This window comes from Chiloscyllium punctatum, chromosome 8 (genome assembly GCF_047496795.1).
Source record: "Chiloscyllium punctatum isolate Juve2018m chromosome 8, sChiPun1.3, whole genome shotgun sequence".
In the NCBI taxonomy this organism is placed as follows: domain Eukaryota; kingdom Metazoa; phylum Chordata; class Chondrichthyes; order Orectolobiformes; family Hemiscylliidae; genus Chiloscyllium; species Chiloscyllium punctatum.
Window position 1 is genome coordinate 95,768,923 of NC_092746.1, and position 144,179 is coordinate 95,913,101.

At 43.8% G+C, this 144,179-nt stretch overlaps 1 protein-coding gene across 4 annotated transcripts; it reads right to left on the reverse strand.

Moving 5' to 3' along the window:
• Nucleotides 1–24,120: 24,120 nt before the first annotated feature.
• cul2 (cullin 2) lies at nt 24,121–100,678 on the reverse strand. 4 transcript variants are annotated; one of them, XM_072576121.1, is made up of 21 exons: nt 100,439–100,678; nt 97,889–98,014; nt 79,644–79,746; nt 75,037–75,131; nt 62,198–62,303; nt 61,272–61,354; nt 54,415–54,511; nt 53,708–53,818; nt 53,449–53,611; nt 49,701–49,825; nt 45,507–45,614; nt 43,299–43,358; nt 41,955–42,083; nt 41,629–41,715; nt 40,485–40,640; nt 36,762–36,839; nt 35,853–35,919; nt 33,706–33,908; nt 30,628–30,729; nt 26,822–26,938; nt 24,121–24,820 (listed from the first exon to the last, which is right to left on the reverse strand). In XM_072576121.1, the coding sequence occupies exons 2-21, from the start codon at nt 98,005–98,007 to the stop codon at nt 24,689–24,691; spliced, it is 2,241 nt and encodes a 746-aa protein (XP_072432222.1). In that variant the 5' UTR covers nt 98,008–98,014; nt 100,439–100,678; the 3' UTR covers nt 24,121–24,688. The 4 variants fall into 4 exon arrangements, with proteins under 4 accessions (XP_072432222.1, XP_072432220.1, XP_072432221.1 ...); XM_072576119.1 differs by having other exon boundaries at nt 53,437–53,611; XM_072576120.1 differs by having other exon boundaries at nt 49,701–49,828; nt 100,439–100,677.
• Nucleotides 100,679–144,179: the final 43,501 nt, after the last annotated feature.

Genomic DNA, 144,179 nt, shown 5'->3' on the forward strand with positions numbered 1-144,179 from the left:
TCCTTGCCTTTCCAAATACATGTAAATTTTGTCCCTCAGGATTCCCTCTCATAACTTGGTCACGACCGAGGTCAGGCTCACTAGTATATAGTTCCCTGGCTTGTCCTGACCATCTTTCTTAAATAGTGGCACCATATTAGTCAACTTCCAGTCTTCCAGCACCTCACCTGTGACTATTAATGACACAAATGTTTCAGCAAGGAGCCCAGCAATCACTTCCCTAGCTTCCCACAGAGTTTTAGGGTATGCCTGATCAGGTCCTGGGGATTTATTCATCTTGAAGGATTTTGAGACATCCAGCATCTCCTCCTCTGTAATATGTACATTTTTCAAGTTGTCACCATCTATTTCCCTACAGTCTATACCTCCCAAGTCCTTCTCCATAGTAAACACTGATGCAAAATACTCATTTAGTATCTCCTCTATCTCCTGCGGCTCCATACAAAGGCCGCCTTGCTGATCTTTGAGGAGCCCTATTCTCTCCCTAGTTACCCTTTTGTCTTAATATATTTGTAAAATCCCTTTGGATTCTCCTTAACCCTATTTGCCAAAGCTACCTCATGTCCCCTTTATGCCCTCCTGATTTCCTTGTTAAGTATATTTCTACTGCCTTTAGGATTCACTCAATCTCTCCTGTCTATACTTGTCGTGGGCTTCCTTCATTTTCTTAACCAAAACCACAATGTCTCTAGTCAACCAGCCTTCCCTCACCTACCAGCCTTTCCTTTCACCCTGACAGGAATATACTCTCATTATCACATTCTTGAAGGCTTCCGATTTCCCAGCCATCCCTTCACCTGCGAACATCTGCCCCCAGTCAGCCTTTGAAAGATCTTGCCTAATACCGTCAAAATTGGACTTTCTCCGATTTAGAACTTTTAGATCCACTCTATCCTTTTCCATCACTATTTTAAATCTAATAGAATTATGGTTGATGGCCCCAAAGTGCTCCCCCACTGACACCTCAGTCACCTGCCCTGCCTTATTTCCCAAGAGTAGGTCAAGTTTTCTAATAGGTACCTTTTCTAATAGGGACATCCACATACTGAATCAAAAAAATTTCTTGTACACATTTAACAAATTCCTGTCCATCTTAACTCTTAACACTATGGCAGTCCTTGTCTATGTTTGGAAAGTTAAAATTCCTGACCATAACCACCCTATTCCTTGAGTGCTTCTAAAATCCTAAGTCTACAAATCATGCCTCCATGCAAGAATGAGTTGATGTTTCACCCAGCACCAGGCATACATTATGAAGTGTCAGATATAACCAATGATGGCACCAATCATGAGCCTGTTAGAAATTCGTATACATTCATAGTACATTCTCTATGTCACCATGGATAGAAATGCAAGATCTGTGTCTAGGAGCAGTCCAACATTAAACTGAAGATTAAGTTCAAACTTGACCAGGACATTACCATTACAACCCAGCTACGTGGAATAGAATCCTAAATTTGCCTCTCATAACACACCAACCAATGTAGCCCCCAAACTGCAGCATTATATTTTTCAATGTTTTTAAATGCCTCCATTATTATTATTCGCTTAACATTTCAAAATGATTTCTAAAAATAATTAATTTTTAATTAGTTATTCATATCATTTCAATTTTTACCATAATTCCCTTTGTATGACTTGGTCCTCATTTCACTCTCTGTAAAATTTTCAGAACGTGATTTGATTATTCAAACTTTTAATTCTCTGGTTGACTGTTAGAATCCCTTGATATAACTGGCTTCTTATGACATCATGATAATTGAATTTTGGGAAATTCCATTCGTCTACAATGTAATCAATTGCACATCATGGAAGATGAGCCTCATAACACAGAGATTTCTGGATCTCTGATTGATAAAATAATGAGGGGTATAGGATGGGTTTGTCTTTTCCCAGGATGAGGCATTTCAAGATGAGGAGACACATTTTTAAGGTGAGAGGAGAGTGATTTTAAAGACACGAGGAGCAAGTGGTTCACATGTGGAATGAACTTCCTGACAGAGTGGTAGATGTGGGTACAATTACAATGTTTAAGAGACATTTGGATCGGTTCATGCATAGGACAGGTTTGAAGGGATATAAACCAGGATCAGGCAGGTGGGACTAGTTTAGTTTGGGATTATGTTCAGCACCGACTGGTTGGACCAAAAGGTCTGTTTCCATGCTGTATGACTCTATGACTGTATGCTTTTTTCAAAGTTGAGAGAATAGCAGACTTGCTTCAACACTGACAATAAATTCTGCGCCATTGTCATTTTTGAAATTTCTGGATATCTACTCATTGATGTTATATGCTAGCTAATGGATTTGTGCAAGTACTGTTTACCATTGTCTCTGTATTGTGTACTATGTCCAATTTTATTTGGCAATGGTCATTGGTGATATATCAGTGTAGCATGGACCTGAGCTGATGCTAATCTAATTTGGCATCCTCACTTTGCAGTAATTCAATAAGGCAATCGACACATATTAGCATACTCAATTACTAGTAATGTCTGTTCAAATATTACACTCAAGATGAGACCAATCCTCAAGGATGGATATTCACTTTCTAAGCTTGGGAGGAAGGGTGGGGGAGCAAATACACAGGCAGTAGTGTTCTTGTAAAATTATTATGTCCTAATCTACTTGTAGGAAGTCAGTAGCTTTCTTCCTTGACTCCTTATGGAGTGATTCAATGATTACCCCAAATGAAATCTATTAATTCAAGACAGAAAAAGGAAATATTACTGATGGATTGTCGTTGACCAATACTATTGGAGCATACGAGCTCAGTGTGTCAGGATTAGCATTCTCAGCTGGTCCATGCTTTATTCAAAGATAAAAATATCATCAGATCTTAACGTTTGAGGAAATGGCAAATATCCATGATTCACCAAATAAACTGAATGTTATTTCAAAAATTCTACTTGATAGGCATATAAAAACATGACAGCAATATCTAAGAAGATGAAGGCAATGTGTGCACACAACAGACAACCGATATGAGGTAGAACTCTCAGTATATTGGGAGAGGAAGCACAATTATGTTTGACACTAAATGGGAAAAGTGAAAGATCCCCAAAAGATAAAAATTCTGATATATGTTTGTAACTAGTTTAGTACATGAGTTAATCTAATCATCATAAGGGAGAGAAGATTAAATGTACATGGGAACACTTTCTACAAAATTGATGCAAGGTTATCAGCACATAAGCGTATTCAAAGAATCAAGCATAATGAATCTCATTTAACCACAGCCTCTTTTAACACAGTTTTCCATGGGAAGAAAACTTAGATTAGATTTTATTGTCACCCATACTCAAAGAGAGGAGTACAGGAATACAGTGCACAATGTTGCCACGCGTGGAACCAAGGTATGAAAAATGTAGGTGCAAAGTAGTAAGAGGAACAAGAGTTAAAAAGTTAACCATTACTTCATAGAATAAGTAGAAAAAAAGGTAATAGTTAACATTAAAGTTTTTCGTAATTTAAACCAGGTAAATAAAGGAATAAAGTTAAAAGTTCGCCAGTCTTTGATGAGTCCTCTGTTTATCTTGCTCTCCAGGATACATCAGCTTTCTGTTCTTGATGACGATGCCCCAGATACCGTCAGTGCTACTGAAAGTTCTGCCTCTCTGATCTTCCCTGTTGCCTCGGCAGGACCCACTCACACTGCCATGAGCCACTAAGAGACCGGCCAACATACTGCCAAGCAGCGAGGTTGAGAGCCACTGAGAGACCAGGCCAAGACCAACCATAAACTGCCAAGAGACCAGTCCAGGACCCACCGTGAGACAAGGCTGGGACTTGCTATGAGGGAGGTGGATGCCAAGCAGGGAAAAACACCAAAAGGGGAAAAATAAAGAAAGAGGGTGAGAAAAAGAGAAGGAAACAAGAAATAAACAGAAGGGGTGGAGGAGCTCCGGTTGGAGTGCCCTCCTCTAGCACCATTCAAACATGGAACTTCAACTCCATTCCACAATGTTTCAGTTTAGGAAAATTACAGTCCATTTGTCATTGGTTCTGAATCCTTGCTGACAGCAGCTTATGTTTTATGCTTGAGTATGTAGACCAGTTTGTAAATCCCAAGATTATAACTTTTATCACTGAATATTGGAATTATGCAGGCCCTTGTCTATCCTTGGATAAAGGATCTGTATTTATGTTCTTATGGAGCTCCAGAATAATTAAACAGGAATTTGAACTATATCCTTTCTCATTAAGTTAAACATTCTCGGGTTTCTGAGATCTGGTCCAGGAGGGCAGTTTACATTGATTGTTTCGTCAACATTATTTTGTCAATGCCCTGAAGCTCCTAACCTAATAAACATGTCCAGGTGGACCCAAGTCTAGGAGTTGGCTCACCACAACATTTTCATTAATAAAGCTCAAATATTCAGAGATTTTTCTTCATGTTATTTTTCTGTCTTTGGTAGTGTATTATATACTGACATTTTTGTGTTAGAAGTTCCTGAATAGAAATTTGGCTGCTCCTTTAAAAACTAACATTGCAAAAGGAAAGTTGACATCCCTCCTTCTTTCCCCTGTGAAAGGTGTTGGTCCAACATTGCTGTGCAATCTCAAAGGCGGACTGAGATCTGCTGCCTGGCCCGAGTGTCGAGTGTGGACCGACAGTTCAACTCTGAAAGATATAATGGTGGACCCTAAAGGCAGGATATTCACTGAGTTGTGCAAACATTGTAGATCTATAAAAATAGCTGGGCAGCACGGTGGCTCAGTGGTTAGCACTACTGCCCCACAACACCAGGGATCTGTGTTTAATTCCCGCCTCAGACGACTATCTGTGTGGAGTTTGCACATTCTCCCTGTGTCTGTGCAGGTTTCCTTCAAAGATGTGCAGGTTAGGTGAATTGGCCTTGCTAAATTGCCTGTAGTGTTGAGTGCATTAGTCAGGGGTAAATGTCGGGGGGTGTGGGTCTGGGTGCATTTCTCTTCGGAGGGTCGGTGTGGACTTGATGGGCCGAAGAACCTGTTTCCACACTGTAAGGAATCTAATCTAGCTGGCAAGATCCAGATGTGGAAATTCCACTTGCATTTCCTCCCGTTGCAGTTTTTCCAGGTGTGGATACTGGTGGAGAATGACTTCCAGGTGTAAAAACATATATCTGCTGGCCCATTTGAAAATACTTGAGAATTTCAACAAATGCAACGTTTGCTGTTTCAAGTGCAGTGTGAGGAAGCCACAAATTTATGGTGGCATTGTAAACACTTCTGGAGGTCTCATCAGTGGTGTATGCCCTTTGTGGAGAGCTCTGCAAATTAATTTTATACACTGAAGACCCACTTCAGAGCTAGAGATTGGTGTCAGCTCGTGTGGGATTCAGCGGTTGTACAGGGGAGATGATAATACAGAATTAACATCAACAGGTTTGTTGTCCTCCAGGCTAATAGTCTGAGGATGTTGGTCCAAATCTCACCATGACAAAGGGAGGAGTTTAGTTTCAACCCTAAATTCAATGCATAAATATATATCAGAAATTGAAGCTAGCCATAATCTTAAACCTAGCGTGGCAATACTATGGCTTTAAAAGAGGTGTATTTTGTTCATTTTTTTTTGAAGAAAGGTTCAGATCAGAAGTACTGATCAGTCTGCTTCAAAGTCCATAGTAAACAGTTTGTGAGGCCTTGGGTTTTTTTCCCCCAAGGTTGGAAAATTAGATGCAGTCTGAATGGGTGGTGTCAAGATCTCCCAGAACCAGGATTTTTAATTCTGGTTTTTCAGTGGCAGTTGTTGCTGGGTTCGGAAGCTGCAGTGTATCTGTCCCTGCCACGCTCTCTCTCAGCACAACAATCACCAAACGGGGTGTTCCCTTCCAGTCGGGAAACACTTCAGCGGTCAGGGACATTTGGTCTCGGATCTTCGGGTGACCATCCTCCAAGGTGGACTTTGGGATAGGCAACAATGCAGAGTGGTCGGGCTTAGGCTGATCGCCAAGTTCGGTACCCACGGGAATGGCCTCAACCAGGACCTTGGGGTCATGTGGCACTATAGGTGATACACTACAATACACACTCTCTGTCTCACACACACACTCATGCAGACCCTCTCTCAAACACATGCTATCTCTCATACACACACATACACACCTCACACTCACGCACACACCCCCTCACAGGCTTGTACTCCATCACACTCACACAACACACACTTTACCAATTTGCACACACACCTCTCTCACGTGCACTCACACTCACTCTCTCTGTCATGCATGAGCACACACATATAAGTCTATAGGGTGACTTTGTATTTACAGAATTATAATCATGGAATTCCTACAGTGTGGAAACAGGCCCTTCGGCCCAACAAGTCCACACCAACCCGCCAAAGAGTTACCCATCCACACCAATTCCCCTACTCCACTTTTCTTCTTGTCTAATATCCCGAACCTACACATTCCTGAACACTATGGGCAATTTAGCATAGCAAATTCACCTGACCTGCACATTTTTGGATTGTGGGACGAAACCAGAGCACCCAAAGGAAACCCACGCAGACACGGGGAGAATGTGCAACCTCCTCACAGACAGTTGCCCGAGGCAGGAATTGAACCCAGGTCCCTGATGCTGTGAGGCAGCAGTGCTAACCACTGAGCCACCATACACATCCCCACTGCGCTTATATTGGCAGATACATTCTATATTGCTCAAAAAATGCACAATCTGCAGTAAGTCAATGCAGGCAGACAATCCATGCAACATTTTGTAACTTCCATTTTGGCAATAGAACCAGTCTATTAGTTTATGGTTTTAAAAAATAAGATGCTGTTTGAGGTGGTTACTCCAACAGGCTGGGAGATTGGGATACAGACAGACTCTAACCTCACACCTTTAGTGCATTGTCTGAGCTGAGATGTCACCTTTTTTTTATAAAACCTTAAGTTATCTTGAGAATGTGACTTGAACAAGTTCTTGGATTTACATATTCATGAACTGAAACCTTCAACTCATTCTAAAAAATGAAATACTTAACAGCAATCTCGGTTTGTTCAATATAGTGTTTCAGGTGCACTACGCTGTAATCTTTTACTAAAAAATTGTGTGTTATGGTCCTGCTCCACAGCTACCTGATGAAGGAGCAGTGCTCCGAAAGCTAGTGCTTCCAAATAAACCTGTTGGACTATAACCTGGTGTTGCGTGCTTTTTAATTTTGTCCACTCCAGTCCAACACCGGCTCCTCCACATCGTGTATTTTCAAGGAACTTAGATTTTAATCAAAAAGGAATTAACTACCCTTGAGGGCTGTTGAGGTTGAGTCGTTGAATATATTCAAGGCTGAAACAGATGAAGTTTTAATCAGTAAGAGGATCATGAGGTATAAGAAAAATTAATTTATTAAATGGCAGTGCAACCTGATGGACTAAATTTTTTAAAGTTCTTTAACAGGATGAGGGCATCACTGGCTTGGACAGATTTTATTGCCCATCCCTAATAGCCCAGTGGGCAGTTGATAGTCAACCACTTTGTTGTGAGTCTGGAGTCACATGTAGGCCAGACCAGGTAAGGATGGTAGTTTCCTTCCCTGAAGGATGTCAGTGAACCAGATGTTTTTTCCTGATAATTGGCAATGAATTTATAATAGTCATTAGATTCGTAATTCCAGATATTTATTGAATTCAAATTCCACATTTTGCCATGGTGGGATTCAATCCCAGGTCCCCAGACCATTAACTGGGTCTCTGGATTAACAGTGCAGGGACAATAGCACTAGGCCAACACCTCCCCATGAGGCCTACTTCTGTTCCTACAGTTTATGGGCTTACCAGTGAGATGACAATGACCATTTCCCCCTGAGGGAAGATATATTGAAGTTAATTGAGGAATCAGCCCTGACACATTTCATGTCAATTGTTCATCTCCTGTCCTGGTGAAGTAACCATCCCAACCAGCATCTTATTTTTTAAAATCATACACTAATTGCATCATGATTCTGGAGCATGGTTACAGTTTTTATCTGCTAAGATTTGGAGATGCCGGTGTTGGACTGGGGTGTGCAAAGTTAAAAATCACACAACACCAGGTTATAGTCCAACAGGTTTAATTGGAAGCACACCAGCTTTCGGAGCGCCGTTCCTTCATCAGGTGGTAGTGGATTAGGATTGAGCCCTCCGCTACCACCTGATGAAAGAGCGTCATTCTGAAAGCTAGTGTGCTTCCAATTAAACCTGTTGGACTATAACCTGGTGTTGTGTGATTTTTAACTTTATCTGCTAAGGTGGAGCTGACTCTTCCTTGACCTATCCTTCTAAGGTAGTTAATTTCAGAAAGCAGTCTGAACGAACATTGTCTAAAATTAAGTGTTTCAGTTGTTGAGGCAAATCCTCTGCTCCAGCCTTTGGGGAGAGGCAAGTTATCAACAACAACTGCCATTTACAACATTATTAAACATCCCAGATTTCATAATCAGAAAAATACAACTGACTTCCTTGCTAATTTTGACCATTTAAATAGGCAAAGTTTTTTCCCTGGGGTCGGGAAGTCCAGAACTAGAGGGCGTAGGTTTAGGGTGAGAGGGGAAAGATATAAAAGAGACCTAAGGGGAAACTTTTTCACACAGAGAGTGGTACGTGTATGGAATGAGCTGCCAGAGGAAGTGGTGGAGGCTGGTACAATTGCAACATTTAAGAGGCATTTGGACGGGTATATGAATAGGAAGGGTTTGGAGGGATATGGGCCGGGTGTTGTCAGGTGGGACTAGGTTGGGTTGGGATATCTGGTTGGCATGGACGAGTTGGACCGAGGGATCTGTTTCCATGCTGTACATCTCTATGACTCTATTTGGATTAGAAAGGATGTGCTATGGACACAAGACCTTCACAGTCACATATCAATAAGAATCTTGTATTTTCTAAGTACCTCAGCATATTTGTAAACATTAGAAAAACTAAGATACTTTACTAGTTTTATTAAAACCATTAGTTATGTATAGCTTTCTGTTAAAAGTACTGAAGACCAACAATGCATTGATAGAAATCTTCAAGATTTAATGTATGGGCCAAATGTGGCTCACTGACTCCATTCAGATATTGTATGTTTGCATCCATCCCTGAGTAGGCAGTACTGGTTTGGAGCCTGAGGTGTTTGCACGTTTCGGAGAAAAGTGACAAGTTAAAGTTTCAGCAAAACCTTTAATCAGGAAGCACTGATTCAATGTTATGACTGAAATGTCAACTTGACACTTCCCTTCACAGATGCTGGGCCTGACTTGCTGAGTGCTTTAGACTTTCAACATCTGTAGTTTAGCTCCATTTAGCAATAGCCTTTGACTCCCAATCAGTCTTCTGGACTTAGAAGGAAACAGGGAGAAAGTGAGGACTGCAGATGCTGGAGATCAGAGACAAGAAATGTGGCGCTGGAAAAGCACAGCCGGTCAGGCAGCATCTGAGGAGCAGGAGAGTCGACGTTTCGAGTGAAAGTCCTTTATCAGGAATGCAGGGGGGTGGGGGGGAACCCAGGGTGCTGAGAGATAAATGGGAGGGAATGGGGCTGGAGGAAAGGTAGCTGGCAATGCGATAGGTAGGTTAAGGTGGGGGAGGTGATGGCGATAGGTTGGAGGGGAGGATGAAGCAGATAAGTGGGAAGGAAGATGGACAAGTAGGACAGTTCAAGAGAGTAGTGCCGAGTTGGAGAGTTGGATCCAGGATAAGGTGAGGGAAGGAAATGAGGAAACTGGTGAAATTAACATTGATCCCATGTGGTTGGAGGGTCCCAAGGCAGAAGTTGAGGCGTTCTTCCTCCAGTGGTCGGGTGGCTACAATTTGGTGGTGAAGCAAGTCCAGGACTTGCATGTCCTTGGCAGAGGGTCCTCAGACCAAAGAGGTGGCCATGGGCACCCGCATGAGCCCCAGCTATGCCTGCCTCTTTATCAGGTAAGTGGATAGTCTACCTTCCACAGCTACACTGGGCACCATTCTCTACCTTTTCCTCCGTTACATTGATGACTGTATCGGAGCCACCTCGTGCTCCCACGAGGAGCTTGAATAGTTCATCAATTTCACGAACACCTTCCATCCTGACCTCAAGTTGACTTAGAGCAACTCAGATACTTTCCCTTCCCTTCCTGGATCTCGCCATCTCCATTTCTGGTGACCGACTCAACACAGACATCTACTTTGAACCCACAGCTACCTGCACTACACCTCCTCCCACCGTGACTCCTATAAAAACACTATCCCTTAATCCCAATTCCTCCATCTCCGCCACATCTGCTCCCAGGAAGACCAATTCCACTCCAAAATATTTCAGATAGCCTCCTACTTCAAGGATTGCAATTTCCCCTCACATGTGGTCAATAATGCCCTCCAGCACATCTCCTCCACTTCCTGTACCTACACCTTTGTACCTCATCGCTCCAAGTGCAACAAGGACAGAACCCATCCTGGTCTTCACCTTCCACCCTACCAACCTCCTATACATCACATCATCCTCTGCCATTTCCGCCACCTACAAACAGACCCCACCACTAAAGATATATTTCCTTCCCCACCCCTATCTGCATTCTGCAGAGACCATTCCCTCTGTGACTCCCTTGTTAGGTCCTCGCCTCCCACCAACCCATCCTCCACTCCCAGCACCTTCCACTGCCACCACAAGTGGTGTAAAACTTGCACTCAACCCTCCCCCCCTCACCTCCATCCAAGGCCCCAAAGGATCCTTCCACATCCAACAGAAATTTACCTGTACTGCCACACATGTCACCTACTGTGTCTGTGTTCTCGGTGTGGTCTCCTCTAAATTGGGAGGACAGGACGCCAACTTACGGAACGTTTCAGAGAACATCTCTGGGATACACGCACTAAACAAACCCACTGCCCTGTGGCTGAACACTTCAAATCCCCCTCCCATTCCACCAGGACACACAAGTCCTGGGCCTCCTCCACCTCCAAACTCTAGCCACCCAATGACTGGAGGAAGAACTCTTCATCTTCAGCTTTGGGACCCTCCAACTACATGGGATCAATGTTGATTTCACCTGTTTCCTCATTCCCCTCCCTCACCTTATCCCAGATTCAACCCTCCAACTTCGCACCACCCTCTTGAACTGTCCCACTTGTCCATCTTCCTTCCCAACTATCTGCTCCACCCTCCTTTCCAACCTATCACCAACACCTCCACCTCCATCTACCTATCGCATTCCCAGCTATCAGATCCATTGCCCCATTCCCCCTCCCACTTAACTCTCAGCCCTCTTGTCCACCACCCCCATCATTCCTGATGAAGAGCTTATGCTCAAAACATTGACTCTCCCGCTTGTTAATGCTGCCTGCCCGACTGCGCTTTTCCAGCACCACACATTTTGACTTAGAAGGGCAGGAAAGGAAGGAGGAATGGGGGTGTGGATTGGATCATTTTAGGTAGCTGAAACTGGGAATTTTCTAAGAATCAAACAGCATGGATGTGTCTTGGAAGGACAAAGAGATAGAGCTGCCTACAATGGTGGGAGGGAAATAGAACAGACTTTGATGAAAACTCAGCAAGTCACAGCTAAGACAATAAGACACAATGAGTGGAAAGGAAAAGCAAAGCAGTTGTGAGATACAAATTCTTTTGTCGCGATGAAACTTGGGTTTTTGTAGTGGTGCTGAGAAGGACATGATTTTAAGAGCACAAAAGCTTTGCGTTTTATAGTACAAGTCTTTTTTTGACAAGTATGATGAAGTCCTCTTCACTTTTCTGAATGAGCGCAGCTCCAAACACTCAACAAACTTGGCACCATCTGGAGCAAAGCCCAGTTGATTGGCATCACACACACCACCTTCAAAATTCCCTCCCTTCATAACTGACATATAGTAGCAGCAGTGTCCACCATCTCCAAGAGACACCACAACAATTCACTGAGGCTCCTGTGATAACACTTTCCAAAACCATGAATTCTACTAGTTTGTCATTTTATTCCACTTTGAACATCACTCTTATTCTGTTGTTCTTGGAGCCTTTTCAGTTTCCTATATAGACAATGGAGTTTGAATGAGATGAGACTGAAGATATTCAGTTTTTTTCAAAAAGACCATGCCTTCAGATTTTATACCTGTTGTCATGATAATGTTACTAAACTCTTCACTCTACACCTGGAGTTTACAAGTTCTTGTGTTTTTCTTATGGGTTGTTCTCTATATTTCCTACTCTGTCATAGTCATTTGATGTAATATTCAGTTTTCATACTGCTTCAACAATGGAATTGATGTTCTTGACCTTCAGCCCACAAGTAACTCTGCCGGCAAAATCTGTTATTTAAGGATGTTACTCCATAACTCAGCAAAGCTAAATCCCAATCATTGTTACTCTTAGTCATTAACATTTTAATGCTTTACCTCTCTCAGCTTCTTCAACAATTTTGGGTGAAGAGAGAGAGAACTAATAATATGACTGACTTCATTGTCTTGTGCAAATGTTTTGAATTACTCATTCAGGAAATGTGGACTATTATTAAAGACAATTATGCTGGAAAATCATGAATTGAAAATGTAGCCTTTAATGCTCGTATTCCAGCTGTCACATCATGGAATCGGGCAGCTTCTAACCATCTAGGATAATCCACTGTGATCAAGTAGACTTTTCCTGTTAAGTCAAGGGATCAAGTCACAACATTTGCCAAGGCCAGTCTGGGAAACTAGTTGGAAATAGAGATTCTGTTGGCATTTTAATTGCACTAGCATCGCAGGACAATATGAAGTCTTCAATTATTTTGGAAATTCTTGCCCACTGGACAGATAATTGTGCATGAGTGCTAGGCTTCACTATTCCCAAGTGAACACTATGGATTCTATGAAGAATGTTTTCCCTCAGAGATGTAGGTATTATTAATCACTGGGTGCTCAAGAGAAGATCATTCACTACTGCAAGGTGTTTACTCTGCTCATGATACTTCCTTTCAAATTGATTGTTTGGATTATATCTTCACCGACCTCTTGGCAGAACTCCCTTTTACCCTGACATACAAAGATGCTGGATCCTACTGCACACTGGGATGTGTAAACCTGCTGCTTTGAGTCTTTGGCGTTCAATTCTGATATTGCTTGGACAATGACGACTTGAGTGGTGCTGACATCACTGCAGCTTCTCTGATTGGCTCTCTCCAAGGTAAATCTTCTTACTCTAACACTGACAAAGTCTTCTTCTAACTTTTCTCAGTGGGATTTTGTTAATGGCACCAACCAACCACAGAAGAATATTGATTCAAAAGGAAAAGAAGAGGGTAAACTGGTTCTGTCTGGGTTTGGCAGATGCAGAGTCATTTTTGGAAGCTTTAGGACTGCTGTTGTCTTTATAGTCTCTTCTTGTTTTCTGTCCAGTGTTCAATGTTCTGAGAAAATAATCCCAGTCAATAAGAAATAAGTGAATAGTTTTTTATATATATAAGTCATTCCCTGTGAACAACTCATTATCCAAGGATTGCATGGAAGCTTGACATGTATTGTTTAAAACTGTTTTTTGAACTGGCAAATTACAATTTTCTCTTTTTAAAACTTTATTCCTGAACTGTGTCTCTTTGTCTGTCTGTGTAGGGGGTAATGATCAAAGATGTTTTGGTTTAAATTGTAGATAGCAGATTACTTTGTTGTTTTGCTTTGTCCTGCTAAAGTTACAGCATTAATAACAAGTTGTTCACAATATATAAAATGACTTGGAGGAAGAAATGAATATACTGTGGCCAAATTTTCAGACACACAAAGTACGTGGAAAGGAAGGTTGCAACAGGTAACAGGAAGGTACAACAGTTAACTATGAAATTGATTGGTTAAGTAAATGTGTAAAAAGTTGGCAAATAGAGTATTATATGGAAAAATGCGAAGTTACTCATTTTGGAAGGAAAACAAACAATAGAATATTATTTAAAAGGAGAAAAACTGCAGAAAATTGCAACACAAGGGGACTTGGGAATACCAGCACACAGAAAGCTAGCACACAGGTGCAGCAGGTAATCAGGAAAGCTAATGGAATATTGGCCTTTATTTCAGGAGGTTGGTGTATGAGACTAAGGAAGTCTTCCTGTAACTGTACAAAGTACTATTGAAATTACAACTGGAAACTGTGAGCAGTTTTGGTCCCTTTATTCAAGGAAAGATATCATTTCATTGGAGACAGTTCAGACAAAGTCCACTAGGATGACCCCTATAGGTATGCAAGGATTGTCTCACGAGCAAAGGCAAAGCAGGTTGGGACTTTACTCACTAGAGTTTAGAAGAATGAGAGGTGATCTGATTGAAACATTTTGGATTTTTAAGGGGGGGCTTGACAGGGTCAATGTGAGAAGGTATTTCCTCTCACGTGAGAATCTTGGATCAGAGGGCATAGGCTCACAAGTAAAGAGGTACCAATTGAAGACTGAGATAAGGAGGAATTTCTTCTCCCAGAGGGTTTTGAGTATTTGGAGCTTCTTGCCACAGAAAGCTGTGGGGATAGAGTCCTTGTCTATATTAAAGGCTGAGGTAGATAGATTCTTGATCATTAGAGGGATCAAGGGTTTACAGGGAAAGGGCAGGAAAGTGAAAGTGAGGCATGTCGCATCCACCATGACCCTAATGTTTCACGGAGCGGGCTCAAGGGGCTGAAAGGCCTAATCCTGTTCCTGTTTCTTATGGTTTAATGGTCTGCCAGATGAGGCCGGCTCTCTGTCTCTGAGCACTTGTTGATGTACCCAGTTCTCGTAGCATATGCTGTCAATCAATTGTCTGAAACATTTTGACCAAAAAACACTGGGATAGCTTCTTTGATGGTCCCTTGTCCATCTCCATGTGAAGGTCATTTTCATTCCTTCCAAGAACAAAAACTTCTTATTGCACTCATAACAGGCACCTTGTAATTTTTTTATATGCTTGCAGAAAGCTAGTTGCTACTGTAACACAGTTAAATGACGTCTCATGCTACACAGGAAACAATAAATATGAACTACCAATGGAACACTGTTTTAAAGGGAACACTGTTTTAAAGGGAACCTCAATTTCAAACATACTGTTGGATGTAAACATGATGAGAAGGTTTGGGGTAGGTCTTACGAAGGGCATTTTATGGATACCCCTTACAAACCCACAAATTCTTCCTCTTGTGTCTGAGTTATGCCAATATATAATGAACAGTCAGTGCTGTTCAGGCAAGGTATTCAGTTTTTAAAAAAAATATAGATATTTGCACACGTACTATTATGTATTTATTGCAGTATGTGTTGACCAACTGATTAAATTACGAGACTAGTATTTCAGAGCACTGAATTAATAATCCTGATTGAATAAACTCAAATTAGCTCAAATACTATCACATTGGCTGCAGAATTTAAATTCAGTTGATTAAATAAATCTGGAATAAGAAGTTCATATGAGTCATCATGACCATGAACGTATCAAATTGTCATTTCAAAATCCATTTAGCACAATAATGTCAAAAATTAATAACTTTCTGGAAGGAAACCTACTCTCCTGGCCCAGTCTGTCTTGTATGTGCCTCCAGACTCTCAAAAATAACCCCTGGAGTAGCTGAGAAACTTACTGAGTTGTCTAAGCATGAGCAATAAATGTCACCATACATCCTGAGAATTGATGTTTTAAAAAATTAAATACAAGTGCTCTTTCTTTTGTATTAGAGCCAACACAATGGAATAAATTAGATTTGTAAATCAATGAATAGACAAAGTCGTGCCTGTAGTGCATCTCCCTCTTGTGGCTATTGTCAACCAGAGGGTTCAGTATTTTGAACAAGTTTATTGCAGTTCATAGCTGAATGAAAAAAAAAAGTAGATTCATCCAAAAACAAACAATGATTCCACTCAAAATTTCTCTTGCAAATAGCATAATTAAAGAAAGTATAATTGTTTTTCTGATTCAAGGACATGAGCTCCCCTCCAGAGCGATACAACTCCATTTTTATATTACGATGGAAGGTGTGTGATTTATATATATTAAACATTTATTTTAAGTGTTTAGATTTTGAACAAATGACATGTGGGTTTTGGTCTGTATGCATTAGTGAGACTAATGATTAACTTGTCAGTCTTTCAGGAGATTTGATTTTTTTAACCCAGTGTGACAGCTCCTAGAATGATAATGCAAATTTGTTTGAATTGAGTTTTATCATCAGAGAAAATAAACATTAAAAAGCATCAGCTTATTCTTGTGTATAAGAATTGCAAATGATTTTTTTTAAATGTGAAAAGCCCATAGATTGGATAGCTTTTGGGTTCAGTGAGCAGCTGAGTTGGTTAAAGTTAAATGAAAGAACTATTTATTCCAGACTGATGAAGAAGTTGGATGTCTCTGTGTCAGGGTTTTAGTTATCAGGCCAGAAGTGTTTGGTTGGAAGAGGTTATTTGAAACTGAGAACGTTGAAATTCTTTTGTATGAATGATCAAGCAGAGGAAGCTTTTTTATTCTCATGATAAGGAATTGAAGGAATGACGTTAAACCTAAAGATGAGAGAGCAGGGAACTCTCTCTGGTACTGGAATCTTGTAAAGTAATAGATTTAAGATTGATTGGACTGTTCTTTGAACATGTTTTCAAGTTGTGTTAAATGTAAATTCCTGTGTGCTTGTGGTTCAGTAAGAGATCACATCTTATCTGGGGTCATAACAATGTCCTACTTTCCAGCTACATTGATTTATTTAGGGTTCTGAGAAACAGCTTGAGTTTTTTTGAAGCCAAAGAAGGAGATATAATTGGTGGCAAAAGAACCAAATTTCTGATGGGGACAGAAACCAATTCTTCCCAAAATTTAATTGGAGGAAATTGCAGTTCATCCAGACATTGGATAATCAGACTGACGACACAGAGAGGAGATGGGAGTGGTGGTGATGATGGCTGAGGTACAAAGGGATGTCGTCAGCAAATAAATGAGGCCTGACATCACACCTTTGGATGATGTTGTTGAGAAATTGCAGATTATTATTCTTGCTCCTTGAACATAGCCTGTAGTAATTACATGGCCTTGGCAAACGTGTGGTAATTTCAGGTACAGTAAAAGTCAAAATTGGTGTTGTCATATATTCCAGGACTATAATCTTTTCTGCTGGAATCCATAGTATTGTTGTTAAAGTCACAAACCCCTGCAAACATGAATACCATGTGAAATTTCAGCAGAACTCACCACACAAGGAAGAGTCCTGCAAAGACTTATGATCCTCAGATTTATTTTCAGATATGGGATATGGTAATGCTGGAGGGGCTTCAGAAAAAGATTTATCACAATGCTGCCGAGAATGGAGGGCTTGAGATATAGAAATAGACTGAAATGCCGAGTCTTCTTTCACTGGAGCGAAGGAGGTTGAGGGGTGACCTTATTGAGGTTTATAATGTCATGTGGGGCATAAATAAATTGAATGACAAGGGTCCTTTCTTTTTGGTGAGGGGGCATACTTTTAAGGGGAGAGGAGAAAGATTGAAAAAGAACATGAGGGGCAATGTTTTTGCACAGAGAGTGGTTCATGTGTGGAATGAACTGCCAGAGAAAGTGGTGGATGCAGGTACAGTTACAATGTTTATGGATAAGTTTGGAAGGATATGGGCCAAATTCTGGCAGGTGGGATTAGTCTAGTTTGGGAACATGGTCAGCATAGACTAGTTGGACGCAAGAGTCTGTTTCCATACTATATATGATTCTATTAGGCACACTGGGGTAGATTTCATTTCAGGAAAGGAGATTGAGAGGAGACATGATCGGTAGACATAAAATTATGGGGGGCAGTAGATAGGGTAGTCAGGAAAGGACTTTCCCTTGATGAAGGAATTAATAACCAGAGGGCTTTGATTTAAGGCAAAAATCAGAGTGTTTGGAGATGTGAGGAAAACAAACTCACCGAGAGTAGTGGAACCTGGATCATTGTCTGTAAAGGTGGAAAAGGCAGAAACCATCAACATCTAAAAGTATTTAGATGTGCTCTTGCAATACCAAGATTATGGGCCAAACGCTGGACAATGGGATTAGTTAGATGGTTGTTTTTAACCAACTGAAGAGCCTTTGGCTGTGCTGTAGTTCTTTATGACGACTCTGTGACCATCCCTTGCTATGGTAGTGACTTTCCCTAGTTTCCCAAGACAAATATTTTATACATCCACTTTAATATACAACTTATGAGTAGGCCATTTGGCCCTTCAAACCTGTTCTACCATTCAGTATGTTCATGGCTGATCCTCTATCTCTGTGCCATATTCTTGCTTTTTCCCTATATTTCTTGATACCTTCAACATCTAAAGTAACACTGTATCTTTCTTGAATATGTTCAGTGACTTGGTAGATTTCCACAGGTTCATTACCCTTTCGAGTGAAGAATTTTTTCCTGGTCTCAGTTCTCAGTGTCTACCTCATATCATGAGATTATGTCTCTGATTCGAGACTCCCCAACCCAGAAAACAATCCTTCTGTATTAAATCTGTCCAGCCTGGTTACAAGTTTGTATATTTCAATCTAATCCCCTCTCATCCTACTAAACTCCAGTGCATACAAACCCAGTTGAACCAATCTCAGAAGAGATTCCTGTGATCCCCAGCAACAATCTTGGAATTATCAGCTGCACTCCCTCTATGTCCTGAAGTTGGGACACCAAAACTATGTGCAATACTACAGGTGTTTCAAGATCCTTCAGGATCTCGTATGTGTCAATTGAGTTGCCCTCTTGCTCAATTAGTGGCGGCACAGTGGTTAGCACTGCTGCCTCATAGCGCCAGAGACCCGGGTTCATTTTCTGCCTCAGGCAACTGTCTGTGTAGAGTTTGCACATTGACCCCGTGTCTGCGTGGGTTCCCTGTGGGTGCTCTGGTTTCCTCCCACAGTCCAAAAATGCGCAGGTTAGGTGAACTGGCCATGTTAAATTGTCCGTAGTGTTAGGTGAAGGGGTAAGTGTGGGGGAGTGGGTCGGGTGAGTTGCTCTTCAGAGAGTCGGTATGGACTTGCTGGGCCGAAGGGCCTGTTTCCACACTGTAAGTAATCTAAGTAAATTCCAGTAAATACAAACCTAACGTCCAACTTTTTCCTGTTAAGAAGGCAATTCTCTCATTTCAGATATTAGTCTGGCAAACTTCAGAACTGCTTCCAACACATTTACATCTTTCGTTAAGTGAGGAGACCAATACTGTATACATTAATCCAGATGCAGTCTCAGTGGCCCTGTTAATTGAAACAAATCTCCCTACCTTTTATTCGATTTCCTCTGCAATAAATGAAAGTGTTTTATCTGTGTTTTTACTTACTTGCTAAAACAACTCTTTAAGGTTTTTCAAATTATACAATAGGTCACAGAGATCCTTCCACACCTCCAGGCTGGACAATCTTACCATCATTTAGAAAAATTGCTTTTCTTTAATGCTTCTCGCCAAAACGGACCATTCAACTTTTCCATTATACTCCATTTTTACAGATCTTTGTCAGCTTAATCTACCACTATCCCTTTGTAGCCTATTAATGCCATCTTCAAAATGTACTTTACCAATTTTTGTTGGGTAATTTGCAAGTTTAGCAACCTTTAGTCTCTTCATCCAGTCATGTATATAAATTGTAGCTTGAGACCCCAGCACTGATACCTCTGCATACCATTCATCATCATGTGTCCCAGAAATGGACCCATTTATCCCTGCTGTGTTTCTTGATGGCTACTAATGCCAATAGGTTGTTTCCTATGCCATGAGACTTTATTTGTCACAATAACCTTTATTATGGCACCTTATCAAATGGATTCTGGAAATCTAAGTACAGTGCATCCACATTTATCCACAGCACTTCTTTAAAGAACTGCAATAAATTATTTAAACGTAATTTTCCATTCACCAAAACATGTTGTACATTCCCGAGAAGTTTTTTTTCTAAGTGTCTTTTATCATTCTTTTAATGACGGCTTCAGACATTTTCCCTATGACTCTTTTTTTTGGGTTTAGGAAAAGAGGAAGGTTAAAGTCACTTATCTTGAACCTGCCAGTACACTTGCACAGTTCTTATGAACTAAGGTGCTCACTAGATTGGCCCCATTGTCAGAGAACTGTGTTTTGTCATCTCTGCTCCAAACTGAAAAACAATCATCTCGATAAGATACCAGAAATACGCTGAGGAGCAGCAAAGACGAGGTTTCTATCGCCACCCTTTTCAACTCTGACTTCTCCAGCATCTGCAGTGCTCCATTTTTCTACAAGAAATCTCAAAGTTTGGGAGAAGATTTGTAGCTCGGGCGCTCGTTGTTGTGGTTCTGTTCGCCGAGCTGGGAATTTGTCTTGCAAGCGTTTCGTCCCCTGCCTAGGTGACATCCTCAGTGCTTGGGAGCCTCCTGTGAAGCGCTTCTGTGCTGTTTATAGTGGCCTGTCTCTGCCGCTTCCGGTTGTCAGTTCGAGCTGTCCGCTGTAGTGGCCGGTATATTGGGTCCAGGTCGATGTGTTTGTTGATAGAGTCTGTGGATGAGTGCCATGCCTCTAGGAATTTCCTGACTGGTCTCTGTTTGGCTTGCCCTATAATGGTAGTGTTGTCCCAGTCGAATTCATGTTGCTTGTCATAAGAAATCTGTTGCAATTTTCAACTCAGCTGAAATGTCATTCTCATGTTGGAGGAGAGGGAGTGTGTGTGGGCTGGAGGAGGGCACGTTGTTCAGTAATTTTAAATACAAGCATCTCCAAATAATATAGTATTATAATAACCAATCCATTTAATTGTTAAAGTGTGATGGATACTCAAATAAAATAGTAGTTTGAACTCTCACATTCTTTCATCTCTCTGAGTAAAACAAATACACAAGTTGGTTAGCTTTACAAAATCCATGCATTTGAAATACCCAATGGATAAAAATATCATTTTGCTTTGTATCATTTAATTTTTTAGGAGATTCCAAAATGCTTCACAGTGAAGGAAATAACTCCTAAAATTTGGGCACTTGCAAAAAATACCAAATTATCTAGTACAAAAAGTCTTATGGCATATAACTGCAAACTTTTAATGAAGAAAGACAAAGAAATCAGACCTCACTCTCCCCTTCAACTGAAACTGTGAATGTAAAGTTTTCTTTATCAAAATAATGACATTTGCTTGGATGAAACATGAAAATTAACATTTCAGAAAATGAAAGAATACTAAATCATTTAGGTACTTTTTTTTAAAGGCCACAGCAGACCAGTTTATTTTTAGTTGCAATCACTTTCACTTCGCAGTTCTGAAATACAATCCTTTAGATGTTGCAGTCCAGTTAATAACTACCCTGAATATGGACATCCTGTCATATATTTGTGGCATTGAGTTGGTAAGGATTAGTTCTGGATGTCACTCAGATTGTTGAAATTTAGATTATTGTTCAGTTTTCTCTCCCTGTTTGTTGGTGGTGTAAGGTCCCATTGGTACCACCAGTCCTCTGGTAGCTCACAGGTGTTCTTCACTGTCAAGTGGACTCTGCCAGATTATTCAACTGCGGAGAGCAAAACTGATCATATTTTCATTCTCTATTTGTACACGTTCACAAATGTTCTCCTGATGACAATCACTGCCGATACCCGCCCCTCCAACCTTTCCTTGACCCATGAAAAGTGAAACCAGTTAGAAACTGTCCAAACTACTGTTTCAGAATGCGACTAAATGAAAACAAACCAAGAACTCAGTCGGAGATATTTTAACCGGATTAAGTTGGTGGTGCATTGGGCAATGTGTTTACTTACTACAATAAGAAATATGGTTTAGTCAGTTCAAAGACCTCTCCAATTTCAATTTTGAAACAATAACTTTCAAAGTCAACACGCCACAGAGAGGCAACACCCTCACATTTCCAAACTCAAAAACATCCATCTCAAGGGAGAGTTGTTCCTGCTTCCTAAAATTGCTGACAATCTTGAATAGGGAACCTTTATCTTTGGTGTAAGTATCTCATACAATATTAATGTAAGAAAATGGTTTTGGGAAGGTATGGAAGAACAGATACTCTAAATCATCTAATTATAAAAAAACTAATCATCAAATTGATTCCAAAATGCAAATTCACTGAAACTGTTAGTTTAACATGGCATCAATTGTAGCTGTCAATGAATACATTCTAATCATTGTTGTAATCAATTAAGTTTCGCCTTCTCTGAACGATTCCCCTAACTTGGAAGTTAAATCCCGTTCACCGCTTCACTTTTGTGTTTTGCTGGTTGTAGACTGTTAAAATATTGTGGGCTAAAACTATTACAGAGCTCAAATAAGTCCCTCCTCAATGGGCAGAGCAAATGAATCCAGTTATTTTGACAGACCTTTTATATCACAGAGATGCCGCAGTACCTTTATATAACTGATGAGTTTCCTCTTGTGCCAACACATATAGAAATCAGAATTTGAAGAGTTTTTCTCTCATCAACTCCAACCCTCTCACCAGCAATGAAATGGTATTTACTTAGTTTATATATTTGACTGATCCCATAAAATGGAAGTAACAAATCTTATAGAAAACAACAAAGATCACTTTATATTTTGTTCAATCTGCACCATGTGAGAAAAGGACTTGAACGAAAGCCTACAATCAGGAGAATTACATTGTATTGGAAATGACAGTCAGAAAGATGACACTTTTTTTACAAAGAATGTAGATATGCAAACATCATGTTGCTACACAAGCACAACAATTTAATTCCTGAGACAGTTCTCAGTCTATATTCAGGATGCCAATACAGCATCACAGAATAAAATAAATTCAAAGCTGTTGGGGTGGACTAAAACAACAACCAGGGGATCAGTTTTAACTGGGGAAGGGCGTTGTGTGGTAGGGAAACCTCCCTTGGGAAGCTAAGCATAAAGTTCCAGTTTAATTTGAGTAATTGGCAGGAATGATGCCAGGATGGAGTAAGGGAATTGACTCCTACCTAAAAGTAGAACAATGATGAGGGTAGTAACTTGCATCAGTGCTAGCAAGCACAGGCAGGACCAGAGATAAGGGGCCCAAGGGCCTTTTGCCCAAACTGATAGGAACGCTCTTGTCTATTCTGCACAAAAATTACTTTTGGAAAGTTATTGTGGCCTCTTCTGGCTGCTCCAGGGTGTAGTTTGTTGGATACGTCAAGCTGCAACACTCTCATGCAAAATATGCACTTTATTTTGCAAAGTAGATGGCTCTCCTGTGCTTACTCTCCAGTAATTTATGATGGAGTTGGGGATGGTAGGCAGATAGTGGATGTCAGTCGATGCAGCAAGAGCGTGCTACGCAGATGAGCTTTCCCAAATTAACAAAGAAAAGACAAAATGTTCTAATTACATTCAGAATTTAAAACTGCATTTGCAACAGAAGTTTTTTCAGAGGGCAAGAACAGCCACACTCAAACTGTAATAAAACAGTTTTATTCCTCACTATTCCAGCTGCACTTGGCTCCTGATAATACAAAGGGCACACCAAACAGTTTTTAAAAAGTTTTAAAGAGATTGCTGACACTATTGGTAATAAAAGATAGCCAATTCTCTTTTAAGAAAAACTCAGTCAGTCCCATGCAGGGTTGAAGTCTGGAAAACCTCAAAGACACCAGTCAATTTACAAACTAGTCATCTGACCTCATTCAATCAAATAAGTTCAATTAAAAAAACTTCATGCAAAGTCCCTGATTTAGCAAGTGGCAGATTCATCTTTTGTTAGATGTTAACAATAGGTATCTGTAAGTTAATTAGATATGTTTACCTGGACAGATTGTATTTTAGATGTTTGGTGTGGTTAAATATGATAGATCAGAACTGTTGTAATGGGATCATTTTTGTGGACCTTTACATATAACAGCTCAGCAAGTGTGAAATTGCATAGTGATGGCTACCCAGCTCAACGAGTTCTTTAGTCTCAATTGTAATATCCAATGGGTGATGGCTGGTGGGGCCAGTCACTTTCCCCACTGGAAGGAAGTGGGAGAGGGAAAGGTTGATCTAGACTGGAAGCAGCAGAGACAACCTCCTCTTTGTCCTGGCTGCTCTGAGCCACGAATTCTCCAGCATCAATTGCTTCATATAATTTTTTAAAATGCATTTAATAGATTCGCTTTGTTGCACATGGAGTTGATTCGGGCCAAGACTATGAAATTATTATGAAAGACATCTTCACCAGACAAAAAGGCAATCACCTGCCCAAAAAAAACACCCGGCAGCACTCAGGCTGAATAATTAAGGCTTTGGAGGGCTTATGACAATCATCAATGCACACGAGAAACACTGAAAGAAATCAATCTGAAAAAAATCCCTTTAATGGAAGTGCAAACTGGTATAGACATTCCTCATGATGTTCCTGCAGAGACAGTTCAGGGAAACTGCATTTTTGATACACATAGATCGGTTCATCTGGGCAATCTGCAGAGAACACTGATGTAATGGTCTAGTTCACTGAAACCTACATATATACCTCAGGTAGTATACAGGCTTTATTTTGTGAAGGAACACGTGCCATATTTGTTATCTGCAGTCCTGGATGAAAACTTTACAGTGTAAACACAATTATTTTATCGCCATGTTACAGTGTTTAGTTTTAAATTATGTTTTAAAATATATCAACTGCACCTGTGAGATAAACATGGCACCAAAGCACTCCCCCTTACAGCAATGTCACGGTGACAAGTTGGGATATCTATAGGCATTGACACTTGCAATGTGGCACTGTAAACAGCAGAGAAAGGGCTGCCAGGTAATGGACTGAAGAACCTGGTGGAGGCACAGCTCTGCTTCATCTCACAGGTATACATCAGTGACACAGCAGGTCTCTGCACCCATACTCAGACAAAGCCAAACACCAACAGCTTGTATCATGCTACATAACTGTACTCGTCTGCTGAGGTCTGGCTACGCTCAATATATTGTTTGTCAATGAGGACTTCAATGCACTTCTTGATCATGCTGATACTAGGGTTGAACCTTGCTCTTGATTGGCTGATTACCTGTTAAGAAGAGAACAAATGTTAGGAAGTCTTTATGAAAAATAATCCCTCTGAAGAGATCACAGAGAGGAAAATTTGAGAAGAAAATGCTGACTATGAACAATAAGTCAATTAATTTCTGAATAAAAAAGTTTTTTTTGCATTAAAATGGTGATCTTCATTTCTGTTTTTACACTGACTGGCTGACTGTCTGTTTCTATTACCTTCTAATTTTTACCTTTGCTTCAGATTTATCCCTCTCGAGATTAATTTCTGAAGGAAAAATATTGAATTTTATCTTGTGCCTTTCATGATCACTGCTGCCTCACAGCGCCAGGGACCTGGGTTCAATTCCCACCTCGAGTAACTGTCTGTGTGGAGTTTGCACATTCTCCCTGTGTCTGTGGGGGTTTCCTCCGGGTGCTCTGGTTTCCTCCCACAGTCCAAAGGTGTGCAGGTTAGGTGAATTGACCATGCTAAATTGCCCATAGTGTTAGGTAGATTAGTCAAGGGTAAATGTAGGGGAATGGTTGGATGGATTGCTCTTCGGAGGGTCGGTGTGGACTTGTTGGGCCAAAGGGCCAGTTTCCACATTGTAGGGAATTGAATCTAAAATCTAATCTCAACCTCAGGACATCATAACCAAAGATATTATTTTGTAGATTCTGAGGAAGGGTCACTGGATCCGAAACGTTAACTCTGATTTCTCCTCATAGATGTTGCTCGACCCGCTGAGCTTTTCCAGCAACTTCTATTTTTGTTTTACAGTATCTGCAGTTCTTTCAGTTTTTATTTTGTAGTGTGGTTTCTGTTTTAACGTTGTGAATTATAACAGCCAACATGTACAATGCATGATCCCACAAACAGGAAAGAGATTATGGCACTAGTTTTGTTTTTAAAACTTTGCTAAATCAGGGCTTTAGCTATTTACATGATCAACACAATGTGACTTGGAATGAGAGGAAACAAGTGTGTGGCTGTAATTCTCAGACTCAGTTGGTCCATCGGGCCCACGGCCCAACACTTGTTGCCAGGGGCTTGCTAACCTTAGGAAAACAAAAACTAATGAGTTAACTGCAGCTGTATTGCACACCTCCCCAATACAAGTTAAGCGTGTCACTAATAAGGGTTAAAATTGGTCTTACTTCCCAGATATTTGGCATCAAAAGAATACGCGCAGAAGGAAATTGTGAACAGAGTGTGTAACTAATTCACAATTAGTTTCCTTTCAGGAAGAACATGAACATTAGTGAAAACACATGCTGAACAAAATTACGATCTCTATGAAAATTAGGCTAGACTCTTCATGAAGTGTGTAACTGTGCATCTATTATGCAGAGAATGCACCAGGAATTAAAATCAAGGAACTAGCGATTATCTTGGGAGGAATACTATATTTTACGAGTTGAAAAACACAAATTGATGGCACAAAGGTCAGAATTGATGATCATCATTCGTCAGAATCTATCCATCACAGCTAATCAGAAACTACATGGATTTGCTTTCTGTTTACCTGACAGGAGTACTGGAGTCTGACAGGGTTTCTGTTGAAAATGTTTTTGGGTGGGCATGTCAATTTATTAACCCAAGGTATAGAATGTCAGTGCCCTGGAATGGAACACTTGTCCTACTTTTTCAGCCAGTTCTTAAGCACTGCTTGGTGGATTTATAGCAGTTTAGATAACGATTTAAGTGACTTTATTCAGTCTCACAAATATGCTTTGATTCCAAATGAATCAACTACTTTCAAGCTGTGCTTACCTGGAACACATATGGATCTGCTTAAATTAATTTGACATGAGCTTTTAAGAGCTGGCAGAGAAAGAGGAGACTTCCACCCGATTAGGTCAGTCTACATTTAAATCTGGGTGCCAGAAGTGAAAGACACTGTTCTTATCCATTTATATGGCCCTGAGCAACAACACATTTCCACTTAGAGATCAAATATCTTCAATTTGTTTTATGCATTGAACAAATTTCATATTTTTGCTAACATTTTGGTTACCCAAAAAGAAACATTACCTCTTGAATAAGTGCATTGTGTCGCAGCACTTTACGTGCTTTCATGATGCGGACTATAGCAGCCTGCAGATACATTTTCCTGTCCTCATCGACTGCACTTCTAGTTTGTTCCATCTCCTGAAGGCAATAAAGCAAGAACTAGAAACTTAACATGACTGCTTCATCAGATCTCTGTGATGAGTTGAGTACTTTCAATATGCATTTAACAGGTATAAATGATTAATTTTAAAATAATGCATTTCTTAATCTCGTCATCAAATCAAAATCAGAAAAGCTACTAAAAGTAACTTATATTTTGTAAGTAGAATCACAGATTTATTATCGCTCAGAAGGAGGCCATTGAGCCTGCTTGGGTCTTTAAACATGTGTCATTAGTGAGTACCAACCTCCCACTTTTTTCTCATACCCTTGCATATTATTTTCATCCAAACAATCATCCAATGTTGTCTTGAATGCCTGAACTGAATCTGTTCCACTACACTACGAAGACACTACATTCCATATCCTAACCATGGCCAGGTGGAAGAAAAGTCTTCACTTCACCCTTGTTCCTTTTGCATTTCACTTTAAATCATAGAGTCATAGAGATATACAGCATGGAAACAGGCCCTTCGGTCCAACCTGTCCATGCCGACCAGATATCCCAACCCAATCTAGCCCCGCCTGTCAGCACCAAGGTATTTTAAATCTATGCTCTCTGGTTTTTGTTCCTTTTCGAAGCAGGAACACTTGCTCTCACTTTTCTCTATCCAGCCTGTTCAAGATTTTGAAAATCTCTATCAGATCTACTCTTAGCCATCTTTCCAAAAAGAACCGTCTCAGCGTCTTCAATCTATCCTCATAACCTGAAGTTCCTCATCCCTGGAGCCATTCTTGTAAATCACTTCTACACTGTCTCTCCAATGTATTCACTTCTTGCCTCTAATGTTGCACCCAGAACTGTACACCATACTTCAACTGAGATCTAACATGTGTCTTTTACTTCAGCTCAATTGACCAGTTTTTTTTTAACCTCTATACATAACAATTAGAGAATAAGTGAATACTTTTCTGCCTCTGATCACTATTCAGTGCCAAATACTGCCTGTTCTCAGTCCATAAAACTGGTCCATAATGTTCAGATTTTTCATCACAATTTTTGCGGTTAACAAAATGAATTCCTAATAATGTTATATGCTCATCAGTTAAATTAGATATATCAGGCCGAGTTTATATTGAATGCCACTTCACTGCAAAGTAATGAAGCCAGCAACCTTCTCTGTGTTTTCTGTTTATCTCCTGAGCTTTTGCAACCTATACATGTTTCTGGAGATGCCCATTCTCACTAACTGAGGAGCCAACAAACAGGCTGCTGTGGATTGGAAATATGCAATGTGACAATCTCATCTAAAAAAGGAGATAGGCCAAAATGGGAAACTACAGACAAGTTAGTTTGACTTCTGTAGTGGGAAAAGTTTTGGGAGTCAATCATAAAGGAGGAGATAACTGAACACTTAGAAAAACAAAGCTAAATTCACCAGTGTTAGCATGGTTTCACGAAGGCCAAATCAGGCTGGGCAAATGTGCTGGAGTTCTTTGAGGATGTAACCAGCAAGGTGCATAATGGGGATCCAGTGGGTAGGGTGTATCTGGACAGAAGGCATGTGACAAGGTGCTGCGTAACCAACTGATCCAGAAGGATAGGGGGTTAGGGGTAGAGTATTGGCTTGGACAAAGAATTTGCTGACTGACAGAAAGTAGAAGGTTGAGATAAATGGGTCCTTATCTGGATGGTGTACTCGTGGAGTGCTGCAGGGATCAGTTCTTGGACCTCAACTATTAGAAATTATCTCAAGCAGGGACAGAACGTAACACAGCAAAATAGATGGGAAAGGAGGCTGTGATGAGGAAGAGTTTACAGGTGTAAACTGAAAGAACTGCGATTGCTGTACCACAATCAAGCCCCTGTCTGTATCAACGATGCTGAGGTGGAGTTGGTTGAAGAGTAAATATCACCAACAATCTATCTTGGTCCAACCACATTGATGCCACAGTGAAGAAAGCACACCAACACCTGTAAGCCCCCAGAAGGCTAAGGAAATTCAACACTAACTCTTACCAATTTTTATAGATGCACCATAGAGTGTGTCCAGATGCACCACAGCTTGGTATAGCAACTGCTCTGCTCAAGACCACAAGAAAGTACAGAATTGTAAACACAGCCCAGTCCATCACCCAAACTAGCCTTCCTTCCACTGACCACCGCTCACACTTCCTGCAGCCTTGGGAAAGCAGCCAACATCATCAAACAGCCCTTCCACCCTGGTTCTACTCTCTCCCACAGGGTGGCACAGTGGCTAGCACCGCTGCCTCATAGTGCCAGGGACCATGGTTTGATTCCACCCTCAGGCAACTGGGTGTGTGGACTTTGCACATTCTGTGCAGGTTTCCTTTGCGTACTCCAGTTTCCTCCCACAGTTCAAAGATGTGCAGGCTAAGTGGATTAGCCACGAGAAATGGGGTTACAAGGATAGGGCAGGGGCTAGGTCTGGGTGGGCTGCTTTTTGGAGGGCTGGTGTGGACTCAATGGTCTGCGTCCACACTGGGTAGAGATTCTATGATTCTGTGATTACACCCTCTTCTATCAGAAGATACAAATGTTTGAAAACATGTAGCAACAGATTCAAGAACAGCTTCTACCCAGATGTTATCAGGCTTATGAATGGACCTCGCATATATTAATGTTGAACTTTCTCTACAGCTGTAACACTATATTTTGTATTCTGTTGTATTACCACAATGTACTTATGCCAGGTATCATTTGTCTGGTTAACAGGCAAAACAATATTTTTCACTGTATCTCAGTACATGTGACAAAAATAAATCATACTAAATCAAATTAATAACAAGGGAGCATAATTTCAAGTTGAAGGGCAGGAGGTTTGGCGGGGATGTGAGGAAATTCTTTTTCACCCAGAGTATATTGGAAACCTGGAATCATTGATGGGAGGGCAGGAGAGGCAGGAAACCTTAACATTTAAAACGTACATGGATGAACACTTGAAAAGTCTGAACACTCCAGGCTATGGGCTAAATGCTGGAAAGTGGGATGAATGCAGGCCTGTTGGCACAGTCTTGTCTGCTGAATTAGTCTATGATTTTGGTGGAAAGATTGTGGAAAGGTACTATTAAATAAATGGTAAGTTTTAAAGGTTGAGGAACAGAGATGTACATACAAAAACTTTGAATGTGCTAGGATAAATTGAGAGGCTTTCGAAAATAAATTATATGAAATTGTCAGTTTTATTCACGCAAAGAATATTAAAATAAATAAATTATGCTCAAACTCATAAGTTACTGGCTCGGCCACCGCTATTATTCAATTTAGGTCACCTCATTTTTCCCTCATAATTCCTACAGTTTTGAGTGAGTAAATTAGGAAAAACTGTTTCCAGTGGCAGAGAGCTCAATAATCAGAGGGCACATATTTAAGATTTAAGTCTAGCAAAGAAACATTTTAATTTTATGCAGCAGGTTGTTCTGATGTGGTTAGAAAGTCTGGAAGTTTAGTGGAAGCAGATTCATAGCAACTTTTGAGAAAGGAACGAAATACATACTTGGAAGAAAATAATTTTATTACATAGCTAACCATTTAGCACAGGCATGAGAGGTTGAATGGCATACTGTGTTACACTACACTTTGAAATAACCTTTAAGATTAAATATAACTAAAGTGACGATGTAACATTGTATTTTTTCATAATTTGTTCAAAGCAGATAATAACTTCTTTTATAAAGATGATCATCCAATAAAATAAATCGCTTACCTGCGGTGTATCTTTCTGCATGGAAGTTGTAATTTTAAATTTTGTTCTTTTACTGCTGAAACCCATATTTAAAGAGAAAACTGAATCCAAGTCAACATCTTCCTGCAGTGAGGAAAACACAAGCACAATTATGACTTTATAAAGCAATGGACAACCTGCGCACAATGTCTTTTTATCCTTATTTGCAATAGTTAGAGCAACACGGTGGCTCAGTGGTTAGCACTGTTGCCTCACAGCACCAGAGTCCCAGGTTCGCTTCCAGCCTTGGGCGACTGTCTGTGTGGAGTTTGCATATTCCCCTCATGTCTGCGTGGGTTTCCTCTGGGTGCTCTGGTTTCCTCCCACAGTCACAAAGATGTGCAGGTCAGGTGAATTGGCCATGCTGAACTGCCCATAGTACGAAGTGCATGAGTCCAAGGGAAATGGGTCTGGGTGGGCTACTCTTCAGAGGGTCAGTATGGACTGGTTGGGCTGAAGGGCCTGTTTCCACACTGTAGGGAATCTAATCTAATCGGGGCGGCATGGTGGTTCAGTGGTTAGCACTGCTGCCTCACAGCACCAGGGTCCCAGGTTCGATTCCAGCCTTGGGTGACCGTCTGTGTGGAGTTTGTATGTTCTCCCTGTGTCTGCGTGGGTTTCCTCCGGCTGCTCCGGTTTCCTCCCACAGTCCAAAGATGTGCAGGTCAGGTGGATTGGCCATGCTAAATTGCCCATAGTGTTAGGTGCATTAGTCAGAGGGAATTGGGTCTGGGTGGGTGACTCTTTGGAGGGTCGGTGTGGACTGGTTGGGCCGAAGGGCCTGTTTCCACACTGTGGGGAATCTAATCTAATCTAAAAAAAAATTAAACATTTCCTCTTACTTGTTCTTGAAACATAGGAAGTGGGGCCAAATGGCCTACTCCTGCCCATTGTGCCTACACAGTCATTCAACATGATTGTGGGCTGATCCTTCATCTTAATGTCATACTCCTGCTCTCTCCCAGTATTCAGCGACTTGACCTTCAGAGTCTTCTGTGGTGGAGAATTCCACATGTTTCTTCATCCTTTCTCCTCATCTCTGTCTAAAATGGCCTACTCTAAATTCTGAGACCATGACTACTTGCTCTGGATTCTCCCTGCATCGAGTCTGTCTAGCTCGATCAGAATTGAATATTTAAATAAGATTCCCCTCCTTGTTTTTCTAAACTCAGTGAACTCAGTCAACCTAATCCCTCCTTGTATGAGAAACCTTCCATATCAGGAATCAGGCTGCTGGACCTTAGGCAAAGCCTCCTATAGCTACTTTGCTCTTGTATTCAAACCCTCGTGCAATGAAGGCCAATGTACTGCTTGCCATCTAACTGTCTGCTGTATCTCAATGCTTGCTTTCAGTGACCAACATACAAGAGCACCCAGGTTCCTTTATATATCAACAGTTTCAAATCTATCATCATTTAAATAATACTTGGCCATTCCATTTTTCCAGAGTTACTAGAAAATAATCTGTTGTCCTGGTGGCTCACCTAAGTTTGCGAGTTTTGATAAGATTTGTACCTCAGGTTGAGGTTCTGGATGTAAGTTTGCTCGTGGAGCTGGAAGGTTTATTTTCAGATGTTTTGTCACCATACTAGGTAACATCATCAGTGAACGTCCTGGTGAAGCACAGGTGTTAGTGACCCGCTTTCTATTGATGTGCTTAGGTTTCCTTGGTTTGGTGATGTCATTTCCTGTGCTTTTTCTCAGAGGATAGTAAGTGGGGTCCAAGTCAATGCGTTTGTTGATGGAGTTCCAGTTGGGATGCCATGCTTCGAGGAATTTATGTGCATGTCTCTGCTTGGCTTGTCCTAGGATGGATATGTTATCCCAGTCGAAGTGGTGTCCTTCCTCATCTGTATGTAAGGATACTAGTGAGAGTAGGTCATGTCTTTTTGTGGCTAGTTGATGTTCATGTAACCTGGTGGCTAGTTTTCTGCCTGTTTGTCCAACCAAGGTAGTGTTGGTTACAGTTCTTGGAAGATATTTCGTAAATGACATTAGTTTTGCTTGTTGTTTTGTATAGGGTCTTTCAAGTTCATTAGCTGCTGTTTTAGTGGTGGGTGGGTGTTGTGTGCTACCATGATGTCAAGAGGTCTGAGTAGTCTGGCAGTCATTTCCGAGATGTCTTTGATTTGGAGTGTGTGGCTAGAGTTTCTGGGCGCGTCTTGTCTGCTTGTTTGGGTTTGTTGCTGAGAAATCGGTGGATTGTATTCATTGGGTACCCGTTCTTTTTGAATACATGGGATAGGTAATTTTCCTCTGCTCTTCGTAGTTCCTCTGTGCTGCTGTGGTGGCTTGTTGAAGTAACAAACAGCAGAAAACTAGCCACCAGGTTACATGAACACCAACCAGTCACAAAAAGACATGGCCCTCTCTCACTAGTATCCTCACATACAGATGAGAAAGGACACCACTTCAACTGGGACAACATATCCATCCTAGGATAAGCCAAACAAAGACACGCACGAGAATTCCTAGAAGCATGACATTCCAACTGGAACTCTATCAATAAACACATTGACTTGGACGCCATTTACCATCCTTTGAGAAAAAGAACAGGAAATAGCATAACTACAAGAAATAACATCACCAACTCAAGTATACCTAAATACATCAATAGAAAGTGGTTCACTAACACCAGTGCATCACCGGAGGCTCACTGAACGGAAACCTTGGATACGTTGCCATGCCAGCCTCCCTCGTCCAGAGGAACTGAGGAAACGGGATGTTTTCCCAACAAAACCTTATAAGAATCAGTTGACTCAGTACGACTCCATATCAAACTTAAGACTTTCCTCATCTGTGCTTTACCCATCACAAGAAGCTGAAATATTCATTCCAACTGTATAAAGCATTTATTTCCATTAATCTGAGACTTTCTCTAAATTGATTTAGAAAGTGAACAACTATGCCAAAAATTAAATGTTGCTAAGTATTTCCAGCATTTCAAACCCATCAAAACAAGTAGTTATACATTAATTCCTTCAAATCAGTATTTAAACAAGAAAGAATAATAAACTATATCGAATTTAGGTGTTATCACCATTTCATCAACATACTTGCCTTGTTTGAATCATGGTTGATCATTTTTACATCAAGTAAGGATTTAATGGTTTTGGTAAGTTCTTTTTCATTCATTTGTGTGCTGTCTTGTAGCTCCTTGTAAGTGACTATTTCACTGTTGTTAAATGCCAGCAGCACAGCCATTTGGTATGTCGTAACCATAGCTACATAAGGCTTGGATAAGTAGTTCATTTTTACTTCACCTTTTTCCAGACAAAAGAACAAAAACCACATAAGAGAAAACAAATAGATGCAAAATTAGTTCCAAAAGTTTTCATATTCTGAGAAACAGTTGTCCTAAAATCCAAAGCCTTCTGAATAGTCAAATTAAAACATAAAGCTGTGAAGCGTTCACAGTAATCAAACTAAACAGCAAAGAAGAAACCAGATATTTAGTTCTTTCTGCCAAGGATCTCCAATTCCTTTTTGAATAGGCCAAATATAACAACCCAATAGAGTGACCAGGAGGCAATTCCATACATTCACCTTCTTTAAAAATTAAAATTGATGAGGGAGCCCAATTGACCCATTTATCTGATCCATCCATAGAAATGACTTGGATTGCCCAACCTCAACATTTTCTGGATTAGAGCTGTCCTGGAAAAGCACAGAGTGCCTGCAGGTGGAGGCACCCTGCAGGCTCTCTGCCTCTATTCCTGATGAAGAGCTTTTGCCCAAAACGTCAATTTTCCTGCTCCTCAGATGCTGCCTGAACTGCTGTGCTTTTCCAGCACCACTCTAATCTAGAATCTGGTTTTCAGCATCCGCAGTCCTTGCTTTTACCAACCTCAACATTTAACTGTTTCTAAAATGATTAGTTCATGTCTCACAGTACCACACGAAAGACCATTCCCGGCATTCCTGCGATAAGGCCTGTATTTGATTTTTACCAGTTTGTGCAACACCTTTTTTAAAAGAAAAGTCAGTTCACCATTCCTCTGAGATTGCAGACTTATCCACTTGTTGAAAACAGCTTATTAAAACCTATCATTTGCCAATTTTATCTACAACCCAACAAACCAATAAGATTGTCCCTGAGGCCCTCTTCTCTCTAATGTACACGTCCAGTAGCCAATCTAAATTTTATTATTTCCCACTCTGCCCATGGTGAACACAACTGGGCTGGACCGGTTTTCATACAGTCTCATAGACACTACCTGAGACTTGTGGTCTGTTCTATTAATTATTAGAAATTTGGAAAGTCGAGAATTAACAGGAAAAAGATATTGTCTCTGACATTACAAATGTCCAACATGCCTTTAGTTATGGGACATGTTGAAGAACATGATGGGAACTGGGTGACTTAAACTGAAAATTAATTTGTTAAAACCTCACATTCTCATGCACAGTTAAGACAATGACCAGGAATATCCTTTTCTTCCAAACCATAACATTAGAAGGAATTTTTCAACTTTGGATATTTTTCAACAAGAACAGAAAATTTTGGAAATAACCAGCAGGTCAGGAAGCATCTCTGGAGAGAAACTGAGTCAATATTTCAGGTTGATGGTCTTTCAATGAGACACTGCTTCCGTTTCTCTTTCCACAGATGATGCCATCAACTGCTGCGTATTTTGGTAAGTTTCTACTTTATACAGCAGCCACAATTACTAACTTCTGTTTTCCTTTTAGATTTCCAGCCTCTCCAACATTTTGTTTTTAGGTTTTATACATAAAACCTCAATGAGTATAAGGACAAGATTCACCACTGAATATGTGTGCCATTAATAAGGAAAAAAAGAAGATATATTGGGAAAAAGTGAGAATTAAATTGCAACTTTGCAATTTTGTATGAAATATAGCCTTCCCAAAATTTTCTTTAACTCTTCTAATGCCAACGAATCAAATGCCCTAATGTAACTGATGAGTAACTTGTACACAAATAGCAAGGGGACACAAATGTGCAAGGTCTGCTTCAATTGTGATCAATGCAAATCTATCAGAACTGAAAAGGACACGTCTATAAACTGTAAAACAAAAGTCCTGAGACATTCATAAATATCTTCTTTTCTGATAAGAGGAGAACAGGGAGAGGTTTATTAAAAAACAACAGCATAAAATGCTAGAGAAACTCAGCAAATCTGGCAGGATCTGTGGAGGGAGACATGTTTATGAAGATACTGATGTATTCTGATTTGTGACCTTACCTGTACATAGATAGTGCAGCCAAGTAAGTTTCCTACCACTGAAATGCTGGTTGTAAAACAGTTCAAACTGCAAAAGAAAATATGATTACATCAGACAATATTCTAAAACTTTGCTTTGATTACATTTTTAGAAAAATCTGTACTGATGTTGATGAAAACTTGAAGATGACTATTAATTTAAATAAAAAACCCAGAAGAAATATATTTTTAAGTGGGGAAGGAAAGCCTATCCCTTCTGTTTTGAAATCAAGTTCTGCAACATTAGGTGCATACAGGTCAAAAACTTGCCCGACTAATGTCTGACATATTTTGACTTTTTTGCTTTTTACTTCCTCAAAAAACAGTAATAAATTCGTTAAAACAATTTTCGTTTCACAAAATCACTGTGCCTAATTACATCAAGATTTTCTAACTGCAGTGCTATAGCGTCTTTAATAATTCCAGCAGTTTCCCGATGACAGATGTTAGCTAACTGGCTGAAGTTGCTTGCTTTCTGTCTTACTCCTGTATTGAATACAGCAAAATTAAGCAAATCAGTGCTAATTGTTTAGCCAGCGACATTGCCTCAATATGTACGCCATCCACCTCTGATAGACAAGAGCTGTAACATGGTCAATGTTCAAGCTGTACTGCAGAAACTCACCAAGTTTATTTTCATAAAACTCGGCTCACCTGTGAGTTATTTAGTAGTGGCTTTAATGTCAGTTTAGCAAACTTCAAATTATTTCATACTTTAAAATGATTATAGACTTTAAAACGATTATAGCCTTCAAAATAATTACAGACTTTTAAAATGATTATAGACTTTAAACTGCACAAGCAATTGCACAGGAGATTCGTGTGGCATAGACAATGTGCCAATTTAACTCCATCCTTAAATTTCAAAGTATGCGCCACCTACTAACCTACCATCTGCACACTCTTTTCCAATTCTTGAGGAATGGCAAATGTAGATGAAGGTGCTTGAGTCAGCGGCCATGCACCAGCCTAAAATAATTAAAAGCACAAAGTAAGGTTGCACCATCAAAATCAGCAAGTAAATGTTATAATTTAGAGTTAATTTTCAGAATATTTTAAATTTCGAGTAAAAATGTACTTAAAACAGGTGACAATATTATCTCATATTAAAGATCATTTTTTTCAAAGAGGAGATATTGAATTCATCCTGTATATAGGTAAGAAGAAAGCCACCCTAATCGTAATTCACCCAACTTGCCATCACATCTCAGCTCCCATCACAGTTACTTCAAACAACTTTCTTTTATCCAATTCAGAAGTTTATTTGTGTGTAAATGACAACTTATGGCACCAATCTAATTGTGCTTTTCAACATTTTAAATCTTTGCCCCTTATTCTATAGTCAAAGATGAATTTCAATTAATTTTCAGCTTTTTCTCTTAAAAAAAATTTGTATTCTACATACACCTGAGACATCCTGTAAAATACCACCTTTTCAAAAGATAAACCTAAAGCGCTCTCGGCTTTTCTCTCAGCTCTCCTAGCACTATATCATAGTCTTACAGTTCTTTGAATTGTCTTTAGTACAAAATGCAGAAGGTTTTTCTACATTTTATACATTCGGAATCATATGGTCTGCTGCCTTTATAATTACATGTACAGCTGGAAAGCAGCTTCTCCTAATAATGAAAAAGAAAAATGATATATTTATACAGTATTTTATTAAGGTGGAATACCTCAAAACATGTCTCATAGTAACACATCCAAACAACCTTTTAGACAAGTATGAAGGAAGTTAAATAACTGATGTTCAGATGCAGAGTACCTATTCAAAGAAAATGTATCTTTTAAATAAGTTCATCAAAGATAATTTGGAACATCTCCCTTACAGTTGTAGCCACATTAACAATGCAAGAATACCCTCAGTATATTAGTCCTTATTTTTTGGCACTTCAGAAAAAGTGGCAATATTTCTGCTTTCGTTCACCTTTTACAAAATGCATTATCTGCTAATTGATGACTATACATCTCCCTAACCAAGAAACAATTTTGGTCTTTGGCTAAGTTTATTTGGAGTGTGGAGATTTCTATATCATGAGTTGGACAATCAGGATTTAATGCCTCTTTGAGGAACACCAACATGTCCAATGGACATCCTGCTCGATCAAACAGTGATTCATGTGCATTAACATGTCCACGATGGGAGGTTAAAAGAAGTTGAGGGCATCATTGCAAGTATTGGAACAAATTTATAAAAAACTGAAAGTTAATCATTTGAATTAAATTAACACCATGCCAGCTCCAAGTGAATACATTCAAGTGCAACAAAACTCTGCAGACAACAAAAGGGCAATATCTTACTTGTACTGACATAATCAATTCAAACCAACAATCCTGATTCTGGCACTTTACAAACAAAGAAACTTGGACAAACTTAGCAAATTAACTCTTCCAAATAATCATGTATTTAACAGAAGAGACATTTCAAAAAGCTTTCAAGAAATAGTATGCCATGTCACCAAATTTCTCACCTTCGCATTACAATTACAGTAATGCCTGGTTACTATACTCTCCAAGATTTTAGATACTGCACAGTGAAAATTTCTTGAAGCTTGCCATGGGAAATCATGCTTCAAAAACACACAGAAACAAGCAGCAGGAGTAGGCCATTCAATATGATCATGGCTGATCCTCTACCTTAATATCCCTATGCTATATTCCTACTTTCTCTCCACACCTCTTGTTGCCTTTAATATCTGAAAGTAAATATCAGTCTCTTTCTAGAATACCCTCAGTGACCTGGCTTCCATCACGTCTGTGGTATCAAATTCCACCCGATGACCATCCTGAGTGAAGAAATGTTTCCTCATCTTATCTCAAATGGCATTCTGTAATTCTCTGAGACCGTGACCCATTGTTCTCAAGGCCCTAACCAGGAAAAACACCCTCCCTGCATCTAAGTCTGTATAGCTCAGTTAGAATTTTGTACTTTTCAATCGTCTCATTTTTCAATTTTATAAAAATTCCAGTCAATGAATGCCCAGTCAAATGAATCTCTCCTCATATGAGAATCCTGCCATCCCCAGTATTAGCCTGGTGAAACTAGGCTGCACTTCCTTGATGACACATATATCTTGTCCTAGGTAGGGAGACCAAAACTGCATGCAATACTCCAAGTGTAGTCATAACAAAGCCCTATATAACTTAGCCAGACATCCCTATTTCTGAACTCAAATCTTTTTGCAATGAAGGCCAGCATTCCATTTGTCTACCTAACTGCTTGCTGCACCTGCCCCTTTACTTTCATTGGAAGACAAGGACATAATCCAGATCCCTTTGTATGTCTACATTTCCCAATATAGCAGCATTTAAACAATACCATGTCTTTCTGTTCTTTCACACTAAAGTGTGTAGTAACTACACATGTACCCACATGATACTGCATCTGCCATGTGTTTGCCCACACACTCAACTTGTCCACTCCGCTTTGAAGACACATGCCCACCTAGCTTTCATGTTGCCAGAAAACTAGGAAATGAGGGATTTCATTCCTTAATCCAAGTCATTTATAATTTGTGAATATCTGGGGTTCAAGCATTGAACCCTGCAGTACATCACTGCCTGTCACTGGGGAAAAGACACATTTATTCTCACTCTCTGCTTCTGGTCTCAACCAATTCACAATTCATGCCAGATCCCATGTTCTCTAATTTTACTCACTAGCTTCTAATGTCAGACCTTATCAAAACCCTTCTTGAAATCCATATATGCCACATCCACCGGTTCTCCCTCATCTCTTACACGCGTTACATCCTCAAATAAAATCCATTAGATTTTTTAGATTGGATTAGATTAGATTACTTACAGTGTGGAAACAGGCCCTTCGGTCCAACAAGTCCACACCGACCCGCCGAAGTGCAACCCACCCAGACCCATCCCCCTACATTTACCCCTTCACCTAACACCAGGGGCAATTTAGCATGGCCAATTCACCTAACCTGCACATTTCTGTGCAGCATGATTTCACTTTCATAAACCCATGCCGACTTTGCCCAATCCCATTAATGCTTTCCAAGTACTCTGTTGTCACATTTTTTGGAACAGACTCAAGCTTTCTCGCCCACCACTTATGTTAGGCAAACTGATCTGTAATTATTTTTTCTCTTCCTCCTTTTTAAATAGTGGGACTACATTTGCCATCCTCCAATCTGTAGGAACTGCTCTAGACCCTGGGGATTTACAACCCGATTATTTTCACTGGCACCTTACTTTTTTTTAACTAATACTGATTTCTTTTTAATGTTCTCCCCCTTCTCTTGGCCCTTGGCTTGCTAATACTTCTGGAAATTATGTGCCCTTTTTGTGAAGGTAGAACCAAAATAAACATTCGATTATTCTGCCATTTATTTTTTCCCTGTAATAAATACCCCACTTCTGACTGCAAAACACTCACATTTATCTTTGCACAACATTTTCTACTGACATATTTTGAAAAGCTTTTACAGTCAGTTTTTATGTTCCTTGAAAACTTACACCCAAACTCTATTTCCCTCCTCTTTAAGTTGATACATTTGAGAGTGTTTCATATGTTTTCCCTATTCAAGAAACATCACCAGAAAAGGATAAATTGAGAGTGAGTGTGCTTGATCTGAGTTAACCTGTGATCAAACCAACCTGAAGTACATAGATCTGAAAACTGATTCCAAGATCTATTACAGTATCCTGTTGCCTTAAAAAAGTGGCTGTAAATTTGTTGTTTAGGTCAGCACTGACATTCATATCAGTGTACATCCTGTGAAGCTTGCTCGTGAATTCGTAACCACAGGCTTGCTGCGTAGAAAGAGTAAAAGAGGTGTTACTTCCTCAAAGCAGTGTGCTATTACAGTCATATAGATACTTTTAAAAGATTGTTATAAAGGCATATTAGACAATCCTCTATCAGTGGATTTGCAGGCAAGGCCCTTAACTGAGGCATTAAAACTTTGAGGCCAGTGACAGGAGTTCAGAGAAAGGTTGTGACTTGACATGTGGTGGACTGAGGAGCATTCACTCAACTCAAGAGCTCTCTTGCCACATCAGGATCCTCACCTCTTCAAAGTTCTGACACCCGTGGATCCTCTCTCCATCCTAGGATGCTCCAGCAAATCCCTTAGCTCTCACAGGCCTCACCTCTCTTTTTTGCCGTGAGACCCTTTGCCCACCTGGGCCTATCTACTGCAGGACTGCAGGTCTTACAATCTGGCGACTGCTTGTAATGCCAGTCCCGCCCACTGCTGCTCAGAATACAGAGCTTACAATCAAGTGAGGGGCCGAATTCCTGTCTCCAGCCAGTTAACACCTCCTAAAACAGTTATGGGGCTGCTGTGATCGGCAGGGACATGTTCCCTGCCAACTCTTCAGGCGACAGAGTGGAAAACACTGCCATCTGAAATAAAAGACGGCCCATAAAGTCACCTTGATTGCAGTTTGAAATAATACAAGCATTCAGGACTTTATTACACTGAACCATTTCTCTCCAAAGTTAAATTAAATGATGGGACAATACCTTGTCAATATTTATGGTATAAGCTCTTGTAGAAGGTAAGCTAATGATTAACATTATAGTAGGCCCCAAAATAATTTTTCTTCATACAACTCTCTGTCAAGTTAAACTCCATTTTAAAAAAAAGTACCATTATTTGCTTTAAGTTAGCTACTGAATACTAAGCCCTTTGCATTCCCAGAACTAGATTTGAAAAGGAGAAATGAACAGCTCCCAAAGTACCTCTACTAGGATTTGAGACATACTTCAATTTATTTTTAAAGACATAGTACAAACCTTGAGCTTATTGATCATAGCTTCTTCAGAATCCATAGACATAGAAAGACCATGTATCAATCTCTTCGCCAGCATTCTGGCATAGAACTGAGGTTGGAGAAAAGGTAAATTGAAAACTTGGATTCAGAGATACCTGAACACACAATTGAGAAATTGTGAGAAATTAGATGAAAATACTTAGGAGACATATTGATCATGTGACTCTATCATGAACTATGGATTTCTAATTATTCACATATTAACTTCTCTGTAATCAAACAAGTTAAAGTTGAAGGAATGCAAAATATTGCCTAGTCCTGCCGTAATCAAACAGAACTGCTATTTACCTTTTGAAAGACATCCTTATCATCAATGTACTTGAAAACTGTGATGAAGCTGGTCAGTTTGTCCTCAACTTCATTTTCTGTCATTCCTTTTGCAGATTTCTTTAACAGATTGTCACAGTACTTAGCTAGCTGTAAGCAAAGTTATATTCAGAAACCTGTTATTTTTCTAACATCAATTATCACCAGTTTCATTTCTAATATTATATTCTGTGCACTAATTTGGTTCTATCCACACCAGTGATTTCACATGAGGTTCAAGCAAAGAAAAACAAACTCCACTCTCATCCCCATGTTTTCCCCTTCTGTTCTGACAGTAATGGTTTATTTTCCGTTTCTGTGGCTGATGTTAGTCAGTGAAAGTATATATTCATATGTGAGCCCACAGACTGAATGAATGTTAATGGTTACTGACAACCAGGGTGTAAAATGCGCAACATAACAGCCACGTACAATCCTATCTTCATCTGTGAAATAAGCAGTAATTGGAAAATCTCACTAAAAAGTGATTGTCTAATTATCCTATCCCTTCTGTGGCCTCAACTGAGGTATATGTTTAAAATTATGAGGGGGATAGATGGCGTGGATAGGAAGGATTAATTTTCCTTAGTAGAGAGATCAGTAATTATGGGGCCATAGATTTAAAGCAAATGTAGAAGAGTTAGAAGGACATTGAGGAGAAATCTTTTCAACTTGATGGAGAAAGTGATCTGAAACTATTTGAAAGGATATTCCAGGCAGAAACTCTCATCACAGTTAAAGAGTACTTGGATATGAACTTGAAGTGCCACAGCCTACAAGGCTACAGACGAAGAAATGGTAAGTGTTGTTCGGGAGGACAGCTCTTTTCACCCAACAGTGACACAACAGGCTGAATTGGCTCTTATTGGCCCATGAAATTTCACAATTCTAGGAGATCAATTCATTAAGGATTCAATGTGGTGTCTTTCTGGGGTGTGTGGTATTAAAATTGTGTTTCTGAATTATGAAAGCAGTGAGGAGGCCCAAGGGGCGTTCAGGTATAATTGACATCTCTCTTGATCTTGGGGACTGCGGAATAAACTACGTTGCATCCCATTTTGGGAGAAACAAAAACAGAAGTTGAATTATTAACAAGTCTACTTTCTCCATCGATGCTATCTGACCTGCAGAGTGTTACAGTACTTACTACTTCTGTTCAGGTTCCAGCATCTTGCGCATTTTGCCTTTGGTTTGTTTTGTGAAGTTTGATTGCAAGATAAGTCAGCATTCCAAATACTTGTCCAGAACCTTGGTTCCTGTACTTCTAAAATGCCAGTTGAGAATTGGACAAAAAATATTGTGGATATTAACATTTGCCGTACTCACCAACTCTGGAGCCTTGCAGGAAGATTTGGGTTCTCTATAGTTTACTACTGATGTTAGGGCCTACAAGAGAAAAAAACAAATTCCTCAAACAGCATTTCAACAAGTTGGCAACTCTCTAATTGATCATTGTTCTTCTCCTCAATTGTACACAATCTAGATTGACTGAGTTTCAGAAGCAGTGCAGAAAAACTCATTGGAGTTTACAAGAATGAGAGGCAACTTTATTGAAACATACTAAATTACCAGGGGACTTGACAAGGGAGATGTGAAAAGATTATTTCCCCTTGTGAAAGAGCCAAGAGCCTGAGGACATAAACTCAGAATAGGTGGTTGCCCATTTAAGTCAGAGATGAGGAGGAATTTCATCTTTCAAAGGGTAGTGCATCTGTGGATTTCTTTACCTCAGAGTTGTAGAGGCTGGACCATTAAATGTATTCAAGGCTGAGATAGATTGTAAACAGTAAAGGAATCATGGGTTAGAGAAAAGGCATGGTTTAGGATGATCATATCAGCCATAATCTCAATGAATAGTGGGGAAGACTGGAAGGGCTGTTCCTATGTCTTATGGCACGTGCTCTGCCAAACTCAAGAGGAAAGAAAACCAACCATCCTCAGCAGGAAATAAGGTACAGAAGTGACAAAGTTCTTCTCTTTCATTATCTCAAATCTAGTTCATTCTAAGAGAGAAAAAGTCCTATCTCATTTTCAGTTGTAAGAATACAGCATTAAAATTGTTAGGTCAGTCTTGAGATTGTGCTGTGAGCTTGCATCCACCCACAAACTAACACTTGACTTTGAGTTAAATGATGTAAGAGGGGATGGCTTACTCTGAGACCGTAAGGATATAAATGAAAATAATTCATATTTGTGCAGTACACTTCAGAGATTCTGAATGTAAATGCACTGCATTAGAAAGTTGAGTTAAACAGAACTTCCTTCAAGTAAGTGTACTATCCACTGGATAGGAGAACTGAAAATCATTACAGTCTTTGATAACAACACAATTCACTTTCTCAAAATAAGGTTGTAAATTCTCATGAAAACTTCGAAACTCTCACAGCTTAATAACTGTTTTGTGATTAACAGAAATCCAAGTGGTTTTTTTCAGTCAGTCATGGGATGTGGCTTTTTCGTGTTAAGTCAGCACTTATTGTCCATTCCTAATTGCCTTTTAGAAGGTGTTGCTGAACGGTCCCCTTGAACTGCTGCACTTGGGAGTACTGTGAGCAGATCTGGGCACTACCCCTTAGCAAGGATAAACTGGCCTCGGAGAGAGTACAGCATGGATTTACAAGAATGATACCTGGACTAAGTTATAAAGAGAGGTTATACAAATCATGCTTGTTTTCTCAAGAGGATTAAGAGATGTTCTGATTCAAGTTTTCCAGATATTAACAGGAAAGAAACAGGGCAGAGGACAATAAACTATTTCCACTGGAGGGCATTCTAGAACTAAGGGAAATTTTCTGATGTTTAGGGCCAGACATTCAGATGTTAGGAAACACTTTTTTACACAAAGGGTAGTAGAGGCTTGGAACACTCTTCCACAAACAGCTGTTTGATTTTAGTCTGACAGATAAATTTTTGTTCAACAAAAATATGAAGGGATGTGGGCCAAAGCAGGTTTATGGAGCTGGCCACAGATCGGCCATGATCTCACTGGATCACGGAACAGGCTTGGAGGGTTAAGTGAGCTGCTTCTGTTCCAGTAACACATACATTTTAAAATCAAAAACTATTCTATAATTCTACCACCTGAGGGCACTATCCTACCATTACACAACTGTCAGCCCTGAACAAGTTAAACATGTTACACATAAAAGAACAATGTTTTTAAAATATCTTTATTCTTGCATCGTTTTCAATGCAATTTCAACAGGCCTTTCACGTTGAAAGACCAAGGTGAGAATGTCAGCAATTCTTATCTTCATTTAGGTACTTTGCATTGCACAAAACACTGTCAATTGATAACTGGCTTATTTAATTGAAGAAATTTAACATGACTCAATTCCTATGCCACTCAGGATTGTCTTTGGAAAAAAAAATGATATTTTAAAACATTTCTCCAAGTTTTCTGAACTATCAGAGACGTTTGTTCATCTTCCACGAGGAATGTAAAATCACTCACACTGGGTCTGCTAACAGCCACAACAAAGCAGAAATACCAGCTTTCAAAAAAAAAACTCTGATTTATTTAAAGTAACTTACCTTATCAAGTGCACTCATAAAGTGTTGATCACCATTAAGGACCGAACTGATGAGTTGAAGAAACTTACTGTGAACTTCAAGAACAGATTCCACAAACTGTGTAGGCATCTGGTCAAAAGGAGAATAAGTTTAATCTAGGAAATAAAGTTAAAATCAAGACTGCACAGCTATTGGTCTGGGGTCTGGATTATTATACACGGCGGGCAATTCGGTTTATAAAACTGAGGCTACTTCCATCAATGGCCGATTCAGACAATAAATCTATAGCACCACAATCAGTAATACAAAATAAATTAAGTTTTAGATGTTATCCCACTTTTTTTTTCAGTTGGTGGGGGGTGAGAGGAGCAAGTAAGTCAGTCAGAATCCTCACTGCCAATTCTTATGCACTGGTCTGTTGAAAAGGATGAGTACATGGTCATCAGGCCATAATGTGCTGGACTCTATCGGGAACCCAGGACTCTGGGGCAGAAGTAGGCTAATCAGGATCTAACCATATCTCAAAACCACTTTCCTGACCGCTCCTCAAAAACCTCATCTCTTTTGGTCAGTGCAACTCATTCTCAAATGTATTCAATGACTTGACTTTAAAAAGTACTTAGATGAGCCTTTAGTGTCATAACATTAAAGGCTATGGGCCTAGTGTGGGAAAGGGGGACCAATGTAGACAGTAGTATCTTTTTGGCAGGACATACTTGATGGGCCACCAGGTCTCTTCTGTACTATGTGGCTCTATGATTTTATGGCTTCTTTTACTTTCTGGGAAAGATAATTCCACGGATAAATGATTTTCAGGGAAAGTAAAATTCTTATCGCTATCTTAAATGGGAAACCTCTTATCCTTCAACCATATCCTCTAGTTCTAGCCTTCTCTACAAAAGAAATCATCCTCCCAATATCTACCTATCGCATCACCTCAGGAACTTCATTTTATTCGATAAGATCACCTCTCATTCATCTAAACTCTGATGGGGAAAGGCGCAATTGGATTAATATTTTTCACAGGATAAGCCTTTCAATCCAGGAGTTAAGTGAACCTTCTCTGAACTGCTTCCAATTCAATGAAATGTTTTTGAAATAAGATGTCAACAACTGTACAGAATACTCCAAATGTGGTTTTATCAAAGTTCTGTCCAACTGCAGTAAAGTTTGCTGACTTTTATACTCCACTCACCCTGCGATGAAAGCCAACACCCCATCTACTTCCTAATCACTGGGTCAATCCATATTGTCAAATAGGCTGCAAACATTAACCAATGGAATCCACTGGGGAAAATCAACTATTTTGCCAATCGATATGAAGCTCTGAAACCCAATTATCTGCATCCAGCACGATTTAGCACTTCAGAGCAAGGAGGGAAAAGTTTATCAAAGCACTATGAAAGGAACTAGAACTGCACATTTACTAAACAGGCTTACAGTGTACTTTGTTTTAAGATTAGATCCTTTGAACTCCAGTGGAATTCCTTACTTAAATCATTTCATATGTCATGATTTATGGATTAATTCTTTTTTATATTTCTATTCAGATTTCACTGTCTCCTGTTCTCCCCCATTTCGTTTTATTCTTCACTTTGGTGTACAACTGTCTTTGAGTTTTGCTCATTCTTTTTCTCCTACTTAGCAAAAACAGGTGGTTGCTCCCTTTTAAATAAAGCTATATCATCTTGCTGAAATTGCACCAAAATAGCTAAGGCAGAAGTCTTTAACAAATGTGAACCTGTTACTTTACCTGGACACATCCTTGAATGTTTTCCCTACACTGCTAACAAGCTACAAATGGAGCTTTAAATGATGCTTATGCGTTTGCCTTTACAAAAGAAAATGTATTCAGAAAAATAATCCAGCTGAAATGTCGTCATCGCCTTCTTCGTCAGTTCTCAGGATAATTGTGCTTCATTTGTCGGAACAGAAATATTTCAATGACTCCAAGTAACACAACCATAAATAATGGTCACACTCTTGGTCATCAAATTTCCTCCCATTTATTTATCCAGGAAACCTGAGAATTTTACATGTTGCGCTACTAATGGTGCCATTGGAGAAACAGAAGAGGTAATCCTTGATAAACCCTGATAATAATCAGTGGATTCCTGCCTCAGCCTTAGGCAGACTGGGGTAAGGTCAATAAGGTTACAGAATTGAATGTGTGGCAAAAAGAATAGAGGGAGCTGTTCCACTGCAATGAGCTTCACTTGACCAATACTGAGATCAGTGTCACGACAAATTGATCTATCAAGCGAAGATCATTTCTCATTACTGTGCTGATCTCAACCTTTATTAAGAGTTACTCTATTTCCTTGCTTCCGATAATTCTGAAAACTTAAGTACACCAAAATACTGTATTTAGTTCCCAGCTTTGGTCACTTTGCAAACATGCCTCTGTAATGACCATTACATCATACTCTTTACTCGTATTTGCATCATCAATTCATCTGTCTTTTAGATAAACAGTCTCAAATTTGGTCTTTTAACCTACTCTTATACTAGTTGCTGGTGCACTCTTATGTTTGTTGACTGTTCCTTCCTGTCACACTCTGGTTATCATTATCTGTATCACCAGCCTTCGCCATTGCATGTTCCTTTGGCTACACATTAACAAATGCATGCGCGTGCACACGCACACACATATACTCCCACATTAAAGTGCCATCTTTTTTAACTTCAAAAATATATTTTATACATGAAAAATCTTTATATACATACATAGTCACTATAGCAGTTTGATTCTGTACACTCTTTTTACCTACGGAGGACAACGCATTTCTCACTTATACAAAAAGATATTTGTATACATTTGAGGTACTGGGAAAACCCAATAACTACAGATCTCCTCAGATCCTGAAACAGTATGTTCAAACATATCAAGACATGGACAATATTCAGGGCTGACAAATGGGAAGGAACATTCAGATCACTCAAGTGCCAGGCGATGACCATCTCCAACACAAAACAATTTAACCACCACTGCTTGACATTCAATAGCACTACTGCTGCTGAATCCTTCACAGGGGTTACCACTAAACCAGAAATTGATTTGGACTGGCGATATAAGTGCTACAAAAGCAGGTCAGAGACTTGGAGTCCTGTGGCAAGTAACCTATCTCCTGAAATTTCATAGCCTGCCCACTACCTACAAGGTACAAGTCGGGAGTATGGAATACTCTCCACTTGCCCAAATTAGTTCCTGATCCAACAACAATCAAAAAAACTTCACACCACCCAGATCTATGCAACTCGCTTGATTGACACCAATCCACAAAACTTTCACTCCCTCCACCACTGACACTCAGATGCATGGCAGAACTTCACCAAGCTTCCTTCGACAGCACATTCTAAACCCACGACCACTACCATCTGGAAGGACAAGAGCAACTCAAAATGCATGGAAACACAACCACATGCATGCTCACCCCACAAGCCATTCACCATCCTGACTTGGAAACATTATCACTGTCCCTTCAGAATAACAGAGTCAAAATCTTCCTCTCTGAAGGTGTTGTGGATTCACCTAAAACTAACCAGATTATCGTGATTCAACAAGGCAGCTCACCCACCACCTTCTTGAGGGTAAATGGGGATGGGCAATAAATCTCGGCCCAGCCATGAACAAATTTTAAAAAGGTGAATCAGAGGTTGTTCTACAAGTTATTTTCTTTTGAAGAGAAAATTAAATACAAAAGAAATAAAGCTAGGAATGGAAAAGAAACAAAATTTCAACGTGAGCTGGTCAATATTTATCCCTCCATGGCCAAAATAAAATGCAGATTATCTAGTCATTATCACATTACAGTTTGTGGACTAAAATCAAATCAAAATACTGCAGATGCCGGAGATCTGAAATAAAGACAGAAGCAGGTTTAGAGGGAGAAAGCACCTTCAGTTTTTATCACTGACTGTGGTAACTTGCTAAGTGCAAATTGGCTGCCACATTCCCTGCAAAAGTGACAAGATTTTTTGGAAGTACTTCACTGGATGTTAAATGTTTTGGGGTGGCTTTATGACTGCAGAAATCACTTGAAGAAAAGCTGTGTGAATGTCACCCCACCTTCTAAGGAAAGGATATTTCCAAAGACTGAAAGCCAGACAGTATCTATGACAAACTGAGATGCTACTTTATAGTTAACAGTTCGCCCAGAACAAGCTATTAATCTTACAAATAAAGGTGAAGAAATCGTTCAGTGGAATACTCACGTTTTCCTGAGAGAGGTTACTGATGGATCTAAGGCCCTCGTCATGAATGTGATTCTGCAGCTCCTGAATCATATGAGGTAAACCGTTTGAGACAGCACGGAGCAAAGTATATATATTTGCCATGTCTGCTGGAAGGTGAAAAGGATATAGGAAGAAAGAGGAAATTGCTCATCTTTATTGGCATATACGCAATTCAACAATCCTACAATAAAGGTGGTGAAATTTGCCAGTCTGCTATAATGAACATGTCAACAAAAAAGTACTATCGTGATTATTTTTATGATAACCTAGATGCTAGGTTTTATGATCCAGAAGTATGAGAGATTAAATCTCACTCTAACAGTTTGAGAATCTGAGTTCAAATTTAAGACTTTGAATTTAAAAACTGTTACTGATTGTAAAAATGACCATGAAAACTGTGGGATCACCATAAAAACAGAACTGGTTCATTCACATTCTTCAGAGAAGGAAACCTTCCAATTTTATCCAGACAGCTCTGTGGTTGACTGCTCTCTGGTGGTGAAGGAAGTTACAAAAAGCAGTGCATCAGTGGCAGGTTAACATTGATTTTAAAAGCAGAGTGACTTTCAAGGTAAAATGCCAAGGACACTGACAATCTTAATGTGTATTCTAAAGAGATGAATGTTGACAGTGCTGAGGGGGGAACAGCACTGATACATTTCGAATTCAGTTTGTTCAAACACTCTCAACAGTGATATGGTTGTCCAAACATTTTGCAAGAGGGACCTAGGTTTCAATTAGATTCTAACGGCATTATAAAGTTATATCTTCTTCAAGACAGTACTTGTAAATTATGATATAACTGGCCAAGTCATTTGAACCTTTTAAAAATTTCTTCATTTTTGTGGGATGTGGGTGACGCTGGCTGGTGAGCACTTATTGCCCGTTGCTTGTTGCCCTTGAGAAGGTGGTGGTGAGCTGCCTTCTTGAACCACTGCAGTCCACTTGCTGTGGTTGACCCACAAAGGAATTAGAAAATGAATTGGAGGATTTTAACCCCATGACAGTGAAGGAACAGTAATATAATTCCAAGTCAGGATTCAGAATGGCTTGGAAGGGAACTTGAAGGTGGTAGCATTCCCATATTTCTGCTGCCTTTGTTCCTTCTAGATGGAAGTGGTCACGGGTTTGGAAGGCAATGTCTGAGGATATTTGATGAATTTCTGCAGTGCATCTTGTAAACAGTACACAGTGCTGCGTCAGTGGTGGTGGGAGTGGATGCTTGTGAATGCAGTGCCAATCAAGCAGGGTGCTTTGTCCTGGATAGTGTCAAGGTTCTTGAGTGTTGCTGGGGCTGCACTCATCCAGATCAGTCCATCACACTCCTGACTTGTGCCTTGTAGATGGTGGACAGGCTTTGGGGAGTCAGGAGGTGAGTTATTTGCCACACTATTCCTCGTCTCTGACCTGCTCGTGTAGCCACTGCGTTTATGTGGTGAGTCCAGCTGAGCTTCTGATTAATGATAACTCACAGGATGTGGATAATAGGAGATTCAGTGATAGTAAAACCATTGAATGTCAAGAGGCAACAGTTAGATAGTCTTGTTGTTGATGGTCATAGCCTGGCATTTTTGTGGCACGAATGCTACTTGCCACTTATCAGCCCAAGCCTGGATACTGTCCAGATCTTGCTGCATTTGAACATGGACTGCTTCAGCGTCTGAGGAGTTGTGAATGGTGCCGAACATTGTGCAACCATCGGCAAACATCCCCACTTCCGACCTCATGATGGACAGAAGGTCAGTGATGAAGCATCTGAAGATGTTTGGGGCTAGGACACTACCCTGAGGAACACCTGCAGAGATGTCCTAGAGCTGAGAAGACTGACCTCCAACAACCATGACCACCTTCCTCTGTGTCAGTTATGACTCTAACCACTGGAGGGTTTTCCTCCTGATACCCATTTCCAGTTTTGCTAGGAGTCCGTGAACCTATAACAAATTTGATGCTTTATCAATTCAAGAAAATGTCAGTTGGACAAGTGCATGTCTTAATTGATTGATATCATTATATCTTTGAAGAAGAGTGATTTCTCTTCATACTGCTGATTTAAAATGGAAGTCTATGAAAAGTATATGACAGTGTGAGAAGTATAAAATATCTTAGAAAGATGAAGTTCAATTTTTATTAATTTATGTTTCCTAATGACCTGTATTTATATGGCACCTTTAAGATAGTTAGGCATGACAAAGGACTTCACAGGAGAATTATCAAACTAAGTTTAACCCCAAGTCACACAGTAAAATACCAGGGCAGGAAACCGAAAGTTTGCTAATTGATGAAGGCTTCACAACAGGTCCTGAGGAGGCAGACATGGAGGGATTTAGAGTGCAAATTCTTTCAATACCTACATTCCAACCTTTTTTCTGACATCATCATGGAATAAATCATTTGGATTTACTTGGGATTGTGTCAAATTCTCATGAAGTACAAGGTTGGGCTGGGAAGTACACAGCAATTAGGTTTATAGATTAGTAATCTTGAGGCCTGGATTCATGTCCCAGATCAACGTTCCCTTTTATTATTTTATCTTCTCTATATTATTTAAAAGGGGGAAGCCTGCAGAAAGCTGCAACACTGGGGATGGATTAAGAAAATGGGGAGCTCTTGCTAAAATTATACACAGCATTGCTCAGGCCACAGGTGGAATTCTGGGAACAGTTTTGGCTTCCTGAACTAAGAAAACGTATATGGCCACTGGAGGCAGTTTAGAGAAGGTTTATCAGGATCTGGTCTGGAGGGATTGTCTTATGAGCAAAGGTAAAACAAGTTGGGACTCCCTTCATTGGAGTTTAGAAGAATGAGAGGTGATCTCATTGAAACATATCAGATTCTTAAGGGGCTACCCAGAGTGGATGTTTCCTTCATGTGAATCTAGGACCAGAGGATGTCGTCTCAGAATAATAGGGTGCCAATTTAAGACTGAGATGAGGAGGACTTTCTTCAGACAGTTGAGATTCTTTGGAACTCCTTGCCATAGACAGCTGTGAGAGTAGAGCCCTTGAGTATATTTAAGGCTGAGATAGATGGATTTTTGATCTGTAGGGGAATCAAAGGTTACAGGGAAAGGGAAAGAAAGTGAGTGTGAGGAGCACTGAATCAGCCATGATTCTATTGATGAACACAGCAGTCTTGAGGGGCTGAACAGCCTACCTACTCCTATTCCTCCAATATGATTATCAGGTCAGCCGCAACCTCACTGAATACTGGAGCAGACTCGATGAACCAAAAGGCCCACTTCTGCTCTGTGTCTTATAGTCTAGCAGCAGTAAGCTTCATTTAACCACCAGGACGTATGTGGCTACAACAATTAAGTATAAGGCACTTGATGGACTGTTGATCTAGTTGCGCAGATTACAGGAAACACTGCTCTGGAGAGATGAGTTTAAATTTGGCTACAGCAGCTAGAATTTTACTTTCATTAATCTAGAAATCTTTTATAAAGTCTCATGTAAGATGATCACGAAGCTGCTGGAACGTTTAAAAACCCATCTTTTTCTTTATTTCCTAGTCCAAGTGCAACTCCGGGCAGATAAGGTGATTGACTCGTAATACTGAAATACTCTGGCAAGACATGAAAATATGAAAAAGTTGAATAACACCAATCAGACCATCTGATATCAACCCAGGTGTCAGATACAACAACAGGCAAATTTGCACAGACCAACAAACGATTTGGTCAACAAGCGGTTTAGGTGGTGGACTGGAAACTGACCATATTTCTCACCTTCTCTCCTTTCTTGTTTAATGATATTCTGGCATTCCCCATGAAGAAATTGCAGGTGGTCTGCTACCATTCGTTGCTGACATTCATGAATTACTTTGGCATAGGAGCTAGGATGCAAATATTTCCGACATCGAACTTCTTCATCCTTTAATCTTGCTAAAACCTGCGATAACAGGAGTGTATTGAACATTCTCTGCGATTTGGAACCCAATTTGCATCACTGAAAGCCACTTAATGCAAGTACAACTTTAAATTATACCTTTTCCATATACTGTGAGCAGTTTGACTCTTGAAGTAAATTTGAAGCTTCTTGTTTGTAATACTCTCCTGTTTCTGTTAGAAATGAACCTTCAAAGAGATCCTGATAAAACTGAAGTTGAAAGAACGATTACTTAGAGTGCCTACAAAATCTTAAAAAGAACAAGGATTAAGTATTTCAAAATGTGAATGTGGTGAAAGTCAGAAATCTGAACATTTGTTGCACATATCTTTTCTTTTTGTCCTAAATTAGTTATAGATAATATTACTGAACGAGACAGGCAGTAAACTAGAACATGCATGCAAACATGCAAGAGATATGGGCCAAGTGCTGACAAATGGGACTAGATTAGGTTGGGACATTTGGTTGGCATGGACGAGTTGGACCGAAGGGTCTGTTTCTGTGCTGTATATCACCATGAATCTATGACCAGTATTTTCAGTGTCTCCAAGTGCAGTGAACCGTTTAATGTCCAATGTAAACTTCCAGTTTCAGCACACACATAAAATGACATGCGCATTTTGGAATACAGACAGACAGCGTACAAGTTTAGTAGCTTATGCTGAGCTGCCAGCAAATATCAGACAGTTTCTTCCACTTTGTGTAAACTGAATGATAGTCATTCCAAAGGCAGCACAGTGGCTCAGTGGTTAGAAGATTAAAATGCATTCCTCACTATTAACATATAATTTCCAGGCTTTTCTTACCTTAAGGGGGAACTTTTTCTTGTACTGTTCAACATGAACAAAGGAGTTGATAACCCCATGGATTACTTTTTGATTTGGATTCTCTCCACAGCGATCACTACATTACAATGGAACAAAAGAAATCTTAGAATTGCATCAAGTTGCTTTGAAAATTTACCTTAGTTTGATTTGTATATTTGATAGGAACAGAAGTCAGCCATTTAACCTGTTGAGCCTGCTCTGCCATTTAATACAATCATGGCCTCCTGAACACTTCAATGCCTTCACCCATCTCACCTCTATCATGCTTTAGGCCATTGTTAATTAGAAATTTAAGACAGAGATGTGAAGGACTTTCTTCTCTGAGGGGGCAGTAAGTCTGTGGAATTAGAGGGCTGTTTAGGCTAGGTAATTAACTACATTCAAAGCCAAGATAGACATTTATTTAAAAGCTGTAAGGGAATCAAGGTTTATGTGGGAAAGCTAGTAGGTCGGAGTTGAGGATTATCAGATCAGCCATGATCCATTGAATAGGGGAGCAGACTGGATGGGATGAGTGGCTTTCTTCTGCGCCCACACCTTATGATCTTATAAATCTCTCAACCTCTATTTTAAATATACTCAAAGAGCTTCTCCAGGCTTCGGGAGTGGTGATTCACCACACTCCGAGTAAAAACATTTCTCTTTATCTCAGTCCTAAACGGTCCTCTTGTTACAGGAACATAAGAACATTTTGAGAACCTATTTGCTGAAAGCGGATATTTAGTTAACCTTGAATGGTTAAAGCAAACTCAGAAACATACAATGACCATGAAGCAGTTATCTGGTAACTGTCCAACTTCAGTGTCAGAAAGTTGTATTCAATCGCACTCCAGCATTTGAGCACTGAGGCTGATTCTTTACTTACGGCAATGCTGCACTGAATGCAACTTGATGAAACGTTAAGCTCAGGGCTAACATGCATGCTTGGTAGGACAAACAAGATTCCCTATCTTATTCAGCATGCACGTGGTTTTGCTAACGTGTCTTGCTCAACAAGCTCCAAAGTCATTCAGCTCACTGTGATGCAAAGTATACTGCTGTATTTGGTTCTCTGAAAATGCTAGATTTGAAAGTCAAATATGTGAATTGCTTCAATGCGCTTCAATCTACATGACAGCATTAACATTCTCTCTCGGCTTTGCGCACGTGCAGCTGCTCCAAAGTTTGGAATACAGCGATTGGCTTTGGCGATAGCAACTGTCCTGGAAGTCCCTGCTACACACAGAGCCCAGAGGTCCATGCAGCCAGAAAGAACATTAGAGGGAATGCTGGTTAGAATGCAAAGTAAATACTTCTATTTATCTTTGATAAGTTATTGCAATCAGTGTTTTTCAAAATACAGTAAACCTTCTATTATTTGGCATCCATGGGACCAGGAGTGTGCAGTCTGATCAAATATTCTGGCTGAACAAGGAGTCCACATGATCAATATTAAACACACGCTAAGCATTGGAAATATAATGCAGGGGATGTATGCATCACTGTTATACTTTATCTAAAGTATAAATCACTTAAACAAAAATGCAACTTTGCCTTAAATAAAACTTACTGGCAGAAGGCCTTCTTACTTGCACCCTCAACTGACTACTTGGATATTGCGGTATTTGAGGAGAAATTGACTCGAAATTGAATAAACTGTTGATATTTTGCGTGGCAATTCATTTGAACAACAATTATATTTGCATTGGAGGTAGATACATAAGAGAACTACCATGTTTGGACAGAACAATACAGTAAACTTGAAGTATTTGAGGTTTATAATTCTTGCCAGTTTATCAAGACTGCCGATTCATAAGGTGTCAATTATAACAAAATTTGCTGCATTCCCATTTACAGGCCTTTAGATCAAATAGGTTCATATTACTAAATACATTCTAGCTCACTACTCTTTAATCCTAAGTTGTGAATGGGTATCAACACACTAAGAGTTTAGACAACTACTTCCAGCTATCCCTTAGCATTAATGAGGAAACACTGCTCTTCCGCCCTCTCCAGCCAAATCAGTTTTTCCCCCTGGAGAACATTCCACTCCTGAATGAAGAACATTCAGCTCCAATTGCATACTCTCTCTACACATAGACAAGTAATGGCTTTCTGTTTCATCTCTGCAAAGTCAAGATTGTTTACTCTGACCCATGATTCCAAGCCTTGGTTGACACCAGCCATGGTCCAGATCATTTTTTTCTTGCAGAGAATATTTTACAGAATCTACAAGAGCAGGAGACATGACATGCAGGATCAGTGACTGGCCACTGACATAAAGAATGAATTCAAAAGTATGTCATCATTTGATCCACAGTGAAGTGTCCCCAACTCCTCTGTGTCTATCACTACATACCAGTCATGAATTGTGCCAGGCTGGTGTCAACTAATAGCAATGAATCAGATTAGTCCAATGTAATGTGTGACATTCCATATATTTTGTAGATTAGATTAGATTCCCTACAGTGTGGAAACAGGCCCTTTGGCCCAATCAGTCACACCGACCCTCCGAAGAGTAACCCACCCAATTCCATTTCGCTCCGACTAATGCACCTAACACTATGGGCAATTTAGCATGGCCAATTCACTTGACTTGCACATCTTTGGACTGTGGGAGGAAACCGGAGGAAACTCACGCAGAGGATGTGCAAACTCTACACAGACAGTCGCCCGAGGCTACAATTGAACCTGGGACCCTGACGCTGTGAAGCAGCAGTAATAACCACTGTGCCACCCACGATATGATTGAAAAGAAGTCGATCTCATGTAAAGGTCGACCCCTTATTTTTGGTCAAGAAACATGGAAAATTCCAGATATTATGTAAAAGGCAACCCTAGTTCTTCATAGGTAACAGATCAACATTTGTAAGTCAAGGTATTATCCCGTACATAAATGTTATGCTGAGGAAATGAATTTATTTTTTCTGCTATTATGTGATATGATGTACAATTCATACCAATTTGGTGCAAAGGTTTAAGACACATCAGGTCAGGGTCAGGTGACAACCAACCTCGTGGAATAAAGTCATATACCTAGTTGAGGTTTTGAAATTTCTTCTTCATTTTGTGTAAGAATGCCCTCCAGAAAAAAACAAAAAATATACAGCAGCATTTAAACTGAAAGTTACTGAAGTTACAGAGAAGACAAACACCTGTGTAGCAGCAAGAGAATTTTGTGTTTCGGAGAAATTTGTCAAAGACTGGAGAAAGAAATCAAATCAATTTTAGACAATGCTGAAATGAAAGTGTGCCAACAGAGATAAACCAACAGGTGGCCACAATTGGAGAAAAAAGTTTCTGAATGGGTACACGAAAATCGTCAAAGTGGAAATGGTGTTAGTCATGAAGCCATCTGAATCCATGCACAAGACAAATCAAAGGATGGAATTTCAGATTTGAATGCAAGTGCAAGATGGTGCACAAGGCTCACGAGAAGACATGACTTCGTACTTCAGCAGAGAACTAAGACTGCACAAAAGCTGCCTGCTGAATTAGAAAATCAGATATTACAGTTCCACCAGTCTTTAATCAGAAATTGGCAGAAGGAGACTGACAAGTTATCATGTATCGGAAACATGGATGAAATGCCTAAAATTCTCGACATGCCGGAGAATTGAACTGTGAACCAAAAAGGAGAACCAACAGTATTGGTGAAAACCACTGGCCTTGAGAAAAGTAGGTTTACTTTAGTTCTTCCTTGTATGGCTGATGGCACTAAGTTAAAACCAATAGCTGTTTTTCAGAGAAAAACTTGGCCAAAGGAGATATTTCCAAAAGGAACTGTCCTCCACATGTACCCACAAGGCTGGACAGACGAAGATGGATGTAGAAAATAGATACAAGAAGTTTGGAAATTATGACCTGGTGGACTACGCAAGGGACCAGTTTAGATCACATCTCGTGAAGAATGTTGTTGACAACATCCGATCACATAACACTGACATAGCTGTCATTCCTAATAGACTTAGAAGAGTTTTGCTACCAACAGGTGTTGGTATCAATAAGACATTTAAGGACATGATGAGAATGAAGTGGAATAACTGGATATATGATGGAGAAAAAACATACATGAAAGGAGGCAGTATGTGGGCTCCTTCACTGCCACTGATCTGTGAATGGATCATTGATTCATGGAAGGAAATAAAAGCGGAGACTATTTTCAAAGCATTCAAGAAATGTGGAATTTCGAATGCATTGGACGGTACAGAGATCAATTATCTATGAGATGACATTGTTATGAAGTTGAAAGCATGGACTGTACCTTTAAGATACAGTGAATGCTGTTCTGAACTGAGGGCTGACAAGCACCTGTGATGACTGGATAGCAGTCTCAGAGTGCACTGGAAAATTGAAAACTGAAAACATATAACATTTGGCTGTGAAATGGATAACTGAGTTGGTTGCTATTTTGACAACAATCCAAATTTAAAGAATTGGTTTAAATTATGCCCCAGGACATTAAAACCCAATTGAGTTTGAAATTATTGTTTTGCCAACATCAAACCAACATGATCCGATGTTGGGGATATAAAAATGCAGACATTTTGAAAATTGGAGACAGAACAACTGCCATCAACACAGTTCCAAGAAATTAGGAAACACTCTCTATCAAAGGTACCTTTTCATACGAAACATATTCGCAGTAAAAGGAAAGAAGACAACCCAGGGACATCTTCAGTCAGAAGACGACAGACGTGGAAGACAACAGGCGTTGTGTGGTTTTGAAATTAAGTTGATGTAAGTTTAATAAGTGTCGTAATGGAACAGTATATTGTTAGAGAGTTGGAGGCAGATAATAAGCAGTTAACAGAAAGGGGGACTTAGAATTGTGAATAGTTGCTCTTTAATGCTCACTTTTTGGGGTTAAAAAAAAAATTGATGTTATTTTCTTCAAATAGTGGAACTTGAGAAGTTGGCTGACACTTACATTTTAACAGATTATGAGGCGAGGTGAGCTTTTCTGGGTGTTTGGTTTAATTAGCAGAAGGGTTCACCGCTATGTTGTAACAACATAGATAAAGAAGCAGCAGCAGATGATGTGCTAACTCTAACTACAGATAGCAAAGATGGAGAGGATCCATACGATGATATCATTCTCCCTGTTGAATATCAAGCTTTATTCGGTACTGAGGATGTTTAACAGTGTGATTTTGCATGATTTTAATGAACTTTTGTATTTCACCTTTTAAAATGTACATTGTAATTGTGATTTAAAGCTATATTAAATTTCTACTTCACTTTATGTATAAATGAAAACTTACAAATTCATTTTTGTTTCTATTGTCTCTATCTGGTAATTACTGTAATTAGTCGTGTATTTTCTTTATTCATGTAGAGATCAATTGGACTTCTACTAATGATACAGTATTTTGGACTATAGCATGAATTTCAGCCCCTCAAAAGTGGTATCCATGTAACAGTCGACCCCCTAAATTTAACCTTAAAAAATAGTCTAAAAATTTGACTTTTACACGAGTATATACAATACTGACAAGTGAAATTTAAATTTCAAAACCTTCCAAAGTATTTTGTGAATGAATGGAGTTGAGCAGGCAAGTTGCAACTGTAATGACAAGCCTCACTGTTTATCAAGAAGCTCTTTCATAACCTGACTGTAACTGCAGCATTGTCAGCTTCGACAGATTTCACTTCTGTGCCACTTGATTGGCATCTTTCTTGTGTATGTTGTCTAGCACGTAGTGTTAATTTGAATTGGTTGAAAGAACGTCAAAAAGAAAGAGAGCAGAAATGGCATTCACTCCCTGTTTCACCATCGGGATCAGCACGTCACGGTTAAAATTCAACCCACCTTCTCCATTCAGTATTTAACAGCCTGTCTGAAGCACTTCCATTTGTTCTCAACGTTCATCTACACAATTAACTTTTCTTCAAAATAATCACTGGCATTATCTATATGTTCCTTTAAGTGATCATCTGGGGCATTTTCCTCCACTGCCTTGTCATTTTTGACTTGATGACGTTGCTCTTACAGCACCATCACTACTTGCTACCATATAGGCAGTCCATCTCCTACACAAGCGAAAGTGAGGACTGCAGATGCTGGAGATTAGAATCGAGAGTGTGGTGCTGGAAAAGCACAGCAGGTCAGGCAGCATCCGAGCAGCAGGAGAATCGACGTTGCGGGCAAACAGATGAAGGGCTTTTGCCTGAAACATCGATTCTCCTGCTCTTCGGATACTGCCTGACTTGCTGTGCTTTTCCAGCACCACACTCTCATCTCCTACACAGGCTGCTCCTCTTGGTTCAGCACAGTAATAACAAAATCACATTAAAGTTCTATCCCACTTATCCTATATATACATGAATTAAACAAGTTCATGATTACTGCCACCGTCTTCACTGCATGGCTAACTTACATTACGCTGCCAGACTACATGTCAAGGTATAGATCAACTAATATTTTTTCCAACTGAATGTAGACTTGTCACTGATCCCTGCGGCACTCCATTGCCAACTTGAAAAAGACTCATTTATCTCAATGGCACTGATCCAGCTATTCCCTACAATATCCAAATAGCTGATCGAAAGCAGTAACAGTTATACCACTGGTCTGGCTGCATTGTAGCTTTCTGAAGTGAGCATCTTCCATTCTCCTACATTAATTTTAAGCTGTCAAATCCATTGATTGCAGATTCAATTATGAAAGAATTATGGGGTCATAGCTACTACCTTGCTATCATGTTAGAACTATCTTAAAGCCATAGATCTAAAGCTTGAAATAGAAATACCACAAAACTGGAACCTGTCATGTTTCACAAAAGCTATTCATGTTACTAGGTCACTGGCATTTCTGAACAAGAAAAGCAATTTAAAGTTAGTTGATACCCACTCACTTTTTTATTTCACGGAGGAGCATTCGGATGAGGACCGTTTGTAATGGCTCAATCATCATTTTCTTCCACATGTCCAGAGCTAGCTAGAAATGCAAACGTTTTTAATTGGAATTAAGCTGAATACATCAATTTTCTAAAATATGAAGCCAAAGATAGGTTCGGAGGTGGAGGTGCAGAAAGAGAGAGAGAAAGAAGAAAAATGTGAGAAAGAGACAAACGATAATATTTAAAATGGAAAATCAATATGTATTTAAAAACATACTGTATAATTCAATTTTATTTGTTCAGTTCTAACATTTCTTGTTTCCTTTTGCACAGACATTATAACGTTCTTGCCTCAAAGTTATACAAGTCAGATGAAGGGGCTCCATTGGGAATATAAATGCCCAGATGCAGTAACTGTTAAAGGAGTCAACTTTCCCTTGCCTGAAAACAGCAAGACAATGATAACAGAATATCGAAACTGCTGCCCGAAAGCAGCTATTTATAGAATGTTGACCATGCAAGGGATAGAAAGAGATGAACATCAAACAAAGATTTTTTTTAAGGATACAATGATTAAATCACTTCAAACAGAGGAACATACAGGCTATATTCTGAAAATTGCTTGAAAAACAACAATGACATAAGGGACTATCACATATAATACCTCTGAAGAGACTTGCATGCATTTTGTCAGGCCTGAGAGCTTGTTATTTTAAAAGACATTGCCCTGTGACTTTACTTTGAACATCAATACAAACCACCCCACTACATGTAGATGATTGCACATTTATGTAACTTATGCAACCAGGAGTTTAAAAGCTTTGATTTACGCTTACCCATCAAAGTTTCAGTTACTGTTCCAGCAGAAGTTTCAAATAAACATATTGATCAGACCAATACTTCAATTCAAATTGGACTTTTTTTTATCTGGCTGAGCTTACCTCTCCTATCTCCATCAGTGGTTCAATAATATCCACTCCACCGTACCCATACTGCAGGTCAGCTTCTGTCAATTTGTTTTTCTTGATGAACTGTGTGTTGAGATATCTGTGCAAATGGCAAATTTTAGAAATGTCAAGCCTGTCTGCAGGAATATATAAAGTATGCAATGACATATATATACCTGGTCACGGCAAACGAATAACTGGATTAAATCTTGCTCTCTACATTTGTAGTTCTAAGCCTGCATCCAGCTATGTCAGTGATCTCAGAGATGCAAGCCAGGACGCTTGATCTTGACATTATTTTAGAAACCATACTAATTAGTTGGTTAATTTAATAATAAGAATTAAAAAGACACTATACAATGTTTCTGTGGTGTGTGCTGGAGCATCAATATGCAACAGCTCAACTTATGTACCAGTACTGTTCTACCAATCATTTGATTCAATTCCTGACTACAGCATAAATACACAGGCAAACATCTCACTGGTTAGCCAAAGATGCAGCAGAGTTTTAGATTGAACAAGGATGATTTGAACTAAGCACACACTTTACAGCCTGCACAAAATCTCTGCTTCTTTCAGCTTCTACAACTATGCAATCCAAAATTCCACCAACTGCCTTGCTAATTAATAATTACATTAGAAACTCTCCTCCTCTAAAATGCTCCTGAAAAACCACCTCTTGGAATAATATATTGGTCACTCTTAACAACCTTCTTGGCTTAGCATCTATTTTCTTCATACTTATCCATAAAACATCAAATGTAAGTTTGTGCTTAAAAGTAAAGGTGGTAATCCCCATCTTTATACATCATAGTTTGGAACATGGCACATTTCAGATTTGTTCCAGATAGGACTTGTCCTATCACACATCCTCAGTCTCAATTGTTGGACTATACAGTTGAAGCTTAATGGGCTAGTTCTTATTCATTGATAAATCTTTGACACTGGCATGGAGGACTAAAACACTTCCTGCTGTTGAACTAGGATTATTTGGGATACTGACAATTCAACCTATTTCAAGGGAAATGGGAAGAATTCCAATGGTAGGTCTTCCACCCGAGTTATGGTCAATGAATCACTTGACAGATCAATCGTTAAAAATACTCTAGAACAATGCAATCTTGACTGGCTAGTATAAGATGACTGAGTTTTTATATATTGAATCATTGAGACATATAGCACGGACACAGACCCTTCAGTCTATTCAGTCCATGCCAAACATAATCCCAAATTAAACTAGTCCCACCTGCCTGCTCCTGGCCCATATTCCTCCAACCTCTCCTCTTCATGTACTTACCTAAGTGTTCAACATTGTCACTGTGCCCACACCCACCACTTCCTCAGGACGTTTATTCCACACGCAAACCATTCTCTGTAAAACATTTGGCCCTCTTGTCTTTTTTAAACCTCTCACCTTTCAGCTTAAAAATACGCCCCACAGTTTTGAAACCCCCCATCCTAGGGAAAAGATTTACCACTTACTCTATCTATACCCATCATGATTTTATAAACCTCCTATGCTCCAGTGAAAAATATCCCAGACTTTCTTCATAACTCAAACTTTCCAATCCTGGCATTATCCTGGTAAATTTCATCTGGACCATCTCTGGCTTAATAATATCCTTCCTATAATAGGGTGACCATAACTGGACACAGTACTCCAGAAGAGGCCTCACCAATGTCCTGCACAACCTCAACATGACGTCCCAACTCTGATAGTCAAAGGACTCAACAATGAAGGCAAGCATGCGAAACGCCTACGTTGTAAGAAACCACATATTTTTTTCCTGTTGGACAATAGACTGGAAAATGGTTTTATCGCTGTGCTTCCATTGCAGCAGAGTCAAACTCTTTGCACACACTACCTAACACATCTACACCGAGTCCCTTCATCAACTGTTATAACAATTGAAAACCCACCTTCTTATGGTCAATTCCAGATGGGCACTAGCCTTAGGAGCAATTCCCACATCCTGCAATGTAAATGATTCATGAAAAACATTTCTCGTCCCCTCTCTAGATATTCTGGACAGATTTTAAATTGATGATGATTGGTTCTTCACCCACTCATCAAAAGGAAGAGATTTTCTCCCTCTTCAGTATCAAAACCTCTCACCTTGAAAGCCTCCACAAGGTTATCTTTCAACCTTCTGCTTTCAACCAAAGTATCTCACCCAGGGAACATCTTGACAAAATTCTTCTGTACCCTTTCTAAGGGTTTTATCTTTCGTGAAGTACTGCACTTGGAATTGTCCACATTCACTTATTTCTGAAGAAGTAGTCCATACGTTGTCAAGAAGAGTCAGACCAGACTCAAAATGGTAACTTGTTTGGTTCTTCATGGATGATGCCAGACCTTCTGGATTTCTTCAGCATTCTTTTATGTTTATTTCAGGTTTCAAGCTTACCTTGTCGACCAGAACATTGCTTGCTCCCTCTGATTTAATTTCCACTGAATTGCTGATCATATTGTTTAGCTATACTCTTATCCAATCATAGACAGATCATCAGTTTCTGTGGAGTCCTGCGAAAGTCTCTTCCCTTCCTTTCCCACCGATATGCTGTCCCTGTTTAACATCTTCAACAGATATGGACTAACATCAATCCCACCTTCCCACTCTTGAACAAACCACAACCTCTGTATTACTAGACTGCTTACTCAATATTCAATCTTGGACAAGCTAAAATTTAATCTGCCTAAGAATTGGAGAAACCAAAGCCTTTGAATTTAGTTCATATCACAAATACTGTACTTTTCAGACTAAGGGGTCACCTGTGAAAGATGGAGGAGATATTTATTCTCTCAGAGGGTAGTGAATCTGCGTAATTCTTTTCCACAGAGGACTGTGGAGACTGTGACTCTAGGACTGAGATCGACAGACTTTTTTTATCAGTAAAGAAATCAAGACTATAAGAAGCTGGAGATCAGAAAGAAAAACAGAAATTGCTGGAGAAACACAGCAGGTCTGGCAGCATCTGTGGGGAGAAAGCAGCATCAATATTTCAAGTCCAGCGCTGATAATCTTTAACAAAACCCTTTTCTTTCCTCATTCACCCATTTTGAGACCCTCCTCAAAACTACCTCTGACTAATATTTTAGTCATTTCTCATTATTCCATGTTTTGTGCAGCATCTGAAATCTCTATGAAGCATTTTCAAACATTTTTCAAAGTTAAAGGTGCTTCACAAATGGAAGTGAATGCTGTGAGTGCCAACGACGATCCAAGTGTAAGCTACACATTTGCCTTTTTGACTGTAAGCAGGAGGCTAGATGGTTGAAGAAAAGTTGGTTTCAAAAAAAAAGAAAAAAACATACCAAATATTTTATTGGAAATGAAGCAGATCTTGAGAGGACCTCACTGCATCCCATGTGTCAAGGTATTGTACTTGAACTCTATGAATTGTATTTATTCTACTATAAACATACAAGCATAAGATCAGTTACTTGTTTCATCTTTCAAAGACCCTTCATATTGGATTGCAGCACTGTATTTGCAAATCCTAGCACTTTAAACATCAGTTTTTCTTTGATTGTTTGGAGGCATGAAGTTCTAACATGCTTGGAATAGCATTACATACTTCTCAAACAGATAACAGTTACTACAGTAGTTTTCTATCACATTGTGAAAGTGCGCCCAAATCTAATTAAAACACATATGCATTGGTTTAATTAGTTTCCCAGAATCAACATTTTCTGACAATTCGGCAAATAATCAATTCAGCATCAATGACCAGAAGTAGTATGAGCAGGGGTAGGCCAGGCAGCTCCTTGAGTGGGCTTTGCAATTCAGTAAGGCCACAGCTGACCTGACTGGAGCCTTAACTCCATTTGTCTGTCCAGCCCCTGCTCATGATTCGTTTGTCAATCAAAAACCTGTCTAAAACAGCCTTGAATTCATTCAATGACTGCCTCCACTGCTCATAGCGCAAGAGAATTTCAAAGTCTAACAGCCCACTCAGAGAAGCAACTCCTCCTCATCCCTATCTTAAATGGGATGCACTTTATTTTTAATCTATATCCTCCAGTTCAAATTCCACAAAAAGGATCATACTGCCTGTGATGTACTCTCAGAACTTTTCTGGTTTCAACAAGTTCACCTCTCATTCTTCTAAATTACAATGAGTACAGTCCTAGAATTCTAGAATCCCTACAGTGTGGAAACAGGCCCTTCGGCCCAACAAGTCCACATCGACCCTTCGAAGAGTAACCCACCCAGACCCATTCCCCTACCACATTATCCTATACTTACCCCTGACCAATGCACCTAACCGACACATCCCTGAACACTTTGGGCAATTTAGCAAGGCCAATTCACCTAACCTGCACATCTTTGGATTGTGGGAAGAAACCAGAGAATCTGGAGGAAACCTAAGTCGCCCGAGGCTGGAATCAAACCCAGGTCCCTGGCACTGTGATGCAGCAGTGCTAACCACTGAGCCACTGTGCCGCCCCAAACCTGCTCATTCTTCTCTCATATGACAATCCCAGATATCAACTGAGCGAATCTTCTCAGAACTGTTTTCAAGACAATTATATTCTTCCTTAAGTAAGAAAACCAAAATTGCACATGGTAACTCTAGGTGTTGTTTCATTGAGGCCCTATGTAACTATACTGAGCTGATACTGAGAAATAAAGGCTAACATTCAATTTCCTTTCCAATCCTACAAAACAGTCTGAAATATGCTATAGCAGAAGCTGTCTCTCCCTGTTAATTTTGCTCTGCAAAGCCTTACAAGCTGCTTAATCACTTCCAGGATGTTGAGAGGCACAATTGCAGCATGGCAGTGCATCAAACGGTCCATACTTTAAACAGGTAAGATAATCCGTAACCATGTGCAGCAACACAGTAGTTCAGTGTTAGGCACTGCTGCCTCAAAGCACCAGGGACCTGGATCGATTCCAGCCTTTGGCGCCTGTCTTTCTGGAGTTTGCACATTGCCCCCGTATATGTGTGGGTTTCCTTTGGACGCTCCAGTTTCTGCCCACAGTCCAAAGATGTGCAGGTTAGATGCTTTGGCCACGCTCAATATCCCCATAGTGTCCAGGAATGTGTAGGTTAAGCGAACTAACCATGGGAAATGCAGGGTTACAGGAATAGGTGGGGGGGCTGAGTCTAGATGGGATATTCTTCGGAGGGCCCATGTAAACTTGATATGGATTCTATGTTCTCTAATAACCGAGATAACATGCAAAATTAAAAGGCTACGAGGGGAAGAAAAAAACATATCAAGTTAAGGGATATAAAGGAGAAAAAAATGGTGCATTTACAAAACTGACCGAGAGACAGAAAGCAGAGAGTAGTTGTGAGAGATTTTTCCAAACTCGAGGAAATTTTGCAGTGGTATTCTGCAGGGAAAGGTTTGAGGCCCATTGGTCTTTCTTTGATATATAGAAATGGTTAGATGAGGCACAATATCAAAGTTTTTACATTACACAAACTAGTAATGTACTGATGTGGATTTGGTTCATGCATCAGAAGGCATTCCGTAAGAGATCAGTGTGTAAAATTAAACCGCATGGGATCAGGTGGTTTATTAACATGGATAGAGAACAGGTTGGCAGACAGGAAACAAACAGTAGGAATAAACAGGTTTCTTTGTAAGTGGTAGGAAGTGACTAAAGGGTTATCACAGGGATCAGTGCTTAGATCCCAGCTAATAACAGTATATATTAATGACTTAAATCAGGCGGCTAGATGCAATTCCTCAAAGTTAGCAAACAACACAGCTGGGTGGGAGAATGAGCTACAGGAAGGTAGGTGCAGAGATGATTCAGTGTGACTTAGTAAAGTTGAGTGAGTAGTACATGTGTGGCAGATGAAATATAATGAGGATAAGTGTGAGTTTATCAACTTTGGTAGTATGATTATTATCTGAATGGCAATGGATCAGTAAAGTAAGCATGCAGGTGCAGCAGGCAATGAAGAAGGCATATGATTTGTTGGCCTTTATAGCAAGAGGATTTCAGTACAAGAGCAGGATGTCTTGCTGTCACTGTACAGAACCATAGTGAGGCCATGCCTTGAGTACTGTGTGTGTTTCGGTTTCCTTATCTGAGGAAGGATAATCTGGCCATGGACGGAGTATAACAAAAGTTTACCAGACTGATTCCAGGACAGGAAATATGAAGAGAATGTGGTTAGGATGATATTTACTGTTGCTTAGAAGAATGAGGGGGGTGTCTCATAAAAAAAAGTATAAAATTCTGACAGACCCAGACAGGGTAAATGCAGGAAGGATGCTCCTGATGACCAGAAAATCCAGGACCGGGCTCATACTTTAAGGATACAGAGTGGTATGATATGAAGACAAATTTCTTCATCCAGAGAGTGGTGAGACTGTGGAATTCACTGACACATTGGTTGTAGCCAAAACAATGAATATTTTCAAGGAGTTAGATACATTTCTTAGGGCTAAAGGGATCAAACGGTACAGGGATAAAGCAGAAACAGGTTCTACTTTCTATGTTTCAGGAAGGACAGGAATAGACTTGAGGAAGTCCTGAGTTAGTGTTGGAGACTGCAGTGGGTTCCTTTAATCTGATGATGTCTTGGGTGGAGAATTGAAAAGTCGATCTCAATCTCCCAAAGGGGTTAAATGCGACACCCTAGCACCTGTTCGTCTTACCAAATATGTCTAACTAGCGTATTAACTTGTATCTATTATTAACATACAATAAACTACATCTTGTTCATAAGACAATTGCCTCTTCTTGCTAATATTCACTGATTATTCATTTTCTATTATGGTTAACCAATCAGGTCCTTAAATGCAATATAGAAAAGATGACTGTCCAACTTGTTTAAAGTTTTATTTGAAAGATCAAAAAGGCCACATTCTTGAGTCACAGAATCACACAACACAGAAATACACCTTTCAGTCCAACCAGTCCATACTGAACACAATCCCAAACTAAACGAGTCCCATCTGCCTGCTCCTGGCCAGTATCACTCCAAACCTTTCCTATTCATGCACTTATCCAAATGGCTTTTAAACATTGCAATTGTACCCACATCCACTACTTCCTCTGGAGGTTCATTCCATACATGAACCACCCTCTGTGCAAAACATTTGCCCCTCGTAATTTTTTCTATAAGGTCCCTCTAATCCTTCATTCCAATGAAAAATGTTCCAGCCTATCCAGCCTTTCTTTCTAACTCAAATCTTCCATTCCTGACAACATCCTGGTAGATCTCTCCTAAACCCTCTTCAGCTTAATAATATCCCTCTTGTGACTGTGGCCCGTTATTAGTTGGCAGTGGTTGGTTCTGCAGCACTTACAACACGGTACTCTGTGATGAGTATAGTTGCTCAAAAATCTCAAATCTCAACGCCGAAAAAAATCCATTTGAAACAGGAGAGCACATCACATGGAAGGAACAGCAAGGTAGAAGTATAATTTCTGGCTAAAACCTTCACCCCAGATCTGATAAGAGATGCAGGAGAAACTGTGAGCTAATAAGAGAGAAAAAATAAATTCAGTCAAACTTGGCAGTTACAGCATCCCAACAGAATGAGGACCTTTCAGGGCTGACCCAATTTGAGGTTCAGTTCTGTGAATAAAGTTAAAAAAATTCTGTAGGCAAGGAGAAAACTTCAAATTAACAGCACTCAGGACCAAGCTGGGAAGGACAAAAATTAAAAAGGAGAACTTATTGTTCACAGTGAGCACAGATGCCATCATAAGTGGACACCATATGGGACAACTACAGCAGTTACGTCAAGGGCTCTGAACATAATTAATATTTAGGTTGTAATATGGGAAACACTGCAGAGCAGATTTCAGGCAATTAAAGGTTAATTTAAAATATTTATAAGACAGACACTGACAGAAGAAGACAAGAATTTTAACATGAGATTTTGTGATAAAGCCAGGAGAAAAGTAATTTCAATTTAAGAGTTGGCAGAAAGATTTATATAGATTCTAACATCTGGGAAAGCGATGTGCATTATGTCTTGGCAATGAAAGATGGGAAAGTGTCCATTTTGTCTGCAATAAACAGTGGGAAACCTCCATCTGAGCTACATAAAGTGAGAAAACCTCCATTTTGCCAGAAGAGAGAAAACCCCTTATCTAATCTCAAAAAAAACGTAGGAAAGCCTGCATCAAACAGTACAGAGATAGAACATTGCTGTTTAACAGGTAGGACTGGCAAAAGAGAAGTCAGCTGACAAATTAAATTTAGTGCAGTAAAGTGCAGGGTGCTGTAGTTCGGAAAGAAGAATAAGGAGAAGATGACTTAACAGCACAATATTTAAGGTGGAACACAGAGGCGTGTGCCAAAATATTTCAAAGGGTCAGGGCAAGATAAGAAGGCTCTTAATTAAGCAATAGTAATCGAGACAAAATACAAAAGCAGCAAAGTGATGCTAAAACATTTTGGCATCCTGGGTGGACCAGGGCTGGACTTCTGTGTTCAATTCAAGGATTTCATTCTCTTTCCACACAGACCTTATGACCATCTCCAGAATTTTCTGTTGTTGGTTTTATTGCATATTTCCATTTTCACAGAATCACAGAACTGACACAACACAGAAAGGGGCTATTTGGCCCAGCTTGTACATGCTGCCCCAAAAATACCCAGATGCCCTTTCTAATCCCATCTTCATATACATGGCTCACAGACCTGAAGCCTTAAGGTGCACATCCAGATACTTTTAAGAAAGGAGTTTCGGGTCTCTGCCTCCACCACCAACTCAGGCAGTGCATTCCAGACACCCGCCATCCTCTGCATAAAAATATGTTTCCTCACATCCCCTCCAATCCTTCTGCCCGTTAGCTTGAATCTATGACTCCTGGTTTTTGAAATCTCTGCTAATTGAAACAAGCTCCTCCTATCGACTTTATCTATACCCCTCACAAATTTGTAAACCTCAGCTTTCTCTGTTCCAAGAAAAACAATCCCAATCTCTCCACACAGTTACAATTCTCCAGCCCTGGCAACATTTTAGCAAATGTCTGCACAGTGATATATCTGTACTGTAATACAGTGACCAGAACACAATACTTCAGTTGTGGCTTCACCATTGTCTTATACAATTTCATTGTTATTTCACTACTTTTGTATGCCATACCTCTATGGGAGGAGCATTCCATATACCCTCTTTACACCTAATTGACCTGCATTGGTACTTTTAGAGACCTGCGTACTTGCACGCCAAGGTCTCTCACTTCAACTACTCCTTTCAGCATATTCCCATTTAAGGTGTGTTCTCTTTTACCGAAATGCATTATCTCACACTTTCCACCATTTATTTGGTACTTGGAGAAGCTGGGGTCATTCTCCTTTCAACAAAGGAGACCAAAAGGGAAGTTGAAAGAGATAAAAACGATATTCAAAATCATGAAGGGTTTTTGCAGAGTCATTGAGAAACTGCTTTGAGTAGCACAAGGATTTGTAATGAGATGACACAGATTTACAGTAATTAAAAAAACCTGGGGAATGAGAAAAGTATTCCTTCCCATGGCAAATTATGATTTGGACTGCACTGCCTGATAGTCTGGTGAATGTGGATTCGATGGCATTTTCTAAAAGAGCATGAATATTTTAAAAAGAAACATCTACAGAATTATAGAAAAGAGCAGGAATGTAATTGATACCCGTACGAAAAACTATTATAATGACCAACAACCTCCTTTTGAGCTGCATTATTCCAAGGTTCAATGGCACAATACTGCAGCAAATTGTAATTCGTAAACAAACAGTGTCTTATTCCAATATTTCATCACATTTGAACAGCTGCTGGCGTTTTAATAAAGGAGGCCGCAATTTCAAATCCCACAGGAATATCTTAATTCAAAGCTGCTATACAAGATTAACCATTGGACCACTGTACGATGGCTCAAGGACTGTTCAAACAACAAATCACCTCAGAGTGTTTTTCACATCAAATTTTCAACTGCTCAAAATTTAATAAAACCTGCATTTAAAATCGCGTAGGCAACATTTGCACTACATGTGCACCAAGCAACAACTGTCACAAACAAGTTCCAAGTGACCCCTAAGAATTTTAATGGCACGACTATCCTATCAGCAATATCGAGACATAACTATTGGCCAAAAATGTGATTGCACTGGCCATACCAGCACGGCTACAAGAGCAGAGGTTGGTACACTATAATAACCTCAACGGTCCTTCAAAGAATCATCAATAGCCAAAGACTCTCAGCAATTTTTAGTGTGTGTGCAAGTAATTTCTTGAGACTTATGGTTTCCTTAAATTTATTTGTGCAGTCAAACAAACATAGAAATGTAAAGTGACCGATTATGTGGCAACTTTCAGGTTGCAGCACAGTTGAATTGCTTAGAGAACATTTCTGGCAGCTACAAGTCTTAGATCAGGAATTAAGGAATTGTGACAGCCTGCACTGGTTTTATTACCTAGCACCAGTTTCATGCCTTTTCACCGTATCCCTGATTACCATGTCCATCCAAATAATCTTCTTGAATATCTCAGTGGTACCCAGTCTTACAATATTTCCAGTCAGTGCATTCCATACCCTAACTACTTGCTGCCTGAAAACATTTTTTTTCTTACATCACTGGTGCTTCATTTGCACATCACTTTAACTCTATGCCCTCTCATTCTTTTTTCTTTTATGACTAGGAACAGCTTCTCCCTCTGCATTCAGCTCATGGTTTTGAAAACCTCTATCAAATGTCCTCTTTGCTGTCTTACCTACAAGAACAGATAACTTCTTCAAGTAAAGTCCTGGGGAGTGTTGCTGAACAGAGAGACCTTAGATTGCAGGCTTACAGTTCTTTGAATGTGTTGTCACAGGTAGTTCAGATAGTGAAGAAAGCATTTGGTAAGCTTTCCTTTTTTGGTCAGAGCACTGAGTATAGGAGTTGAGAGGACATTGATTAGGCCACGTTTTGGAATAATGGAATGTGTGGTCTTCCTCCTATTGGAAAGATGTTGTTAAATTTGAAATGGTTCAGAAAAGATTTATAAGGATGTTGGCAGGGTTGGAAGGTTTGAGCTATAGGGAGAGGCTGAATAGGCTGGGGCTGTTTTTCCTGGAGTGTTGGAGGCTGAGGGGTGACCTTATAGAGGTTTATAAAATCATGTGAGGCATGGAAAGGGTAAATAAACAAGGTATTTTCCCTGGGTGGGGGAGTCCAGAACTAGAGGGCCCAGATTTAGGGTGAGGGGGGGAGAATTTAACAGGGACCTAAGGGGCAACTTTTTCAAACAGTGGGGGGGGGGGGGGTGCATCTTACTCCTGCCAGAGGAAGTGGTGGAGGCTGATAATAATTACATTTAAAAGGCATCTGGATGAGTATATGAATAGGAAAGGTTTCGAGGGATATCGGCCGAGTGTTGGCAAATGGGACTACATTAGATTAGGATATCTGGTTGACATGGACGAGTTGGACTGAAGGGATGTTTCTGTGCTGTACATCTCTATGACTCTATTCATTGCAAAGTTTCTCAACCCTGGAACTATTCTCACTTAACCTGTCTATATCCCGCAGCAGTCTCGGTATCACCATTATCACTTGTCTTTCCACATAGTTTTGTTCATATATAGTATGCACAGTACATTTACTTTCCTCATCCAAGTCATTCATTTATATTGTAAATAATTGTGACCCCAGCACTAATTCCTGTGGCACATCATTAGTTATAGATTGCCAACCTGAAAATGGCCCCCTTCTGCCAACTCTCCGCTTTCTAGTCAATTGTCTATCCATGCCAATATACCACCTCCAACACCATGGGATCATCTTAATAGCCTAACGTGTACCACCTTACCAAACATCTTTGGAAAATCCAAATATTTTACATCCATTGTTACTCCTTCATCTATTTGGCTTGTTTCTTCCTCAAAGATTTCGTAAATTTGTCAGGCATGATTTCCTCTTCATGAGACAATGCAGACTCTGCTTGATCATATTATTTATTTCTAAATGTTCTATTACGTCCTTTATAATAGACTTTCCCAATAACAGACATTAATCTAACCATTTTGCAGCGTCTTTTTTTTTGTCTCCTTTCCTTTTAAATAAAGGTGTTACATTGGCAATTTTCCAATTTTCTCAGTCTTTTCCAGAAGCGAAAGATTCCTGGAATGTTACCAGCAATGCATCTACCATCTTCATAGCTAGTTCATTTAATATCGTAGGATGCATCCCTCAAGTCCATGGAACCTATCAATATTTAGACACATTTGCAAATTGCTTCTGCATTCTCCCCAGTGGATTTACATCTTAATTTACATCTTTTCTATAATATGGCACACAGAACTGTACATAACACTCCACAACCTCCACAAGTCTAACAAGTGTCTTGTACAAGTTCATCATCACCTCCCTTCTCTTGTATGTTACGCTCCCACTCGTAAAGCAAAGGATACTATACACTTTACCTACTGTTCTCTCTACTTATCCTGCCACTTTCAATAACTTGTGCACATCACAATCTGAAGCATTCACAAAGAATATGTTTTAGATTTCAATATAATTTTAAAAAATAAATGCAGAGTAAATCACAGTGGTTTAAGGAATGTCATTGTGGATTTATAGGTTGAATTAAAGTGCTTCTTCAGGCTAACATTTGATGAGCAGATTGCTTCTGGAACAACAAACCACTCGCACTCTTGACAAATTAGGGAAAGAGGTCTAACATTAACGCTATCAAGTTAGAAATCACAGGCGGAAGAAAATGATATATATACACAGCTGCTGCTCAGATCATGAATATCTTCCTCTTACTAAGTAAAAGCACAAAATAAATGTTTTAAAATCAATTCAATTGTCAACTTCAACACATGCCTTGAAAGAAAAAAAAATTCACTTTGAATTGTATAGAAGATAAAGTTATTTACCTATATAAGCAGTCCATATAATCAGCACCCTTACTGTACTCTTCCCAATATTTATGGTACATAGTCAAAATCTGTTCTTCGGAATCCAGAACTTTCTGTAAATAAAAGTATATCAAGGACATATCCTTTTCAATGACAAAATTATTTCTAAGATCAGGGCAACTGGATGATTTGGATAAATGTAAACAGTACAAGTTCTCGAAGGGCAGAATGGCCTACTCCTGCACCTATTTCTATTGCTTCTATTGTTCTATTTCGAAGTCATGATTGGCAACTTACTGCAGAATCGCTGTTGATAATGAATTTTGGAGATTTTGGGGAAATTGCAAAGCACACTGCAAAAAGTACTTTGAATTTGTAAAATTTAATGCTTTAGTACTGTGCACGACTACTTTTGCTATGTTCATATCTTTATTTAGCTCTGAGTCACTTTTGTGGAACATTTCTGCTTCAAAACAGTTATAATGTGGAACCAGACAAATTAATACCTCTGCACTATTTTTACAAAATTTGGTGACTTATAAATTTTGGAAGCATCACTTTGTCTATCTGGTGTGCATGTTTCATTGGAAAGTGGAGCAGTCAGTATATTCTGCATAGGTTGTTTAGCAATGCTCATCTACTGATGCATGGATCATTGTAAACATATACTGCAGTTTCAAGGTATTAAAGTCATGACTTCGCTGGATTCTGATAGTTGCCCAACTATGAGTTTCGGTAGGACATAAGAACATAAGAACTAGGAGCAATAGTAGGCCATCCAGCCTCTCAAGCCTGCTCTGCTTTCAATAAGATCATGGCTGATCTTTTTGTGGACTCAGCTCCACTTACCTGGCCGTTCACTATAACCCTTAATTCCTTTACTGTTCAAAAATCTATCTCTGCTTTAAAAACATTTTACAAGATAGCCTCAACCGCTTCACTGGATAAGGAATTCCACAGATTCACAACCCTTTGGGATAAGAAGTTCCTCCTCAACTCAGTTGTGAAACTACTCCCCATTACCTTGAGGCTATGCCCCCTAGTTCCAGTTTCACACCCTAGTGAAAACAACATCCTTGCTTCTATTTTACCTATTCCTCATAATTTTTTATGTTTCTGTAAGATCCCCCTTCATTCTTCTAAATTCCACAGAGTATAGTCCCAGTGTACTCAATCTTTCCTCATAAGTCAACCCTCTCAACTCCAGAATCAACCTAGATTACCTCCTGACATCAATGAATATGATGCAGATTTAGAGTTCGCTTGCAGCATTTGTCCCAGTTTTAAATCATTGAATTATTTTTGGGTAAAAGTCACAAAGAAATTCAGAAAAAAACATACTGACCTAGACAACAGTGAGAACATCAAGTTCATTGCCTCACCATGTGACTGAAGTGAAAACCAACAGAAGTGAGAAGGAAATTAGATTCCCTATAGTGCGGAAACAGGCTCTTTGGCCCAACAAGTCCCCACCGACCCTCCTAAGAGTAACCTACCCAGTCCAATTCCCCTACCCTACATTTACCCCTGATTAATGTACCTGACACATGGGAATTTAGCATGACCAATTGATCTGACTTGTACATCTTTATGATTTTGAGAGGAAACCCACGTAGACATGAGGAGAATGTGCAAACTCCACCAGTCGCCCGAGGTGGGAATCGAACCAGGGTCTCTGGCGCTGTGAGGCAGCGCCAGAGGAGGCTCAAGTTGAACATAACCACCAGTGTGGACCAAATGGTCTGTTTCTGTGCTGTAAAAAGAAACTATATACTATATCCTACTCATAATGTAGTGGTTCTGAGGGCAAGGTGCAAAATAGCTGTGATCCCAATAACACATCTTTTTTAGTAAACTCCTTTCAGATAAATTAGCACAGCTCAGACTCTGGTTTGACAAAACAAAATATTTTACTCATTATTTTTCTGCATCAATCAAAAACATCAAAAATATGTTTACTCACTTCGATTTATATTTTACAGCAGTCCAATATTCAAAAAATCTGTGACTAGAGAAGAGTGAATAATGGATTTCCCCAATCACAAAAGACACTTCTTGACAAAAGAATGGAGCAAAAACAATAAACATCTCCTATTTAAATCCCAGAGTAAAAATCATTAAAGGGAATCAGGGTAAATTATCATTTTCCATAGTCCAGGGTGCCAAGACTAAGTGAAACACATCAATAGTTGGGCAACTTGCACCATTTAATTTAGCAGAGACAAAAAAAAAGACGTTTTATTCAGTATGGAATTAGGAAAAATAACAATGGTATCAATTGGTGATGAGTTCATCTGATGACAAGTTTTTACAAGACATTCCCATTGACAAAAGTCCTTGATTTAAAGGGAAATTGACTTCATTTTTGAACGAATCTGAGCAATTGTGGAAATGTACTGACAAACAAGATTAAATACTCGGATTGTAATCCTAGAAGGACTGTAAAAGCATCAGCTGTGGAACACAAACAACCAGATGAATAACATAGATGACAATTTTAACCATCTTAATATTACTTTTGAGGGTTTTTAACAAAATGCGAGTTTTATCTACATTATGACATACTTGGGGAAATCAAATAAATTGAAGAATTGATGGGTTGAATTTTCAATCCCCCAATGAGTTGAGACTTACACAGACTGAAAATCATGCCTTTGGAGATGTCAGTGGTTGCAACTACCTCAGTGACACAATTAGATTTTCAAAGAAAGGGTGGGAAGTTGGGATGCGGAGCTGGTAACTTGCACACTTCCAATTAATTGCTTGCTGAACTCATTTATGTTTGGAACATGGGAAGAACAATTTACAATTTTCGCATGGGAAGCAAGGGGAGCAGAGAGAGTCTGGAACACATTTGTGTTGAGCTGTTCGAAACACAGTGGAGAGACATTAGTACTCATAACAGCAGTGTGAAAATGGTATCTAAAAGGGGCAATGTAAACTCAATTGCTTATGCAGTGGCATAGAACTGTTATAAATAGGGCAGAGGGGCTTGAATGTGAAAGGAACTTGAGGCCACGGGAATCTAGGATCACCTTTGGACATGCCTGCTTTGTGCGGTTCACTTGAACTCTTCTTCCAGAGGAAGAGAAGACTTATCTCTTGTACAGTCCAGCTATGATCAGAGCAATTCTGGTCTCCCTCCTATCGGAACAATGTTGTGAAACTTGAAAGGAAGAGGCTTAACAGGCTGGGGCTGTTTTCCCTGGAGTGTCGGAGGCTGAGGTTTATCGACCTTATAGAGCTTTACAAAATTATGAGGGGCATGGATAGGGTAAATACGCAAAGTCTTTTCCCTGGGATTGGGGAGTCTAGAACTAGAGGGCATAGGTTTAGGGTGAGAGGGGAAAGATATAAAAGAGACCTAAGGGGCAACCTTTTCACGCAGAGAGTGGTACGTGTATGGAATGAGCTGCCAGAGGAAGTGGTGGAGGCTGGTACAATTGCAACATTTAAGAGGCATTTGGATGGGTATATGAATAGGAAGGGTTTGGAGGGATATGGGCCGGGTGCTGGCAGGTGGGACTAGATTGGGTCGGGATATCTGGTCAGCATGGATGAGTTGGACCGAAGGGTCTGCTTCCATGCTGTGCATCTCTATTAATCTATAAGCTCAAGGGAGGAATCAGCAAACTGTGACACTGCAGAGGAATGGATCCTTACCCTGGTCTCCCTGATCCAAAGGTCAGATGAAACTGTTGTTTGCCTCGTAAATTATCCTGCTGTGCTTATTGTGTGCTATACCCACACCCTAACTGGCACTGAACTCAGCTGCAGGCCAATTAGTAAACACAGAATGCAGCAGGGAAAGAGGTCCTTCAGTTCATCGTCTGCACCCACCATGATGTCACTCTAAACTAATTGCATCTGCCTGCACATGGTCTGTATCTCTATTGCCTGCCTGTCTGTTTTAAATATCTTTTAAATGTTGTATCTATATCTGCTGTTACCATCTCCCCGGCAAGACTTTCCAAGCACTTACCACCCTCTGTGTAAAAAAAAAGTCTTGCACATTTCCTTTAAACTTTTGCCCTCTCACCTTAAAACTATGCCACCGAGAAAAGCTTGTGCAAAAACAATCCAAGGTAGTGCACTCCAAACCAGGCAATAGCCTGGTAAAGCTCTTTTGCATCCTCGTCAAAGACTCCACATCCTCCCTACACTGTGGCGATCAGCACTGCACTCAATACACCAATGTGACAACTAAAGTTTTATACATCTGTAACATGACCTGCCAACTTTTCTCTAAAATAACCCAACTGATGAAGGCAAGCATGTTGCTTGCCTTCTTTACTACTTTATCCACTTGTCCTACCACTTTCAGGGAGTAATGGAGTTGCACCTAAGATCCCTCTGTATATCAATGCGCCCAATGGTCCTGCCATTTACTGTAAAGTTCCAATTGCATTTGGCTTCCCAAAATGCAACGTGACTGGCTAATATTTAGAATATTACATTGTATTACAGATTCTAAAATGGTGCAGGGCCTTGGAAAAATTCAAGGTGTCAGGTTCCTGATCTCGGAAGGAAGATTTGGCTCCACATTACTTTCTTGCTCTGCACTTTATGCATTGCATGCAACCATTTAAAGTTTACAGTAAAGGTGATAAAACTGAAAAAATTACCTTGTACAAGTGTTGGACGTGATTTTCCAGAAAAATTTTTGTTTCTGTGTAGAGTCGTTCTCCCAGAGGTTCTGGGTAGGCAACACACAAAGCATAAATGTCTCTGAAATGAATATTAAGGGTCTTCATTGCAAACAGGTAGGGGAAAATAGTTAACAAAACACGTTTAATAATCATCAAAAGTAAATCTTAAATTCTATGAATGATTTCTTGAGATACAGCTTCCAAACTAAACTTTTATTAAACTTGTGCCTGGTGAGGACTGAAATTTGTCTTTTCCCAACCAAAAAGAACTTGTACACAAAAGATGCAAAAAAGAAATTTTCATTGCTACTTATATTTCAGCCAACATAGTCTCTTCACAAGTTAATCAGCAATTGAGTTATTTTTAGAGTTTGAATCATATATGGTTTATTTGATACACACCAATTAGTTATTTGCATTGATAACAGGTTCTTTCAGTATGTACAAAATCTGCATATTACATAATAATTTAGGAGCTGTTAATTACATTCCTGCTACTTACTTTCTTACTGTACTTATAAATAAAATTCAAAATCTTTTCATTATTTACAATCAAACAAACAGATCACTTGTTGATCTGTTTTCGACTTTGACCTATACACACCCTATTATTTTTCACAAATTGCCTGTACATGGTTCACCATGAAGTTGTGAATGAATTATCTTAATTACAATGCCAGGTAAAGTGGGAGACGGCACGGGCAGGTTGACACTAGGCACATGGACACACAAGACGGCCATTGAACCACAAGTTGACAACTTGACACACAAGTTGGCCACTGAACCACAATATGGAGAGAGACAGCAGAGCAAACACAGATACTGCCTGGGGCCACCAGAATGCCAGCACAATGCACTCACAACCGAGTTGATTAGTTTAAGGCGGGTGGGGGAGAAAGTACACATGAATAGCGTACACTGCCCGTTGAAGTGTCTGGGTCCAGCCAACACCTTTGATAGAAATGCGAAGAGTTTGATACGTACTCAATACAAAGTGATCATAGCCAGGGCCGCAGCAACCATCCTTCTCAGGAAGAGCGATTAGCGCTCATTACTACAGCAATGGACTTCCATGCCGACATTGAAACTGACAATGACAGCACTGAAATTAACAATGACTGCGCTGGAAATGATAATGACTGCATCGAAACTATCAACAATTCTGCAAAGTTTACAGAGACAATAACCTCATCACCGACCTATTATATCACAAAATGTATAAAAGTGCCTTGAAATCCTCTCTGGGCTGAGAGATGACTCACAGCTGACCACTGGGCTGTTTGTGTCTTTCTCTCCCTGGAGCTCCGGTATTTCCTTGTACAATAAACTCTGCCATTGAACCCCGAATCTGACTCAGAGGCTGGTGATTTTCCGCACAACAATTGGTGCTGTGAGCTGAGTTCTTATTACTGTTGCCCTGGTTGAAGGCCAGAATCGGGGAGCTGGGGTAAGAACCTGCAAATGGGAAGAGTCAGACCAGGCCAACGACACAATTTAAAAGGCATACGAATTGAAAGGTCTGATTTGCTACAGTATGTAGTTAAAAAAAATTTAAGTGCATATCCATGGAGAACACATATTTAACTGTATTAACTGCTGTAAGAACCTGCTGCTTGTGCTGAAACAGCCAGAGGACAATGTAGTGCCTGTCTCAAAGACCCTGCCCTAAGCCAATGTTAAGAGGGGTAGCTCGCCCCCCACATGAAGGTTGGGATTTGAAGTGGGAATTGAGACACCAAGGGCACTAGGAGTTGTGAAGAACAAGTGGTAAAGTCAGGTAACATTGGACTCTGTTGGGGCAAACAACGCAGAGTCCAGTTAGAATTTAAGTTAAAAGTTGGGTGCTGTTTGCGTTTGTAATTTCCAATGTGGTGAGGAAGAGTAGCTGATCACTCTGACCAAGAGCCAAACCTCAGTGGAGTGCACCTTACCAAGGTGGGGAGTGTGGACACTGTGAGTAACTGTGATACACTGTCAGTCCATGGTAGAACGACCGAGCTTGAATAGTGGCGGTGGCCTGGAGGGTAAAGAGTCCCACCAGTAGAGAGCACACTGGGCTAGAGGTAGGCTTCTGGGCCTATCAGGAGAAGTTGGGTCAGTAGAGGTGGGTAATACAAGTCCCGGTAGACAGCACACCCTATTGTGCCAGCATTCCCAGCCGACCAGTAGGTACCGACTAGTATTGGCGGTCGGGAGGTTAGAGAATTCCCACTGGTAGAGAGCACACCTTGCTCGGAGGCTACTGCAGCCATATAGATGGTGCTGGGACAATATTATTGGCCAGGAGGTAGAGAAGTCCCTCCTGGTTCTGTACACTTTACTGTTGGTGGTATCCAGGGGTACACAATCTGCTAAATGGCAGATCAAAGTTTTAACTGCAGGTCCCCTTATTGAGACATACAAAGTTGACAGAGCAAATGAAGAAAAGTGGTTGGGATCCATCCCAGACATCAGCACAACAGAGAGACTGGATAGATAAACAAAAACAAAATAAAACTAAAAAGGTAGGGGTAATATTACTGTACCAATTAGCAGGCCTAACTGAACAACTAGGTGTCTCCACTAGCAGGTGGAGAAAAAGCCAAGAACAAATTGAGGAGCAGGGTGATAGGGTAAAGGAGTGAGAGCAAAGATGAGAAAAAGTACAGGAGGAAAGTGAGACTGACTCTCTCCCCTCCTCCGAAACTGTCCAGAAGGGACCAACTGCTCCCTCTGTTGGTTGAACTGTGCAAGAGTATAACTTAGCACTGGTTACCAGAGGAGGAACAGACTCACAGCCCAAAGTGAATTATAAAACTTCACCCCTGGGAGAGGCAGCAGATTATGGCCTCCCTGGGCAAATTACAGCCTAGAAGTGCAAACACCAGGTTCTGGGAAGAGCTGGATAGTGTATAGGTAGGGCACCAACTACACCTGAGAGACATACACCAGCTGGTCCAGGCGAGCTTGCCCAGCAGTTAAATGGAAGCAGGTAGCTGGCAGATCCGATGCCACAGCAGCCTAAGACTTTAGGGGATGACGGTAGACACATGCCTTTGCCCTTAGAGCTGAGATAGATGCCCAGCAGGTCCCCTTCGCTAATTTTAAAGAAGAAATCCAGAGGCTGCTTGGAAATGCTCCCACAAACTGGGGCAAGATCATGATCACTAAGCAACTTCAAGGGAAAGGAGCCTCTGAATGTGGGGAACGATTATTTAGGGTCTATCAGGAATGCTCAGGGCAAGCGAACCCAGATTGTTGGGGGGGGGGGGGGAACCAGGCATTCATCCAAGCTTTTAGATATTGGCTCTCTAGTGCCCACCAAGCCATCCTGAAAATGGAAGTAATAATGTCCCAGGATTATTATGATCTGGTTGAGTGGGCTAGCGGGGTGCAGGAGGCAGAAGCTCCTGCGATAAAGGCAAGACCTGACAAAGCGGACTACCGGAATGGAGGCAAGAGTGGAATAAAACTATCCTGGCACAACTGTGGCTGACAGGGACACTTTACTCGAGAATGTAGGGCCTTAAAGGGAGGGAATAGAGCAGGGAACAATGCAAAATACTGCAGCCACTGCAAGAGAATAGGACACATAGAAGCAGGGTGCTGGGAAAGGCATGGGGCACCCCCCAATACCATCTGGAACACAGTGGAACCGCGAGAATCCCAAGGTCAGCAGAGCTGACAACCAGCTGCCCCCATTCGTGAGGGTAAGGGAGAGGGAGAATTTATAGGAGTGTTAGGTGGGAGATAATGTGAAATGCTAGTAGACACAGGAGCAGTTAAGGGATTTGCTTTTCTATTTAAGGGGACTTATACGACAGACACACCAGACCTCCCAAATCTGTTCACGGTAGGGACAACTGCACCCTTTACTGTACCATGCCCCAGCGAGGGACATGTTCGGAGAAGGATAGTGGCCCGCACCATCAGTCAGGAGTCCTGTGCAGACTGGCAGGTCCCCACCACTTTGGGGTCATCATTGAGCTATGGATTCTTGGGATCTCTATCTTTGTGATGCACAGCAGGGGCTGTCAGTGCTAAAAGCTGAAATGACCTTGTATGTGGCCTGACTATCTTAGGCAATTATACGTCAAAGCTCTGGAAGCAATTAGTACAGAGCTGGCTGAACTCAGACTCTACACATAGCAGATGCATTACGCAGTTGATTATCAATTAGCACAGCAAGGAGGAGTTTGTACAATTATTGGTCACAATTGTATCACCCTCTTATTGATGACTCTTAAAACATTACAGAAGCCGTCAAGAATACTCGAGACCAACTAGATAATTTTCGACAGGGAGCCACAATTACAGACAGCTGGCTAAATTGGTTGATAGATCAATCTTGGCACACGAGATAGCTCTCCTCATTTGCACTCATGCTGGCATCCTGTGTGGGCCTCTGGTGTTTAAAGCTCTGCTGTAACGCGATACTGACGAGAAATGTACCAGCAGCAAGTGTTACCATGGAAGAGCCCCCAACGAAACTGGCACTCCATAATACCCCTCAGGAGGAAGAGCTCCTAGAGATGACCCACCTCAACATGTAAATTGGGTGGTCTGCGGGAGATGTCCGAAGTCACCTCCTTGACCACAAAGAGAGGAGGACACACAAGATGGCTGCTGAACCATAAGTTGGCCACTTGACACACAGGATGGCCGTCAGACCACAATATGCAGAGAGACAGCAGAGCAACACAGATACTGCCTGGGGCCAGCAGAATGCCAGTACAATGCACTCACAACCGAGTTGATTAGTTTAAGGCAGGTGGGGGAGAGAGTACACATGAATAGTGTGTACTGCCCGCTGAAGTGTCTGCCGACAGCTTTGATAGAAGTGCTAACAGTTTGATTCGGACTTAATACAGAGTGATAATTAAGGCTGCAGTAATCGACCTTCTCAGGAAGAGTGATTAGTGCCCATTACTACAGAAATGGACTTCCGCGCAGACATTGAAACTGACGATGACTGCGCTGAAATTAACAAAGGCTGCACTGGAACTGACAATGACTGCACCAAAACTATTTACGATTCTGCAGAGTTTACAACAAACAAACAATGTTACAGAGACAATAACCTCATCACTGACCTATTATATCACAAAACGTATACAAGTATCTTGACATCTGTTCCTGGTTGAGAGAAGACTCACAGCTGACCACTGTGCTGTTGGTGTCTCTCTCTCTCCCCAGAGCTCCGATATTTCCTTGTACAACAAACTCTGTTGTTGAACCCCGACTCTGACTCCGAGGCTGCTGATTTTCCCCACAACACAGGCAATATATTTCTCACATTTCTTTGATATTTTTATTTTCGTGATGACAAAATGCTGGACTTCAAAATATTATTTCAGCTCCACAAAAGATGTAGCACATTGTTTTTTCAAGTTAGCATTAAAAAGGCATTTGTTAGGCTTCTAATTATCTACTATCTTTCATTATAATTCAAATAAAATCGATTTCCTACAGAAACAAGACAGTGGTAAGTGTCCAGCAGGTTAAAGAAACTATAATAGCAAAGATATTGTGAGCAAATGAATGGGAGTAGGTAGAATAGAGAACAAGGTTTTATTCCTGATGAAGGGCTTTTGCCCGAAACGTCGATTTCGCTGCTCGTTGGATGCTGCCTGAACTGCTGTGCTCTTCCAGCACCACTTAACCAGTATAGAGAACAGCCTAATCTAGACTCTAATCTAGAGAACAGCCTACTGAGCTCACTCTGCCACTCAATACGATCATGGTTAATCATCCACTTCAATGCGTTTTCCAATACTATTGCCATTCTCCTTTTAGTCACTGATATTTAAAAATCCTTAAATCTCTACTTTAAATACATTCAATTATTGAGCTTTGGGACAGAGGATTGCGAAGAGTCCCAACCTTCTGAGTAAACAAAATCATCAGCTCACTCCTAAGAGGCTTGGCCCTTACTTGAAATTGTCTCTTGTTTCGAGACTCCCTAACGAATGGAAACATCTTACCTGCATCAACGTTTTCTAACCCTCTTAAGTATGCTGTAAGTTTCAATGAGATCACCTCTCATTCTTCTAAACTGCAGAGAATGTAGGCTCAGTTTTCCCAATCACTCTTCAGACAACAGCCTTAGTGTCCCAGGAACAAGTCAGGCGAACCCTTGTTGCACTCTCAATTACAATAATATACTTCCTAAGGTAAGGGGAGCAAAAGTGCACACAGTACTCCAGGTTCAATTGAACAAAAGTTCAAAACAGTTAAAGGAAACCTTGCTACTCCCCTACTTGCAATGAAGACTAGCACACCATTCACCTCAAAGTTCCTGCTGAACCTACATAACAGCCTTCAGAGTCTTACTGACAAGAACACCTGGGTTCAACATGCCACAAGCAGATGCGAATGTGTCGGCACACCATTCGGCATTCATGGAACTTCCCAGCACCTGAGTGGCCACATACCTTACAGGGAACGTCGCCCAGATCCCTTGGTACATCTACACTTCCTAAATTCTTACTCTTCTAAGAAATACTCTGCACATCTACCCTTCTGAAGATGGATAATTGCCCATTTTCCACATGATATACCATCTGCCTTGCTCTCGGCCTCTCACCAAGTCAGTCCAAATCTCTCGAAGCTGCTTTGTATCTTCCTCATTGCCATTTCCACCTGACTTTTTCATCCCTGAACCTGGAAGTATTATATGCGGTTCCTCAGCCAAATCTTTGATATATCTTCTGAACAGCCGGGTACCCAAGTACTGATGCTTGTAGTACACACTAGTCACAGCCTGATTCATTATATTCTTGCTGCAAAACAGAAAATCTGCACACTACCTGAGAAAACAGTCACTAGCTTCCTTTTGTTGTTGACTTTTTTTTGTATATGAACAGAGGAACAGAAGTAAGCTGTGTAGCTGCTCAAGCATCTTCTGCTGTTTCCATAAATTCCCTAGTTACTTAATTTATCAATCGCCCTTTGCAGTTTTAGACTTACATCTATGTAATTTACAAAGTCATCTTATTTTATGTCATGACAAATTTCGATATGTGGTTTGTTGTTGAATTATCATAACGGTTAATCAGTACAGTATAGTAAATGACTGAAGCCCAAGTACAGAATATTACCAGACTCCACAATTCAGGCAAGTAGTGATAGTCAGTCACTCAATAATTCCAAGCACATTTCTTGATATCATCCTTAACCAGTAAAGCACCTCCACCTCCTCCTCCTCCTTGTCTTTTCTTTCGGAAGACTGAGTACCCTTGGACATTTACCTCCCAGTCCTGATCCTTCTGTAACTATGTCTCAGTAATCCCCACCAGCTGATATCCATTTGTTTCTGTTTGTGCTGTCAGCTCATCGACTTTATTCCAAAAACTGTGTGCATTTAGGTACAAAACTTTTAAATAAGTTCCACAGCTCCACAGGGAGTGTTTCCACACTGGAGGGATTCTATGATAGGCACAGCAGTAATGATAGATGATTTGAACATAAATGTTGATTGGATTAAAAAACTTGGCAAGAGTAGCCTCGAAGAACGGTTCACAGAGTGTGTGAGGATTTGTTTTTTACAGCAACATGTCATGGAGCCAACCAGAGAACTGGTTATTTTAGATTTGGTATTACGTAAGAAGGAAGAATTGATGAATGGTCTTGGACTTCAGGATTCTCTAGGAAGAAGTGACCACAACATGCAAGAGTTTCAAATTCGGACTGAAAGACTGAGGACAGACTCACATATGAGAGTTGGAGTGTTGGGCCATGGTAATTATACAGGCTTGAGGAAGGAGTCGGCCCAAGTCGATTGGGCAAAAATATAAAAGGCGAGGACAGATGATGAACAGTGGCAAATATTTAGGGAGATACTAAATACTTCTCAATTAAAATATATTCCTGAGAGAAGGAAGGAATTGTAAATAGGTGAAAAATCATCCATGGCTTAACAAGGACATCAAGAATAACATACCAAAAGTTTCCATAAATATATAAAAAGGAAGAGAAAATAAATGTTAGTCCTTTAGAGGATGAAAATGACGAGGTAATAATTGGAAACTCAGAAATGGCAGTGGCACTAAACCAATATTTTGTCTCTGTTTTCAAAGTGAAACATAATTTCTTCCCAAAAATTGTAGTAACCACAGAGGAACTTTGTGAAATTACTAAAATGAGGGAGAAGGTATTAAGTAAACTGGTAGGATTACAGGCAGATAAATCCCTGAGGCCTAATGGCCTGCGCCTGAGGGTATTAAAGGAAGTGGCAGCACAGATAGTCGATGCATAAGTTACGATATTCCAAAATTTCCTGGAGTCTGGAAAGGACCGTTAGATTGGAAACATGATAATGTGACACCCTTCTTCAAAAAAGGAAATGGGCAAAAAGTGGAAAACGATAGACCAACTAGTTGACCTCTGTAGTGGGGAGTTGCTGGAGTCAATCATAAAGAAGGAAATAACTGAACACTTAGAAAAGCTTAACTCAATTCAACAGTGTCAGCAGTTTCATGAAGGGCAAGTCATGTTTGACAACATTGTTGGAGTTCTTTGAGGATGTAACTAGCAAGGTGGATAATGGGGATCCAGTGCATGTGGGATATGTAGACTTCCACAAGATACCACATAAAAGATTGATCCAGAAGGTGAGATCCCAGGGGCTAAGAGTAGAGTATTGGCTTGGACAGAGCATTGGCTGACTGATAGAAAGCAGAGAATAGGGATAAATGTGCCTTTCTCTGGATGGCAAACTGTAACTAGTGAGGTACCACAGTGTTTAGTTTTGGGACCTCAACTATTTACAATCTATATAAATGATACACATGCAGATAAAGGTGTAAAGTAACAAAATTTGCAAATGACACTACAATAGTTTGGAAAGCAGGCTGTGATGAGGAGTTAGAGTTTATAGATGGATATTGATAGGCTGGGAGAATGGGTGAGAATGTGGCAGATGAAGTTTGCTGTGGATAATTGCGAGGTTTTCCATTTTGGCTGGAAAAATAGAAAGGCAAGTTATTACTTAAGTGGGAAGCAGAGTCAAAGTGCATCATTCCAAAGGGACCTAGGTGACCTTGTACATGAATCACTTAAAGTAGATATGCAGCTATACCAGATAATAAGAAAGGCAAGCGGAATAGTGGCATTTATTGCATAAAGCCTGGATTATAAAAGGAAAAAAAGTGTTGTTATAATTACATAAGGCATTGGTGTGACTACACCTGGAATATTAGAACCTAGAACATAACAGCGCAGTACAGGCCCTTTGGCCCTTGATGTTGCACCGACCTGTGAAACCAATCTGACGCCCACTTAACCTACACTATTCCATTTTCATCTATATGTCTATCCAATGACCATTTAAATGCTCTGAAAAGGCGAATCTACTGCTGTTGCAGGCAAGCCATTCCCTACTACTCTGAGTAAAGAAACAACCTCTGACATCTGTCCTACATCTATCACCCCTCAATTTAAATCTATGTCCCCTCATGCTAACAATCACCATCCAAGGAAAAAGGCTCTCATTGTCCACCCTATCTAATCCTCTGATTATCTTATATGTCTCAATTAAGTCATCTCTTAACCTTCTTCTCTCTATCGAAAACAGCCTCAAGTCCCTCAGCCTTTCCTCGTAAGACCTTCCCTCCATACCAGGCAACATCTGAGTAAATCTCCTCTGAACCCTTTCCAAAGCTTTCACATCCTTCCTATAATGTGGTGACCCAGAACTGTATGCAATACTGCAAGTGCGGCCACACCAGAGTTTTGTACAGCTGCAGCATGACCTCATGGTTCTGAAACTCAATCCCTCCACAAACAAAAGTTAACATACCATATGCCTTCTTAACAACCCTATCAACCTGGGTGGCAACTTTCAGGGATCTGTGTACCTGGGCACCAAGATCTCTCGGCTCATTGACACTACCAAGAATCATATCATTAGCCCAGTACTCTGCATTCCTGTAACTCCTTTCAAAGTGAATCACCACACACATTTCTGTATTAAACTCCATTTGTAACCTCTCAGCCCAGCTCTGCAGCTTACCTATGTCCCTCTGTAACCTGCAACATCCTTCAGCACTATCCACAACTCTACCGACCTTGGTGTTGCCCGCAATGTACTAACCCATCTTTCTACGCCCTCATCCAGGTCGTTTATAAAAATGACAAACAACAATGGACCCAAAACAGATCCTTGCGGTACCCCACGAATAACTGAACTCCAGGATGAGCATTTCCCATCAACCACTACCCTCTGTCTTCTTTCAGCTGGCCAATTTCTGATCCAAACCGCTAAATCACCCTCAATTCTGTGCAATAGCCTATGATGGGGAACCTTATCAAATGCCTTACTGAAATCCATATACACCACATCAACCACTTTACCCTCATCCACCTGTATGGTCACCTTCTCAAAAAACTCAATAAGGTTTGTTAGGCATGACTTACCCTTCATAAAACCATGTTGACTATCCCTATCAACTTATTCCTTTTTAGATGATTAAAAATCTTTTATAACCTTTTCCAACACTTTACCCACAACGAAAGTAAGGCCCACTAGTCTATAATTACCCGGATTGTCTCTACTCCCCTTCTTGAACAAGAAAACAATATTTGCTATTCTTCAGTCTTCTGGCACTATTCCTGTGACAATGATGACATAAAAATCAAAGCTCTGCAGTGTCCTCCCAGGTTTCCCAGAGAATCCTAAGACAAATGCCAACTGGCCCAGGGGACTTATCTATTTTCACACTTTCTAGAATTGCTAACACCTCCTCCTTGTGAACCTCAATCCCCTCTTATCTCGTAGCCTGTATCTCAGTATTCTCCACGACATCATCTTTTTCCAGTGTGAATGCTGACAAAAAATATTCATTTAGTGCTTCCCCTGGCTCCTCTGACTCCACGCACAACTTCCCACTACTGTCCTTGATTGGCCCTGATCTTACTCTAGTCATTCTTCTAATCCTGAGATACCTATACAAAGCTTTAGGGTTTTTCTTGATCCTATCGGCCAACAACTTCTTATGTCCCCTCCTGGCTCCTCTAAGCTCTCTCTTTAGGTCCTTCCTGGCTAAATTGTAACTCTCAATCGCCTTAACTGAGCCTTCATGCCTCATCCTAACATAAGCCTTCTTCTTCCTCTTGACAAGAGATTTAACTTCTTTAGTGAACCACGGTTCCCTCGCTCGACCAACTTCCTCCCTGCCTGACAGATACATACTTATCAAGATTTGGAGATGCCGGTGTTGGACTGGGTTAAAAATCACACAACACTAGGTTATAGTCCAACAGGTTTAATTTGGAAGCACACTCGCTTTCGGAGCGATGCTCCTTCATTATCACCTGATGAAGGAGCGGCGGTCCGAAAGCGAGTGTGCTTCCAATTAAACCTGTTGGACTATAACCTGGTGTTGTGTGATTTTTAACTTTATACTTATCAAGAACACACTGCAGCTGTTCCTTGAATGAGCCCCACATTTCAATTGTGCCCACCCCCTACAGTTTCTTTCCCCATCCAATGCATCCTAAATCTTGCCTAATAGCATCAGAATTGCCATTCCCCATCTATAACTCTTGCCCTGTGGTTTAGGTCTATCCCTTTCCATTGTTAAAGTAAACATAACCGAACTGTGGTCACTATCACCAAAATGCTCACCTACTTCCAAATCTAACACCTGGCCTTGTTCATTTGAACACATTGAACAAAAACTGACCCATCTGAAGTACTTGAACTATAGTATTTCCATTCAATATTTGGAAAGTTCAAGTCCTCTACAACAACTACCCTGTGTCTCTCGCTCCTATCGAGAATCATCTTTGCTATCCTTTCCTCTACATCTCTGGAACTATTCGGGAACCTATAGAAAACTCCCAACAAGGTGACCTCTCCTCTCCTGTTTCTAACCTCAGTCCATACTACCTCAGTAGACAAGTCCTCAACGTCCTTTCTACCACCGTAATACTGTCCTTGATTAGCAATGCTAGTATTGTGTCCAGTTTTGGTCTCCTCATTTGAAGAAGGATGGGATGACACTGGAGGCAGTTCAGAGAAGGTTCACCAGAGTGAGAGGAGGTTGGTTCAAAACTAAGATGAGCAGAAACTACTTCTCTCAGAGGGTTATGAATCTGTGCAACTCCCTGCCCCAGAGTGCAGTGGAAGCAGAATCAACCAATCATACTCATACAGCACAGAGAGAGACTCTTCGGATTCAAGAAAGAAATAGATATGTTTCTGATTAAAGTTGGGATAAACAGCTATGGGGAGCAGGCAGGAAAGTGGAGTTGAGACCAGGATAAGATCAGCCAGGATCATGTTAAATGGTGGAGCGGACTCGAAGGGCTGAATTGCCTACTCCTGCTCCTAATTCCTATGTTCCTAAAGGATCTGCCCACCATCCTTAATCTTTGACTCCTTCCAGACAGCCAAGTTCCTAACTGACCTTCAAATCCAGAAGAATCCATTTTAGCTGGCTGTCCCTTATGAAGTACTTTAAAAAGTACCTTCAAAAGTTCCAAATAAGCAGTATTTCCTTCTCACTATTTTAATCAGTTTGTTTGAATAATTCAATCAGACTCCTCAGGCATGACCCACCCTTCACAATCCATGCTGGGTCTCTCTGATAGCATTTTTGGTTAAGGAATCAAATTTCAACTGTGAAGAGGGATGATATGCTAATGAAGCATCAAATTAAACCACATGGACTGAACTCTTTAAAAAAGGGGCAGCCACACTACTTGGAATGTACAATATACCCTCAAAAATAGTGGGAGACGGCAGAACAGCATTTATATAGGCAAATATTTGACTACAATAAATAGGGCAATAATGTTTGGGGATTTTAACTGCCCTAAATATCGACTGGGATATAAACAGTGTGAAAAGCACAGAGGACTTAAATCCGTGGACACCATTCAAGAGAAATCCTTTAGCCAGCATGGAACATCCCACACAAAGGGGGCATAATTCTGGATTTGATGTTAGGAAATGAAGTCAGTTAAATGGTAAGGTCACAACGGGTAAGCATTTTGGACATAGTGGAAGAAGTGGCAAATGAAATCTGGAGAAATATGAGACAATGCAATTAGAAAGACAAACAAAGATAAAGAATACACGAAAAATAGCAGGATACCAACTTGGGTGGAGGAAATGTGAGACACTGGAGTTCATGACCACAGGTTTTTGAAGGTGGCAGAACATGCATTTGGATGGTAAAGAAAGCATGTGCAATTCTTTCTATCATTGGATGAGGTACAGAATACAAAAGCAGGAGCGTAATGCCGGAACTATCTAAATTAGCTAGTTAAGCCACACCTGGAATTTTGTGTACAGTTCTGGTTGCTGCATTGCAGGAAAGACAAACTGCCATGGAAACAATGCAGAGGAAATTTCAAAGGATTTCACCAGATCTTGAAAGTTGCAGCTATGAAAATATATTGGATCGGCAAGGAGGTCTTTCCTGAGAGAGTGAGCGACTCAGGAAAGTTACTGAAGAGGCCCAGATAGTGTAGTCAGGAAAGACCTGTACCCCTATCAGAGATTACAAGGGATACAAACTAAAGGTGACTTCAAGAAGAATGAGAGAGGACACGAGCAAAAACTAAAGTTTGCTGCCCAGCGCTGGTTCAGACGGAAGCCCTGAACTTGTTTATATAGAACTTGTGCTTTCCACAGGTCGGGTAATTTCAAGAAAATTATTTCCTTAAGTCGGGGGAATCAAGGACCATAGTATATGAGTTAGAGTGACCTTGCTATAACCTGCAAGACGATGGATAAGGAGCTGGAAGGCAGGATTACAATGGTCAGCTGATTCGTTTTTAGCCTCTCAGCTCACTGATACAATGGGTTGAAAGGCCTCTGTCTGTGCTATAATTTTCTTTGGTTCTGGTCTGCATATCCAGTCAACCTACTTTAAGTTACAAACTCAGCCATTTCCTACTGATAAGATAATGATCTATAATTCTCTGGCATATCTTTCTCTCTCCTCTCATTAAGGAAGGAAAATGACTGGGAATAAGTAAAAAAAACTGTAAAGTTATATTTAGGTTAAATAATCCTTCACCTCTTCAGTACTACACTTATGAAAGTCTACAATATAGCAAAATGATGAACAGAAATGTATTCTCAATATACTTCCAATGTCAGAAATTGTTCAGTTCTGAAGAGGAGTCAAATTGGATTTGAAACATCAACCTTCCTTCTCTTTTGGAGATGCTGCCAGACCTGTCACAGTTCTCCAACACTTTCTATTTTTATTTCTACACATAGGCCACAGTTTTGTTTTTATTAGTACAGTTTGGTGCCTTCCCCTTCTTGTTTTCAAATGACCTCAATCATACATAACCAAAACTGAAAAGAAACCAACTAAGCACCTCAGATAACTATGTGTAAACGATAGGCTGGATTTCCAGTCTGTGACGTTGGAAATATATTTGGAAGTACATTTCTACTGGTGATTTCGTTTTGTGGTTGACCACTTTTGAGAATGTAATACTGAAAGAGCACGGGAAAATTTTGTTTCCTCAGTTTCTAAATTAAAACTCAAAATTCCCAGTCACTCTGCTACTTGAGAGAGAGAGAGAGAGAGAGAGAGAGAGACAGAGAGAGAGGAAAAAAAACAGGAAGTTATGATCATTTAGTCCATCGGGAAATGGTGAGAGTCTGCAGGTAAAAGTGGGTGAAGGAATGACTTAAACATTTTCAACTGATCAGAGAGTCAGTGTCGATTTGTAAAGATGAGATAGTCTGGTTTAATTTTTTGGAGTGAATAAAATGGGAAGGGGAATTTCTATCAATGTTGTTTAATTGGAATTCTAGATGGCGCTTGTTAATATTTCTCATAAGTGGCTGTCAGCTAAAGTTAATGCTCACAAATTTGAAGGCAAATTACTGATCAAGTTAGGAAATTGACCAAGTGGACAGGATCAAAGGAACTTCAGTTTCTCCTGTATTTTCTGCTGGTATTTTAAGTCTCCAGCATTTGCAATATTTTGTTTTGCCGATCTTTAGATCCTGGAGCAAAAAGGAGATTAAAAAGATACTCTAAAGAACAAAAAATAGTTTCCAAAAAACCCCGCCCAAATGTTAAGATAACAAATACACGTGATTATAACATACATTCATAAGAGTATAAAAAATAGGAGCAGGGGTACAGAATATAACCTCTCAAGAGTGCTTTGCCATTCAATATGATCAGGGCGAATCTTCTGCCTCAATTCCACTTCACTACCTGCTCCCCATATAGCCTGAGATGCCAAATGTCTACCTCTCTTCATAATAAATTTATTTAATGGACCACCAACAACACACCAGGATAGAGAAAAGATTCACAACTGTTTTGAGTGAAGATTGCTGAGGAAACCATTTTAAAAATTCTTGCTACACAAAACATTTCTGCCACTAACGGGAACTACAATAGTTGCTGACATTGCCATTGCTGACAGGGTTACAGAGCATGTATGTGAATATACGTAGTGTAGTAAGTACAGTAAATATGCTAACACACAGTTACAGGTGCAGATTGCCTCGTGGAATTTTGATGTTATGGCGATAAGACAGACTTAGCTCAAGGAAGAGCAAGATTGGATGTTAAATACTCCTGGGTACAAGAAATTCAAAAAAGATATTACAGTAAGGAAAGGTGAAGGGGTGGCAATGTTGGTTAAGATAGGTATTGCAATGCTGATCAAAAGGATCTTGCAAAAGTCCAGCCATTAAATCAATTTGACGAGAACTAAAGAATAAAAAGGGTACGAACACATTGCTAGGTATAGACCACGAACGAATGGAAAGGATGTACAAGAACAAATCTGCAGGAAGTTACAAGGATATGCCAACATTATGGACAAGTTATAATGGCAGACTTCAATAACCCAAACAAAGACTGAGATACTTGGCATCTGCTGGGTGTCGAGGGCATTCCAGAATTGTTTACAGGAGAGCTTCCTAAAGCATCACGTTTCCAGTTCAACAAAAAGGTTGGATCTGGTCTTGGAAATGAGGTGGGCAAAGTGGATCAAGTGTCAGTTGGGAAACATTTAGGAGACAGTGATCATTGTATTGTAAGGTTCATGATGATAGTGGTGAATGAGATGCAACAATCCACGGTAAGAAAATCAAATGGCGGCAAGTGGGCTTCAATGGGATAAGATCAGAATTGTTAGGATTGCCTGGAATGAGAGGCTGGCAGGAAAAACGGTAACTGAACAATGGGCTACCTTCAAAGAGGAGATGGTTCAGAAACAGTCAAGGTGTATTGCCTCAAAAGGGAAAGTTTGAACAGATAAATCCAGAACTCACTTGATTACAAAGGAGTTACAAATTAAAATAATGAGGAAAAAGTGTGCTTCCAACAAGTTTCAGGTCAAAAATAAAATTGAGAATCAAGAGAAATTACAAAGGCTCAGTGGGAATGTGATAAAGTAGAGGAATTACAAGAAAAGAATGGCAGCCAACATAAAGAGGTGTGCCAAAGTCATCCCAGCCATAAACATCGTAAAAGCGTGGTAAATGGAGAAACAGGGTTGATTAGGGATGAGAAAGGGGATTTATATCTGGAGGCACGGGGCACAGCTGAGCTGTTAAATGAATACATTGCACCTAACTTTACCAAAGAGGCAGACGTGCTATCCAGGTTATGGTGACAGAGCAGGGAGCTCAGTCGCTAGAAGCATTCAAAATTAATCAGGCTGAAATGTTGGATAGCCTGCTGGTACTGAAAGTTCATGCAGCGGTCTGGATGAGATGAATCCAAGGATTCTGAAGGAACTAAGAGTGGAAATTGCAGGGACACTCTCACAGTCTTTCAGTCTTCCTCAGACACAGGGGAAGTGCCAGAAGACTAGAAAGTTGAAGACATTTTGGCCTTGTTGTCAAAAGGCTGTGAGGATAAGCCCAGCAATTACAGGCCAGTCAGTTCAACTTCAGTGATGGGGAAGCCTCTTGAGTCAATTATTCAGAATAGAATTAGGAGTTACATAGAAACATTTGGGCTGATTAGGAAAATTCAGTGTGGATTTCTAAAACAAATCATCTTTAAAATATCTGTTAGAATTTTTTGAAGAGGCAACAGAAAGGCTTGATGAAGGTAAAGCTGTTGACACATGCACATGGACATTCAGAAGGTGTTTGATACTGCGCCACAATACAGACTTGTGAGGAAAGTTACAGGCCATGGAATAAATGTGTCAATAGAAATGTGGACACAAAATTGGCTGAGTGATAGGAAACAGAGAGTAATGAACAGTGGATATCTCTTGGGCTAGAGAAAGGTTTGTGGTGGAGTCCCCAAGGGTCAATAGTAGGACCCTTGCTTTTCCTGATATATATTAATGATCTGGATCTTGCTGTGCAGGGGACAATTTCAAAGTTCGCAGGTGACACAAACCTCGGAAGAATCATAAACTGTGAGGAGGACAGTGTCAGAGTCCAAAAGGACATAGTTGGTGGCACAATTCTCAAGGGGTCGGAAGGGTGCAGGATCAGAGAGACCTGGGTGGATATGAGCACAGATAGTTCCAAGTGGTAAGATAGGTGGAGTGAGCAGTAAAGCATATGGTATCCTCAGCTTTATTGATAGGTTATAGAGTACAAAAGCAAGATGGTAACACAACTTGTGTAAGATACCTGTTAGCCCTCAGCTGGAACATTGAGTTCTAGGCAGCACATTATAAGAAAGATAAGAATTCATTCAAGAGAATGCAGAATCAATTACAAGAATAGTTCTAGGAGTGAGGAACTTCAGTTACAAGGATGGACTGAAGAACTGTTCTCTTTAGGGAGAAGGCTAAGAGGAAGTTTGATACAAGTTTTCAAAAGTTAAAAGTAGCTGTGGAGAAACTGTTCACACTTGTAAAGGGTAAAGCAGAAAGAAGGCAAAGATTTAAAGTGATCTGCAAAAGAAATGAGGATGAAGTGAGGAAAATCCTTTTCACTCAGTGAGTAGATGAAGTATAGAAAGCACTGCCAGGAAGTATAGTGAAAGCAGGTTCAACTGAGACATTCAAGAGGATGTTGGTGGATTATTTGAATGAAAATAACATCCAATAGTAGGGGAAAAAGTGGGAGATTGCTCATTTAACAAGTTGGCGCAAACAAGATGGGCTAAGTGGCCTCCTTCTGCATCATAACATCTCTGTGATTACCATTTAGCTACTAGTAATGTCTAAACATTTTTGATGACCAGCAACTATTATACCATTGCATCATTTTAAAGCACTGATATTACGTGAAAAATCATAAATCTTTCATTTTGCCATTAAGAAATGAAGGATACGAAAATCGATCATTCCACGTAGATCTCTCAACATAATCCAGCATGACAACTGCTTTGATTGTTGTCAGGAGTTTGTTCCATGTTTCATCAAAATCCACCACACGTGGTTTCAGGGACATTTTATGACTGCATTTGAAAAGAAAAGTGAAATTGCAATTAAGTTTTCAAATTTAAAGAAACTATATCATAAATGAATTTAGGACTTAATTTAAAAGAGATTATTTACAGTTCCAGCTTTTAGCTCAAGGTAGAGGAGGAAGGCAGAGAGGTGGGTAGGAGACCAGGGCACGAAGTGCTGGAGAGAATAATAGATGCTCAGGATGGGGAAAGTTAAATGGGCATCAGATTAATTTTGCAGGTTGGCGCAACATTGAGGGCTGAAGGGCCTGTACTGTGCTGTAACGTTCTGTGTTCTATGTTAGACAAGATGGCAAGGTGACAAGGGTTTTGAGAGGATTGGAAGTGAGGGTTAGTGGAGAGAGGGTCGGGTGGGTATGGGCCAGGTCAGGGAGAGATGGTGGGTTGACGGGGGAAACAGATCAGGGAAGACACCAGGGTGGGGGAGAGACCAAGGAAGGGGGCAGGAGTTGGAAAAGAGAGCATGTTATGAAACGCTGTATGGGGGAAGAGACCGGACAAGGAAAAGATGGGGGACCAGAGTGGGTGCCACGGACTGGGTTGAGTGGTGGGGGCCGGGTTGAGGAGAGAGGAGCAGTCTGTGATGGGATACAGAGGCAGGGTGGGAGAAGAAACGGGGGTGGGGGTTCATGATGGAGTAAGAGACTAAGGACTCGGGGCAGGATGATGATGACGAATAGACGGACTGATGCTCAGGTATGAGGGACTGATGATGGGGACAGGGGATTGATGATGGGGAAGGGGAAATTGATTGTGGGGGAGAAAGATGGATGATGGGGCAGCAGGATTGATGGGAGGGGCAGCACATATGAAGTGAAAGAGGTACCGATGACAGGGAAGAGGGAACTGATGGAAGAGAAGGGGGACATTTGGTGGTGGGGTAAGGGGAGCTTGTCGGTGGGGAAGGGGTGTTGATGGCAAGTAAGGGGGATTGATGGTGGGGAAGTGGAGGTCGATGGTGGAGAAGTGGGAGCCGAGGGTGGGGAAGTGGGGAGTCAATGATCAGGAAGGGGACTGATAGTGGGTAAGGGGATTTGATGATGGGGAAGGGGGACAGGCAGTGAGGAAAGGAGTCTGATGGTGGGTAAGGGGGACTGGCAGTGGGGAAGGGGGATTGATGAAGAGGAAGGGGATTGATGACGGAGAAGGAGGACTGGCAGTGGGTAAAGGGGATTGATGAATAGGAAGGGGGCCTGGCAGTGGGTAAGGGGGATTGATGATGGAACAGGGGAACTGACAGTGGGTAAGGCAGATTGATGATGGAGCAGGGGGACTAGCAGTGGGCAAGGGGGATTGATGATGGAGAAGGGGGACTGGCAGTGGGTAAGGCGGATTGATGATGGAGCAGGGGGACGAGCAGTGGGTAAGGGGGATTGATGATGGAGAAGAGGGACTGGCAGTGGGTAAGGGGGACTGATGATGGAGAAGGGGGACTGGCAGTGGGCAAGGGGGATTGATGATGGAGAAGGGGGACTGGCAGTGGGTAAAGGGGATTGATGATGGAGAAGGGGGACTGGCAGTGAGTAAGGGGGACTGATGATGGAGAAGGGGGACTGGCAGTGAGTAAGGGGGACTGATGATGGAGAAGGGGGACTGGCAGTGGGTAAAGGGGACTGATGATGGAGAAGGGGGACTGGCAGTGAGTAAGGGGGACTGACGATGGAGAAGGGGGACTGGCAGTGGGTAAGGGGGATTGATGATGGAGAAGGGGGACTGGCAGTGGGGAAGGGGGATTGATGATGGAGAAGGGGGACTGGCAGTGGGTAAGGGGGACTGACGATGGAGAAGGGGGACTGGCAGTGGGTAAGGGGGATTGACGATGGAGAAGGGGGACTGGCAGTGGGGAAGGGGGATTGATGATGGAGAAGGGGGACTGGCAGTGGGGAAGGGGGATTGATGATGGGAGGTGCTGATAGGGTTTGTAGCTGGATATTATGGAGGGTGATGGGGTGTGTTGGTACCAGGGGGATCTCTGAGCAGATTTGGCGGGTGTGGGGTGGTGGGGAATGAAGGGGGGGAGCGCTGTCAGAGTCAGGGCTGGAGCAGGGCGGCTGAAGTGGGAAATGGGGATTAATTCTCAGCTGCCCCGAAGCTTGTGTGTGTGGAGCCCGGTCCCGGTCCCGGTCCCCGAATCCTCCCTCTACCCCCACCCCCAGGCCCTGAGCACAGGCTCCCTGAGCCAGCTCCACTCCCCTGCCGTACCCTCCCGTACCCTCAGCCCCAGAGCCTATCCGCTCAGGCCCGGCCCAAGAGCAGCTCGAAGGCGCCGAGTCACCGTGAAGCTGACACCGAGGGCGGACAGGCCTCATCCCCGGTACTGCCCTGCCCTCGGGCCCAGGAGGGCGGCCGGAGAACCGGCCCGAGGCCGCGGTCAAAAACCCAAGCCCGAAACCCCGCCCGGCGGCTCCTCACCGTCCGAGCCCGGCCTCCACCGGATCGTCTTCACCGAATCCACGGCGGCCGCTCAGCTCCGGGGCCGGGCAGCTCCCAGCGGCGTCTCCCCCTCTGTCGGTGTGTCTGTGTCTGTCTCTGTCTCTGTCTGTGTGTGTGTGTGTCTGTGCGGCAACGGCGGCTCCCGCACTCACACAGGCAGAGGGAGAGCGACCCCTGGCCGCCTGGCAATCCGGATCACACACACACACTCTCTCAATCCGGATCACACACACACACTCTCTCAATCCGGATCACACACACACACACACTCTCAATCCGGATCACACACACACTCACAATCTCTCAATCCGGATCACACACACACACTCTCTCAATCCGGATCACACACACACTCACAATCTCTCAATCCGGATCACACACACACACACTCTCAATCCGGATCACACACACACACTCTCTCAATCCGGATCACACACTCACACACACTCTCAATCCGGATCACACACACACTCACAATCTCTCAATCCGGATCACACACACACACTCTCTCAATCCGGATCACACACACACACACTCTCAATCCGGATCACACACACACTCACAATCTCTCAATCCAGATCACACACACACACACTCTCTCAATCCGGATCACACACACACACTCTCTCAATCCGGATCACACACTCACACACACTCTCAATCCGGATCACACACACACACACTCTCAATCCGGATCACACACACACACTCTCTCAATCCGGATCACACACACACACACACTCTCAATCCGGATCACACACACACTCACAATCTCTCAATCCGGATCACACACACACACTCTCTCAATCCGGATCACACACACACTCACAATCTCTCAATCCGGATCACACACACACACACTCTCAATCCGGATCACACACACACACTCTCTCAATCCGGATCACACACTCACACACACTCTCAATCCGGATCACACACACACTCACAATCTCTCAATCCGGATCACACACACACACTCTCTCAATCCGGATCACACACACACACACTCTCAATCCGGATCACACACACACTCACAATCTCTCAATCCAGATCACACACACACACACACTCTCAATCCGGATCACACACACACTCTCTCAATCCGGATCACACACACTCACTCTCTCAATCCGGATCACACACACACACTCTCTCAATCCGGATCACACACACTCACTCTCAATCCGGATCACACACACACTCTCTCAATCCGGATCACACACACACACTCTCTCAATCCGGATCACACACACACAATCTCTCAATCCGGATCACACACACACTCTCGCAATCCGGATCACACACACACTCTCTCAATCCGGATCACACACACACAATCTCTCAATCCGGATCACACACACACTCTCAATCCGGATCACACACACACACTCTCTCAATCCGGATCACACACACTCACTCTCAATCCGGATCACACACACTCACTCTCAATCCGGATCACACACACTCACTCTCACAATCCGGATCACACACACACACACAATCTCTCAATCCGGATCACACACACTCACTCTCAATCCGGATCACACACACTCACTCTCTCAATCCGGATCACACACACACACAATCTCTCAATCCGGATCACACACACTCACTCTCAATCCGGATCACACACACTCACTCTCAATCCGGATCACACACACACACTCTCTCAATCCGGATCACACACACACACAATCTCTCAATCCGGATCACACACACTCACTCTCAATCCGGATCACACACACACACAATCTCTCAATCCGGATCACACACACTCACTCTCTCAATCCGGATCACACACACACACAATCTCTCAATCCGGATCACACACACACACAATCTCTCAATCCGGATCACACACACACACACACTCTCTCAATCCGGATCACACACACACACACTCTCTCAATCCGGATCACACACACACTCTCTCAATCCGGATCACACACACACACACTCTCAATCCAGATCACACACAAACACACACACTCTCAATCCGGATCACACACACACACTCTCTCAATCCGGATCACACACAAACACTCTCAATCCAGATCACACACACACACTCTCAATCCGGATCACACACACACTCACACTCTCTCAATCCGGATCACACACACTCTCTCTCTCAATCCGGATCACACACACACACACACACACACACTCTCTCAATCCGGATCACACACACACACTCTCTCAATCCGGATCACTCACACACACACACTCTCTCAATCCGGATCACACACACACACACACTCTCTCAATCCAGATCACACACACACACACTCTCTCAATCCGGATCACACACACACACACACTCTCAATCCGGATCACACACACACACACTCTTTCAATCCGGATCACACGTACACTCTCTCAATCCGGATCACACACACACACACGCACACACACTCTCAATCCAGATCACACACAAACACACACACTCTCAATCCGGATCACACACACACATACACACTCTCTCAATCCGGATCACACACAAACACTCTCAATCCAGATCACACACACACACACTCTCTCAATCCGGATCACACATACACACACTCTCAATCCGGATCACACACACACTCTCTCTCAATCCGGATCACACACACTCACACTCTCTCAATCCGGATCACACACACACACACTCTCTCAATCCGGATCACACACACACACACTCTCTCAATCCGGATCACACACACACACTCTCTCAATCCGGATCACACACACACACACTCTCTCAATCCAGATCACACACACACACTCTCTCAATCCGGATCACACACTCACACACACTCTCAATCCGGATCACACACACACACACTCTCAATCCGGATCACACACTCACACACACTCTCAATCCGGATCACACACACACACACTCTCAATCCGGATCACACACACACACTCTCTCAATCCGGATCACACACACACACACACTCTCAATCCGGATCACACACACACTCACAATCTCTCAATCCGGATCACACACACACACTCTCTCAATCCGGATCACACACACACTCACAATCTCTCAATCCGGATCACACACACACACACTCTCAATCCGGATCACACACACACACTCTCTCAATCCGGATCACACACTCACACACACTCTCAATCCGGATCACACACACACTCACAATCTCTCAATCCGGATCACACACACACACTCTCTCAATCCGGATCACACACACACACACTCTCAATCCGGATCACACACACACTCACAATCTCTCAATCCAGATCACACACACACACACACTCTCAATCCGGATCACACACACACTCTCTCAATCCGGATCACACACACTCACTCTCTCAATCCGGATCACACACACACACTCTCTCAATCCGGATCACACACACTCACTCTCAATCCGGATCACACACACACTCTCTCAATCCGGATCACACACACACACTCTCTCAATCCGGATCACACACACACAATCTCTCAATCCGGATCACACACACACTCTCGCAATCCGGATCACACACACACTCTCTCAATCCGGATCACACACACACAATCTCTCAATCCGGATCACACACACACTCTCAATCCGGATCACACACACACACTCTCTCAATCCGGATCACACACACTCACTCTCAATCCGGATCACACACACTCACTCTCAATCCGGATCACACACACTCACTCTCACAATCCGGATCACACACACACACACAATCTCTCAATCCGGATCACACACACTCACTCTCAATCCGGATCACACACACTCACTCTCTCAATCCGGATCACACACACACACAATCTCTCAATCCGGATCACACACACTCACTCTCAATCCGGATCACACACACTCACTCTCAATCCGGATCACACACACACACTCTCTCAATCCGGATCACACACACACACAATCTCTCAATCCGGATCACACACACTCACTCTCAATCCGGATCACACACACACACAATCTCTCAATCCGGATCACACACACTCACTCTCTCAATCCGGATCACACACACACACAATCTCTCAATCCGGATCACACACACACACAATCTCTCAATCCGGATCACACACACACACACACTCTCTCAATCCGGATCACACACACACACACTCTCTCAATCCGGATCACACACACACTCTCTCAATCCGGATCACACACACACACACTCTCAATCCAGATCACACACAAACACACACACTCTCAATCCGGATCACACACACACACTCTCTCAATCCGGATCACACACAAACACTCTCAATCCAGATCACACACACACACTCTCAATCCGGATCACACACACACTCACACTCTCTCAATCCGGATCACACACACTCTCTCTCTCAATCCGGATCACACACACACACACACACACACACTCTCTCAATCCGGATCACACACACACACTCTCTCAATCCGGATCACTCACACACACACACTCTCTCAATCCGGATCACACACAAACACACACTCTCTCAATCCGGATCACACACACACACACTCTCTCAATCCGGATCACACACACACACACACTCTCAATCCGGATCACACACACACACACTCTTTCAATCCGGATCACACGTACACTCTCTCAATCCGGATCACACACACACACACACACACACACTCTCAATCCAGATCACACACAAACACACACACTCTCAATCCGGATCACACACACACACACACACTCTCTCAATCCGGATCACACACAAACACTCTCAATCCAGATCACACACACACACACTCTCTCAATCCGGATCACACATACACACACTCTCAATCCGGATCACACACACACTCTCTCTCAATCCGGATCACACACACTCACACTCTCTCAATCCGGATCACACACACACACACTCTCTCAATCCGGATCACACACACACACACTCTCTCAATCCGGATCACACACACACACTCTCTCAATCCGGATCACACACACTCACACTCTCTCAATCCGGATCACACACACTCACACTCTCTCAATCCGGATCACACACACACACTCTCTCAATCCGGATCACACACACACACACTCTCTCAATCCGGATCACACACACTCACACTCTCTCAATCCGGATCACACACTCACACACACTCTCAATCCAGATCACACACACACTCACAATCTCTCAATCCGGATCACACACACACACACTCTCTCAATCCGGATCACACACACACACTCTCTCAATCCGGATCACACACACACACACACACTCTCTCAATCCGGATCACACACAAACACTCTCAATCCAGATCACACACACACACACTCTCTCAATCCGGATCACACACACACACACTCTCAATCCGCATCACACACACACTCTCTCTCAATCCGGATCACACACACTCACACTCTCTCAATCCGGATCACACACACACACACTCTTTCAATCCGGATCACACACACACACACTCTCTCAATCCGGATCACACACACACACTCTCTCAATCCGGATCACACACACTCACACTCTCTCAATCCGGATCACACACACTCACACTCTCTCAATCCGGATCACACACACACACTCTCTCAATCCGGATCACACACACACACACTCTCTCAATCCGGATCACACACACTCACACTCTCTCAATCCAGATCACACACTCACACACACTCTCAATCCGGATCACACACACACTCACAATCTCTCAATCCGGATCACACACACACACACTCTCTCAGTCCGGATCACACACACACACTCTCTCAATCCGGATCACACACACACACACTCTCTCAATCCGGATCACACACACTCACACTCTCTCAATCCGGATCACACACTCACACACACTCTCAATCCGGATCACACACTCACACACACTCTCAATCCAGATCACACACACACTCACAATCTCTCAATCCGGATCACACACACACACACTCTCAATCCGGATCACACACACACACTCTCTCAATCCGGATCACACACACACACACTCTCTCTCAATCCGGATCACACACACACACTCTCTCAATCCGGATCACACACACTCTCTCAATCCGGATCACACACACACACACACTCTCTCAATCCGGATCACACACACACTCTCTCAATCCGGATCACACACACACTCTCTCTCAATCCGGATCACACACACACACTCTCAATCCAGATCACACACACACACACACTCACTCAATCCGGATCACACACACACACTCTCTCAATCCGGATCACACACACACACACTCTCTCAATCCGGATCACACACACACACTCTCTCAATCCGGATCACACACACTCTCTCAATCCGGATCACACACACACACACACACTCTCAATCCGGATCACACACACACACACACTCTCTCAATCCGGATCACACACACACTCTCTCAATCCGGATCACACACACACACACTCTCTCAATCCGGATCACACACACACACACTCTCTCAATCCGGATCACACACACACACACTCTCAATCCAGATCACACACAAACACACACACTCTCAATCCGGATCACACACACACACACTCTCTCAATCCGGATCACACACACACACACTCTCTCAATCCGGATCACACACAAACACTCTCAATCCAGATCACACACACACACTCTCAATCCGGATCACACACACACTCACACTCTCTCAATCCGGATCACACACACTCTCTCTCTCAATCCGGATCACACACACACTCACACACTCTCTCAATCCGGATCACTCACACACACACACTCTCTCAATCCGGATCACACACACACACACACACACTCTCTCAATCCGGATCACACACACACACACTCTCTCAATCCGGATCACACACACACTCTCTCAATCCGGATCACACACACACACACACACACACTCTCAATCCAGATCACACACGAACACACACACTCTCAATCCGGATCACACACACACTCTCAATCCAGATCACGCACAAACACTCTCAATCCAGATCACACACACACACTCTCTCTCAATCCGGATCACACACACACACACTCTCAATCCGGATCACACACACACACACTCTCTCAATCCGGATCACACACACACTCTCTCAATCCGGATCACACACACACACACTCTCTCAATCCGGATCACACACACACACTCTCAATCCGGATCTCACACACACACACACTCTCCCAATCTGGATCACACACACACTCTCTCAATCCGGATCACACACACCCACTCTCAATCCGGATCACACACACACACTCACTCAATCCGGATCACACACACACACACACTCTCTCAATCCGGATCACACACACACTCTCTCAATCCGGATCACACACACACACACTCTCTCAATTCAGATCACACACACACTCTCAATCCGGATCACACACACACACACACTCTCTCAATCCGGATCACACACACACTCTCAATCCGGATCACACACACACACACTCTCTCAATCCGGATCACACACACACTCTCTCAATCCGGATCACACACACACACACTCTCTCAATTCAGATCACACACACACTCTCAATCCGGATCACACACACACACACACTCTCTCAATCCGGATCACACACACACTATCAATCCGGATCACACACACACACACACACACACTCTCAATCCGGATCACACACACACACACACTCTCTCAATCCGGATCACACACACACACACACTCTCTCAATCCGGATCACACACACACACATACACACTCTCAATCCGGATCACACACACACACACTCTCTCAATCCGGATCACACACACACTCTCTCAATCCGGATCACAGACACACTCTCTCAATCCGGATCACACACACACACACACACACACACACTCTCAATCCAGATCACACACAAACACACACACTCTCAATCCGGATCACACACACACACACTCTCTCAATCCGGATCACACACAAACACTCTCAATCCAGATCACACACACACACACTCTCTCAATCTGGATCACACACACACACTCTCAATCCGGACCACACACACACACACTCTCTCAATCCGGATCACACACACACTCTCTCAATCCGGATCACACACACACACACTACCTCAATCCGGATCACACACACACACTCTCAATCCGGATCTCACACACACACACACTCTCCCAATCTGGATCACACACACACTCTCTCAATCCGGATCACACACACACTCTCAATCCGGATCACACACACACACACACACTCTCTCAATCCGGATCACACACACACTCTCTCTCAATCCGGATCACACACACACACTCTCAATCCAGATCACACACACACACACACTCACTCAATCCGGATCACACACACACTCTCTCTCAATCCGGATCACACACACACACACTCTCTCAATCCGGATCACACACACCCACTCTCAATCCGGATCTCACACACACACACACTCTCTCAATCTGGATCACACACACACTCTCTCAATCCGGATCACACACACACTCTCAATCCGGATCACACACACAAACACACACACACTCTCTCAATCCGGATCACACACACACTCTCTCTCAATCCCGATCACACACACACTCTCTCAATCCAGATCACACACACACTCACTCAATCCGGATCACACACACACACACTCTCTCAATCCAGATCACACACACACTCACTCAATCCGGATCACACACACACTCTCTCAATCCGGATCACACACACACACACACACTCACTCAATCCGGATCACACATACACTCTCTCTCAATCCGGATCACACACACACACACTCTCTCAATCCGGAACACACACACACTCGCTCTCAATCCGCATCGCGCACACACAATCTCTCAATCCGCATCGCACACACACACTCTCTTAAACCGCATCACGCACATACACTCTCTCTCAATCCGCATCGCACACACACACACTCTCTCAATCCGCATAGCGCACACACACTCTCTCAATCCACATCGCACACACACTTGCTCTCAATCTGCATCGTGCACACACACTCTCTCAATCCGCATTGCACACACACACTCTCTCTCAATCCGCATCACACTCACTCACTTTCTCAAGCCACATCACGCGCGCGCACGCGCACACACACACACACACACACACTCAATCCGGATCACGCACACACACTCTCTCAATCAGCATCACGCACACACACTCTCTCTCAATCCTCATCGTTCACACACAATCTCTCAATCCACATCGAGCACACACTCTCTCTCAATCTGCATCACACACACACTCTCTCTCAATTCGCATCACGCGCACTCTCTCTCAATCCACATCGCACACACACACTCTCTCAATCCGCATCGCGCACACACACTCTCTCAATCTGCATCACACACACACACACTCTCTCAACCTGCATCGCGCACACGCTCGCTCTCAATCCGGATCGCGCACACACATTTTCTCTCAATCTGCATCGCGCACACACACTCTCTCAATCTGTATCTCGTACACACACACTCTCTCAATCTGCATTGCACACACATACTCTCTCAATCCGCATCGCGCACTCACACACTCTCTCAATCCGCATCACACTCACTCACTTTCTCAAGCCACATCACGCGCGCGCACGCGCACACACACACACACACACACTCAATCCGCATCGCACACACACTTTCTCAATCCGCATCGCACACACACTCTCTCAATCCACATCGCACACACACACTGTCTCAATCCGCATCGCGCACACACACTCTCTCAATCTGCATTACACACACACACACTCTCTCAACCTGCATCGCACACACGCTCACTCTCAATCCAGATCACGCACACACACACTCTCTCAATCTGCATTGCACACACATACTCTCTCAATCCGCATCGCGCACTCACACACTCTCTCATTCCGCATCGCGCACACACAATCTCTCAATCCGCATCGCACACACTCTCTCTCAATCCGCATCGCGCACACACTCTCTCAATCTGCATCGCACACACACTCTCTCTCAATCCACATCGCACACACTCTCTCTCAATCTGCATTGCACACACATAATCTCTCAATCCGCATCCCGCACTCACACACTCTCAATCTGCATCGCGCACACACTCTCTCAATCCGCATCGCGCACACACTCTCTCAATCTGCATCGCACACACACACTCTCTCAATCTGCATTGCGCACACACTCTCTCTCTCGTTCCGCATCGCGCACACACACTCTCTCAATCTGCATCGCGCACACACACTCTCTCTCAATCCGCATCACACACACTCTCTCTCAATCTGCATCGCGCACACACACTCGCTCAATCCGCATCGTGCACACACACTCTCTCTCAATCTGCATCGCGCACGCACACTCTCTCAATCTGCATCGCGCACACACACTCTCTCTCAATCCGCATCACACACACACGCTCTCTCAATCTGCATCGCGCACACACACTCGCTCAATCCGCATCGCGCACACACACTCTCTCAATCTGCCTCGTGGACAGGCTCTCTCTCAATCTGGATCGCGCACACACATTTTCTCTCAATCCGCATCGTACACACACTCTCAATCTGCATTGCGCACACACAATCTCTCAATCCACATCACACACACACTCTCTCTCAGTCCGGATCGCACACACACTCTCTCTCAATCCGCATCACACACACACTCTCTCTCAGTCCGGATCGCACACACACTCTCTCTCAATCCTCATCGCTCACACACAATCTCTCAATCTGCATCGCGAACACACATGCGCTCAATCCGCATCGCACAGACACAATCTCTCAATCTGCATCACACACACACACACTCTCTCAATCCGCATCGCACACACTCTCTCTCAATCCGCATCGCACAGACACAATCTCAATCCGCATCGCACACACACTCTCTCAATCCGCATCGCACACACACTCTCTCAATCTGCATCGCGCACAGGCTCTCTCTCAATCCGCATCGCACACACACACTCAATCTGCATTGCGCACACACACTCAATCTGCATCGCGCACACGCTCTCTCACAATCCGCATCGCACACACTTTTTCTCAATCCGCAGCGCGCACACACACTTTCTAAATCCGCATCGCACACACACTCTCTCAATCCACATCGCACAGACACAATCTCTCAATCCGCATCGCACACACACACTCTCTCAATCCGCATCGCGCACACACACTCTCTCAATCTGCATCACACACACACACACTCTCTCAACCTGCATCGTGCACACGCTCTCTCTCAATCCGGATCGCGCACACACATTTTCTCTCAATCTGCATCACACACACACTCTCTCAATCCGCCTCACGCATACACACAATCTCTCAATCTGCATCGCACACACACTCTCTCAATCTGTATCTCGTACACACACTCTCTCTCAATCTGCATTGCACACACATACTCTCTCAATCCGCATCGCGCACTCACACACTCTCTCGTTCCGCATCGCGCACACACAATCTCTCAATCCGCATCGCACACACTCTCTCTCAATCCGCATCGCACACACATACTCTCTCAATCCGCATCCCGCACTCACACACTCTCAATCCGCATCACACACACACTCTCTCGTTCCGCATCACGCACACACAATCTCTCAATCCACATCACATGCATACTCTCTCAATCTGCATCGCGCACACACTCTCTCAATCCGCTTCACACACACACACTCTCTCAATCTGCATCACGCACACACACTCTCTCAATCTGCATCGCACACACACTCTCTCAATCCGCATCACACACACACTCTCTCTCAATCCGCATCGCGCACACACTCTCTCAATCTGCATCGCACACACACACTCTCTCAATCTGCATTGCGCACACACACTCTCTCTCGTTCCGCATCGCGCACACACACTCTCTCTCAATCCGCATCACACACACTCTCTCTCAATCTGCATCGCGCACACACACTCGCTCAATCCGCATCGTGCACACACACTCTCTCTCAATCTGCATCGCGCACGCACACTCTCTCAATCTGCATCGCGCGCACACACTCTCTCTCAATCCGCATCACACACACACGCTCTCTCAATCTGCATCGCGCACACACACTCGCTCAATCCGCATCGCGCACACACACTCTCTCAATCTGCCTCGTGGACAGGCTCTCTCTCAATCTGGATCGCGCACACACATTTTCTCTCAATCCGCATCGTACACACACTCTCAATCTGCATTGCGCACACACAATCTCTCAATCCACATCACACACACACTCTCTCTCAGTCCGGATCGCACACACACTCTCTCTCAATCCGCATCACACACACACTCTCTCTCAGTCCGGATCGCACACACACTCTCTCTCAATCCTCATCGCTCACACACAATCTCTCAATCTGCATCGCGAACACACATGCGCTCAATCCGCATCGCACAGACACAATCTCTCAATCTGCATCACACACACACACACTCTCTCAATCCGCATCGCACACACTCTCTCTCAATCCGCATCGCACAGACACAATCTCAATCCGTATCGCACACACACTCTCTCAATCCGCATCGCACACACACTCTCTCAATCCGCATCGCGCACAGGCTCTCTCTCAATCCGCATCGCACACACACACTCAATCTGCATTGCGCACACACACTCAATCTGCATCGCGCACACGCTCTCTCTCAATTCACATCGCACACACTCTCTCAATCCGCATCGCACACACACTCTCTCAATCCGCATCGCACACACACTCTCTCAATCCGCATCGCACACACACTCAATCCGCATCGCACACACTCTCTCTCAATCCGCAGCGCGCACACACACTTTCTCAATCCGCATCGCACACACAGTCTCTCAATCCACATCGCACAGACACAATCTCTCAATCCGCATCGCACACACACACTCTCTCAATCCGCATCGCGCGCACACACTCTCTCAATCTGCATCACACACACACACACTCTCTCAACCTGCATCGCGCACACGCTCTCTCTCAATCCGGATCGCGCACACACATTTTCTCTCAATCTGCATCACACACACACTCTCTCAATCCGCCTCACGCATACACACAATCTCTCAATCTGCATCGCACACACACTCTCTCAATCTGTATCTCGCACACACACTCTCTCTCAATCTGCATTGCACACACATACTCTCTCAATCCGCATCGCGCACTCACACACTCTCTCGTTCCGCATCGCGCACACACACTCTCTCAATCCGCATCGCACACACTCTCTCTCAATCCGCATCGCGCACACACTCTCTCAATCTGCATCGCACACACACTCTCTCTCAATCCGCATCGCACACACTCTCTCTCAATCTGCATTGCGCACACACACTCTCTCTCAATCTGCATTGCGCACACACTCTCTCTCAATCTGCATTGCACACACATACTCTCTCAATCCGCATCCCGCAATCACACACTCTCAATCCGCATCACACACACAATCTCTCGTTCCGCATCACGCACACACAATCTCTCAATCCATATCACACACACACTCTCTCAATCTGCATCGCGCACACACACTCTCAATCCGCTTCACACACACACACTCTCTCAATCTGCATCACGCACACACACTCTCTCTCAATCCGCATCGCGCACACACTCTCTCAATCTGCATCGCACACACACACTCTCTCAATCTGCATTGCGCACACACACTCTCTCTCGTTCCGCATCGCGCACACACACTCTCTCAATCTGCATCGCGCACACACACTCTCTCTCAATCCACATCACACACACTCTCTCTCAATCTGCATCGCGCACACACACTCGCTCAATCCGCATCGTGCACACACACTCTCTCTCAATCTGCATCGCACACACACACTCTCTCAATCTGCATCACGCACACACACTCTCTCTCAATCCGCATCGCGCACACACTCTCTCAATCTGCATCGCACACACACACTCTCTCAATCTGCATTGCGCACACACACTCTCTCTCGTTCCGCATCGCGCACACACACTCTCTCAATCTGCATCGCGCACACACACTCTCTCTCAATCCACATCACACACACTCTCTCTCAATCTGCATCGCGCACGCACACTCTCTCAATCTGCATTGCGCACACACACTCTCTCTCGTTCCGCATCGCGCACACACACTCTCTCAATCTGGATTGCGCACACACATTTTCTCTCAATCCGCATCGTACACACACTCTCAATCTGCATCGCACACACACTCTCTCAATCTGTATCTCGCACACACACTCTCTCTCAATCTGCATTGCACACACACTCTCAATCCGCATCACACACACACTCTCTCGTTCCGCATCACGCACACACAATCTCTCAATCCACATCACACACACACTCTCTCAATCCGCATCGCGCACACACTCTCTCAATCTGCATCGCACACACACACTCTCTCAATCTGCATTGCGCACACACACTCTCTCTCGTTCCGCATCGCGCACACACACTCTCTCAATCTGCATCGCGCACACACACTCTCTCAATCCGCATCACACACACTCTCTCTCAGTCTGCATCGCGCACACACACTCGCTCAATCCGCATCGTGCACACACACTCTCTCTCAATCTGCAATGCGCACACACACTCGCTCAATCCGCATCGCGCACACACACTCTCTGAATCTGCATCGCGCACACACACTCGCTCAATCCGCATCGCGCACACACACTCTCTCAATCTGAATCGCGCACACACACTCTCTCAATCCGCATCACACACACACTCTCTCTCAATCCGCATCGCGCACACACACTTGCTCAATCCGCATCGCGCACACACACTCGCTCAATCTACATCACGCCCACACACTCTCAATCTGCATCGCGCACACACACTCTCTCCCAATCCGCATCACACACACTCTCTCTCTCAATCCGCATCGCGCACACACACTCGCTCAATCCGCATCGCGCACACACGCTCGCTCAATCCGCATCGCGCACACACACTCTCTCAATCTGAATCGCGCACACACACTCTCTCTCAATCCGCATCGCGCACACACACTCTCTCAACCCACATCGCACACACACACGCAATCTCTCAATCTGCATGGCACACACACTCTCTCTCAATCCGCATCGCGCACACTCTCACTCTCAGTCGGATCGCACACACACTCTCTCTCAATCCTCATCGCTCACACACAATCTCTCAATCCGCATCGTGCACACACATGCGCTCAATCCTCATTGCACAGACACAATCTCTCAATCTGCATCACACACACACACTCTCTCAATCCACATCGCGCACACACACTCTCTCTCAATCCATATCGCACAGCCACACTCAATCTGCATCGCGCACACACTCTCTCAATCCGCATCAGACAGACACACTCTCTCAATCCGCATCGCGCACACACTCTCTCAATCCGCATCAGACACACACACTCTCTCAATCTACATCGCGCACACGCTCTCTCTCAATCTACATCGCGCACACGCTCTCTCTCAATCCGGATCACGCACACACATTTTCTCTCAATCTGCATCGCACACAGATTCTCTCAATCTGCATCGCACACACAATATCTCTCAATCCGCATCTCGCACACTCTCTCTCAATCTGCATCACGCACACACTCTCTCAATCCGCTTCACACACACACACTCTCTCAATCTGCATCACGCACACACACTCTCTCTCAATCCGAATCGCACACACACTCTCTCAATCCGCTTCACACACACGCTCTCAATCTGCATCGCGCACAGGCTCTCTCTCAATCTGGATCGCGCACACACATTTTCTCTCAATCCGCATCGCACACACACTCTCTCAATCTGCATTGCGCACACACACTCTCTCAATTTGCATTGCGCACACACACTCTCTCAATCCGCATCGCGCACACACATTCTCTCAATCCCAGATCACGCATACGCACAATCTCTCAATCTGCATCGCACACACACTCTCTCAATCCGCATCACACACACACTCACTCTCTCAATCCGCATCGCGCACACACACTCTCTCAATCCGCATCACACACACACTCACTCTCTCAATCTGCATCGCACACACACACCCTCTCAATCCGCATCACACACACACTCACCCTCTCAATCCGCATCGCGCACACACACTCTCTCAATCCGCATCACACACACACTCACTCTCTCAATCTGCATCGCACACACTCACTCTCTCAATCCGCATTACACACACACTCACTCTCTCAATCCGCATCGCGCACACACACTCATTCTCTCAATCCGCATCACACACACACTCACTCTCAATCTGCATTGCGCACACACACTCTCTCAATCTGCATTGCGCACACACACTCGCTCAATCCGCATCGCACACACACATTCTCTCAATCCCGCATCACGCATACACACAATCTCTCAATCTGTATCAAACACACACTCTCTCTCTCAATCCGCATCGCACACACACACTCTCTCTCTCAATCTGCATCGCGCATACACTCTCTCTCAATCTGCATCACGCACACACGCAATCTCTCAATCCGCATGGCACACACACTCTCTCTCAATCCGCATCGCGCACACACTCTCTCAAGCCGCATTGCACACACACTCTCTCAATCGGCATCGCGCACACACACTCTCTCATTCCGCATCACGCACACACACGCTCGCAATCCGCGTCGCACACACACACTCTCTCTCAATCTGGATCACGCACTCACACTCTCTCAATCGGCATCGCGCACTCACACTCTCTCAATCGGCATCATGCACACACTCTCTCATTCCGCATCGCATACACACACACACAATCCGCATCACACATACACACTCTCAGTCTCCATCGCGCACACGCTTTCTGAATCCGCATCGCGCATACACTCTCTCAATCCGTATCACACAATCTCTCAAACCGCATCGTGCACACACTCTCTCAATCCGGATCACGCACACACAATCTCTCAATCCACATCGTGCAAACACTCTCTCAATCCGGATCACGCACACACAATCTCTCAATCCACATCGTGCAAACACTCTCTCAATCCGCATCGCGCTAACACTCTCTCAATCCGCATCGTGCAAACACTCTCTCAATCCGGATCACGCACACACAATCTCTCAATCCACATTGTGCAAACACTCTCTCAATCCGCATCGCGCAAACACTCTCTCAATCCGCATCGTGCAGACACTCTCTCTCAATCCGCATCGCACACACAGTCTCTCAATCGGCATCGCGAACACCCACTCTCTCAATCTGCATTGCGCACACACACACTCTCAATCCGCATCACACACACAGTCTCTCAATCGGCATCGCGCACACACAATCTCTTAATCCACATCGCGCAAACACTCTCTCAGTCTGCATCGCGCACACACTCTGTCAATCCGCTTCACACAGACACACTCTCTCAATCTGCATCGCGCACACACACTCTCTCTCAATCTGCATCGCGCACACACTCTCTCAATCCGCATCAGACACACACACTCTCTCAATCTACATCGCGCACACGCTCTCCCTCAATCCGGATCACGCACACACATTTTCTCTCAATCTGCATCGCACACAGATTCTCTCAATCTGCATCGCACACACAATCTCTCTCAATCCGCATCGCACACACTCTCTCTCAATCTGCATCGCGCACACACTCTCTCAATCCGCTTCACGCGCACACACTCTCTCAATCCGCTTCACACACACACACTCTCTCAATCTGCATCACGCACACACACTCTCTCTCAATCCGAATCGCACACACACTCTCTCAATCCGCATCGCGCACACACTCTCTCAATCCGCTTCACACACACACACTCTCTCAATCTGCATCACGCACACACACTCTCTCTCAATCCGAATCGCACACACACTCTCTCAATCCGCATCGCGCACACACTCTCTCAATCCGCTTCACACACACACACTCTCTCAATCTGCATCACGCACACACACTCTCTCTCAATCCGAATCGCACACACACTCTCTCAATCCGCATCGCGCACACACTCTCTCAATCCGCTTCACACACACACGCTCTCAATCTGCATCGCGCACAGGCTCTCTCTCAATCTGGATCGCGCACACACATTTTCTCTCAATCCGCATCGCACACACACTCTCTCAATCTGCATTGCGCACACACACTCTCTCAATCTGCATCGCGCACACACACTCTCTCAATCTGCATCGCACACACACTCTCTCAATCCGCATCACACACACACACACTCTCTCAATCTGCATTGCGCACACACACTCGCTCAATCCGCATCGCGCACACACATTCTCTCAATCCCGCATCACGCATACGCACAATCTCTCAATCTCCATCGCACACACACTCTCTCAATCCGCATCACACAAACACTCACTCTCTCAATCCGCTTCACACACACACACTCTCTCAATCTGCATCACGCACACACACTCTCTCTCAATCCGAATCGCACACACACTCTCTCAATCCGCATCGCGCACACACTCTCTCAATCCGCTTCACACACACACACTCTCTCAATCTGCATCACGCACACACACTCTCTCTCAATCCGAATCGCACACACACTCTCTCAATCCGCATCGCGCACACACTCTCTCAATCCGCTTCACACACACACGCTCTCAATCTGCATCGCGCACAGGCTCTCTCTCAATCTGGATCGCGCACACACATTTTCTCTCAATCCGCATCGCACACACACTCTCTCAATCTGCATTGCGCACACACACTCTCTCAATCTGCATCGCGCACACACACTCTCTCAATCCGCATCGCACACACACACACTCTCTCAATCTGCATTGCGCACACACACTCGCTCAATCTGCATCGCGCACACACATTCTCTCAATCCCGCATCACGCATACGCACAATCTCTCAATCTCCATCGCACACACACTCTCTCAATCCGCATCACACAAACACTCACTCTCTCAATCCGCATCGCGCACACACACTCTCTCAATCTGCATCACACACACACTCACTCTCTCAATCCGCATCACACACACACTCACTCTCTCAATCTGCATCGCACACACACTCACTCTCTCAATCTGCATCACACACACACTCACTCTCTCAATCCGCATCACACACACACTCACTCTCTCAATCTGCATCGCACACACACACTCTCTCAATCTGCATCACACACACACTCACTCTCTCAATCCGCATCACACACACACTCACTCTCTCAATCTGCATCGCGCACACACTCATTCTTTCAATCCGCATCACACACACACTCACTCTCAATCTGCATTGCGCACACACACTCTCTCAATCCGCATCGCGCACACACACTCTCTCAATCTGCATTGCGCACACACATTCTCTCAATCCCGCATCACGCATACACACAATCTCTCAATCTGTATCAAACACACACACTCGATCTCAATCCACATCGCACACACTCACTCTCTCAATCTGCATCGCACACACACACTCTCTCAATCTGCATCACACACACACTCACTCTCTCAATCCGCATCGCGCACACACACGCTCTCAATCCGCATCACACACACACTCATTCTCTCAATCCGCATCACACACACACTCACTCTCAAACTGCATTGCGCACACACACTCTCTCAATCTGCATTGCGCACACACACTCGCTCAATCCGCATCGCGCACACACATTCTCTCAATCCCGCATCACGCATACACACAATCTCTCAATCTCCATCGCACACACACTCTCTCAATCCGCATCACACAAACACTCACTCTCTCAATCCGCATCGCGCACACACACTCTCTCAATCTGCATCACACACACACTCACTCTCTCAATCCGCATCACACACACACTCACTCTCTCAATCTGCATCGCACACACACTCACTCTCTCAATCCGCATCACACACACACTCACTCTCTCAATCCGCATCACACACACACTCACTCTCTCAATCTGCATCGCACACACACACTCTCTCAATCTGCATCACACACACACTCACTCTCTCAATCCGCATCACACACACACTCACTCTCTCAATCCGCATCGCGCACACACTCATTCTTTCAATCCGCATCACACACACACTCACTCTCAATCTGCATTGCGCACACACACTCTCTCAATCCGCATCGCGCACACACACTCTCTCAATCTGCATTGCGCACACACATTCTCTCAATCCCGCATCACGCTTACACACAATCTCTCAATCTGTATCAAACACACACACTCGATCTCAATCCACATCGCACACACTCACTCTCTCAATCTGCATCGCACACACACACTCTCTCAATCTGCATCACACACACACTCACTCTCTCAATCCGCATCGCGCACACACACGCTCTCAATCCGCATCACACACACACTCATTCTCTCAATCCGCATCACACACACACTCACTCTCAAACTGCATTGCGCACACACACTCTCTCAATCTGCATTGCGCACACACACTCGCTCAATCCGCATCGCGCACACACATTCTCTCAATCCCGCATCACGCATACACACAATCTCTCAATCTGTATCAAACACACACTCTCTCTCTCAATCCGCATCGCACACACACACTCTCTCTCTCAATCTGCATTGCGCATACACTCTCTCTCAATCTGCATCACGCACACACACATTCTCTCAATCCGCATGGCACACACACTCTCTCTCAATCCGCATCATGCACACACGCAATCTCTCAATCCGCATCGCGCACACACTCTCTCAAGCCGCATTGCACACACACTCTCTCAATCGGCATCGCGCACACACACTCTCTCATTCCGCATCGCGCACACACACGCTCGCAATCCGCGTCGCACACACACACTCTCTCAATCTGGATCACGCACTCACACTCTCTCAATCGGCATCGCGCACTCACACTCTCTCAATCGGCATCATGCACACACTCTCTCATTCCGCATCGCATACACACACACACAATCCGCATCACACATACACACTCTCAGTCTCCATCGCGCACACGCTTTCTGAATCCGCATTGCGCATACACTCTCTCAATCCGGATCACACAATCTCTCAAACCGCATCGTGCACACACTCTCTCAATCCGGATCACGCACACACAATCTCTCAATCCACATCGTGCAAACACTCTCTCAATCCGCATCGCGCTAACACTCTCTCAATCCGCATCGTGCAAACACTCTCTCAATCCGGATCACGCACACACAATCTCTCAATCCACATCGTGCAAACACTCTCTCAATCCGCATCGCGCAAACACTCTCTCAATCCGCATCGTGCAGACACTCTCTCTCAATCCGCATCGCACACACAGTATCTCAATCGGCATCACGCACACCCACTCTCTCAATCCGCATTGCGCACACACACAGTCTCAATCCGCATCACACACACAGTCTCTCAATCGGCATCGCGCACACACAATCTCTTAATCCACATCGCGCACTCTCTCAATCTGCATCACGCACACACTCTGTCAATCCGCTTCACACAGACACACTCTCTCAATCTGCATTGCGCACACACACTCTCTCTCAATCCGCATCGCACACACACACTCTCTCACAATCCGCATCGCACACACACTCTCTCAATCTGCATCTCGCACACACACTCTTTCTCAATCTGCATTGCACACACATACTCTTTCAATCCGCATCGCGCACTCACACACTCTCAATCCACATCACACACACACTCTCTCGTTCCGCATCGCGCACACACAATCTCTCAATCCGCATCGCACACACTCTCTCTCAATCCGCATCGCACACACACTCTCTCTCAATCCGCATCGCGCACACTCTCTCTCAATCTGCATCGCACACACACTCTCTCTCAATCTGCATCGCGCACACACTCTCTCAATCCGCTTCACACACACACACACTCTCTCAATCTGCATCACGCACACACACTCTATCTCAATCCACATCACACACGTACACTCTCTCAATCTGCATTGCGCACACACACTCTCTCTCGTTCCGCATCGCGCACACACACTCTCTCAATCTGCATCGCGCACACACACTCTCTCTCAATCCGCATCACACACACACTCTCTCTCAATCCGCATCGCGCACACACACTCTCTCAATCCGCATCGCGCACTCACACTCTCTCAATCTGCATCGAACACACACACTCTCTCAATCCGCATCGCACACACACTCTCTCAATCCGCATCGCGCACAGGCTCTCTCTCAATCTGGATCGCGCACACACATTTTCTCTCAATCCGCATCGCACACACACTCTCTCAATCCGCATCGCACACACACACTCTCTCAATCCGCATCGCACACACACTCTCTCAATCCGCATCGCGCACAGGCTCTCTCTCAATCTGGATCACGCTCACACATTTTCTCTCAATCCGCATCGCACACACACTCTCTCAATCCGCATCGCACACACACACTCTCTCAATCCGCATCGCACACACACTCTCTCAATCCGCATCGCGCACACACTCTCTCAATCTGCATCACGCACACACACTCTCTCTCAATCCGAATCGCACACACACTCTCTCAATCCGCTTCACACACACGCTCTCAATCTGCATCGCGCACAGGCTCTCTCTCAATCTGGATCGCGCACACACATTTTCTCTCAATCCGCATCGCACACACACTCTCTCAATCTGCATTGCGCACACACACTCTCTCAATTTGCATTGCGCACACACACTCTCTCAATCCGCATCGCGCACACACATTCTCTCAATCCCAGATCACGCATACGCACAATCTCTCAATCTGCATCGCACACACACTCTCTCAATCCGCATCACACACACACTCACTCTCTCAATCCGCATCGCGCACACACACTCTCTCAATCCGCATCACACACACACTCACTCTCTCAATCTGCATCGCACACACACACCCTCTCAATCCGCATCACACACACACTCACCCTCTCAATCCGCATCGCGCACACACACTCTCTCAATCCGCATCACACACACACTCACTCTCTCAATCTGCATCGCACACACTCACTCTCTCAATCCGCATTACACACACACTCACTCTCTCAATCCGCATCGCGCACACACACTCATTCTCTCAATCCGCATCACACACACACTCACTCTCAATCTGCATTGCGCACACACACTCTCTCAATCTGCATTGCGCACACACACTCGCTCAATCCGCATCGCACACACACATTCTCTCAATCCCGCATCACGCATACACACAATCTCTCAATCTGTATCAAACACACACTCTCTCTCTCAATCCGCATCGCACACACACACTCTCTCTCTCAATCTGCATCGCGCATACACTCTCTCTCAATCTGCATCACGCACACACGCAATCTCTCAATCCGCATGGCACACACACTCTCTCTCAATCCGCATCGCGCACACACTCTCTCAAGCCGCATTGCACACACACTCTCTCAATCGGCATCGCGCACACACACTCTCTCATTCCGCATCACGCACACACACGCTCGCAATCCGCGTCGCACACACACACTCTCTCTCAATCTGGATCACGCACTCACACTCTCTCAATCGGCATCGCGCACTCACACTCTCTCAATCGGCATCATGCACACACTCTCTCATTCCGCATCGCATACACACACACACAATCCGCATCACACATACACACTCTCAGTCTCCATCGCGCACACGCTTTCTGAATCCGCATCGCGCATACACTCTCTCAATCCGTATCACACAATCTCTCAAACCGCATCGTGCACACACTCTCTCAATCCGGATCACGCACACACAATCTCTCAATCCACATCGTGCAAACACTCTCTCAATCCGGATCACGCACACACAATCTCTCAATCCACATCGTGCAAACACTCTCTCAATCCGCATCGCGCTAACACTCTCTCAATCCGCATCGTGCAAACACTCTCTCAATCCGGATCACGCACACACAATCTCTCAATCCACATCGTGCAAACACTCTCTCAATCCGCATCGCGCAAACACTCTCTCAATCCGCATCGTGCAGACACTCTCTCTCAATCCGCATCGCACACACAGTCTCTCAATCGGCATCGCGAACACCCACTCTCTCAATCTGCATTGCGCACACACACACTCTCAATCTGCATCACACACACAGTCTCTCAATCGGCATCGCGCACACACAATCTCTTAATCCACATCGCGCAAACACTCTCTCAATCTGCATCGCGCACACACTCTGTCAATCCGCTTCACACAGACACACTCTCTCAATCTGCATCGCGCACACACACTCTCTCTCAATCTGCATCGCGCACACACTCTCTCAATCCGCATCAGACACACACACTCTCTCAATCTACATCGCGCACACGCTCTCCCTCAATCCGGATCACGCACACACATTTTCTCTCAATCTGCATCGCACACAGATTCTCTCAATCTGCATCGCACACACAATCTCTCTCAATCCGCATCGCACACACTCTCTCTCAATCTGCATCGCGCACACACTCTCTCAATCCGCTTCACGCGCACACACTCTCTCAATCCGCTTCACACACACACACTCTCTCAATCTGCATCACGCACACACACTCTCTCTCAATCCGAATCGCACACACACTCTCTCAATCCGCATCGCGCACACACTCTCTCAATCCGCTTCACACACACACACTCTCTCAATCTGCATCACGCACACACACTCTCTCTCAATCCGAATCGCACACACACTCTCTCAATCCGCATCGCGCACACACTCTCTCAATCCGCTTCACACACACACTCTCTCAATCTGCATCACGCACACACACTCTCTCTCAATCCGAATCGCACACACACTCTCTCAATCCGCATCGCGCACACACTCTCTCAATCCGCTTCACACACACACGCTCTCAATCTGCATCGCGCACAGGCTCTCTCTCAATCTGGATCGCGCACACACTCTCTCAATCCGCTTCACACACACACGCTCTCAATCTGCATCGCGCACAGGCTCTCTCTCAATCCGCATCGCACACACACTCTCTCAATCTGCATTGCGCACACACACTCTCTCAATCTGCATCGCGCACACACACTCTCTCAATCTGCATCGCACACACACTCTCTCAATCCGCATCACACACACACACACTCTCTCAATCTGCATTGCGCACACACACTCGCTCAATCCGCATCGCGCACACACATTCTCTCAATCCCGCATCACGCATACGCACAATCTCTCAATCTCCATCGCACACACACTCTCTCAATCCGCATCACACAAACACTCACTCTCTCAATCCGCATCGCGCACACACACTCTCTCAATCTGCATCACACACACACTCACTCTCTCAATCCGCATCACACACACACTCACTCTCTCAATCTGCATCGCACACACACTCATTCTCTCAATCCGCATCACACACACACACTCACTCTCAAACTGCATTGCGCACACACACTCTCTCAATCTGCATTGCGCACACACACTCGCTCAATCCGCATCGCGCACACACATTCTCTCAATCCCGCATCACGCATACACACAATCTCTCAATCTCCATCGCACACACACTCTCTCAATCCGCATCACACAAACACTCACTCTCTCAATCCGCATCGCGCACACACACTCTCTCAATCTGCATCACACACACACTCACTCTCTCAATCCGCATCACACACACACTCACTCTCTCAATCTGCATCGCACACACACTCACTCTCTCAATCTGCATCACACACACACTCACTCTCTCAATCCGCATCACACACACACTCACTCTCTCAATCTGCATCACACACACACTCACTCTCTCAATCTGCATCGCACACACACTCACTCTCTCAATCTGCATCACACACACACTCACTCTCTCAATCCGCATCACACACACACTCACTCTCTCAATCCGCATCACACACACACTCACTCTCTCAATCTGCATCGCACACACACACTCTCTCAATCTGCATCACACACACACTCACTCTCTCAATCCGCATCACACACACACTCACTCTCTCAATCCGCATCGCGCACACACTCATTCTTTCAATCCGCATCACACACACACTCACTCTCAAACTGCATTGCGCACACACACTCTCTCAATCTGCATTGCGCACACACACTCGCTCAATCCGCATCACGCACACACAATCTCTCAATCCACATCGTGCAAACACTCTCTCAATCCGCATCGCGCAAACACTCTCTCAATCCGCATCGTGCAGACACTCTCTCTCAATCCGCATCGCACACACAGTATCTCAATCGGCATCACGCACACCCACTCTCTCAATCCGCATTGCGCACACACACAGTCTCAATCCGCATCACACACACAGTCTCTCAATCGGCATCGCGCACACACAATCTCTTAATCCACATCGCGCACTCTCTCAATCTGCATCACGCACACACTCTGTCAATCCGCTTCACACAGACACACTCTCTCAATCTGCATTGCGCACACACACTCTCTCTCAATCCGCATCGCACACACACACTCTCTCACAATCCGCATCGCACACACACTCTCTCAATCTGCATCTCGCACACACACTCTTTCTCAATCTGCATTGCACACACATACTCTTTCAATCCGCATCGCGCACTCACACACTCTCAATCCACATCACACACACACTCTCTCGTTCCGCATCGCGCACACACAATCTCTCAATCCGCATCGCACACACTCTCTCTCAATCCGCATCGCACACACACTCTCTCTCAATCCGCATCGCGCACACTCTCTCTCAATCTGCATCGCACACACACTCTCTCTCAATCTGCATCGCGCACACACTCTCTCAATCCGCTTCACACACACACACACTCTCTCAATCTGCATCACGCACACACACTCTATCTCAATCCACATCACACACGTACACTCTCTCAATCTGCATTGCGCACACACACTCTCTCTCGTTCCGCATCGCGCACACACACTCTCTCAATCTGCATCGCGCACACACACTCTCTCTCAATCCGCATCACACACACACTCTCTCTCAATCCGCATCGCGCACACACACTCTCTCAATCCGCATCGCGCACTCACACTCTCTCAATCTGCATCGAACACACACACTCTCTCAATCCGCATCGCACACACACTCTCTCAATCCGCATCGCGCACAGGCTCTCTCTCAATCTGGATCGCGCACACACATTTTCTCTCAATCCGCATCGCACACACACTCTCTCAATCCGCATCGCACACACACACTCTCTCAATCCGCATCGCACACACACTCTCTCAATCCGCATCGCGCACAGGCTCTCTCTCAATCTGGATCACGCTCACACATTTTCTCTCAATCCGCATCGCACACACACTCTCTCAATCCGCATCGCACACACACACTCTCTCAATCCGCATCGCACACACACTCTCTCAATCCGCATCGCGCACACACTCTCTCAATCTGCATCATACACGCACACTCTCTCAATCCGCATCACACACACACTCTCTCAATCCGCATCGCGCACAGGCTCTCTCTCAATCTGGATCGCGCACACACATTTTCTCTCAATCTGCATCGCGCACACACACTCTCTCAATCTGCATCTCACACACACTCTCTCAGTCCGCATCACACACACACTCACTCTCTCAATCTGCATTGCGCACACACTCTCTCTCTCAATCCGCATCACACACACACTCTCTCTCTCAATCCGCATCGCGCATACACTCTCTCTCAATCCGCATCACGCACACACTCACTCGCTCAATATGCATTGCGCACACACTCTCTCTCTCAATCCGCATCACACACACACTCTCTCTCTCAATCCGCATCGCGCATACACTCTCTCTCAATCCGCATCACACACACACTCTCTCTCTCAATCCGCATCGCGCATACACTCTCTCTCAATCCGCATCATGCACATACGCAATCTCTCAATCCGCATCGTGCACACACTCTCTCAAGCTGCATCGCACACATACTCTCTCTCAATCCAGATCGCGCACTCACACTCTCTCTCTCAATCCGCATGGCACACACCCTCTCTCTCAATCCGCATCATGCACATACGCAATCTCTCAATCCGCATCGTGCACACACTCTCTCAAGCTGCATCGCACACATACTCTCTCTCAATCTGCATCGCGCATACACACTCTCTCAATCCGCATCACGCACACACAATCTCTCAATCCGCATCGCGCAAACACTCTCTCAATCCGCATCGTGCAGACACTCTCTCTCAATCCGCATCGCACACACAGTCTCTCAATCGGCATCGCGCACACCACTCTCTCAATCCGCTTCACACACACACACTCTCTCAATCTGCATTGCATACACACACTCTCTCTCAATCCGCATCGCACACACTCTCTCACAATCCGCATCGCACACACACTCTCTCAATCTGCATCTCGCACACACACTCTCTCTCAATCTGCATTGCACACACATACTCTCTCAATCCGCATCGCGCTCTCTCACACTCTCAATCTGCATCACACACACACTCTCTCGTTCCGTATCGCGCACACAAAATCTCTCAATCCGCATCGCACACACTCTCTCTCAATCTGCATCGCGCACACACTCTCTCTCAATCTGCATCGCGCACACACACTCTCTCTCAATCCGCATCACACACACACTCTCTCTCAATCTGCATCGCGCACACACACTCTCTCTCAATCCGCATCACACACACACTCTCTTTCAATCTGCATCACGCACACACACTCTCTCAATCCGCATCACACACACACACGCAATCTCTCAATCCGCATCGCGCACACACTCTCTCAATCCGCATCGCGCACACACTCTCTCAATCCGCTTCACACACACACGCTCTCAATCTGCATCGTGCACAAGCTCTCTCTCAATCTGGATCGCGCACACACATTTTCTCTCAATCTGCATCGCACACACACTCTCTCAATCCGCTTCACACACACACACTCTCTCAATCTGCATCACGCACACAAACTCTCTCAATCTGCATCGCGCACACACACTCTCTCTCAATCCGCATCACACACACACTCTCTCTCAATCTGCATCGCGCACACACACTCTCTCTCAATCCGCATCACACACACACTCTCTTTCAATCTGCATCACGCACACACACTCTCTCAATCCGCATCACACACACACACGCAATCTCTCAATCTGCATGGCACACACACAATCTCTCAATCCGCATCGTGCACACAAATGCGCTCAATCCTCATTGCACAGACACAATCTCTCAATCTGCATCTCACACACACACACACTCTCTCAATCCACATCGCACACACACACTCTCTCTCAATCCATATCGCACAGCCACACTCAATCTGCATCGCGCACACGCTCTCTCTCAATCCAGATCACACACACACTCTCTCTCAATCCGCATTGCGCACACACTCTCTCAATCCGCATCAGACACACACACTCTCTCAATCTACATCGCGCACACGCTCTCTCTCAATCTGCATCGCGCACACGCTCTCTCTCAATCCGGATCGCTCACACACAATCTCTCAATCCGCATCGTGCACACACATGCGCTCAATCCTCATTGCACAGACACAATCTCTCAATCTGCATCACACACACACTCTCTCAATCCACATCGCGCACACACACTCTCTCTCAATCCATATCGCACAGCCACACTCAATCTGCATCGCGCACACGCTTTCTCTCAATCTACATCGCGCACACGCTCTCTCTCAATCCAGATCACGCACACACACTCTCTCTCAATCTGCATCGCGCACACACTCTCTCAATCCGCATCAGACAGACACACTCTCTCAATCCGCATCGCGCACACACTCTCTCAATCCGCATCAGACACACACACTCTCTCAATCTACATCGCGCACACGCTCTCTCTCAATCTGCATCGCGCACACGCTCTCTCTCAATCCGGATCGCGCACACACATTTTCTCCCAATCTGCATCGCACACACACTCTCTCAATCTGCATCGCACACACACTCTCTCAATCCGCATCGCGCACACACTCTCTCAATCCGCATCGCGCACACACTCTCTCAATCCGCTTCACACACACACGCTCTCAATCTGCATCGTGCACAAGCTCTCTCTCAATCTGGATCGCGCACACACATTTTCTCTCAATCTGCATCGCACACACACTCTCTCAATCCGCATCGCACACACACACTCTCTCAATCCGCATCGCACACACACACTCTCTCAATCGGCATCTCGCACGCACACTCTCTCAATCGGCATCTCGCACACACTCTCTCAATCGGCATCGCGCACACACTCTCTCAATCTGCATCTCGCACACACTCTCTCATTCTGCATCACGCACACACAATCTCTCAATCCGCGTCGCACACACACACTCTCTCAATCCGCATCGCACACACACTCTCTCTCTCAATCCGCATCGCACACACATTCTCTCAATCTGCATCACACACGTGCACTCTCTCAATCTGCATCGTGCACACACACTCTCTCAATCTGCATCACACACGTGCACTCTCTCAATCTGCATCGCACACACACACTCTCTCAATCTGCATCGCGCACTCACACTCTCTCAATCTGCATCGCACACTCACACTCTCTCAATCCGGATCGCACACTCACACTCTATCAATCGGCATCGTGCACACACTCTGTCTCCATTGCACACACGCTGTCTCAATCCGCATCGCGCACACACACTCTCTCAATCCGCATCGCGCACACACTCTCTCTCAATCCGCATCGCGCACACACACTCTCTCAATCCGCATCGCGCACACACACTCTCTCAATCCGCATCGCACACACAATCTCTCAATCCTCATCGTACACACGCTTTCTCAATCCTCATCGCACACACACTCTCTCTCAGTCTGGATCATGCACACACACTCTCTCAATCTGCATCGTGTACACACACACTCTTTCTCAATCCGGATCACGCACATACACTCTCAATCGGCATCGCACACACACTCTCTCAATCCGCATCGTACACACACTATCTCTCAGTCCGGATCGCGCTCACACTCTCTCTGAATCCGCATCGCACACACACACACACTCTCTCTCAATCCGCATCGCGCACACAATCTCTCAATCCGCATTGCACACACATACTCTCTCAATCCGCAATACACACACACACTCTCAATCCGGATCGCGCACACACACTCTCTCAATCGGCATCGCACATACACTCTCTCAATCCGCATCGCACAGACACACTCTCTCAATCTGCATCGCGCACACACTCTCTCAATCCGCTTCGCACACACGCACACTCACAATCCGCATCGCACACACACTCTCTCAGTCTCCATCGTGCGCACACTCTCTCAATCCTCATCGCACACACGCTTTCTCAGTATGCATCGCGCATACACTCTCTCAATCCGTATCACACAATCTCTCAATCTGCATCGCGCACCCACACTCTCTCAATCTGCATCGTGCTCACACACTCTCTCAATCCGCATCGCGCACACACACTCTCTCAATCCGCATCGCGCACACACACTCTCACAATCCGCATCGTGCACACACACTCTCTCAATCCGCATCGCGCACACACACTCTCTCAGTCCGCATCACGCACACCCTATCTCAATCCGCATCGCGCACACACACTCTCTCAATCCGCATCGCGCACACACACTCTCTCAATCGGCATCGCGCACATACTCGCTCAATCGGCATCGCTCACACTCTCTCTCAATCCAGATCGCGCACACACACTCTCTCAAACCGCATCGCGCACACACACTCTCTCAATCTGCATCGCGCATACACACACTCTCAATCCGCATCGCACACACACTCTCTCAATCTGCATCGCGCACACACAACCTCTCAATCCGCATCGCACACACACTCTCTCAATTTGCATCGCGGACACACTCTCTCTCAATCCGCATCGCACACACACTCTCTCAATGTGCATCGCACACACACTCTCTCTAAATCTGGATCACGCACACACTCTCTCTCAGTCCCGATTGCGCACATAGTCTCTCTCAATCCGCATCGCGCACACAAACTCTCACAATCCGCATCGTGCACACACACTCTCTCAATCCGGATTGCGCACACACTCGCTCTCAATCCGCATCGTGCACTCACACTCTCTCAATCTGTATCACACTCACACACTCTCTCTATCCGTATCACACACACTCTCTCTCAATCCGGATCACGCACACACAAAATCTCTCGATCCGCATCGCACACACACTCTCTCAATCTGCATCGCGCACCCACACTCTCTCAATCTGCATCGTGCTCACACACTCTCTCAATCCGCATCGCGCACACACACTCTCTCAATCCGCATCGCGCACACACACTCTCACAATCCGCATCGTGCACACACACTCTCTCAATCCGCATCGCGCACACACACTCTCTCAGTCCGCATCACGCACACCCTATCTCAATCCGCATCGCGCACACACACTCTCTCAATCCGCATCGCGCACACACACTCTCTCAATCGGCATCGTGCACACACACTCTCTCAATCGGCATCGCGCACATACTCGCTCAATCGGCATCGCTCACACTCTCTCTCAATCCAGATCGCGCACACACACTCTCTCAATCCGCATCGCGCACACACACTCTCTCAGTCCGCATCACGCACACCCTATCTCAATCCGCATCGTGCACACACACTCTCTCAATCCATATCGCACATACACACTCTCTCAGTCCGCATCACACACACACACTCTCTCAGTCCGCATCACACACACACACTCTCTCAGTCCGCATCACACACACACAATCTCTCAATTCGCATCGCGCACACACACTCTCACAATCCGCATCGCGCACACATACTCTCAATCCGCATCGCGCACACACTCTCTCTCAATCCGGATCACGCACACACACTCTCTCAATCGGCATCGCACACTCACACACTCAATCCGCATTGCACACACATACTCTCAATTCGCATCGTACACACACTATCTCTCAGTCCGGATCGCGCTCACACACTCTCTCAATCCGCATCGCACACACACAATGTCTCAATTCACATCGCGCACACACACTCTCTCAATCCGCATCGCACACACACACTCACAATCCGTATCGCGCACACATACTCTCAATCCGCATCGCGCACACACACTCTCTCAATCGGCATTGCAAACACACACTCTCTCAATCAGTATCGCACACACTCTCTCTCAGTCTGGATCGCGCACACACACTCTCTCAATCCGCATCGCGCACACACACTCGCTCTCAATCCGCATCGCACATACACTCTCTCTCAATCCGGATCACGCACACACACTCTCTCAATCGGCATCGCACACTCACACTCTCTCAATCGGCATCGCACACACACACACTCAATCCGCATTGCACACACATACTCTCAATCCGCATCGTACACACACTATCTCTCAGTCCGGATCGCGCTCACACACTCTCTCAATCCGCATCGCACACACACTCTCTCAATCCGCATCGTGCACATACACACTCACAATCCACATCACACACACACACTCTCAGTCCGCATCGCACACACAATCTCTCAATCCACAATACACACACACTCTCTCAATCCGGATCACGCACACACACTCTCTCAATCCGCATCGCACACACACACTCACAATCCACATCACACACACACTCTCTCAATCCGCATCGCACACACACTCTCTCAATCCGCATCGTGCACATACACACTCACAATCCACATCACACACACACTCTCTCAATCCGCATGGCACACACACTCTCTCAATCGGCATCGCGCACACACTCTCTCAATCCGTATCGCACACACACTCACACAATCCGCATCGCACACACACACTCATAATCCGCATCGCACACACACTCTCTCAATCCTAATCGCACACACGCTTTCTCAATCCGCATCGTGCATTCACTCTCTCAATCTGTATCAACAATCACTCAAATGGCATCGTGCATACACACTCTCTCAATCCGCATCGTGCACACTCTCTCTCAATCTGCATCGCACACACACACACACACTCTCAATCCGCATCGCGCACACACACACTCTCTCATTCCGCATTGCGCACTCACACTCTCTCAATCCGGATCGCGCACTCACACTCTCTCAATCGGCATCGTGCACACACTCTCTCAATCCGCATCGCATACACACACTCACAATCCGCATTGCACACACACACTCTCAGTCTCCATCGCGCACACAATCTCTCAATCCTCATTGCACATACGCTCTCTCAATCCGCATTGCGCATACACTCTCTCAATCCGTATCACACAATCTCACACACACACTCTCTCTCAATCTGCATCGCACACACACACTCTCTCTCAATCCTCATCGCACACACAGTCTCTCTCAAACCGCATCGCGCACACACACTCTCTCAATCTGCATCGCGCATACACACACTCTCAATCCGCATCGCACACACACTCTCTCAATCTGCATCGCGCACACACAACCTCTCAATCCGCATCGCACACACACTCTCTCAATTTGCATCGCGGACACACTCTCTCTCAATCCGCATCGCACACACACTCTCTCAATGTGCATCGCACACACACTCTCTCTAAATCTGGATCACGCACACACTCTCTCTCAGTCCCGATTGCGCACATAGTCTCTCTCAATCCGCATCGCGCACACAAACTCTCACAATCCGCATCGTGCACACACACTCTCTCAATCCGGATTGCGCACACACTCGCTCTCAATCCGCATCGTGCACTCACACTCTCTCAATCTGTATCACACTCACACACTCTCTCTATCCGTATCACACACACTCTCTCTCAATCCGGATCACGCACACACAAAATCTCTCGATCCGCATCGCACACACACTCTCTCAATCTGCATCGCGCACCCACACTCTCTCAATCTGCATCGTGCTCACACACTCTCTCAATCCGCATCGCGCACACACACTCTCTCAATCCGCATCGCGCACACACACTCTCACAATCCGCATCGTGCACACACACTCTCTCAATCCGCATCGCGCACACACACTCTCTCAATCCGCATCGTGCTCACACACTCTCTCAATCTGCATCGCGCATACACACTCTCTCAATCCGCATCGCGCACACACACTCTCTCAGTCCGCATCACGCACACACACTCTCTCAATCTGCATCGCGCACACACACTCTCTCAATCCGCATCACGCACTCACACTCTCTCAATCTGCATCGCGCACACACACTCTCTCAATCCGCATCGCGCACACACACTCTCTCAATCCGCATCACGCACACACACTCTCTCAATCTGCATCGCACACACACTCTCTCAATCTGCATCGCACACACACTCTCTCAATCCGCATCGCGCACACACACTCTCTCAATCCGCATCACGCACACACACTCTCTCAATCCGCATCACGCACTCACACTCTCTCAATCTGCATCGCGCACACACACTCTCTCAATCCGCATCACGCACACACACTTTCTCAATCTACATCGCACACACACTCTCTCAATCTGCATCGCACATACACTCTCTCAATCCGCATCGTACACGCACTATCTCTCAGTCCGGATCGCGCTCACACTCTCTCTGAATCCGCATTGCACCCACACTCTCTCAATCGGCATTGCACACACACACTCACAATCCACATTACACACACACACTCACAATCCGCATCGCACACACACACTCACAATCCGCGTCGCACACACACTCTCTCAATCGGCATCGCGCACACACAATCTCTCAATTTGCATCGCGCGCAAACACTCTCAATCTGCATCGCACACACACACTCACAATCCGCATCGCGCACACATACTCTCAATCCGCATCGTTCATACACTCTCTCTCAACCAGTATCGCACACACACTCTTTCTCAATCTGGATCGCGCACACATACTCTCTCAATCCGCATCGTGCTCACACACTCTCTCAATCTGCATCGCGCATACACACTCTCTCAATCCGCATCGCGCACACACACTCTCTCAATCCGCATCACGCACACACACTCTCTCAATCTGCATCGTGCACACACACTCTCTCAATCCGCATCACGCACTCACACTCTCTCAATCTGCATCGCGCACACACACTCTCTCAATCCGCATCGCGCACACACACTCTCTCAATCCGCATCACGCACACACACTCTCTCAATCTGCATCGCACACACACTCTCTCAATCTGCATCGCACACACACTCTCTCAATCCGCATCGCGCACACACACTCTCTCAATCCGCATCACGCACACACACTCTCTCAATCCGCATCTCGCACACACACTCTCTCAATCCGGATCGCACACACATTCTCTCAATCTGGATCGCACACACACTCTCTCTCAATTCGCATTGTACACACACTCTCTCTCAGTCAGGGTTGCGCACACACTCGATCTCAATCCACATCGCGCACACACGCTTTCTCAATCTGCATCGCACACACACTCTCTCTATCTGCATCGCACACACACTCTCTCAATCTGCATCGCACACACACTCTCTCAATCCGCATCGCGCACACACACTCTCTCAATCCGCATCACGCACACACACTCTCTCAATCCGCATCACGCACTCACACTCTCTCAATCTGCATCGCGCACACACACTCTCTCAATCCGCATCACGCACACACACTCTCTCAATCCGCATCACGCACTCACACTCTCTCAATCTGCATCGCGCACACACACTCTCTCAATCCGTATCACGCACACACACTCTCTCAATCTGCATCGCACACACACTCTCTCAATCTGCATCGCACATACACTCTCTCAATCCGCATCGTACACGCACTATCTCTCAGTCCGGATCGCGCTCACACTCTCTCTGAATCCGCATTGCACCCACACTCTCTCAATCGGCATTGCACACACACACTCACAATCCACATTACACACACACACTCACAATCCGCATCGCACACACACACTCACAATCCGCGTCGCACACACACTCTCTCAATCGGCATCGCGCACACACAATCTCTCAATTTGCATCGCGCGCAAACACTCTCAATCTGCATCGCACACACACACTCACAATCCGCATCGCGCACACATACTCTCAATCTGCATCGTTCATACACTCTCTCTCAACCAGTATCGCACACACACTCTTTCTCAATCTGGATCGCGCACACATACTCTCTCAATCCGTATCGCGCACGCACACTCACAATCCGCATCGCACACACACTCTCTCAATCGGCATCGCGCACACACAATCTCTCAATTCGCATCGCGCACACACACTCACAATCCGCATCGCACACACACACTCACAATCCGCATCGCACACACACTCTCTCAGTCCGCATTTCACACACTCTCTCTCAGTCAGGATTGCGTGCACACTCACTCTCAATCCGCATCGCGCACACACACTCTCTCAATCAGTATCGCACACACACTCTCTCTCAATCTGGATCGCGCGCACACACTCTCTCAATCTGCATCGTGTACACACACACTCTCTCAATCCGCATCCCGCACAAACTCTCGCTCTCAATCCACATCGTACACACACTATCTCTCAGTCCGGATCGCGCTCACACTCTCTCTGAATCCGCATTGCACCCACACACACACTCTCTCAATCTGCATCGCACACACGTACTCACAATCCGCATCGTGCACACACTCTCTCAATCGGCATCGCACACATACATTCACAATCCGCATCACACACACACACACTCTCAGTCCAGATCACGCACACAATCTCTCAATCCTCATCGCACACACGCTCTCTCAATCCGCATCGCGCATACGCTCTCTCAATCCGTATCACACAATCTCTCAAACAGCATCGGGCACACACTCTCTCAATCCGCATCGCGCGCACACACACTCTCAATCCGAATTGCACACACACACTCTCTCAATCCGCAATACACACACACTCTCTCAATCCAGATCGCACACTCACACTCTCTCATACGGCATCGTGCACACACTCTCTCATTCCGCATTGCACACACACACTCACAATCCGCATCGCACACACACACTCACAATCCACGTCGCACACACACTCTCTCAATCGGCATCACACACACACAATCTCTCAATTCACATCGCGCACACACACTCTCTCAATCTGCATCGCACACACACTCTCTCTCAGTCTGGATCGCGCACACTCACTCTCTCAATCCACATCGCACACACATACTCTCAATCCGCATCGCGCACACACACTCTCTCAATCAGTATCGCACACACACTCTCTCTCAGTCTGGATCGCGCACACTCACTCTCTCAATCCGCATCGTGTACACACACACTCTCTCAATCCGCATCGCGCATACACACTTGCTCTCAATCCGCATCGCACACACACTCTCTCTCAATCCGGATCGCGCGCACACACTCTCTCAATCGGCATCGCGCACTCACACTCTCTCAATCCGCATCGTACACACACTATCTCTCAGTCCGGATCGTGCTCACTCTCTCTCTGAATCCACATCGCACACACACACACACACACACACACACTCTCTCAATCTGCATTGCGCACACGCACTCACAGTCCACATCGCACACACGCTCTCTCAATCCGCATCGCACATACACTCTCAATCTGTATCACACACTCTCTCAATCCGTATCACACACTCTCTCAATCCGCATCGTGCACACACACACTCACAATCCGCATCGCACACACACACTCACAATCCACGTCGCACACACACTCTCTCAATCGGTATCGCACACACACTCTCTCTCAATCTGGATCGCGCGCACACACTCTCTCAATCTGCATCGTGTACACACACACTCTCTCAATCCGCATCCCGCACAAACACTCGCTCTCAATCCACATCGTACACACACTATCTCTCAGTCCGGATCGCGCTCACACTCTCTCTGAATCCGCATTGCACCCACACACACACTCTCTCAATCTGCATCGCACACACGTACTCACAATCCGCATCGTGCACACACTCTCTCAATCGGCATCGCACACATACATTCACAATCCGCATCACACACACACACTCTCAGTCCAGATCACGCACACAATCTCTCAATCCTCATCGAACACACGCTCTCTCAATCCGCATCGCGCATACGCTCTCTCAATCCGTATCACACAATCTCTCAAACAGCATCGGGCACACACTCTCTCAATCCGCATCGCGCGCACACACACTCTCAATCCGCATCGCGCGCACACACACTCTCAATCCGCATTGCACACACACACTCTCTCATTCCGCATTGCACACACACACTCACAATCCGCATCGCACACACACACTCACAATCCGCGTCGCACACACACTCTCTCAATCTGCATCGCACACACACTCTCGCAATCCGCATCACACACACATACTCTCAATCCGCATCGCGCACACACACTCTCTCAATCAGTATCGCACACACACTCTCTCTCAGTCTGGATCGCGCACACTCACTCTCTCAATCCGCATCGTGTACACACACACTCTCTCAATCCGCATCGCGCACACACACTTGCTCTCAATCCGCATCGTGCACACACACTCTCTCAATCGGCATCGCGCACTCACACTCTCTCAATCCGCATTGTACACACACTATCTCTCAGTCCGGATCGCGCTCACTCTCTCTCTGAATCCACATCGCACAAACACACACACACTCTTTCAATCTGCATTGCGCACACGCACTCACAGTCCACATCGCACACACGCTCTCTCAATCCGCATCGCGCATACACTCTCAATCCGTATCACACACTCTCTCAATCCGTATCACACACTCTCTCAATCCGCATCGTGCACACACACACTCACAATCCGCATCGCACACACACACTCACAATCCGCGTCGCACACACACTCTCTCAATCGGTATCGCACACACACAATCTCTCAATCCGCATCGTGCACACACTCTCTCATTCCACATCGCACACACAAACTCTCTCAATCCGCATCGTGCACACACAAACTCTCTCAATCCGCATCGCGCACACACACTCTCTCAATCGGCATCGTGCACACACTCTCTCAATCCGCATCGCACACACACTCTCTCTCATTCCGCATCGCGCACACAAACTCTCTCAATCCGCATCGCGCATTCACACTCTCTCAATCCGCATCGCACACACACTCTCTCAATCCGCATTGCACATACTCTATCAATCCACATCGCACATACACTCTCTCAATCCACATCGCACACACACTCTCTCAATCCGCATCGCACACACACTCTCTCAATCCGCATTGCACATACACTCTCTCAATCCGGATCACACACACACTCTCTCTCAATCCGCATGGCACACACGCTCTCTCAATCCGCATCGCACACACACACTCTCTCAATCCGCATGGCACACACGCTCTCTCAATCCGCATCACACACACACACTCTCTCAATCCGCATCGCACACACACACTCTCTCAATCCGCATCGCACACACACTCTCTCAATCCGCATCGGGCACTCACACTCTCTCAATCGGCATCGTGCACACTCTCTCAATCCTCATCGTACACACGCTTTCTCAATCCGCATCGTGCATGCACTCTCTCAATCCATATCACACAATCTCGCAAACTGCATCGCGCGCACACTCTCTCAATCCGCATTGTGCACACACAAACTCTCAATCCGCATTGCGCACACACTCTCTCTCAAACCGCATCGCGCACACACTCTCTCAATCCGCATTGTGCACACACAAACTCTCAATCCGCATCGCGCACACACTCTCTCAATCTGCATCGCGCACACACTCTCTCTCAAACCGCATCGCGCACACACACTCTCAATCCGCATCGCGCACACACTCTCTCTCAAACCGCATCGCGCACACACACTCTCAATCTGCATCGCGCACACACTCTCTCTCAAACCGCATCGCGCACACACACTCTCAATCCGTATCGTGCATACACACTCTCTCAATCCGCATCACACACACACCATCTCTCAATCCGCATTGCACACACAATCTCTCAATCCGCATCGTGCTCACACACTCTCTCAATCCGTATCGTGCTCACACACTCTCTCAATCCGTATCGTGCATACACACTCTCTCAATCGGCATCGCGCACACACAATCTCTCAATTTGCATCGCGCACACACACTCTCTGAATCGGCATCGCGCACACACAATCTCTCAAACTGCATCGCGCACACACTCTCTCAATCTGCATCGCGCATACACACTCTCTCAATCCGCATCGCACACACACCATCTCTCAATCCGCATTGCACACACAATCTCTCAATCGGCATCGCGCACACACAATCTCTCAATCCGCATTGCACACACTCTCTCTCAATCTGCATCGCGCACACACACAATCTCTCAATCCGCATCGCACACACAAACTCTCAATCCGCATCGCACACACACTCTCTCTCAATCCGCATCGCGCAAACACACACTCTCTCAATCTGCATCGTGTACACACACACTCTCGATCTGCATCGCGCTCACACAAACTTTCAATCCGCATCGCACACACACTCTCTCAATCGGCATCGCGCACACACACTCTCTCAATCCGCATCGCGCACACACACTCTCTCAATCCGCATCGCACACACACTCTCTCAATCCGCATCGCACAAACACTCTCTCTCAATCCGCATCGCACACACACTCTCTCTCAATCCAGATCGCACACACACTCTCTCTCAATCCTCATCGCACACACATTCTCTCTCAATCGGCATCGTACACACACTTTCTCTCAATCCGCATCGCACACACACTCTCTCTCAATCCGCATCGCGCAAACACACTCTCTCTCAATCCGCATCGCGTAAACACACTCTCTCTCAATCTGGATCACGCACACACAAACTCTCAATCCGCATCGCACACACACTCTCTCTCAATCCGCATCGCGCAAACACACACTCTCTCAATCTGCATCGTGTACACACACACTCTCGATCTGCATCGCGCTCACACAAACTTTCAATCCGCATCGCACACACACTCTCTCAATCCGCATCGCACAAACACTCTCTCTCAATCCGCATCGCACACACACTCTCTCTCAATCCAGATCGCACACACACTCTCTCTCAATCCTCATCGCACACACATTCTCTCTCAATCGGCATCGTACACACACTTTCTCTCAATCCGGATCGCGCACACACACTCTCTCAATCTGCATCCCGCACACACACAATCTCTTAATCCGCATCGCACACACACTCACTCTCAATCCGCATCGCACACACACTCTCTCTCAATCTGGATCGCGCACACAAACTCTCTCAATCTGCATCGCGCACACACGCTCTCTCAATCCGCATCACGTGCACACACACACTCACAATCCGCATCGCACACACACACTCTCAGTCCGGATCGTACACACAATCTCTCAATGCTCATCGCACACACACACTCTCTCAATCTGCATCGTGCTCACACAAACTCTCAATCCGCATCGCACATACACTCTCTCAATCCGCATCGCGCACACACACTCTCTAAATCCACATCGCACACACACTCTCTCTCAATCCGGATCGCGCACACACACTCTCTCAATCCGGATCGCGCACACACACTCTCTCAATCTGCTTCGCACACACACACTCTCTCAATCCGCATCACATGCACACACACACTCTCTCTCATTGTGGATCGCACACACACACTCACAATCCGCATCGCACACACACTCTCTCAGTCTGGATCGCGCACACAATCTCTCAGTGCTCATCGCACACACACACTCTCTCAATCTGCATCGCACTCACACAAACTCTCAATCCGCATCACACACATACTCTCTCAATCCGCATCTCGCATACACACTCTCTCAATCCGCATCGCCCACACATTCTCTCAATCCGCATCGCGCACACACACTCTCTCAATCCGCATCGCGCACACACACTCTCTCAATCCGCATCTCGCACACACACTCTCTCAATCCGGATCGCACACACATTCTCTCAATCTGGATCGCACACACACTCTCTCTCAATTCGCATTGTACACACACTCTCTCTCAGTCAGGGTTGCGCACACACTCGATCTCAATCCACATCGCGCACACACGCTTTCTCAATCTGCATCGCACACACACTCTCTCTCAATCTGCATCGCGCACACACACTCTCTCAATCTGCATCGCACACACACACTCTCTCAATCTGCATCGCGCACACACACTCTCTCAATCCGCATCGCACACACACACTCTCTCAATCTGCATTGCGCACACACACACTCTCTCAATCCGCATCGCGCGCACACACTCTCTCAATCTGCATTGCGCACACACATACTCTCTCAATCCGCATCGCGCGCACACACTCTCTCAATCTGCATCGCGCACACACACTCTCTCAATCCGCATCGCACACACACACTCTCTCAATCTGCATCGCGCACACACACTCTCTCAATCCGCATCACGCACACACACTCTCTCAATCTGCATTGCGCACACACACACTCTCTCAATTCGCATCGCGCGCACACACTCTCTCAATCTGCATCGCGCACACACACTCTCTCAATCCGCATTGCACACACACTCTATATCAATCCGCATCGCGCACACACACTCTCTCAATCCGCATCGCACACACACACTCTCTCAATCCGCATCGCGCACACACACTCTCTCAATCCGCATCGCACACACACACTCTCTCAATCCGCATCGCGCACACACACTCTCTCAATCCACATCGCGCACACACACTCTCTCAATCCGCATATCGCACACACACTCTCTCAATCCAGATCGCACACACATCCTCTCAATCTGGATCGCACACACACTCTCTCTCAATTCGCATTGTACACACACTCTCTCTCAGTCAGGGTTGCGCACACACTCGATCTCAATCCACATCGCGCACACACACTTTCTCAATCTGCATCGCACACACACTCTCTCTCAATCCGCATCGCGC

Excerpts from the sequence above, each read along its gene's own strand:
- cul2 (XM_072576119.1), bottom strand. The coding sequence starts at position 98,007 with ATGTCCCTGAAACCACGTGTGGTGGATTTTGATGAAACATGGAACAAA. Across the intron at positions 61,355-62,197 it reads CACTGATGGAGATAGGAGAG|CTAGCTCTGGACATGTGGAA; the intron begins GTAAGCTCAGCC and ends TTGCATTTCTAG. Across the intron at positions 42,084-43,298 it reads CCTGCAAGGCTCCAGAGTTG|CTAGCTAAGTACTGTGACAA; the intron begins GTGAGTACGGCA and ends CTTTGCTTACAG.